The sequence below is a fragment of the Lampetra planeri genome, unplaced genomic scaffold (assembly GCF_965212315.1).
Source record: "Lampetra planeri unplaced genomic scaffold, kcLamPlan1.2.h2 scaffold_135, whole genome shotgun sequence".
NCBI classification, from domain to species: Eukaryota; Metazoa; Chordata; class Hyperoartia; order Petromyzontiformes; family Petromyzontidae; genus Lampetra; species Lampetra planeri.
Window position 1 is genome coordinate 100397 of NW_027614067.1, and position 144179 is coordinate 244575.

The 144179-nt window shown below is 53.2% G+C and overlaps 1 protein-coding gene across 2 annotated transcripts; it reads left to right on the top strand.

Annotated features, from left to right (window-relative positions):
- Window positions 1-31690: 31690 nt before the first annotated feature.
- Window positions 31691-112320, top strand: MAP3K1 (mitogen-activated protein kinase kinase kinase 1). Of its 2 annotated transcripts, XM_078622151.1 has the most exons (23): window positions 31691-32365; window positions 35239-35387; window positions 80179-80332; window positions 83566-83760; window positions 84543-84737; window positions 85475-85591; window positions 86194-86354; window positions 87325-87446; window positions 89408-89489; window positions 89917-90106; window positions 90374-90703; window positions 95285-95406; window positions 96001-96092; window positions 97273-97465; window positions 98225-98585; window positions 99149-100687; window positions 104665-104820; window positions 105633-105788; window positions 106170-106332; window positions 108630-108761; window positions 109322-109464; window positions 111312-111443; window positions 111850-112319. In XM_078622151.1, the coding sequence occupies exons 2-23, from the start codon at window positions 35371-35373 to the stop codon at window positions 111994-111996; spliced, it is 4899 nt and encodes a 1632-aa protein (XP_078478277.1). In that variant the 5' UTR covers window positions 31691-32365; window positions 35239-35370; the 3' UTR covers window positions 111997-112319. The 2 variants fall into 2 exon arrangements, with proteins under 2 accessions (XP_078478277.1, XP_078478276.1); XM_078622150.1 differs by lacking the exons at window positions 31691-32365; window positions 35239-35387 and adding an exon at window positions 47978-48790 and having other exon boundaries at window positions 111850-112320.
- The last annotated feature ends 31859 nt before the right edge of the window (window positions 112321-144179 follow it).

Here is a 144179-nt window from a genome sequence, read left to right on the forward strand (position 1 = left end):
GTCGGCATCACCGTCGTTACCGTCGTTACCGCCGGCGTCACCGTCGTTACCGTCGGCATCACCGTCGGCATCACCGTCGGCATCACCGTCGGCACCGTCGTTACCGCCGGCGTCACCATCACCCTCGGCATCACCGTCGTTACCGCCGGCGTCACCATTACCGTCGGCATCGCCATTGTTACCATCTGCGTCACTGTCATTTGAAAGCCACCGGGAGCCGTGCGCTTGCACTTTAAAATCGCCCACAGACTGATAAACTCGCGCCTTGACTAGAAGTGGCCTCGTCCACGCGCGACGTACACCGTCATCGTGATCGAGCGAGGCTGTCGCTGACATGGACGCGTGTGTCGTGCGTGTGTCGTGCGTATGTGCACGTGTGTGCGCGTGTGTGCGTGCGTGTACGCGCGTGCGTGTGCGCGTCTCCCCCCCCGCTTCCCGTCTCCCATCCCGCGCTGCGCCGCACCTCCAAGCCGCCCAGCTGTCCAGGCGGCAGGCGGCAGCGCCAGGTGAACGGCAGCCCCAAGGTCGCCACGGCGTCCTGCGGCTCCAACGAGACCTCCGGGCGCCCTCCTGCCGGCCGGGGGGGAACACACCACTCTCCTGTCAAGTCGGTCAGTCAGTCAGTCGGTCAGTCAGTCGGTCAGTCAGTCGGTCAGTTGGTCGATCAGTCAGTCGGTCAGTCAGTCAGTCGGTCAGGTGGTCAATAAGTTCGTCAGTCAATTGGTCGATCAGTCAGTTGGTCAGTCAGTCAGTTGGTCAGTCAGTCAGTTGGTCAGTCAGTCAAGTTCGTCAGTCAGTTGGTCGATCAGTCAGTTGGTCAGTCAGTCAGTTGGTCAGTCAGTCAGTTGGTCAGTCGGTCGGTCGGTCAGTCAGCCACAGTCAGTTTGTCGGTCAGTCGGTCAGTCAGTCACAGTCGGTCGGTCGGGCAGTCAGTTGGTCAGTCGGTTGGTCAGCGAGGGCTACGGTTTGGCCGAAGCCAGGGGGGCGGTGGGGTGGCGGGGGGTTGGGGGATCGGGGGGGGGGTGGGGGTGGGGGGGTCGGGGTGGGGGGGCGGGGGGGGGTGGGGGGGCGGGGGGGGGTGGGGGGGCGGAGGGGGTGGGGGGGCGGGGGGGGGTGGGGGGGCAGGGCTCACCGGATCGCACCGCGGCCGCCCAATGCAGCAGCAGCAGCAGCAGCAGGGGTGCCACCAAGAGGAGCGCCGGGGGGGGCGGCCTCATCGCGTCGCCGCCACCGGGACGGCTGGCAAAACCTGCGAACCGAAAGTACACGGTAAAGGCAAAGGTCCCCCCCACCGTGTGTAGCCTCTAACAGACTGTCGGGGCAAGTGCTGTTAGCGAGTAGCAGCAGCACCTACGGAGACAAAGACAAAGATCCCCCGTGTAGCCTCTAACAGACTGTCGGGGCAAGTGCTGTTAGCGAGTAGCAGCAGCACCTATGAAGACCGGCACTGTGGCGCACAATGGGGGTGGGTGGTCAGCAACCACGCCCGGCCGCCTTTGTCTCCCCAGTGGCGATGTGTTACGCACACACCGCGCCAGGTACTCATCTGAGGCCGAGTCGACCTAGGGCAAGCCCAGGACGGGCTCAGATAACCGTCACCGGTGTTGGCCGCAAGCGGGGACAGATCTACGGCCGCCGGGTTTCGTAGTGCGGGGTGCGGGGCGCTAACTGCTGCGCCACCACTCCCCACACACACGGGTTCGATCCCCAACTCGGGCACCTTGCTGTGTGCCGTTTGCGTGTTCTCCCCTTGTTCTCTAGAGTGTGAGCGAGCGTGTCAGCCGGTCTGCGCGTGTTCGTGTTGTGCGTCTGTACGTCCTCTGTGTGAGCATGTGCACCTGGCCTGGCACAGGAGCCGTGGTGATGTCACCATCATTTAGTGGCAGGGGGTTGGTATTGCTACGTTCGTTTAACTTCTTTCCTACCGTATGTATCCGACCGTGCTAATCGGAGGTGCCAGGGGAAAGTACAACAAACTAAACACAACAACAACAAGCAGTTCGAAAGAAATGAGTTTGCCAATCTAGACGACGATGATTTCAAAGTGCATCACAGCTGCCAGTGGCTTCCTCGTATCGGTAGGAAGAGAGCGTTCCAGACGGCCGCAGAAGCAGCAGCAGCACCTGAAAGCGATGTGGTGACCGTCTTTGTTCGATGGCTAGACACAAGCCGCTGTTGCCTCAAGCATGACCGGAGTTTGCACCGTACGTATCCAACCGTGCTATGTGTGTGTGTATGTTGAATTTCTCTCGCACCGTACGTAGCTAACCGTGCTGTGTGTGTGTGTGTTGAACTTCTCTCGCACCGTACATAACCAAGCGTGCTGTGTGTGTGTGTGTGTTGAATTTCTCTCGCACCATACATAACCAAGCCTGCTGTGTGTGTGTTGAATTTCTCTCGCACCGTACGTAGCCATACCGTGCTGTGTGTATGTTGAACTTCTTTCACACCATACATAACCAAGCGTGCGGTGTGTGTGTTGAATTTCTCTCGCACCGTACGTATCCAACCGTGCTGTGTGTGTGTATGTTGAATTTCTCTCGCACCGTACGTAGCCAAGCGTGCTGTGTGTATGTTGAATTTCTCTCGCACCGTACGTAGCCAAGCGTGCTATGTGTGTGTATGTTGAATTTCTCTCGCACCGTACGTATCCAACCGTGCTGTGTGTGTGTATGTTGAATTTCTCTCGCACCGTACGTATCCAACCGTGCTGTGTGTGTGTTGAATTTCTCTCGCACCGTACGTATCCAACCGTGCTGTGTGTGTGTTGAATTTCTCTCGCACCATACATAGCCAAGCGTGCTGTGTGTGTGTGTTGAATTTCTCTCGCACCATGCATAGCCAAGCGTGCTGTGTGTGTGTGTGTTGAATTTCTCTCGCACCGTACGTAGCCAAGCGTGCTGTGAGTGTGTGTTGAATTTCTCTCGCACCGTACGTATCCAACCGTGCTGTGTGTGTGTGTTGAATTTCTCTCGCACCGTACATAGCCAAGCGTGCTGTGTGTGTGTGTGTGTTGAATTTCTCTCGCACCGTACATAGCCAACCGTGCTGTGTGTGTGTATATTGAATTTCTCTCGCACCATATGTAGCCCTACCGTGCTGTGTGTGTGTGTTGAATTTCTCTCGCACCATACATAGCCAAGCGTGCTGTGTGTGTGTGTTGAATTTCTCTCGCACCGTACGTATCCAACCGTGCTGTGTGTGTGTGTTGAATTTCTCTCGCACCGTACGTATCCAACCGTGCTGTGTGTGTGTTGAATTTCTCTCGCACCGTACGTATCCAACCGTGCTGTGTGTGTGTGTGTTGAATTTCTCTCGCACCGTACGTATCCAACCGTGCTGTGTGTGTGTTGAATTTCTCTCGCACCGTACGTATCCAACCGTGCTGTGTGTGTGTGTGTTGAATTTCTCTCGCACCGTACGTATCCAACCGTGCTGTGTGCGTGTTTATTGAATTTCTCTCGCACCGTACGTAGCTAACCGTGCTGTGTGAGTGTTGAATTTCTCTCGCACCATATGTAGCCCTACCGTGCTGTGTGTGTGTTGAATTTCTCTCGCACCATATGTAGCCCTACCGTGCTGTGTGTGTGTGTTGAATTTCTCTCGCACCGTACGTATACAACCGTGCTGTGTGTGTGTGTGTTGAATTTCTCTCGCACCGTACGTATCCAACCGTGCTGTGTGTGTGTGTTGAATTTCTCTCGCACCGTACGTATCCAACCGTGCTGTGTGTGTGTATATTGAATTTCTCTCGCACCGTACGTAGCTAACCGTGCTGTGTGTGTGTTGAATTTCTCTCGCACCATATGTAGCCCTACCGTGCTGTGTGTGTGTGTATATTGAATTTCTCTCGCACCATACATAGCCAACAGTGCTGTGTGTGTTGAATTTCGCTTGCACCGTACATAGCCAACAGTGCTGTGTGTGCGTGTTTATTGAATTTCTCTCGCGCCGTACGTAGCCAAGCGTGCTAATTGGAGGTGCGAGGGGGCGGAGGGGGAAGGACAACAAACTGCACACATCAGCAGGCAGTTCTACCGAAGTTACTTTGTCAATCCAGACGACGATTCAAAGTGCGCAGCTTCCACCAGGCGGCTTCCGAGCAAATCGTCGGAAGGGGTCCGTCAGTGCGTGCCGCGTCCGCGACCTCTCCTGCCGCGGTGCGTCGTGGTGGTCGTGGTCGTGGTGGTGGTCGTGGTGGTCGTGGTGGTGGTCGTGGTGGTCGTGGTGGTCGTGGTGGTGGTCGTGGTGGTGGTCGTGGTGGTGGTCGTGGTGGTCGTGGTGGTGGTGGTCGTGGTGGTCGCGGTGCGTCGTGGTGGTGGTCGTGGTGGTGGTCGTGGTGGTGGTCGTGGTGGTGGTCGTGGTGGTCGTGGTGGTCGTGGTGGTGGTCGTGGTGGTGGTCGTGGTGGTCGTGGTGGTGGTGGTCGTGGTGGTCGCGGTGCGTCGTGGTGGTGGTCGTGGTGTTGGTCGTGGTGGTGGTCGTGGTGGTGGTCGTGGTGGTCGTGGTGGTCGTGGTGGTCGTGGTGGTGGTCGTGGTGGTCGTGGTGGTGGTGGTCGTGGTCGTGGTGGTGGTGGTGGTTGTCGTGGTGGTCATCGTGGTGGTGGTGGTCGTGGTGGTGGTGGTGGTGGTGGTCGTGGTGGTGGTGGTCGTGGTCGTGGTGGTGGTCGTGGTGGTCGTGGTGGTGGTCGTGGTGGTGGTGGTCGTGGTGGTGGTCGTGGTGGTGGTGGTCGTGGTGGTCGTGGTGGTGGTGGTGGTGGTCGTGGTGGTGGTGGTCGTGGTAGTGGTGGTGGTGGTGGTTGTCGTGGTGGTCATCGTGGTGGTGGTGGTCGTGGTGGTGGTGGTGGTGGTCGTGGTGGTGGTGGTCGTGGTCGTGGTGGTCGTGGTGGTGGTCGTGGTGGTGGTCGTGGTGGTCGTGGTGGTCGTGGGTCGGGGCGCTCTCACGCCCACACCACCCCCGGCGTGGGTCCCGCGGTCAAAGTCACGGCCGCCGCTAAACCTCCGACCTCCAACCCAGGTGCATTTGTGTTTTTGTTATTTTTTTATTTAAATTGTTTTCATGTTGAGCCTCCGAACTCGCCCCGCGACAGCTTTCCCAACGACGACGCCTCCCGGGCGCGACGAACGGACGAATGAACGAATGGATGAACGAACGGATTAACGAATAAACGAATGAACGGATGAACGAACGGATGAAGGAACGCACAAACGAATGAACGAATAGATGAACGAACGGATGAACGAACGGATTAACGAACAAACGAATGAACGAACGGATGAACGAACAAATGAACGGACGCGCGACCACTTTCACCCTCGCCCGCCCGCCCCCCCCGCCCGCTCCACCGTTCGTTCCTCTTCCACGTAACCGCGGCAGCCGTTCAACTCTCGCTAGAAAACAAACAAAAAAACCCCAACACCACGACCTCCGAACATCGGTCAAGGCTTTCTGTTTTGCTTGTTTTGTAATGTTTAATAAATAAAATAGTTATATTAATTTTCCCGGGCCGTTTGGGTTGTGCGACCGCATGCCAGCAGCACGCTCCGGCGCCCGCGCCCTCTCAATCGAGGGGGGGGGAGGAAGGGGAGAGAGACCTCTCGCAGGCCTTGCCCAAACCACGCGCTCACAAGGAACTGGCACGAGCGAGCGAGCGTGTGGCCCCGTTGCCGTTGCAACAAGCGGAATGAGAATCGGTATTCATACCGGAGGGAGGAATCCGGTGAGCTATGAAGCTCTTTTTCCCCCACGCACGCACACGCACGCGCGCGTGTCCAGCGAGGTTGCGGGGGCGGTATAGAACGTTACGACAACAACAAACACAACTACGACAACAAGAAACCACACGAGTGCAAAGTGCAGGAAAGGTAAACCAATTATCCAAACGCATAGTGCATGTGTACGTACACAAACACGCGCGCTGCGTACGTACGCACACGCTACGCACAAACGCGCTAAGCATGTACGTACGCACTACGCGCTACGTACGTACGCACTACGTACGTAGCGCTATGCACATACGCGCTAAGTACGTACGTACGCGCTATGCACAAACGCGCCAATTGCGTATGTACGCGCTATGCACATACGCGCTAAGTACGTACACACGCACTACGAGCGCAAGCGCTACGCAAATACGCCACGCGCTACGTACGCATGCACGCACGAGCTACAAACGTGCGCGAGCGCTACGCACGGAGACAACAAACGGGCCGCTTGGTGGGGCAGCGGGGAAAAAATCCGGAGCGCGGCTCGCGGTCGCAAACTCAGATCCAGCTTCCGCGAAATCACCGAGAGACGGCTGGGCCCGGCGCTCGGCAAGTCTCGGTCCTGGTCGCAACGCCGATGCGGGTTGCTGATCGCGGTCCCGTCCCGGAAGCCGGTTTCCGGTCCCAACGAGTCCACCGTGTCCCCGGCAGCTCTCTCGGCCGTAGCCTCGCCAAAGACAGTTGACGGCGCTTGCCGAACGATACCGAGCGCGGCGGCGGCGGCGTCACGTCGGCTAAAATAGGACGCGGAAGCGGGAGGGGGGTGGCCAAACGGTCGCTCGAACTTCGAGCAACTTCGTGCCGCGAGGAAAGTAAAACAAATCAGATGTGTTTCTAAAAATCACGTTTCGCCATCGGCAGCACTCGCTCACCCGCCCAACCACCCACTCCACTCAATGGCGGAGCCAGGGTTTTCAGGTAGAGGGGGCAACCCCTCCAGCAATGAAAAAGTTATAGGAGTTGTTAGTAAGTGAGGACTTGTCCCTCGCTTTTTGTTCGACGCGTGTGCAGCGATGGCGCAGCCATCGATCGAGGGTCGAATTCGAACCGTGTCGTGTGATCGGCATAGCGCTCGCTGAAGGTGTTGATGCCTTCAGGGAAGCCGTGGACCGTATACGCAACTGCGCACAATTCTGTGAGTCACTTATAACTGCTTTGCCGTTACTTATTGCCAATTATGGACTCAGACTATTGTCCTATCATCTCATAGAGTCCCTGGCACTTAATAATATGCTACACAGTGGCAGTGGGCGTCGCAAAATGCCGATTTATTACTAATAAACCCCAATGATCCGATCGAGATTACGGATTTCGATCGGATCATTGGGGGGGCACGTGCCCCCCCCCCACTGACTCCACACCTCCTCCCAGCCCTCCCTCCTCCTCCCACCCTCCCCCTCCCACCCCCCTCCTCCTCCTAGCCCCCCCCCTCCTCACCCTACCCCCACCTCCTCCTAGCCCCCCCCCCTCCTCCCCCTCCCCCCACCCCCCCTCCTCCTCCTCCCCTCCTCCTCCCACCCCCTCCTCCTCCTCCCACGCCCCCCCCCCTCCTCCCCCTCCCCCCACCCCCCCTTCTCCTTCTCCTACCACCCTACCCCCTCCTCCTCCCACCCCCCCTCCTCCTCCCCCTCAAATCAAACAAAAACGGTGTCAATCTCTTTGCCATCGATCCGCAGCTTTCAACGGCTGCCGTTTTGTTTCCTGGACCCTTTACTTTGTTTGGGCCATTGGGGAGGGTGGGGGGGGCTCCGGGCTTGGCAAGAGTGGAAAATATAAAAAATAGAAATGCATCGCGATAAAAACGTTAAAACGCCGCCGTGTGAACGTCCGGTCTCATGATGAACCGCCGGGCTTGGTCAAAGGGTGGTGACCGGCCAGCGGACCCCCTCTTGCGTGACCTCTGCGTGACCTCTACGTGACCTCTGCGTGACCTCTGCGGGCCACCCTGGCCACCCTCTGACGATCGCGCTGCGTTACCACTCCCTGGGCCTTCACTCCCGTGACACACGCACTGTGGGACTCCCTGGGCCTTCCCTCCCGTGACACGCGCACTGTGAGACTCCCTGGGCCTTCACTCCCGTGACACACGCACTGTGGGACTCCCTGGGCCTTCCCTCCCGTGACACGCGCACTGTGAGACTCCCTGGGCCTTCCCTCCCGTGACACACGCACTGTGGGACTCCCTGGGCCTTCACTCCCGTGACACACGCACTGTGGGACTCCCTGGGCCTTCCCTCCCGTGACACGCGCACTGTGAGACTCCCTGGGCCTTCACTCCCGTGACACACGCACTGTGGGACTCCCTGGGCCTTCCCTCCCGTGACACGCGCACTGTGGGACTCCCTGGGCCTTCACTCCCGTGACATGCGCACTGTGGGACTCCCTGGGCCTTCACTCCCGTGACACGCGCACTGTGTGACTCCCTGGGCCTTCACTCCCGTGACACGCGCACTGTGGGACTCCCTGGGCCTTCCCTCCCGTGACATGCGCACTGTGGGACTCCCTGGGCCTTCACTCCCGTGACACGCGCACTGTGGGACTCCCTGGGCCTTCACTCCCGTGACACGCGCACTGTGGGACTCCCTGGGCCTTCACTCCCGTGACACGCGCACTGTGGGACTCCCTGGGCCTTCACTCCCGTGACACGCGCACTGTGTGACTCCCTGGGCCTTCACTCCCGTGACACGCGCACTGTGGGACTCCCTGGGCCTTCACTCCCGTGACACGCGCACTGTGGGACTCCCTGGGCCTTCACTCCCGTGACACGCGCACTGTGTGACTCCCTGGGCCTTCACTCCCGTGACACGCGCACTGTGGGACTCCCTGGGCCTTCACTCCCGTGACACGCGCACTGTGTGACTCCCTGGGCCTTCACTCCCGTGACACACGCACTGTGGGACTCCCTGGGCCTTCCCACCCGTGATACGCGCACTGTGGATCTCCCTGGGCCTTCCCACCCGTGACACGCACACTGTGGATCTCCCTGGGCCTTCCCACCCGTGACACGCACACTGTGAGAGTCCCTGGGCCTTCACTCCCGTGACACGCGCACTGTGGGACTTCCTGGGCCTTCCCTCCCATGACACGCGCACTGTGGGACTCCCTGGGCCTTCACTCCCGTGACACGCGCACTGTGGCACTCCCTGGGCCTTCCCTCCCGTGACACGCGCACTGTGGGACTCCCTGGGCCTTCACTCCCGTGACACGCGCACTGTGGGACTCCCTGGGCCTTCCCTCCCGTGACATGCGCACTGTGGGACTCCCTGGGCCTTCACTCCCGTGACACGCGCACTGTGGGACTCCCTGGGCCTTCACTCCCGTGACACACGCACTGTGGGACTCCCTGGGCCTTCACTCCCGTGACACGCGCACTGTGGGACTCCCTGGGCCTTCCCTCCCGTGACATGCGCACTGTGGGACTCCCTGGGCCTTCACTCCCGTGACACACGCACTGTGGGACTCCCTGGGCCTTCACTCCCGTGACACGCGCACTGTGGGACTCCCTGGGCCTTCACTCCCGTGACACGCGCACTGTGGGACTCCCTGGGCCTTCCCTCCCGTGACACGCGCACTGTGGGACTCCCTGGGCCTTCCCTCCTGTGACACGCGCACTGTGGGACTCCCTGGGCCTTCTCTCCCGTGACACGCGCACTGAGGGACTCCCTGGGCCTTCCCACCCGTGACACGCGCACTGTGGGACTCCCTGCCCTAAGGCCGTAAAAGGAGTCCGGTTCCGTTAGCAATCTACAAGTCCCTGGGCTGCAAAACTGCGTTTTTTTCCATCAGAACCCACACCGCATCTTCCCACCGCCATTTGTCGTGGATGCCGAGCGCCCGCCATGAGATTTTACGAAGGGCCCTCTTCTTCTTTACGAGCCGCGACGGTAAATAGCCATGACAGTTATTGTTGTGGTTCAAACCCTTAACAGCTCGGCCATTATAAATTCTAAATGAACGACCTCCAAATAACAGCGCACGAAGCAGCACGGGCGGACAGGACCGAAACACCCACTGGGGCGGCCACGGTGGCTCTCTCTCATCATCACAGTGGCTAGAAGATGTTGACTACCTCGCCCGGCACACAGGAGGTCGTGGATTCGATCCTGACCCTGACGACGCCTGCTGCTGCTGTATATTTGGAGTTTGCGTGTCTCTCTTATCATCATCACCATGGCTAGGAGATGTTAACTACCTCGCCTGGTACGCAGGAGGACGTGGGTTCGATCCCGACCCTGACGACGCCTGCTGTGTATTTAGAGTTTGCGTGTCTCTCTCTCTCTTATCATCATCACAGTGGCTAGGATATGTTAACTACCTCGCCGAGCACACAGGAGGTCGTGGTTTCGATCCCGACCCTGACGACGCCTGCTGTGTATTTGGAGTTTGCGTATCTCTCTCTCATCATCATCACAGTGGCTAGGAGATGTTAACTACCTCGCCTGGTACGCAAAGAGGTCATGGGTTCGATCCCGACCCTGACGACGCCTGCTGCTGCTGTATATTTGGAGTTTGCGTGTCTCTCTCTCTCTCATCATCATCACGGTGGCTAGATGTTAACTACCTCGTCCGGCACACTGGAGGTCGTGGGTTCGATCCCGACCCTGACCGACGCCTGCTGTGTATTTGGAGTTTGCGTGTCTCTCTCTCTCTCATCATCATCATGGTGGCTCGGAGATGTTAACTACCTCGCCTGGCACACAGGAGGTCGTGAGTTCGATCCCGACCCTGACGACACCTGCTGTGTATTTGGAGATTGCGTGTCTCTCTCTCTCATCATCATCACGGTGGCTCGGAGATGTTAACTACCTCGCCTGGCACACAGGAGGTCGTGGGTTCGATCCCGACCCTGACGACGCCTGCTGTGTATTTGGAGTTTGAGTGTCTTTCTGTGTCTCTCCCCGTGGTCGCGTGTATTCGTCTCCGGGGTCCCCTCCACGTTTAGAATCGACCGCGCACTTTCAGACTATTTGGCTGCTGCTATAACGGCTCACATGATGATGAACCCACTTTCGTGATAGGTTTTTACCCTTTCAACTGGTACAAAAACTGACACCTTTATACAAGGCATCATGTTTGCAATAACCACAACACAAGCAGTCAAAATGCAAACAAAAAGAAGCAACTCTGATAATGATATGCACTGTCCTTGAAGTTGTGTCAGTTTTTGTACCAGTTGAAAGGGTAAAAACCTATCACTATATTTTGCCACTGGTAAAGGAGGTCTCATAGTGAACCCACTTTTGTTGAGCTATGATTTCCGATGCCCAAGTCGCTTCTGATAAAAAAACAAAGAGCTTACTAAAAAGCAGCTCAGTGGTGGGGCCTGAGGCGCAAAAAAAAGTTCGTGACTTTTGTAGTTTTCACTGACGCTCCGTCTTATCGGCACGGTGCAGGCAGCCGGCACCCGTCGGGCACGAGAAGGGGAAAGCGGTTTTTGTTTAGAAAGAGTGAAAAATAAAAAATGATTTAACCACAGCGACACGCGGGCGGACGTGTGCACAAACGCGCACACGTGGACAGACGTGCAAAAAAGACAAAGATCCCCCGTGTTGCCTTAACAGACTGTTGGGGCAAGTGCTGTTAGCGAGTAGCAGCAGCGCCTATGAAGGCCGGCACTGTGGCACACGAGGGGGTGGGGTGGCCAGCACCACGCCCGGCCCGCATGTGGCGATGTTTACGCATCGTACCAGGTACTCATTTGAGGCTGAGTCGACCTAGGGGAGACTCAGGACCGGTTCAGATAATCGTCACTGGTGTTGGCCATGAGCAGGAATCCAACCCGTGTTTGCTGGGTTCGTAGAGCAGCTACCGCTCAACACACACACAGGCACACGCGTACACAGAGAACACGAGCCAATTCCCACCTCAGGCTGTGGATCCGTCTCAGTACTTCCCCCCCGCCACCGCAGTGTTATTGCGCAAGCACAGCTGCGTGATGAACCCAACGGCTCGGTTCTTCATTTGGTGGGGACGAGTTCCCCGGATTTCGCCGAGGATCGTAAACAACGTCCCCGATCCTCATCGGCGGGCCAGCGGGTGGCGTTGTTTGGGAGCCGTGGCAGCCGGGGAGATGTTAACTACCTCGCCTGATATGCAGGAGGTCGTGGGTTCAATCCTGATCCTGAACCCCGGACGCCTGCTGTATATTTGGAGTTTGCGTGTCTCTCGCTCTCCCCCCACGGTAAGGTTAACTACCTCGCCCAATATGCAGGAGGTCGTGGATTCGATCCGGATGACTGAACCCGGACACATGCTGCATATTTGGAGTTCGCGTGTCTCACCCCCACCCCCCCGACGGTGAGATGTTAACTACCTCACCTGGTATGCAGGAGGTCGTGGGTCCGATCCTGATTATCCGGCGTTTTTTTTTAATCCGGCACCCTCTTCACACCCCCTTCGCGCCGAAGCCGCCGGACAATCGACGACCAACTGCAGTCATTCAGTTTATGGACAAAATAACTGGAACTTGAAAGCTTCCTGGTTTGAGGAGTGATCGGGCGCGATGGGGGTGGCGGCTATGGGTGGCGAAGCGTCTCGTGGAAATCACGTGCGTGCACTTTGGAAAGGCAACAAAGAATTTCGGCCGCCCACGCAGCAGATTGGACAAAAAAACCACAGGGCGCACACACGAAACATTCCCACGGCTGCTTGGAATGAGAAATCAATCACAAGAGTATGGGACCATTTCTTGAAAGTATCAAAATAAAACAGTAAGTTTCACCCTTTCTGGAAATGCAACAGGTGTTAAGATCCACAATAGAGGTTTTTTGGGTTAAAAAGGTGTAAAGATGTTAAAACACCAAACGTAATCTTTTTTTAACACCTGTGCTATTCCCAGAAAGGGTAAACCCTATTGTTATACTTTGATACTCAAGTTCAAGTTCATTTATTAGCTATAGCCCTGTGAGCCATTCGGCTCTTGAATCGGGTGCAACCGCAACAAACAAAAAAACAAAAACATGAACAAGAAAACATCTTAAAGTGAATATGTGACTAAGTGCAAACAGAAAATCCAAGAAAAGACAGCTAAATATTGCAGAAAAAGCACCGTACACCAACGCTGTGTGCAAAAATCCCAGTGGGATGCAAGTCAAACAACAACAACCACAAGACAACTTATATTAAGGCCATCAGTCTAACTCTGTACTACAACAAACAAACATGGCCAAACCGAAAAACTTTTCGAAAATCACCAAAATAAAGCCATAAAAGCAATGAAACAGCAGTGCAGATCATAGGAACTGTGACCGAATTTTCACAATAAACGACGTAAACAATACTAGGGGTGAGCTAACACTGTTTGAGACTCGGCTCAAAAGAGAAAGCCGTCTCTGGTGTGGACCAATCAGTTTCAAAGACAATGCATATATTGTCAGAGCATGTCATTTTGTTTGCATGTTCACCACAAGAACGTGTGGTTAATGCAGACAGGATTCCTTGAAAAATTATTCTGTGTGGTGTTTTAACACCTTAACACCCGTTTTATTGCCAGAAAGGGTAAAAGTTATTGTTACCATCATAAGAGGTTCACGGTACATAAACCCCTTGCTGGCAAAAAACAGATGTTGAAACGCCAAAAAGACGCACAACGCTTACGTCAACGGCGATGGTGGCCGCGGGCGGGAATCGAACTCGGGTCATAGCCGGGTTGCGTAACGCTAACCGCTGCACCATCTCTCCCCACACACATGCACTACTCCCTGCCCGTCATGGGCGGTTGTTGTTCGTAAGTCGATTTGTTCACAAGTCCCAAATTGACTCCCGTCAACTCCAAACGCGTTGTATGGTGTGTACATTAAACACGGGGAATCGCTTCAAGCGTTGTATAATCTCCTGTAGACGTAGATGTCACTGGTTTTTCACGTTCAGTAGATGCCACTGATTCTACACGTTCTGCAGATGTAGATGCCACTGGTTCTTCACATTCTACAGATGTAGATGCCACTGGTTCTTCACGTTCTGAAGATGTAGATGCCACTGGTTCTTCACGTTCTACAGATGTAGATGCCACTGGTACTTCACGTTCTGAAGATGTAGATGCCACTGGTTCTTCACGTTCTGCAGATGCAGATGCCAATGGTTCTTCACATTCTGCAGATGTCGATGCCACTGGTTCTTCACATTCTGCAGATGTAGATGCCACTGGTTCTTCACGTTCTGCAAATGTAGATGCCACTGGTTCTTCACATTCTGCAGATACCACTGGTACTTCACGTTCTGCAGATGTAGATTCCACTGGTTCTTCACGTTCTACAGATGTAGATGCCACTGATTCTTCACGTTCTACAGATGTAGATGCCACTGGTTTTTCACGTTCTGCAGATGTAGATGCCACTGGTTCTTCACGTTCTGCAGATGTAGATGCCACTGGTTCTTCACGTTCTGCAGATGTAGATGCCACTGGTTCTTCACGTTCTGCAGATGTAGATGCCACTGGTTCTTCACGTTCTGCAGATGTAGATGCCACTGGTTCTACACGTTCTGCAGATGTAGATGCCACTGGTTCTTCATGTTCTACAGATGTAGATGCCACTGGTTCTTCACGTTCTACAGATGTAGATACCACTGGTTCTTCACGTTCTGCAGATGTAGATGCCACTGGTTCTTTACCTTCTGCAGATGTAGATGCCACTGGTTCTTCACGTTCTGCAGATGTAGATGCCACTGGTTCTTCACGTTCTGCAGATGTAGATGCCACTGGTTCTTCACGTTCTGCAGATGTAGATGCCACTGGTTCTTCACGTTCTGCAGATGTAGTTGCCACTGGTTCTTCACATTCTGCAGATGTTGATGGCACTGGTTCTTCACGTCCTGAAGATGTAGATGCCACTGGTTCTTCACGATCTGCAGATGTAGATGCCACTGGTTCTTCACGATCTGCAGATGTAGATGCCACTGGTACTTCACGTTCTGCAGATGTAGATGCCACTGGTTCTTCACGATCTGCAGATGTAGATGCCACTGGTACTTCACGTTCTAAAGATGTAGATGCCACTGGTTCTTCCCAATCTGCAGATGTAGATGCCACTGGTTCTTCACGATCTGCAGATGTAGATGCCACTGGTACTTCACGTTCTGCAGATGTAGATGCCACAACCGCCATCTGTTGCGCGGCGGTTGAACTTACGACTCTCGGTTCCTAACAGGCAACTGGACATACGGACCAGGATTGTTTGTATCTCTTAAAGTTTTTAGTCGAATGTTCATAAGTAGAATCTTTTATTAAGGAATCAAGTCTGCATACACTAAACACACAGGCACTGGTGGTATACAACCACAAATGTACTCCGATAAAAATAATAAAACGTACAACCACAAACATGCTCCGATAATAATAATGTACTGGGGAGGCACAAACATTTCCACGTCCTGGGTATGAGAACCGATCAGGATAGGTTTACAGCACCATCACCACTTTCTGGTAAATAAAACGGGAGTCGTGTTAAAGTTGTTCAAACACAAAAGTAGATCACACACACACAAGCACCTATCATTTTGTCTCCATTCACTAACCACGGCTAATTGTGGATAAACACGCAAACAAACGTTCTCTGATAAGGATGGTAAAAACACATTCCTGCAGAGGGAGCTGGTAGAAACGTTGGGTTGCTCGGTCAATGGCCAGGGTCAACGGCGGCGTGGTGTATTCCGCAAATATGCCCGACTGTGAGGGCGGGCACAAGCCGGCGTGAGTAGGTTAAACGTTGAGTTTTATAAGGGCACCACGGGGTGACCAGCCCCTCCCCACCCAGCCCCACCCCTCCCACCCCTCCCACCCCTCCCACCCAGCCCCACCCAGCCCCACCCTCCCCACCCAGCCCCACCCAGCCCCACCCTCCCCACCCAGCCCCACCCTCCCCTCCCCACACGGCCCCTCCCCCTCCCAGCCCCACCCCTCCAATTTTTGGATGCACAACGGACGGACACAATAATCCCCTGTGGGCTGGTGGAACCAGGTGGTTCCTACCAGTACCATCCCCATCTGAGCAGAAAGTAATTGCAGGGTCCTCGTATTGTCATCGAAGGTGTGGAGCGGTGGCGCAGTGGTTAGCGCCATGCTCTGCGCACACACAAAACCCGAGCTTGATTCCAGACCCACGGCTACCGCGTTGAGTGAATATTTAGTGAGACTTCAGGAGGAATCCGAAGAGCTATACAGATCTTTGTGCACGGATGCCCAATAACAGAATCAGCATATTTAGACTTTAGGAGGAATCCGAAGAGCTATAAAGCTCTTTGTGCACGGATGACAAGTTTCAGAATCAGCATATTTAGACTTCAGGAGGAATCCGAAGAACTATAAAGCAATTTTGTCGCACACGGATCAGAACGCTACAACAAATACGATTACAAAAGCACAAGAGTGCAAAATTATAGAAAAAATAAACAAATCACTTTTTTTAAGAAAAATCTTAATACGAATAAAACTACAGTAAATATATATTTTTTTAATGCCCACCGAGGTATTAACGTGTTTTAAAACGACCCACCGCACCTTGACTAAAACTGAAGCTGCCGCTAGTGATATATTTAAACAAATCTATTTTAAAATTATAAAAAAAATTTATTTAGTCACAAATACACAATCGCAACCCCCACCCCCCGTTTTCCTAGGCAACCGCAGGCGGCGTCAGAGCCCCGTGCTACGGCGCGGCCGTCCAGGCAAGCCGCTAGGCATCGAGGCGCCCGCCAAGGCCGCACTAGGCCCCTCTCCCACCCACACGCAAACCCCATAACGGCCTCCACTGTTCGATGAAATTCCTGCCTACAAATCAATCGATTTTATTTAATTTCAATCTCATCAAAGTGTCTCTCTCTCATCGGCGTCACTCGTCAAACCCACGCGGTCACAAATCCCCACATTTTTTTTGTAATCTATACAAAACAATGTTTCAGTTCTCCATAAGCCTACACAGACAATCGCCCCCCCACCCCACCCCTCTCTCTCCATCTCCCTCGAGCGGCAATTTAACTTTATAACTTGACGACATTTATCCCCCCTCTGATGTGGACCGCCTTAAATTGCCTTTTCAAAGCTCGCGGCGTTCTAAAAGTCGTCGGGGAGACATTCAAAACGATGGGGAACGTCTCTCTTTAAGCTGTGTGAAGCAATGCACACACCACACACACCACACACACCACCTCACCTTTATCGAGTTCCAAATATTAAAATCGTTGACAATCTTCTCTCCTTGCCTTCGGACTTACATCGCCGTCCACAGGAATAGCGATTCCCCCCCCCCTCACCACGCTTCTACTGACAGCGATTAACGGGAATTTAATTTTACATTTTCTACACCACGAGTTCAATTCCTCGACGCACGGAGAACTTCACGTTGAACTCTTGTCCCACACTTTACATGACAGAACGAACCACGATGCGTTCGACTTGTCCAGCTGAAGGACCCCACCACCGCGCTCAGCTCGATGCCACCGGGCAACGATTGGAGGGGGCCGTAGGGGGGGGGGGGGCGTGGGGGGGGGGGCGGGGCAACCGCCAAGCCGCTCACAACAACGCGCGGAGCTCGCCGGGCGGATAAAACGAACGAGATGGGGCCAATCGTCGAAGCGACAGACCGGATTTGTCACTGTGGTGGCCGTTCCATTTGAAGCACCGGGGCTGTAAAACGGCGGGGAGAATGTTAACTACCTCGCCTGGTGTGCAGGAGGTCGTGCGTTCGATCTCGAACCCGTGGTGACGTCTGCTGCTGTGGATGTGGAGTTTGCGTGTCTTTCTCTCATCATCATCACGGTGGCTAGGAGAATGTTAACTGCCTCGCCCGGTATGCAGGAGGTCGTGGGTTCGATCTCGAACCCGTGGTGACGCCTGCTGCTGTAGATTTGGAGTTTGCGTGTCTTTCTCTCATCATCATCACGATGACTAGGAGATGTTAACTACCTCGCCTGGTGTGCAGGAGGTCGTGGGTTCGATCTCGAACCCGTGGTGACGCCTGCTGCTGTAGATTTGGAGTTTGCGTGTCTTTCTCTCATCATCATCACGATGACTAGGAGATGTTAACTACCTCGCCTGGTATGCAGGAGGTCGTGGGTTCGATCTCGAACCCGTGGTGACGCCTGCTGCTGTAGATTTGGAGTTTGCGTGTCTTTCTCTCATCATCATCACGATGACTAGGAGATGTTAACTACCTCGCCTGGTGTGCAGGAGGTCGTGGGTTCGATCTCGAACCCGTGGTGACGCCTGCTGCTGTAGATTTGGAGTTTGCGTGTCTTTCTCTCATCATCATCACGATGACTAGGAGATGTTAACTACCTCGCCTGGTGTGCAGGAGGTCGTGGGTTCGATCTCGAACCCGTGGTGACGCCTGCTGCTGTAGATTTGGAGTTTGCGTGTCTTTCTCTCATCATCATCACGATGACTAGGAGATGTTAACTACCTCGCCTGGTGTGCAGGAGGTCGTGGGTTCGATCTCGAACCCGTGGTGACGTCTGCTGCTGTAGATTTGGAGTTTGCGTGTCTTTCTCTCATCATCATCACGATGACTAGGAGATGTTAACTACCTCGCCTGGTGTGCAGGAGGTCGTGGGTTCGATCTCGAACCCGTGGTGACGCCTGCTGCTGTAGATTTGGAGTTTGCGTGTCTTTCTCTCATCATCATCACGATGACTAGGAGATGTTAACTACCTCGCCTGGTGTGCAGGAGGTCGTGGGTTCGATCTCGAACCCCTGGTGACGCCTGCTGCTGTAGATTTGGAGTGTTGTTATATTTTCAAACTTTGATACTGACAATAAAAAAAGGCCCCATGCTGAATATTTGGAGTTTGCGTGTCTATCTCTCTCTCTCTCTTCCATCATCATCATCACGGTGACTCAGAGATGTTAACTACCTCGCCTGGTATGCAGGTGGTCGTGGGTTCGATCCCAATCCCTGACGCCTGCTCTATATTTGGAGTTTGCGTGTCTCATCATCATTATCACGGTGACTAGGAGATGTGCACTACCTCGCCTGGTGTACAGGAGTCATGGGATCGTTCCCGACCCTTGACGGCGCCTGCTGCTGTATATATGGAGTTTGTGTGTCTCTCTCTCATCATCATCATCATCACGGTGACTAGGAGATGTTCACTACCTCGCCCGTAATACAGGAGGTCGTGGGTTCGATCCCGACCATTGATGGCGACTGCTCCTGTATATTTGAAGTTTGCGTGTCTCTCTCTCATCATCATCACAGTGGCTAGGATATGTTAACTAGGATATGTTAACGGGTATACAGGAGATCGTGGGTTCGATCCCGACCCTAACAATGCCTGCTGCTGTATATGTGGAGTCTGCGTGTCTCTCATCATCAGCAAGGTGACTCAGAGATGTTAACTACCTCGCCTGGTATACAGGAGGTCGTGGGTTCGATCCCAATCCTTGACGATCCCTGCTGTATATTTGGAGTCTGCGTGTGTCTCCCTCCCCGTGGTGGTCGCGTGGATTTTTTTCCGGCGTCTTCCGGTTTATTCCCCTCCACATTTTAGAATCAACATCATCACGCGTTTGGAGTTGGTTGGCTGCTGTCATACATTTCCACGTGATCGTGATGATAATAATGATGATAAGCCACTTGGTTAAGCTACTTTCATTTGTGATAGCCAGGTCGCTTCTGGCAAAGTAGCTGCAGAGAGTTCAGTGGGGCCTTGCCTGCTGAAAAAAAAGAAAGAAAGAAAATATCGTGTTTAAATAGTTTCGTTTATTTTTCCATTCAGTAAAAGCTCTTTTGTAAAGAGCGACTCAGCCGGAAGACAACATCGAAGCGTTCCACATCAACCGCCTCTTTTGGACCCAGGTCACACTTTGCAAATGAGACCTCTCTCTACTCCTGCTGATGGAGCCACGATAACGTCTCGTCAAGGAAGCGTGAAGCATCGTCACGCGAACTCCTCCCATCATCCTCGCAGCAGCAGCAGCGGCGGCGGCTCTTAGCTCAAACGTCGAACAAAGGCATCGTCGTCATCATCATCAGCATCGCGCGGAGCTTTCAGATGCTGCTGCTGCTTCTGCGGCCGTCTGGAACGCTCTCTTCCTACCGATACGAGGAAGCCAGTGGGAGTTGTGATGCACTTTTAAATCATCTCGATTGACAAATTCCTTTATTTAGAACTGCTTCTTGTTATGATTAGTTTGCTTTCCCTCCCCTCCCCCGGCACCTCCGATTAGCACGGTTGGCTACGTACGGTGCGAAAGAAGTTCAACGTGCACACATAGAAACCAATTGACTCACGAAGAAACCCATAGACTCATCACACAGAGACCCATGGACTCGCACAGAGAGCCATGGACTCACACAGAGACCCATAGACTCACCACACAGAGAGCCATAGTCTCACACAGAGACCCACAGACTCATCACACAGAGAGCCATAGTCTCACACAGAGACACACAGACTCCTCACACAGAAACCCATGGACTCGCACAGAGAGCCATGGAATCACAGAGACCCACAGACTCATCACACAGAGAGCCATAGTCTCACACAGAGATCCACACACTCATCACGCAGAGACCCATGGACTCACACAGAGAGCCATGGACTCACACAGAGACCCACAGACTGATCACGCAGAGACCCATGGACTCACACAGAGACCCACAGACTCATCACGCAGAGACCCATGGACTCACACAGAGACCCACAGACTCATCACGCAGAGACCCATGGACTCACACAGAGACCCATAGACTCATCACACAGAGACCCACAGACTCATCACACAGAGACCCATGGACTCACACAGAGACCCATGGACTCCCAAACACTGCATCGAGCACTTTCAGATGCTGCTGCTTCTGCGGCCGTCTGGAATGATCTCTTCCTTCTGATACGAGGAAACCACTGGGAGCTGTGATGCACTTCTAAATCATCTCGATTGACAAAATGATTTATTTAGAACTGCTTGTCGTTGTTATGATTAGTTTGTTGTCCTTCCCCCCCCCCCGGCACCTCCAATTAGGACGGTTGGCTACGTACGGTGCGAAAGAAGTTCAACGTAGATACATCAAATCGAATTGCGAACTGCAACCATCTTGGCAAGTCAGTTCCAATGTAGATCGTCATCTAGTCGCTAGGGCGCAGTATGATACGATCATAAGTAAAATAAAAATAGGCGTTTTACCCCTTTCTGGCAATGAAACGATGAGTTGTGTTTTAGATGTTCAAACACCGAATATAATTAAAGTTGCTGCATTAACCACGCGCGGATTCTTGTGATGAACATGCAAACAGAACATGGCTCTGATAATATAAGAGGCATCATTGTCTTTGGGGCCGTCCATAAATGACGTCACGCGATTTTGGACGATTTTTGACCTCCCCCCCCCCTTCGTCACACGGCGTCATAAAAAAGTCAGACCCCCTCCCCCTCAAATATGACGTCACAAAGCTCTGCCCCCCCCCCCCCAAAACCATATTTCCATTTTAAAAATAAAACATGCTTCAAATCGCTTTAAACTATTGTCATTGTAGTGCGTTTTTAATGTGGCGCTGCACTCTGATGTTGTAGGAGAAAACATTTATTAAAACGTCTATTTAATTAAGTAGAACGTGTCGTCTATATTTATCTAAAGTTGCGCATTTTGATGTGACGTCACATTTCTCAAACCCCCCCTCCCCCCCCCTCATCACACATCGTCACAAATGTCTGACCCCCCCCCCCCCCCTAGGTGCGTGACGTCATTTATGGACGGCCCCTTTGAGACTGATTGGCCTACGCCAGAGAGAGAGAGCAGCAGCCTTCGTTAGGGCCTCGTCTCACCAGCAGTGTCAGGACAGACGACGCCAAAAGGGCGGTCAGCACAATGACAATGCCACACGGAGCAGAGCGTTTGTAGCTATAAATGCCAGCATCAGAGTGTGAAGAAATTAAGGAATATTACTCTTTGGTTCCTTCGGTAAAGTCACGTAGATAGAAAAGTAAAAGATCACGACATCTTGTGTTGCGATCGCAAACGTCGTGATCTATTGATTTTCTACCCACGTGACTTGACCGAAGGAACCAAAGGGTATGGATTCCTGCGGTCACGAAAGCTTCAAATCAAGATTAAACTAAGAATAGGTTGAACCCTTTCTGGCAATGAAACAATGAGTTGTGTTTGGATGTTCAAACACCGAATAGATCATCATCATTTTTTGCAAGGAATCAAATTACTGCATTAACCGCAACCCTGACGATTCTCCTGCGGATTTGAAGCGGCTCACGGTTCACGCTAAACCCGCATCATCCACCCATTACGCAAACCAATGGGCAACAGCAGCAGCAGCAGCAGATGATGATACCTGATGATGCACAAACGGAAAATTAAAACGTCTCACTGGTAGTAGTGGTGGTGCAGACTGTGGGTCATGCAAAACAATCCAAATTGTATTTGGTAACACATTCCTGCGGAGGGAGCTGGTAGGAACGTTGGGTTGCTCGGTCAATGGCCAGGGTCAATGGCGGCGTGGTGTATTCCGCAAATATGCCCGACTGTGAGGGCGGGCACAAGCCGGCGTGAGTAGGTTAAACGTTGAGTTTTATAAGGGCACCACGGGGTGACCAGCCCCTCCCCACCCAGCCCCACCCCTCCCACCCCCCACCCAGCCCCACCCAGCCCCTCCCCACCCTCCCCACCCAGCCCCTCCCCACCCTCCCCTCTCCACCCAGCCCCACCCCTCCCATTTTTGGATACACGACGGACGGACGGACACAATAATCCCCTGTGGGCTGGTGTAACCAGGAGGTTCCTACCAGTATTATTATCCAACCATCTCTCACTCTCTATCTCGCCTCTATGCGATATGAAGAAGGGGCATCGCCCGAAACGTTGCCTATCTTATACGTTTAATTTGTTGAAGGTCTCGGTGCAATGTTTTGAGTTGTTTTTGACTGTTTAACACGTGGTACGAGGCTTTTCGCGACCAATATCCATAACAGAGGTGTGTGTTGGGTTCGATGGCGTACGCATGATTAACGTGTTAAATTCATCCATCTATTTAAGAACGAGGGCAGGAGGATTTCTCCGCAAATCTGGCCGTCGCCTGACGATGCTGGTAAAGTTTGCGGTGGGTTTACTCTCCAACACACTAAGCCGGTTAGTGCTGAACGAGTAAGGAATTGGTCACGTTCTGTTAACGTGCAAAAAAACCTTAGTAATTGACCGTGTGTGTTGGGTGGTGCCGGGTTTAACAACACAGTTATATTTATGTGATCTAACCCAATAAAAAAACTCTATTGTGAGTCTATGGGCAGTGTTGAGTCTATGGTGCAGTGTTGAGTCTATGGTGCAGTGTTGAGTCTATGGTGCAGTGTTGAGTCTATGGGTAGTGTTGAGTCTATGGGCAGTGTTGAGTCTATGGGCAGTGTTGAGTCTGTGGGCAATGTTGAGTCTACGGGCAGTGCTGAGTCCATGGGCAATGTTGAGTCTATGGGCAGTGTTGAGTCTATGGGGCAGTGTTGAGTCTATGGGGCAGTGTTGAGTCTATGGGCAGTGTTGAGTCTATGGGCAGTGTTGAGTCTATGGGCAGTGTTGAGTCTATGGGGCAGTGTTGAGTCTATGGGGCAGTGTTGAGTCTATGGGCAGTGTTGAGTCTATGGGCAGTGTTGAGTCTATGGGCAGTGTTGAGTCTATGGGCAGTGTTGAGTCTATGGGCAGTGTTGAGTCTGTGGGCAGTGTTGAGTCTACGGGCAGTGCTGAGTCCATGGGCAATGTTGAGTCTATGGGCAGTGTTGAGTCTATGGGGCAGTGTTGAGTCTATGGGGCAGTGTTGAGTCTATGGGCAGTGTTGAGTCTATGGGCAGTGTTGAGTCTATGGGCAGTGTTGAGTCTATGGGGCAGTGTTGAGTCTATGGGGCAGTGTTGAGTCTATGGGCAGTGTTGAGTCTATGGGGCAGTGTTGAGTCTATGGGGCAGTGTTGAGTCTATGGGCAGTGTTGAGTCTATGGGCAGTGTTGAGTCTATGGGCAGTGTTGAGTCTATGGGCAGTGTTGAGTCTGTGGGCAGTGTTGAGTCTATGGGCAGTGTTGAGTCTATGGGCAGTGTTGAGTCTATGGGCAGTGTTGAGTCTATGGGCAGTGTTGAGTCTATGGGCAGTGTTGAGTCTGTGGGCAGTGTTGAGTCTATGGGCAGTGTTGAGTCTGGGGGCGAGTATGCACGTGAGTACGTTGCACTTCTTTCACACCGTACGTAGCCAACCGCGTTAATCTGGAGATGCGGGGGGGGGGACTAAGCACGTATCATGGGAAGTGAGGCTTTACTGGGATTCGGGAGAACAAAGGCAGGACGCGTTTTCTCTACCCCCCCCCCCCCAAAAAAAATCCACGACTCATAAATAATAAGTTAATAAACAACCACCCCCACAAAAAAAAATGGAACATTTAATTTATTTAACAAAAAAATTAATCGATTATTTAAATAAAATCGACACAATCGAATCGTCACTCGGGATTAATCCAAACGCTCTCCTCGGTCGAACATCCTGTGAAGAACAATTCACTTGCAGTCGGATTATTCCACCACCCACCCCCTTCCCACAACATTACTCTTATTATTACGTCAATAATCATAAATTATTTTCTTTTTCAAACCACACACACCACACAAAAAACACTTTTCCCGTAATTGTGATATTGTTCTTTTCTCCAATGAGCTCATTTGTTTAGGAAAGGTTTGGCCGTGGCGGGGTCACTCCGGAGGGACTTGATGGGGGGGGCTGGGAGAGCTGGGGGGCCTCGGGGGGGGGCTGGGGGGGGCCATGGTGGGGGGCCTGGGGGGGGGCTGGAGGGGGGCTGGGGAGGGGTGGGGGGCCTGGGTGAGGCCTCGTGGGGGGCCTGGGTGGTACACGATGGGTGGGGGAGGGGGTTAGCTTGGACCCAGCGACCCCTCGACCTCACCACCCCTCCACCCCTCCTCCACCCCACCCCAATGCCCGCCCGCCTTTGTCTCCCCAGTGGTGATGGTTCACAGGAGTTTGATAGAACCGCAGTCCTCTTTAGAAAGGGAGGCGTGGGATTTCAGAGTTCTTTGCACGCAGTGGGGACGCCGCAGTAGTGAGTGCGATGTTAACTACCTCGCCTGGTGTACAGGAGGTCGTGGGTTCGATCCTGAACCCCTGACGACGCCTGCTGCTGTATTTCTGGAGTTTGCGTGTCTCTCTCATCATCTTAACGGTGGCTAGGAGATGTTAACTACCTCGCCTGGTGTACAGGAGGTCGTGGGTTCGATCCTGAACCCCTGACGACGCCTGCTGCTGTATTTCTGGAGTTTGCGTGTCTCTCTCATCATCATCACGGTGGCTAGGAGATGTTAACTACCTCGCCTGGTGTACAGGAGGTCGTGGGTTCGATCCTGAACCCCTGACAACGCCTGCTGCAGTATAGTTGGAGTTTGCGTGTCTCTCTCTAAAATATATTTTTCATTTTTGCCAGGTAAGGTCCCGCTGAGCTCCATACACAATGGCTCCGTTACAGAAGCGACACTGGATGTCACAAATAATAGCTCAACGAAGTGGGCTTCGTGTCATCACCGTTACCGTGTGGAAATGTACACCAGCCAACTACAGGACTCTAAACGCGTGGTGATGTTGAGTCTAAATGTGGAGGGGGAAACAAACCGGAGGACCCTGGAGACAAATCCACGGGACCAGGGAGAGACACACAGCAAACTCCAACTACACAGCAGCAGGCGTCGTCAGGGGTTCAGGATCGAACCCACGACTTCCTGTACACCAGGCGAGGTAGTTAACATCTCCTAGCCACCGTGATGATGATGAGAGAGAGACACACACAGCAAACTCCAACTACACAGCAGCAGGCGTCGTCAGGGGTTCAGGATCGAACCCACGACCTCCTGTACACCAGGCGAGGTAGTTAACATCTCCTAGCCACCGTGATGATGATGAGAGAGAGACACACACAGCAAACTCCAACTACACAGCAGCAGGCGTCGTCAGGGGTTCAGGATCGAACCCACGACCTCCTGTACACCAGGCGAGGTAGTTAACATCTCCTAGCCACCGTGATGATGATGAGAGAGAGACACACACAGCAAACTCCAACTATACAGCAGCAGGCGTCGTCAGGGGTTCAGGATCGAACCCACGACCTCCTGTATACCAGGCGAGGTAGTTTACATCTCCTAGCCACCGTGATGATGATGAGAGAGAGAGACACGCAAACTTCAACTATACAGCATCAGGTGTTGTCAGGGGTTCAGGATCGAACCCACGACCACCTGTACACCAGGCGAGGTAGTTAACATCTCCTAGCCACCGTGATGATGATGAGAGAGAGACACACACAGCAAACTCCAACTACACAGCAGCAGGCATCGTCAGGGGTTCAGGATCGAACCCACGACCTCCTGTACACCAGGCGAGGTAGTTAACATCTCCTAGCCACCGTGATGATGATGAGAGACACACACACAGCAAACTCCAACTACACAGCAGCAGGCGTCGTCAGGGGTTCAGGATCGAACCCACGACCTCCTGTACACCAGGCGAGGTAGTCAACATCTCCTAGCCACCGTGATGATGATGAGAGAGAGAGACACGCAAACTCCAACTACACAGCAGCAGGCGTCGTCAGGGGTTCAGGATCGAACCCACGACCTCCTGTACACCAGGCGAGGTAGTTAACATCTCCTAGCCACCGTGATGATGATGAGAGAGAGACACACACAGCAAACTCCAACTACACAGCAGCAGGCATCGTCAGGGGTTCAGGATCGAACCCACGACCTCCTGTACACCAGGCGAGGTAGTTAACATCTCCTAGCCACCGTGATGATGATGAGAGAGACACACACAGCAAACTCCAACTACACAGCAGCAGGCGTCGTCAGGGGTTCAGGATCGAACCCACGACCTCCTGTACACCAGGCGAGGTAGTTAACATCTCATAGCCACCGTGATGATTAAGAGAGAGAGAGACACGCAAACTTCAACTATACAGCTTCAGGCGTCGTCGGGGATTCAGGATCGAACCCACGACCTCCTGTACACCAGGCGAGGTAGTCAACATCTCCTAGCCACCGTGATGATGATGAGAGAGAGAGAGACACGCAAACTCCAACTATACAGCATCAGGTGTTGTCAGGGGTTCAGGATCGAACCCACGACCTCCTGTATACCAGGCGAGGTAGTTAACATCTCACTAACCACCGAGTCGCCCCACACTGCGTGCAAAGAACTCTGAAATTCCACGCCTCCCCTTCTAAAGAGGACGGCGGTTCTATCAAACTCCTGTGAACCATCACCACTGGGGAGACAAAGGCGGCCGGGCATTGGGGTGGTGTGGAGGAGGGGTGGGGTGGGGTGGGGGTGGCGAGGCCGGGGGTGGGGTTGCTTGGTCCGAGCCACGCCCACCCCCCTACCCCATCCATCGTGTACCAGAATCAGAAGCTTGACTTGAAGCTTTCGTGACTGCAGGAATTCACTTTCTTTTGGATTATGAGACATCTCCTTTACCAGTGTCAAAATATAGTAGTAGGTTTTTACCCTTTAAACTGGTCAAAACTGACACCTTTATACAAGGCATCATGTTTGCAATAACCACAACATAAGTAGTCAAAATGCAAACAAAAAGAAACAACTCTGATGATGATAATGATATGCACTGTCCTTGAAGTTGATTGGTCCTCTGATAGTGCACTGTTTTTGAGTTGTACGCCTTTTGGTGTCATCTGGTCCAAAACCAATGGAGACTAGGCTCTAAGGAAAGCTGTCTCGGGTGTGGACCAATCAACTTCAAGGACAGTGCATATCATTATCATTTTCAGAGTTGTTTCTTTTTGTTTGCATTTTGACTACTTGTGTTGTGGTTATTGCAAACATGATGCCTTGTATAAAGGTGTCAGTTTTGTACCAGTTTAAAGGGTAAAAACCTACTACGTTCTTTTGGATCTTTCAGTAAAGTCACGAACGCTTTGTGTTGCGTACATTTTTCTTTTTAACCTATCTACGTGACTTTACCGAAAGACCCAAAGAATACAGGACCAGAATATTTATTCATCTTGTATCGTAGTGTTATTTGTTATTATTTTTTGTGTGTTATTTTCTTTGAACCTAACTACGTGACTTTACCGAAAGACCCAAAGAAGACACCGAATGTTTACTTATTCTGCATGAGGAATCCGATACGCCACGAAGCTCTTCCAGCACGCGTGTCCAGGCTCGATGGTGTGGGGGGTGGGGGGGGGTGTGGAGGGGGGGGGGGGTCACCTGTGTGTGTGTTTTGTTGTTGTTGTGCCCCTGGACGGTTCTGCCGGATTAAGCCCCCCCCCCCCCCCCCCTTATAAATGACCGGATTTGAGTCGATTTCCTCCAGCGCACGACGGCGGGGTGGGTCACCTCTGCCCGCTGCGGGAACAATGGAGCCTCCGATTCTGTCCCCCCCCCGCCCCCAATTGCCATTCCCAGCATTCAACACAAGCGGGTTGGTGGATCACACGGGGACGGGAGAAGCGTGTTCTCACGCTCGGCTCGCCAATGTCTCCCTCCCTGTCTGTCTCGCTGTCTCATCTCTCTCGCTCGCTCACTCCACATTGTTCCTTGCGACGCCACTCAACCTGCTCGACTTACTCACTCACTCACTCGGCTAAGCGTGCATTTAGGGTGTCACGGTGACTAGGAGATGTTGACTACCTCGCCTGGTGTACAGGCAGTCGTGGGTTCGATCCCGACCCTTGACGACGCCTGCTGATGTATATTTGGAGTTTGCGTGTCTCTCTCTCATCATCATCACGGTGGCTAGGAGATGTTAACTACCTCGCCTGGTATGCAGGAGGTCGTGGGTTCGATCCCGACCTTGGTGACGCCTGCTGCTGCATATTTGGAGTGTGCGTGTCCCTCTCTCTGTCCCTGTGGTGAGATGTTAACCACCTCGCCTGGTATACAGGAGGTCGTGGGTTCACTCCTGACCCTGACGCCTGCCGCTGTATAATTGGAGTCTGCGTGTCTCTCCCTCTCTCCCCGTGGTGGGAGAGAGAGAGAGACACGAGAGACTCACACAGAGACCCACAGACTCATCACACAGACACCCATAGACTCACACAGAGACCCATGGACTTGCACACTGCATTGAGCACTTTCAGGTGCTGCTGCTGCTTCTGCGGCCGTCTGGAACGCTCTCTTCCTTCCGATACGAGGAAGCCACTGGAAGCTGTGATGCACTTTGAAATCATCGTCGTCTAGATTGGCAAACTCATTTATTTAGAACTGCTTCTTGTTGTTGTTGTGTTTAGTTTGTTGTCCTTCCCCCTGGCACCTCCGATTTAGTTACGGTTGGCTACGTACGATGCGAAAGAAGTTCCAACATACGGTGCACATACATAGACTGACATAGAGACGCAAACCCACCACCACCATCACCACTCACCCACCCACTCACTCAACTACTCGCTCTCCACACAGCATGTCACAACCACACACCCACCCAGTCACCCACCCAAAAGACAAACGTCCCCCGTGTAGCCTCTAACAGACTGTCGGGGCAAGTGCCGTTAGCGAGTAGCAGCAGCGCCTATGAAGGAGACAAAGACAAAGATCCCCCGTGTAGCCTCTAACAGACTGTCGGGGCAAGTGCTGTTACCGAGTAGCAGCAGCGCCTATGAAGGAGACAAAGACAAAGATCCCCCGTGTAGCCTCTAGCAGACTGTCGGGGCAAGTGCCGTTAGCAAGTAGCAGCAGCGCCCATGAAGGAGACAAAGACAAAGATCCTCCGTGTAGCCTCTAGCAGACTGTCGGGGCAAGTGCTGTTAGCAAGTAGCAGCAGCTGGCACTGCGGCACACGAGGGGGGTGATTGGTGGACAGCACCACGCCCCAGCCACCACCACCACCACAGCCCACGACTCACAACCTCCCGTTTCCACCCCCCCACCCCCCTTACGTCTTGTAACCCTCAGCGAGAGTGAGGGTTGGGTGGGTGGAGCAGTGGGGGGGGGGGTGAGTTACATTCATCCAGGACCCATCTCTGGTGCGTCGCCGCGACGTCTATCGGCGCCAGGACATCGTCGAGTTTGGACACCTTGGGCAGCGCTGCTGTAGCGGCAGCCTCTAGCACGCGAAGCACCTCCAGGCGCTGTTTTTTTGGGCTACGTACGGCGCGAACGAAGCCCGGCGTTTCGCACGCACGGACCACTCCAGCAGCCGGTATTTGAATTTCGGTCGGGTCTTACAGCTGCGCGCTTGTAACAGAGCGCAGCCTCTGGGGACAGCTGTTGGAGAGACGCTACAGCAACAGCAGCAGCTACAGCCGGACCTACAGAAGTGACTTAATTCAACCTCTGACACAGCCAGCAGTAGCAGCAGCTGCAGCTACAGCCGGACCTACAGAAGTGACTTAATTCAACCTCTGACACAGCCAGCAGCAGCAGCAGCTGCAGCTACAGCCGGACCTACAGAAGTGACTTAATTCAACCTCTGACACAGCCAGCAGCAGCAGCAGCAGCTGCAGCTACAGCCGGACCTACAGAAGTGACTTAATTCAACCTCTGACACAGCCAGCAGCAGCAGCTGCAGCAGCAGCTACAGCCGGACCTACAGAAGTGACTTAATTCAACCTCTGACACAGCAAGCAGCAGCAGCAGCTGCAGCTACAGCCGGACCTACAGAAGTGACTTAATTCAACCTCTGACACAGCAAGCAGCAGCAGCAGCTGCAGCTACAGCCGGACCTACAGAAGTGACTTAATTCAACCTCTGACACAGCCAGCAGCAGCAGCAGCTGCAGCTACAGCCGGACCTACAGAAGTGACTTAATTCAACCTCTGACACAGCCAGCAGCAGCAGCAGCTGCAGCTACAGCCGGACCTACAGAAGTGACTTAATTCAACCTCTGACACAGCCAGCAGCAGCAGCAGCTACAGCCGGACCTACAGAAGTGACTTAATTCAACCTCTGACACAGCCAGCAGCAGCAGCAGCAGTAGCTACAGCCGGACCTACAGAAGTGACTTAATTCAACCTCTGACACAGCCAGCAGCAGCAGCAGCAGTAGCTACAGCCGGACCTACAGAAGTGACTTAATTCAACTTCTGACACAGCCAGCAGCAGCAGCAGCAGTAGCTACAGCCGGACCTACAGAAGTGACTTAATTCAACCTCTGACACAGCCAGCAGCAGCAGCAGCAACTACAGCCGGACCTACAGAAGTGACTTAATTCAACCTCTGACACAGCCAGCAGCAGCAGCAGCAGTAGCTACAGCCGGACCTACAGAAGTGACTTAATTCAACCTCTGACACAGCCAGCAGCAGCAGCAGCAGTAGCTACAGCCGGACCTACAGAAGTGACTTAATTCAACCTCTGACACAGCCAGCAGCAGCAGCAGCAACTACAGCCGGACCTACAGAAGTGACTTAATTCAACCTCTGACACAGCCAGCAGCAGCAGCAGTAGCTACAGCCGGACCTACAGAAGTGACTTAATTCAACCTCTGACACAGCCAGCAGCAGCAGCAGCAACTACAGCCGGACCTACAGAAGTGACTTAATTCAACCTCTGACACAGCCAGCAGCAGCAGCAGCAGCTACAGCCGGACCTACAGAAGTGACTTAATTCAACCTCTGACACAGCCAGCAGCAGCAGCAGCAACTACAGCCGGACCTACAGAAGTGACTTAATTCAACCTCTGACACAGCCAGCAGCAGCAGCAGCTACAGCCGGACCTACAGAAGTGACTTAATTCAACCTCTGACACAGCCAGCAGCGGCAGCAGCTACAGCTACAGCCGGACCTACAGAAGTGACTTAATTCAACCTCTGACACAGCCAGCAGCAGCAGCAGCTACAGCCGGACCTACAGAAGTGACTTAATTCAACCTCTGACACAGCCAGCAGCAGCAGCTACAGCCGGACCTACAGAAGTGACTTAATTCAACCTCTGACACAGCCAGCAGCGGCAGCAGCAGCTACAGCCGGACCTACAGAAGTGACTTAATTCAACCTCTGACACAGCCAGCAGCGGCAGCAGCAGCTACAGCCGGACCTACAGAAGTGACTTAATTCAACCTCTGACACAGCAAGCAGCGGCAGCAGCCGCTGACACAGCCACCAAAGCAGCCTCTGCTACAGCAACTACAGCAAGAACTCTCTGAGCTTCTGACACAGCAAGCGGCAAATGCAGCACCGTCTGATAAAGCGACCATAGCAGCCTCTGACACAGCACACGCCTATAGCAGCATCTGACACAGCAAGCATAGCAGCCTCTGACACAGCAACTACTACAGCAGGAACGTTACGTGCTTCTGACACAGCAGGCGGCAAATGCAGCACCGTCTGATAAAGCGACCATAGCAGCCTCTGACACAGCAGGCGGCGATAGCAGCCTCTGACACAGCAAGCATAGCAGCCTCTGATACATCAACTACTACAGCAGTAACTTTACGTGCTTCTGACACAGCAAGCTGCGATAGCAGCCTCTGCAGGAGCGACTACTACAGCAAGAACAACATCAGCGTCTGACACAGCGACCATAGCCTCCACAGCAAGCGGCTACACTGTCACGTGACAGCTACCTGTGATGGTGGTGATGGTGGTGGTGGTGATGATGGTGGTGGTGGCGATGGCGGTGGTGTGCAGTCCGCTCCGTCGTTGCTTCTAGCGCTCCTTCACTGAAACCCTCGAGGTGAGTGCGGAGTCGTTGTGGAAATTCCACATTCCCATGGCGGGGGTGGAGGTGGTTGGGCGGTTCAGACGTGTCCGTAAGACGATCACTTGTTTTGTGGTGCCCGCACAGGAGTTGGTGCTTATTTTATCGACCCCCGCAGGGATGATGGGCTGAATCAACCACCACCCCCCCCCCCCCCCATGGTATCATCATCATCGCCATCATCATCTTCATCATCACCACCATCATCATCTCCATCATCTCCATCATCACCAGCATCTCCATCATCATCTCCATCATCATCTCCATCATCATCTCCACCACCATCATCTCCACCATCATCATCTCCATCATCTCCATAATCATCTCCATCATCATGCGTTTAATTAAATTCAGTAAGATTCTAAAATATGAAAAAAATACTTTGGGAAAGAGACGGTGACGGGAGGAGGGAATTTATTCCAAAGTGGAGCGGTGCAAGAGAAGAGGCGGTATGGTGAACGGGTGGGTGAGCGGGTGGGTGAGTGAGTGGGTGAGTGGCTGGGTGGGTTAGCGAGTGGGTGAGCGAGTGGATGGGTGAGTGGGTGAGGGAGTGGATAAGTGGATGGGTGAGTGAGTGGGTGAGTGGATGACTAAGTCAGTGATTGGTGAATGAGGTAGTGATTGGGTGGGTGAGCGAGTGGGTGAGTGAGTGGGTGGGTGAAGGAGTGGGTGAGTGGATGGGTGAGTGGGTGAGGGAGTGGATAAGTGAGTGAATGGGTGAGTGGGTGGATTATTGATAGGTCTCACTCTGAATCAGTTGGGCGGCATTATATTTTCATCGGCTGCGTAACGCTCCTGTGTGGAAGCTACTTGGTCTGTCGCTTCAGAAGAACCTTCGAGTCTTCTCGGCCACAGACATGCCCTCCCTTTCTCTACGCGTGCGAAACGTGGAGCCCTCAAAATTAACATTTGCGCCGATTTGAAACATTCAGGCTGGCCTGCTTACGATCCATCCTGGGGTTAACCAGCAGGCTGGATTGTGTGAGGATCTCACAAATCCTTGAAAGACCTGGACACAGTCACATCGGTGAGCTCCTCGGGCAGGCAGAGGCTGCGTTGGCTGGGACACGGAGCCCGCATGCCGAACCACCGCATGCCCAAACAGATTTTGTTTGATTTTTTTACTTAAAACTTTCGTGACTGCAGGAATTCATATTCTTGGTTCTTTCGGTAAAGTCACGTAAATAAAAAAAAAATGAAATAAATATTTATTTAAAACGTTAAGATAATTTTTTACTTTATATAATTTTATTTTGATTGTATAATTCTTTTTTTGTTTCCTATTTACGTGACTTTACCGAAAGAACCAAGAATATAGATTTTGTTTGGCCGGGTAGAAGGGGGGGCTAAACGAGCGCGGCACGGGCTCGAGTGTAGGTGGAGCTGATGCGATACGGGAAGATGTGGAGCTGAGTGGACTGGTGCCAGCGGTGTCAAGAACGGCCTTGATGGTGAAGGCTCGTGAAGGACGCTGCTGGTCAGTTGGAGGCAGTCGATTATCTGAACCTGTCCTGGGCATCGCCTAGGTCGACTCAGCTCCAAATGAGAACCTGGTGCGGTGTGTAAACATCGCCACTAGGGAGACAAAGGCGGTCGGGCGTGGTGCTGGCCACCCACCCCCTCGTGTACCGTTCCGGCCTTCATAGGTGCTCGCTAACAGCACTTGCCCCTACAGTCTGTTAAGGCTATACGGGGGGTCTTTGTCTTTTGGGTGAGTGAGTGAGTGGTTGTGACATGCAGTGTGGAGAGCGGGTGGTTCAGTAAGTGGGTCAGTGAGTGAGTCAGTGGGTGAGTGAGTAGGTGAATGAGTGAGTAGGTGAATGAGTGAGTGTGTGGGTGGGTGAGTGTGTGGGTGAGTGGGTGAGTGGGTGAGTGAGTGGGTGAGTGAGTGAGTGAGTGGGTGAGTGTGTGTGTGGGTGAGTGAGTGAGTGGGTGAATGAGTGAGTGGGTGAGTGTGTGGGTGAGTGAGTGAGTGGGTGAGTAAGTGAGTGAGTGAGTGGGTGAGTGAGTGGTGAATGAGTGAGTGGGTGGGTGAGTGAGTAGGTGAGTGAGTAGGTGAATGAGTGAGGAGGTGAATGAGTGAGTGAGTGAGTGGGTGAGTGTGTGGGTGAGTGAGTGTGTGAGTGAGTGAGTAGGTGAATGAGTGAGTGGGTGTGTGAGTGTGTGGGTGAGTGAGTGAGTAAGTGGGTGAGTGGGTGGGTGGGGGAGTGAGTGAGTGAGTGAGGAGGTGAATGAGTGAGTGGGTGAATGAGTGAGTGGGTGAATGAGTGAGTGGGTGAGTGTGTGGGTGAGTGTGTGGGTGAGTGAGTGGGGGAGTGGGTGAGTGTATGGGTGAATGAGTGGGTGAGTAAGTGAGTGAGTGGGTGAGTGAGTGAGTGGGTGAGTGAGTGAGTGGGTGAATGAGTGAGTGAGTGGGTGGGTGAGTGTGTGGGTGAGTGAGTTAGTAGGTGAATACGTGAGTGAGTGGGTGAGTGAGTGAGGCAGTGGGTGAGTAGGTGAATGAATGAGTGGGTGAATGAGTGAGTGAGTGGGTGAGTGTGTGGGTTAGTGAGTGGTTGTGTAAGTGGGTGCGTGAGTGGGTGAGTGAGCGGATGAGTGAGTCGGTGGGTGGGTGAGTACGTGGGTGAGTGAGTGAGTGGGTGAGTGAACGAGCGTGTGGTTGTGTCACGCATTGTGGTGGTTGGTGGTGGCTGTGGACACAACACAGGTGAAGGAGGCATCAACGAGTTCACAGTAAGCAAGGTAACAGTCGTAGTGTAGCGATGAAGGAGTGACAGTGATGACGATGACGGTGATGCTGTTCATCGTATAAGAATCGCCCCCCCTCCCCCACCCGTGTAACCGCTAAGGATTTCGAGAGTCGGAGTTGCACGAACTCACCTGCGTGGCCACATCAACCTCACCTGCGAACCCTCGCGCCGTGCCCACAACGCGGTTCGACCCCCTCCCCCCAGACGCCGGCGCTCAACGCGGACGACAAAATGCCTCGGCAGAAGCGGTGAGTGGCTTCGGTGAGTGAGTGACAGAGATCCCCCGTGTAGCCTCTAACAGACTGTTGGGGCAAGTGCTGTTAGCGAGTAGCAGCAGCGCCTATGAAGGAGACAAAGACAAAGCTCCCCCGTGTAGCCTCTAACAGACTGTTGGGGCAAGTGCTGTTAGCGAGTAGCAGCAGCGCCTATGAAGGAGACAAAGACAAAGCTCCCCCGTGTAGCCTCTAACAGACTGTCGGGGCAAGTGCTGTTAGCGAGTAGCAGCAGCGCCTATGAAAGAGACAAAGACAAAGCTCCCCCGTGTAGCCTCTAACAGACTGTCGGGGCAAGTGCTGTTAGCGAGTAGCAGCAGCACCTATGAAGGAGACAAAGACAAAGCTCCCCCGTGTAGCCTCTAACAGACTGTCGGGGCAAGTGCTGTTAGCGAATAGCAGCAGCACCTATGAATGAGACAAAGAGAAAGCTCACCCGTGTAGCCTCTAACAGACTGTCGGGGCAAGTGCTGTTAGCGAGCACCTATGAAGGCCGGCACCGTGGCGAACGTGGGGGGGGGGTCGGTGACCCAGCATCACCAACGACCGGCCGCCTTTGTCTCTCCCGTGGCTGATGTTTAATGCATCGCACCAGGCACCCATTTGAGGCTGAGTCGACCCAGGGGAGGCTCAGCACCGGTTCAGATAATCGTCACTGGCGGAACAGACCCAGGTGGTGCCATGGGTTGACCGACTGAGATGACTGGCAGATGACTGGGACGCCACGGTGACTAGGAGATGTTAACTCCCTCGCCTGGTGTACAGGAGGTCTTGGGATCGATCCCAAACCCAGACGACGCCTGCTGTATATTTGGAGTTTGTGTCTCTCATCACGATCACGGTGGCTAGGAGATGTTGACTACCTCGTCTGGTGTACAGGAGGTCGTGGGTTCGATCCCAAACCCTGACGACGCCTGCTGTATATTTGGAGTTTGTGTCTCTCATCATGATCACGGTGGCTAGGAGATGTTGACTACCTCGTCTGGTATGGAGGAGGAGCCTGTGGGTTCGATCTCAAACCTTGACGCCTGCTGCTGTGTATTTGGAGTTTGCGTGTCTCTCTCTCTCATCATCATCACGGTGGCGAGGAGATGTTCACTACCTCGCCTGGTATGCAGGAGGTCGTGGGTTCGATCCAGACCCTGACGACGCCTGCTGCTGTATATGTGGAGTTTGCGTGTCTCTCTCTCTCTCCACGTGGTCGCGTGGATTTTTCTTCGGGACCTTCATTTGTTCTTCCCTCCACATGTAGAATCAACGTCACGCATTTCGCGTTGTTGGCTGCGATAAAATGTCCTCGTGACGATGACGACGATGACGCGAAGCCACCACTTCGTTGAGCTGTCGTTTGTGACTGCCAGCCAGGTCGCTTCTGAAAAAAATTACCTTCCTGTATAGCAGCTCAGTGGAGCCTTATCTGGTTAAAAAAGAAGAAGATGCCTTAACTCAGTGATTCTTGATTTTTGTTGCAGCCTTACACCCCTGGTTCTCGATCGTTAAACACATTCTAACAACGTGAATAACTACACCGGGGTTTGATGAAACGAAGTAAGTTGTAACTTGAGTTGCCCGTGCTCGATTCGTGTTTTCCATTATTTACCTTCTAGAGCAGGGGTGGGGGAAACTTTCTTCTGCCAAGGGCCGTTTGGATATTTATAACATCATTCGCGGGCCATACAAAATAATCAACTTAAAAAATTAGCCCGCTATATTTGGTCAAACATTTAATTAACTCGCCCCTAATGCGATGGGCTGGAACCGCTTCTCTTCGGCGAGGCGTGGTGATGATGTTAGCTGCTGCTGTTGATGATGTTGCTGCTGCTACTCGCAACTGCTTTGCCAGGTTAGCTCCTGAGATTTATTGAATTTCCAGTCCCGCCTGCGGTTGCCTTGGCAGGGCCACATCAAATGATGTCGCGGGCCTCATACGGCCCGCGGGCCGGACGTTCTCCACCCCTGTTCTAGAGAGAGGGGGGGAAAAATCTGACCACGTCTCGCCACCCCCAGAAAGGGCACCTCGCAACACCCCAGGGGGTCTGCGTGCCCCCCACCCCCCACCAGCTAAACAACAAGCGCCGCTCTCCACTAAACACGTACAATGCGCGTGACGTCACGAGCCCCCCCAGATAAACAACAACCACCGCTCTCCACTAAACACGTACAATGCGCGTGACGTCACGAGCCCCCCCAGATAAACAACAACCACCGCTCTCCACTAAACACGTACAATGCGCGTGACGTCACGAGCCCCCCCAGATAAACAACAACCACCGCTCTCCACTAAACACGTACAATGCGCTTGACGTCACAAGCCCCCCCCACCACCAGCTAAACAACAACCACCGCTCTCCACTAAACACGTACAATGCGCGTGACGTCACGAGCCCCCCCCCCACCCCCCTAGGGACAGGTGCAGCACAGAACAATCGAGCAGGGAGCGCCAAGTGTGACTCCCATTCCCACGTGTCACCCGCGCGTGCGATGGGGGAGGGAGAGGGAGGGGTGTCAAGGTCGCCCTCTGCGGAGTAAGAGGCTCGTAAAAGGACGCAATTCCTGGGCAGTGCCAGGCTAGGTGCACCTTGAGGCTACTGGTCAGTTGGAGGCAGTTCCACCGCCCCCCCCACGTCTCCATCAGCAGAGGAGCGACTGCTCACAACAACGAGCGGAGCGCCGGGCGGATAAAACGCGGCAAGTTGGCACAGTGAGGGGTACAGGCGTTGCATCTGACAGCCATCTCGGTCAGTCAACCCATGGCACCTGCTGGGTCTGTCCCGTGACTTCATCCTGCACCTAGCCTGGCACAGCAGCACAAACCATGGCACCTGCTGGGTCTGTCCCGTGACCTCCTGTCAGCAACGAGCCCTCGACACTTCATGTGGCCCCAACAGTCTGTTAGAGGCTACACGGGGGATCTTTGTCTTTGTCTCCTTCATAGGCGCTGCTCATACGCGCTAACAGCACTTGCCCCGACAGTCTGTTAGAGGCTACACGGGGGATCTTTGTCTTTGTTGGGTAGGGGCGGCGGCTATGAAGATTAGAGGTGGAGGCAGGAGAGGGGGGACGGTGGTGGCGTGGAGGTGAGGATGACATGACGACATTGATGATGATGTTGGTGATAATGATGACCTCCTGCACACCAGGCGAGGTAGTCAACATCTCCTAGCCACCGTGATGATGATAAGAGAGAGAGAGACACGCAGACTCCAAATATACAGCAGCAGGCATCGTCAGGGTCGGGATCGAACCCACGACCTCCTGTATACCAGGCGAGGTAGTCAACATCTCCTGGCCACCGTGATGATGATGAGAGAGAGAGAGACACGCAGACTCCAAATATACAGCAACAGGCATCATCAGGGTCGGGATCGAACCCACGACCTCCTGTATACCAGGCGAGGTAGTCAACATCTCCTAGCCACCGTGATGATGATGAGAGAGAGAGACACGCAGACTCCAAATATACAGCAGCAGGCATCGTCAGGGTCGGGATCGAACCCACGACCTCCTGCACACCAGGCGAGGTAGTCAACATCTCCTGGCCACCGTGATGATGATGATGAGAGAGAGACACGCAAACTCCAAATATACAGCAGCAGGCGTCGTCAGGGTCGGTATCGAACCCACGACCTCCTGCACACCAGGCGAGGTAGTTAACATCTCCTGGCCACCGTGATGATGATGATGAGAGAGAGACACGCAAACTCCAAATATACAGCAGCAGGCATCGTCAGGGTCGGGATCGAACCCACGACCTCCTGCACACCAGGCGAGGTAGTGAACATCTCCTAGCCACCGTGATGATGATGATGAGAGAGAGACACGCAAACTCCAAATATACAGCAGCAGGCGTCGTCAGGGTCGGTATCGAACCCACGACCTCCTGCACACCAGGCGAGGTAGTCAACATCTCCTGGCCACCGTGATGATGATGATGAGAGAGAGACACGCAAACTCCAAATATACAGCAGCAGGCGTCGTCAGGGTCGGTATCGAACCCACGAACTCCTGCACACCAGGCGAGGTAGTCAACATCTCCTAGCCACCGTGATGATGATGATGAGAGAGAGACACGCAAACTCCAAATATACAGCAGCAGGCGTCGTCATGGTCAGGATCGAACCCACGACCTCCTGCACATCAGGCGAGGTAGTCAACATCTCCTAGCCACCGTGATGATGATGATGATGAGAGAGAGAGACACGCAGACTCCAAATATACAGCAGCAGGCATCGTCAGGGTCGGGATCGAACCCACGACCTCCTGCACACCAGGCGAGGTAGTCAACATCTCCTAGCCACCGTGATGATGATGATGAGAGAGAGACACGCAAACTCCAAATATACAGCAGCAGGCGTCGTCATGGGTCAGGATCGAACCCACGACCTCCTGCACACCAGGCGAGGTAGTCAACATCTCCTAGCCACCGTGATGATGATGATGATGAGAGAGAGAGACACGCAGACTCCAAATATACAGCAGCAGGTGTCGTCAGGGTCGGGATCGAACCCACGACCTCCTGCACACCAGGCGAGGTAGTCAACATCTCCTAGCCACCGTGATGATGATGATGATGAGAGAGAGAGAGACACGCAGACTCCAAATATACAGCAGCAGCAGGCGTCGTCAAGGTCGGGATCGAACCCACGACCTCCTGCACACCAGGCGAGGTAGTCAATATCTCCTGGCCACCGTGGCACCCTTACACAATTGCGGCCCTCCTCTCTCGTTGTTAGCGAGCAATGCCCCCCCCCCCCCCCCCAGTGCTCTGAGCTGCGAGGGCATTAGCCTCTGGATGGCCGCACAAAAATCTGATAATTAAATCCATCTGTGCGACTGTTTGAGTGTCGCGCCTTTGGGGGGAGGAATTGGGGGGGGGGGTCTCCTTCCCTGGGACGAACAGATATCGACTACAATCTGTGGAGGTGGTGGTGGTGGAGGTGGTGGTGATGGTGGTGGTGGTGATGGTGGTGGTGGTGGAGGTGGTGGTGGTGGTGGAGGTGATGGTGGTGGTGGTGGTGATGGTGGTGGTGGTGATGGTGGTGGTGGTGGTGGTGGAGGTGGTGGTGGTGGTGGAGGTGGTGGTGGTGGTGGAGGTGATGGTGGTGGTGGTGGTGGTGGAGGTGGTGGTGGTGGTGGAGGTGATGGTGGTGGTGGAGGTGATGGTGGTGGTGGTGGTGGTGGAGGTGGTGGTGGTGGTGGAGGTGATGGTGGTGGTGGTGATGGTGGTGGTGGTGGTGGTGGAGGTGGTGGTGGTGGAGGTGGTGGTGGTGGAGGTGGTGGTGATGGTGGTGGTGGTGATGGTGGTGGTGGTGGTGGTGGAGGTGGTGGTGGTGGTGGAGGTGGTGGTGGTGGAGGTGATGGTGGTGGTGGTGGTGGTGGAGGTGGTGGTGGTGGTGGAGGTGATGGTGGTGGTGGAGGTGATGGTGGAGGTGGTGGTGGAGGTGGTGGTGATGGTGATGGTGGGGTCAAGTGTGGGTACTCCTAGCGGGCGTCGTAGTAACGACATTATAAGCTCGTTGGGGTTTGTGCGGCAATTGGTGAGAGCGATTTTTTGTGATCGCCAGGCCGCGTCTGAAGAAGCGATACTAAATAGCAGCTCAGCGAACACAACTAAAAACCGTTTATGGATTATTTTTTGCTATTGATTTAAATGTCCACGCGATCATGATTATGATGATGATAAGCTACTTTCGTTGAGCGATCTTTTGTGATGGCCAGGAACGCCTCTGGAGAAGCGATACTAAATAGCAGCTCAGCGAGGACTTAGCTGACAACATAAAATAGTTTATGGATTATTTGGCTGCTGATTTAAATGTCCACACGATCATGATGATGATGATGATAAGCCACTTTCGTTGAGCTATCATTTGTGATGGCCAGGAACGCCCCTGGAGAAGCGATACTATATAGCAGATCAGCGGGGACTTACACCTGGTTAAATAAAAAAAATAGCTTCAATTTTTTTCGTTTAGTTTTATTATTGAATGCTACAAAAATAGCTTTAATTTAGCTTAAAAATTTTACCGTTTAGTTTTATTATTGGATGCTAAAAATAGCTTTAATTTAGCTTTAAAATGTTACCGTTTAGTTTTATTATTGGATGCTAAAAATAGCTTTAATTTAGCTTTAAAATGTTACCGTTTAGTTTTATTATTGGATGCTAAAAAATAGCTTTAATTTAGCTTTACTTTTAACCGTTTAGTTTTATTATTGGATGCTAAAAAAATAGCTTTAATTTATCTTACATTTTTTACCGTTTAGTTTTAATATTGGATGCTAATAAATAGGTTTCATTTAGCTTTACTTTTTACCATTTAGTTTTATTATTGGATGCTAAAAATAGCTTTAATTTAGCTTTAATTTTTTACCGTTTAGTTTTATTATTGGATGCTAAAAAAATTGCTTTAATTTATCTTTAACTTTTTACCGTTTAGTTTTAATATTGGATGCTAATAAATAGCTTTAATTTAGCTTTATATTTTTTACCGTTTAGTTTTATTATTGGATGCTAATAAATAGCTTTAATTTAGCTTTATATTTTTTACCGTTTAGTTTAAATATTGGATGCTAACAAAATTGCTTTAATTTAGCTTAACATTTTTACCGTTCAGTTGTATTATTGGATGCTTTGGTGGGGAGATGTGAACTACCTGGACCCGTGGTTCTTAACCTTTTAGTTCAGCCTGCACCCCACTTGGTTCTCCAGTCGTGAACAACAACAACAACGACGACATGTAACAATGTTAATAACTACTTCGGGGTTGATGTACCAAAGTAAAGTTGAATCTTGACTTAAAGCTTTCGTGACTGCAGGAATCCCTATTCTTTGGGTCTTTCGGTAAAGTCACGTAGATAGGTTCAAAGAAAATAACAAAAATATAACAAATAACAATAAATAAAAATAACAATAAATAAGAAATTAATTGTTATTTTCTTTGAACATATCAACGCGACTTCACCGAAAGACTCAATTAATACAAAGTAAAGTTGTAACTCACCTTGCCCGTACTGAATTTGTGTTTTCGATTATATTATTTTTCCACCTTCTTACAAAGCAATCTGCCCGTGTCTCGCACTGCGCCCCCAAGAAAGGGCATCTCGCACTGCCCCCCCCCGAACCACTTCTCGAGATCGTAAGCTGCCAACCCCGTTGAGCTACATCTGTGGCCACGTGGCCTCTGAAAAAGAGTCACGTGGCTCAGCGGAGCCTTACCAGGTTTAAAATAATAAATAGTTTTAGTTTTCGATTTAAAGCTTTCGTGACTGCAGGGATTCATCTTCTTGGTTCTTTCGGTAAAGTCACGTTCTACGTCACGTTCTACGTGACTTTACCGAAAGAACCAAGAAGATGAGTTTTAGTTTTGTTCAGTTTTACTCTCGTGGGGATGGGTCTCGTGGAGGCTGCTACCAGTCGGGCTCCTTCAGCCAGCAGTGGAGTGAGCTAAGCAGTTGCAGGGCTGCGCCTTCGTCTTCGAACGTGTTTTCGGTGGTGGTTGTTGTTATGAAACGCGGCGTGGATTCCCATGGGAACTTCTGGGACCATTGTCTCGTGAGGGCGAGGGGTATTATGGGTAGGAAATGTGTGTGTGTGGGGGGTGTGGGTTTATGTGTGTGGGTGTGGACCTTTGCCTTTCTGCGGTGTGTAAACTACGCCACGAGGGAGACAAAGGCGGCCGGGCGTGCGTGGTGCTGGCACACCCACAACCCCCTCGCGTGCCGTGCAGGCCATCGTATGTGCTCGCTAACGGCACTTGCCCCAACAGTCTGCTAGAGGCTACACGGGGGATCTTTGTCTTTGTGTGAGGAGCGGTGGCGCAGTGGTTAGCACTGCACTACCGCTATCAACACGGCAGGGACCCGAGTTCGATTCCCACTCACGTCGACCCAATATCAGTGGCGAATAATTAAACCGGTCGTGGGTTTCCCTTAGGTCGACTCAGCCTTAAAAAACGAGTACCTGGTGCGATGTGTAAAAAAAAACATCGCCACTGGGGAGACAAAGGCGGTCGGGCGTGGTGCTGGCCACCCACCCCCTCGCGTGCCGTGCCGGCCTTCATAGGTGCTACTCGCTAACAGCACTTGCCCCAACAGTCTGTTCGAGGCAACACGGGGGATCTTTGTCTTTGTCTCCTTCATAGGCGCTGCTGCTACTCGCTACTAACAGCACTTGCCCCGACAGTCTGTTAGAGGCTACACGGGGGAGCTTTGTCTTTGTTTCTTTCATAAGTGCTGCTGCTACTCGCTAACAGCACTTGCCCCGACAGTCTGTTAGAGGCTACACGGGGGATCTTTGTCTTTGTCTCCTTTGTAGGCGCTGCTGCTGCTACTCGCTAACGGCACTTGCCCCGACAGTCTGTTAGAGGCTACACGGGGGATCTTTGTCTTTGTCTCCTTTGTAGGCGCTGCTGCTGCTACTCGCTAACGGCACTTGCCCCGACAGTCTGTTAGAGGCTACACGGGGGATCTTTGTCTTTGCGGGGTGGGTGGATGGGGGTCAGAGTCACCATTTCCCGTGCCTCTCTATCAGCTTCCAGCATCTGGTCACACCACGCCCTTAGGGGCCGTGCTGAGCGGTGTAAAGGCGGGGAGGGGGTGGGTGGAGAGGGGGGGGGGCGCGGGGTGGGAGGCGTTCATCCAGCAGTGGAGAGATCATGGCTTCATCTTAATTATCCAGAAGAGCCACACCTGGGTGACGCAGCGGTTGTTTGAGATGTTAACTACCTCGCCTGGTGGACAGGAGGTCGTGGGTTCAGTCCTGACCCTGACGACTGCTGCTGTATATTTGGAGTTTGCGTATCTCTCTTTCTCTCCCTGTGGTGAGATGTTAACTACCTCGCCTGGTGTACAGGAGGTAGTAGGTTCAGGCCTGACCCTGACGCCTACTGCTGTATATTTGGAGTTTGCGTGTCTCTCTCTCTCCCTGTGGTGAGATGTTAACTACCTCGCCTGGTGTACAGGAGGTAGTAGGTTCAGGCCTGACCCTGAGGCCTGCTGCTGTGTATTTGGCGTTTGCGTGTCTCTCTCTCTCCCTGTGGTGAGATGTTAACTACCTCGCCTGGTGTACAGGAGGTCGTGGGTTCACTCCTGACCCTGACGCCTGCTGCTGTATATGTGAAGTCTGCGTGTCTCTCTCTCTCCCTGTGATCACTCCGTGGATTTATCTCTGGGTCCTCCCGGCATTTCCCCTCCACATTTCGAATCAATGTCACGCATTAATTCTAGATTTGAAGCTTTCGTGACTGCAATGATTCATATTCTCAGGTTTTTTCGGTAAAGTCACGTAGGTAAAAACATTAAAATTAATGAAAGTAAAATAAAACAAAACAAAATAAAATTCACGACGTTTCGGAGGCAACACAAGTCTCCGTCATCAGGTGGGACCGTCACAGCCGAATTAGCTGCATCAAGCTAATTCGGCTGTGACGGTCCCACCTGATGACGGAGACTTGTGTTGCCTCCGAAACGTCGTGAATTTTATTTTGTTTTGTTTTATTTTACTTTCATTAATTTTAATGTTTTTACCTACGTGACTTTACCGAAAAAACCTGAGAATATCAATGTCACGCATTTGGAGTATTTGGGCTGCTAAACATATCCACGTGACGACGATGATGATGATAAGCCCACTTCGTTGAGCTGATATCATTTGTGATGGCCGGGTGGCTTCTGAAATAAAGAGGTTCTTGATAGCTCAGTGGGTTCTTACGTGATAAAATTAATAAATAAAAATGTTTAGAATAGGTTTTCCTCTTTTTTCTGGCAACAAAACAGGTGTTAAGATCTTCTTTGGTTCTTTCGGTAAAATCACGTAGGGAGAAGAAAAACAATAACAGATCACGACGTTTCGATCGCCACACAAGCAACCGTCTTCAGGTGTGGCGATCGAAACGTCGTCATCTATTATTCTTTTTCTACCGACGTGATTTTACCGAAGCAACCAAAGAGTATGGATTCGTGCAGTGTACGGGAGCTTCAAATCAACCTTTTACAAGGGATCATGTTGCCAGAAAAAAAGTGGAAAACCTGTTCTCACATTTTGGTCCTGGTAAAGGAGGTCCCATGATAAAATGTTGTTCACTTAAAAAAAAAAGTTGAGTTAACAAGAAATTGTTCGGTAAAAAAAAATGTTTAGTTACAAAAATTCAATCTCGATTTGAAGCTTTCGTGACTGCAGGAATCCATACTCTTTGGGTCTTTCGGTAAAGTCACGTAGGTAGAAAATAAAATAAAACAAATCACGACGTTTCGATCGTAACACAAGCAACCTTAATCAGGTGGAACACCCTCAGCATTTTGTTCCAACTGATGAGGACTGCTCGTGTTGCGATCGAAACGTCGTGATTTGTGTTATTTTATTTCTACCTCCGTGACTTTACCGAAAGAACCAAAGAGTTTTTTAAAAAAATCAGCCGATTTCATGTTCGCTGTTCGGAGCGGGGAATTTATATCAGCCGGCCAAATCACTCCAAACGCGTGGCGACCTCGATTCTAAAGGGTGGAGGGGGAACCCCTGGAGGACCCCCTCGAGCAGAGGTCCACAACCTTTTTGGCATCTGCAGGGACCAGTTTCGTGGAAGACAACTTTTTCACGGACCGAGGGGGGGGGGGGAGTTCATCATTGGGTCTTACCCCCTTTTCAAAGAAGCTCTCCGGCGACGTTTGTTTTTTACTCATTTTGGCTACTAGGGGTTAGCAGCTTGTGGGCTGACCAACACTGTGACATGGTTTGGCCATGTTTGTTTGTTGTAGTACAGAGTTAGACTGATGGCCTTAATCTAAGTTGTCTTGTTGTTTGACTTGCATCCCACTGGAATTTTTGCACACAGCGTTGGTGTACCGTGTTTTTTCTGCAATATTTTGCTGTCTTTTCTTGGATTTTCTGTTTGCACTCAGTCACATATTCACTACAAGATGTTTTTTTGTTCATGTTTTTGTTTTTTGTTTGTTGCGGTTGCACCCGATTCAAGAGCCGAATGGCCCACAGGGCTATACACAATAAATGAACTTGAACTTGAGACAAGTGCGGGAAAGAGGCGCGGACGGAAGTGGTCAATAATAAAATCATGTGGGCCACGCGCGGCCTCACCGCTCTCACCTCCTGCTGCTGTGCGGCCCGGTTCCTAACAGGCCACGGGCCGGTAGCGGTCCGTGACCCGGGGGTTGGGGGCCCCTGATCTCGAGGATAAATCCCCGCGGTGTGTTGTGTGGTGACGAGACGCGGGCACCAGATGGCAGCACAGCAACTTAGCATCGCCACGTGGCGAAGCTGCTGCTGCTGATGCTGTTGCCGCTGTTACAGCCGCTGCTGTTGCTGCTGCTTGCTGCTGCTGATGTTGCTGCAGCTGCTGCTGCTTGCTGCTGCACCTGCTGATGCAGCAGCTGTTGCAGCTGCTGTTGCTGCAGCTTCTGCAGCTGCTGTTGCTGCTGCTGTTGCTCCTGTTTGTGCTGCTTCTTTTGCTGTTCCAGCTGTTGTTGCTGTTGCAGGTGTTGCTGTTGCTGCAGCTGCTGCTGTTCCTGCTGCTGCTGTTCCTGCTGCTGCTGTTGCTGCAGCTGCTGCTGCTGCTTCTGTTGCTATTGCAGCTGTTGCTGCTGTTGTTGCTGCTGTTACTGTAGCTGCTGCTAATGTAGCTGCTGCTGCATTGGCAACACCACTGCACCATAGACTCAACACTGCACCATAGACTCAACACTTCGTTTGTTGTTGTAACGTTCTAACCCCGTGCCCCTACTGGACGGCAGTGGTCAAAACAAATAAAAGAGCTTTACAGCTCATCGGATTCCCCCTCCAGTATCAGCGTTCAACAAATCTTCGGCTGATTTTGACATTCGACGTTTAACTTTAGTCGAGGCCACGTGCTCCGGTACTTTTTGTCCCCTGTCAATCACCGCGCTCCAAGCCCCTCCCCCTTCGCTCCAAGCCCCTCCCCGTTCGCTCCAAGCCCCTCCCCCTTAGCTACAAACCCCTCCCCCTTCGCTCCAACCCCTCCCCCTTCGCTCCAAGCCCCTCCCCCTTCGTTCCAAGCCCCTCCCCCTTCGTTCCAAGCCCATCCCCCTTCGCTCCAAGCCCCTCCCCCTTCGCTCCAAGCCCCTCCCCCTTCGCGCCAAAACCCCTCCCCTTTCGCTATAAGCCCCTCCCCCAACCCCTTATCGGCCCCGCCCATTATATATAAGCCCCTCCCCCCCCGCAGAGTCTCCCGCCACGGGCTGCGCGAGACGCGTGGGGGGTAGAAGAAGTTCGAGAGGCGAACGCGCGAGGCCACTCACGGCGGACCCCCCCCCCCGCGGGGTTTTCCCGCTTATTCGCGGCGCGGCTTAGAGAGAGAGCGAGAGAGAAGGAGGAGAAATAAGAAGGGGAAGGAACGGGGCGCGGGGTGGGGGGGGGTTAACTTTTAAAATATAAAATTAATAACGCGACGAATAAAAGCGCCGCGAATTAAACAACAAAAATGCCTCGAAATCGCGGCGCGTGAGGGGGGGAAATCGGCGAGATTCCGCGGCGGGGAGGTTTTGCACGATTTAGCCGTGAGGGAGAAGACGTGGATGGTGGTGGTGGTGGTGGATGGTGGTTGATGGTGGTGGTGGTGGTTGTTGCTGCTGTTGCTGCTGCAAGTTCGCGGCAATTTTGAACTCGCGGTGTTTGGGCCACTTCGGGGTGGAGAGCCATGCGATAAGAAGATGGCGGCGGCGGTGGTGGTGGCGAGCGGAGACCGCGGTGGTGGTGGTGGTTGTGGTGGTGGTGTAGGCTGTGGTGGTGGTGGCTCTGGTGGTGGTAGTGGCTGTGTAGGCTGTGGTGGTAGTTGTGGTGGTGGCTGTAGTAGTGGTTGTGGTGGTGGTGGCTGTAGTAGTGGTGGTGTAGGCTGTAGTGGTGGTGGTGGTGGCTGTAGTGGTGGTGGTGGTAGTGGTGGCTATGTAGGCTGTGGCTGTGGTAGTGGTGGTGTAGGCTGTAGTAGTAGTGGTGGTGTAGGCTGTAGTGGTGGTGGTGGTGTAGGCTGTAGTGGTGGTGTAGGCTGTAGTGGTGGTGTAGGCTGTAGTGGTGGTGTAGGCTGTAGTGGTGGTGGTGGTGGCTGTAGTGGTGGTGGTAGTAGTGGTGGCTATGTAGGCTGTGGTGGTGGCTGTGGTAGTGGTGGTGTAGGCTGTAGTAGTAGTGGTGGTGGTAGTATCGTGACGGCGAGAACAACAACATCGCTGCCACTGCCGGCTACGGTTGTCCGTAAAAATGAAGCCGACTACGACGACGACGACGACGATGATGATGATGCTGAGGATGAAGATGCTGATGATGAAGATGCTGATGATGATGATCGACGTCTGAGGGCTGCTGCTGCTGCGGAGACTTTGGATCTGAGCGCTGTGGAGAGAGACGCGTTGCCCCACCGCAGGTACCAGTCCAGCGTTCGCTGTGGTGGTCACGAGGATAACGAAAGTTTGGAGTGAATGGAAACACCTTCTTGGTTCTTTCGGTAAAGTCACGTAGAAGGGAAATAATAATAAAACATTACTTAATTAAAAGTGAGAATTTTATTGTTTTATTTTTATTATTTTATTATTCACCTTCTACGTGACTTTACCGAAAGAACCATGAAGATGAATCCCTGCAGTCACGAAAGCTTTAAATCGAAATGTAAATGGGAGTAGCCATTGGAACCTCATTTGCCAGTAAAAATATGATAATTGGTTTTTTACCCTTCTATCTGGCAACAAAACTGACACCTTTTTTTTACAAGGAGTCATGTTTGCATAGACGCCTTTTGGCGTCATCTGGTCCAACCCATGTGAGACTAGGCTCTAAGGAAAGCTGTCTCGGGTGTGGACCAATCAACTACAAGGACAGTGCACATTATCATAGTTATGTTTTTTTTTTACATTATGACTGCAGGTATTGTGGTCTATGCAAACATGACTCTTTGTAAAAAAGGTGTCAGTTTTGTTGCCAGATAGAAGGGTAAAAAAAAACAATTATAAATGGGAGTAGTTAATAATGGCAAAGTTGGGCTGTGGCGAAGCAGCTTATGAACCTCTCTGCGATTCGGAAGACGCTTAAAGTTTGAAAATCAAAGTACTTTAAGTTAAATAAAAGTTGCTTTTAATTTGTTATGTGCACGTCTCGTTAAGCAGCACTGTCGGCGTGTTTCCGCTGAACTTGCCGCGATTTCAATGTCAAATTATTAACTTGTTCACACCCCCCCCTCTCCCAGCTGTTCCAATAAGTTAAAATAATAACACGGGAAAGACTTTCCATCCAGCAGTGAAGCGAACATGACCAGCGATGCCGATTTTGCCACTTTATTATCGTGTATTTAATGTCTCCCCCCCCCCCCCTGCTCTTGACTTGTTTTAATTTCAAATGATTTAAGCGTCGTAATAATAATTATATTGTCGAGTGCTGTTAGCGAGCACCTATTAAGGCCAACACGGCAAACCCAGAACCGCGCCCGGCCGCCTTTGTCTCCCCAGTGGCGATGTTTACACATCGCACCGGGTACTAATTTGAGGCTGAGTCGACCTAGGGGGAGGCCTGGGACCGGTTCAGATAATCGTCACTGAGTGTTGTTGGCCGTGAGCTCTAATCGAACTGGGGTCGCCAGGTTCGTAGCGCTAACCGCTGCACCACCACTCCTCACTACTAATTCGTGTACCGTAGTTGCACACACGCACACACACACACGTGCTTTATCTTAATTTGAATCGGTGCTCCCAACGTCACGTGAGATTTGTTTACAGATTAATCAGGCACGTGGTGATTGGTCACGACGTAATTTGTGTTCAGAAGGAGGCAAACTATGTCACATTAGAACTGGAGGGGGTTGGAGGCCTTCATCCGGCAGTAGACTCATCAAGGCCGATGCTGGTGGTGATGTTATGCTGTGCGGCCGACGTACGTTACGCGTGTAGGGTTTGTGCGTGTGCCTCGTCACCTGCCCTTGTGTTTGGTGTTGTGTTTCGGTGTCGTCTTGCATTGTTTTATGCACCGTGTATGGTGCTGTGTTTACTCTCCCAGTGAGGTGTGCTGATGATGATGATGTTGTCATCACCGCACTCTCCCAGTGAGGGGATTGATGATGTTATTATTGCTCAACTTGCTTACCAAAGAAAGCCACCGCTGACTCTTCTTTCAGGAGGGTCCTGACAAGTTTATCTGGCGCCGCGGTGGCTAGGAGATGTTGACTACCGCGCCTGGTGTACAGGAGGTCGTGGGTTCTATCCCGACCCTGACGCCTGCTGCTGTATATTTAAAGTTTGCGTGTCTCTCTCTCTGTGGTGAGATGTTAACTACCTCGCCTGGTATACAGGAGGTGGTGGGTTCTATCCCGACCCTGTGACGCCTGCTGCTGTATATTTGAAGTTTGCGTGTCTCTCTCTCTGTGGTGAGATGTTAACTACCTCGCCCGGTGTACAGGAGGTCGTGGGTTCTATCCCGACCCTGACGCCTGCTTTTGTATATTTGAAGTTTGCGTGTCTCTCTCTCTGTGGTGAGATGTTAACTACCTCGCCCGGTGTACAGGAGGTCGTGGGTTCTATCCCGACCCTGACGCCTGCTTTTGTATATTTGAAGTTTGCGTGTCTCTCTCTCTGTGGTGAGATGTTAACTACCTCGCCTGGTATACAGGAGGTCGTGGGTTCTATCCCGACCCTGACGCCTGCTTTTGTATATTTGAAGTTTGCGTGTCTCTCTCTCTGTGGTGAGATGTTAACTACCTCGCCTGGTATACAGGAGGTGGTGGGTTCTATCCCGACCCTGTGACGCCTGCTGCTGTATATTTGAAGTTTGCGTGTCTCTCTCTCTGTGGTGAGATGTTAACTACCTCGCCCGGTGTACAGGAGGTCGTGGGTTCTATCCCGACCCTGACGCCTGCTTTTGTATATTTGAAGTTTGCGTGTCTCTCTCTCTGTGGTGAGATGTTAACTACCTCGCCCGGTGTACAGGAGGTCGTGGGTTCTATCCCGACCCTGACGCCTGCTTTTGTATATTTGAAGTTTGCGTGTCTCTCTCTCTGTGGTGAGATGTTAACTACCTCGCCCGGTGTACAGGAGGTCGTGGGTTCTATCCCGACCCTGACGCCTGCTTTTGTATATTTGAAGTTTGCGTGTCTCTCTCTCTGTGGTGAGATGTTAACTACCTCGCCCGGTGTACAGGAGGTCGTGGGTTCTATCCCGACCCTGACGCCTGCTTTTGTATATTTGAAGTTTGCGTGTCTCTCTCTCTGTGGTGAGATGTTAACTACCTCGCCTGGTGTACAGGAGGTCGTGGGTTCTATCCCGACCCTGACGCCTGCTTTTGTATATTTGAAGTTTGCGTGTCTCTCTCTCTGTGGTGAGATGTTAACTACCTCGCCCGGTGTACAGGAGGTCGTGGGTTCTATCCCGACCCTGACGCCTGCTTTTGTATATTTGAAGTTTGCGTGTCTCTCTCAATCTCTCCCCGTGGTCGTGTGGATTTATCTCCGGGTCCTGTGGTTTTTCCCTCCACATTTAGTAACGGGTGTCTAGATTATTTGGAATTATTTTGCTCCTGTCGATTGCCACATGCTGAGCCACTTCGTTGAGCTGTCATTTGTTGGCCAGGTCGCTTCTGAAAAATAAGCTAATGGCTTGGTGGACCTTCCCTAGTAAGATTTTTTACATTTAGTTTAGTTTTACTTGTACATATTTTAAAAGTGATTAGTTTACCTTGCCTATAATTTGCGCTCCTATCTTGTTTTTGTGTTACTTGTTATTGTAACGTTCTGACCCCCGTGCCCCTACTGGGCATCTTCATAGCTCATCGGATTTCCTCCGGCATCGATAAATATTCAGATTCCATACTCTTTGGTTCTTTCGGTATCGTCACGGAGCTAGAAAAATAAAATAAAACAAAAAATAATATATCACGACGTTTCTATCGCAACACAAGCGGTCGTCCTCAGGCGGAAAAAATAATCCAGCAGTGGAACTGCCGAACCAGCGAGAGAGCTGTTACAACAAGAGGTGATTTACATAATTTTTTGTTATATTTTATTTTTCTATCTCCGTTATTTGGATTCCTGCAGTCACGAAAACTTCAAATCAAGATATTCTGATTCCAATTATGAGGACGGCGGCGGAGCTTGATCCGCCAGTCACGCGGAACATCATAATTAAATTAGCGGGACACACTGGAGCGCGAGGCAATTATTTGCACGCACTTAGCGAGTTGTCACGCGGGACACACGCAAGCAAGCGTGTGTGCGTGCATGTGACACGCCTCTGTGAACGCGCTCGTTTGTGTCCTGAAATGCGCACAGCAGACTCTCGATTACCAATGACGGGCAGGATGGCCGCAGATGATTCAAAATCGCGGATAATACAAAAATATGACCATTTTCCACGGATGTCCGTGCCGAAAACTAACGATCGACCGATTGACGGTGCGCTCCCACACAGAAGAGTCGGCCAACGAGGCAGACAGCGGAGCCACAGCCAATCAACATCAATCAAACGCTGCCCCACTGTTGTAAAGATATTGCAACTACTGTATTGTAGAGGCGATTGCGTGGATTTCGGATTAACTGGAGCAACACATTTGTTCGGTTTAAGGCACCGTGTGACTAGCACCGTGCATTTCCAAAAGAGTAGCAATGTTGTATAACTGTTTTGAGGTGATTAATTTGGGCTAAAGGGAACATCCACGAGTTATTAATTCATGTCAAAATCTCAGGTGCCGCGGTTAATCCACAAATCGGATAAACTGCGCGCGGATAACAGAGAATCTACCGTGTATGCACATGAAAAGTAAAATTCTGCGGTGGTCAATCTCCCGCGGGAAAATGTATTATCGGGCTGCTAAGCGTGCGCGGGTGCAAAAATGCGATGGCGCTGTGGAATGCATGCCGACTTAAAAAACTAACAAGCATTCCCGCAGCGTGCATTGTTGAGCTAAACCCCAAATCGCGTGTGTTTTCAGAGGGATTAGAAAAAAATGCTGTTATCTTTAAAAACTATTTTTTTTTACTTTACCAGGTAAGGCGCCACTGAGCTGTGCAGTAGCTCTTTTTCAGGAGCGACCTGCCCATCACAGCTCAACGAGGTGGTTTATTATCATCACGTGGAAATTTACAGCAGACAAAGTCTAAACGCGTGCTTCGAAGTGTGGAGGGATTAATCGGAGGACCCGGAGATAAAATCCGCGTGACCACGGGGAGAGAGACACGCAAACTCCAAATGTACAGCAGGCGTCGTCAGGGTTTGGGATCGAACTCGCGAACCTCCTGTATACCAGGAAAGGTAGTTAACACCTCGCCACCGTGGTGGCAGGATTCATTCATCGAAACGCTTCTGTGTACATGGGACAGTTCGCTCGTGTGTGCCGTTGTTTTTCTGAAGGCCAAGTTGTGAGCGTATGGAGTCTGGGGCAGCGGGGCGGCATTCGGGCAAGCATTTTACACGCGTGTCATAATCCTTGGCCCGCACCGTACTGTAAAACCCTGCAACGCGTTGCCTCCCAACGTTATCTTTTGCGCGAACCCACGCCTCTAAAAGAGGCACGTAATTCAAGTCGAACCGCGCGACCGTTGAGCCCACGAATTCCATGCAATAACTCCACCGGTGCCCACTCCCCCGCCCCCCCCCCTCCCCCCGTGACCTCCATCCCTCGACTCTGACCCCCTCCGACACGAACCCTCCATCTCGGACACGGTCCTGTAATCTCCTCGACCACACCAAGGTTGTTGTGCGAGCTCGACTATTTGGCCAGTTTTACTGGTAGGAACCCACTGGTTCCACCAGCCCACAGGGAATTATTGTGTCCGTCCGTCGTGCAGGGAGGGGCTGGGTGGGGAGGGAGGGGCTGGGTGGGGAGGGAGGGGCTGGGTGGGGAGGGAGGGGCTGGGCGGGGAGGGAGGGGCTGGGCGGGGAGGGGCTGGGCTGGGTGGGGAGGGGCTGGGTGGGGAGGGGCTGGGTGGGGAGGGTGAGGAGGGGCTGGGTGGGAGGGTGGGGCTGGGTTGGGAGGGGCTGGTCACCCCGTGGTGCCCTTATAAAACTCAACGTTTAACCTACTCACGCCAGCTTGTGCCCGCCCTCACAGTCGGGCATATTTGCGGAATACACCACGCCGCTGTTGACCCTGCAGGCCATTGACCGAGCAACCCAACGTTCCTACCAGCTCCCTCCGCAGGAATGTGTTACATTTCCGCGTGAAGATGATGATAAGTCCACTTCATTGGAGCTATCATTTGCGCGATAGCCATGTCGCTTCTGAAAAAGAGCTCCTATATTGCAGCTCCGTGGGCCTTAACTGGTAAAATAAAACTACAGTGGCTTATTGTTTAGAGAGTATTTGGCTGCTATTAATTTCCACGCGATGATGATAATAAGCCCACTTCGTTTAGCTATCATTGGCGTGATAGCCACGTCGCTTCTGAAAAAGAGCTCTATGTAGCAGCTCGGTGGGTCCCAACAAATATGTGCCGCCCCTCACACTGATGATGTCTTCTAGAACACCGCACTACGCGATCATCTGCGACGCCACCGCTCGTTTGTTGGGGTGCGCGTGGTCGGGGAGGGATGATGGGGGGTGGGAGGACGGAGGGGTGAGGGGTCATGGGTAGGGGCCCCGCAGGTCCTCGATGGGCTGTGTGCAGCCGTGGGCTGCCAAGTGGGCCCTTGTGATAGCGTCGGCGCCTCCTTCACTTCTAGAGCATCCTGGCACGGAGCCCAGGGGGAGGGCCTCGGTGCTCGCTGCGCGTTTGGGCTACGCGTTGTTGTTGTCGTCGTTGATGCTGATTTATTGATGTTGTTGACGTTGTCGTTCTTCTCGTGAGCGACCGACGACTCGTTGTGGCCAATAGCCGTCGATGTTGCTGATGTTGTTGTCGTGAGCGACCGACGACGACGCATTGTGGCCCCCGGCCGTCGTCTTCGTCATTGTCGTCGTTTGTGTCGTGAGCAACCGACGTCGCGTTCTGGTCTCCCCCAGCCGTCGTCGTTGCAAACAACAACAACAACACAAACAAGCAGATTCGTCCGACGAGCGGAACGGGAGGAAAGCGATTACATTTTGAAGAAGCACACTCCCACAGGCTTTTTGCGGTCTCTTCGTGGACTGAACAGTTCCCCTGTCTGTTGCCGCCCCCCACTTTGCCCTCCCAGAGATGTAAAGTTGTTGAGCTGTAATGATTCGCTGTTATCTCTGTGAGAATCCATTGTGGCCTTTTTGCCTTCAGAGCATTCATCTTGTGGTTTGGTTTTTTGTTTCCCCCAGGCACTGAGAGTACAATAAATTAATCTAGCGGTGGCGAGATGTTAACTCCCTCGCCTGGTACGCAGGAGGTCGTGCGTTCGATCCTGATCCCTGGCAACGCCTGCTGTATTTTCGGAGTTTGCCTGTCTCTCTCCCCGTGGTGGTCGCGTGGGTTTTTCTCCGGTCCTCCGGTTTTTCCCTCCGCATTGAGAATCAACGTCACGCGGCTGCTGCTATAAATCTCCACACGATGATGATGAGCCACTTCGTTGAGCTATCATTTGTGATAGCCAGGTCGCTTCTGAAAAAGAGCTACTGTATAGCTCAGTGGGGCTTACCTGGTAAAATTAAAAATAGTTGAGTGGGTAGTTGAACAAAAATCACTTTAAAATTAACCAGAATCTGCCTCATTTTTTGTGCCGATTTTTTTGCAGAGATTTTGGCGGAGTTAGTGGGGGAGGGGTAGTGGGTGGTGGTCTGGTGGTGGTGTGGGGGCTTGTGGTGTGGTGGTGGGGAGGTGGTGGTGTGGTGGTGGGGGGCCGGTGGGGATTGTGGGGGGTGGCAGTGCCAGGGCCTCCATGCAACTCGGCCCAAGTGTGTGGTGGGACAGCCATGCGAAGCCGAACAAGGGCCAGCGTGCAGGGCGGAGTGCTCCACTCATCTCTCTGCTTTCACCGGCAGGGTCATTCCCTGAGGCTAATGAATTGGCGCGGCGTTAACATGGCGAGTGGGGGGAGGGTGGGGGGAGACAGGCTTTTGACATGGGTGGGGGGGTAGGGCAATCTAGAGATTTGCAGCCCCCCTCCTTTTTACAAAGGTATTAATGTTCGGGGTTAACCCCCCACGACCCCTGTGGAATTTGCAATAAGGCCCTCCCCACCCCCCGCCCGCTCCATCCACTATGACAATGCGGTTTGTTTGTGGCCGGAAAGGGTGGGGGGCGGTTGGAGGGCGCCCCCCACTTGGTGAATGGAATGCCGGTTGCTCGGCGTGCTCCTCGGCTTACACGGCACTCGTGGCGGATCCATGAACGCTTTGACTCCTCGCGTCACGTCGGTGAAACGGCGGCGGTGTCGGTGGTGGTACCGGTGGTGTGGGTGGTGGTGGTGGCGGTGGCGGTGGTGGTGTTGGTGGTGGTGGCAGCAGCAGCAGTAGTGCAAGAAGGGATCGACGTGGAGTGGGCCTGGGGTGGGGAACGATAAAACTAAATGCACAAAGCAACTTTGCAGAATTGGCAAAGGTACCCAGTAACGAATGTGATACCTCAGTTTGCTTCTTGTCGCATGCTCCGAAGAGACACACATTGTGTTAACTAAAAAAACCTGTTTTTTATTTTACCCGGTAAGGCCCTACGGAGCTTTATGTAGTGACTTTGGCCATCGCAAATAATAGTGCAACGAAGTGGCTTATTGTGTGGACATTTATGGCAGCCAAATATTTTAAACGCAACATTGATTCTAAATTTGGAGGAAAAAAACGGAGGACCCAGAGAAAAATGCATGCGACCACCACGGGGAGAGAGACACGCAAACTCCTCAACTTATACGGCAGGCGTCAGGCTCGGGATCGAACCCACGACCTCCTGTATACCAGGCGAGGTAATTAACATCTTGCTACGGGGGGGGAGCGAAAGAGACACGCAAACTCCAAATATACAGCAAGCGTTGGGTCGGGATCGAACCCATGTCCTCCTACATACCGGATGATGTAGCCACCATGGCGAGATGTTAGTTTTGTTGTTGTTCCCCCACACCTCCAATTAGCACGGTTGGCTACGTGCGGTGGTGCGAAAGAAGTTCCACGTACGTACGGACCAGTGTCACATGCCCGCGCTGTTTTCTTACTGCCGGTCCGCTCACATTTATATACATTGCAATTCAATTAAATCTCGTGACCTGATTTTTATTTCGCGAAATCTAACCGTGACAAGAGGCCACGGGCCCCTCCAGGGGGCCACGAAGTACAGTGGCGCCGCAGTTTCAAATTTCAGTCCGCAAAAACACGAAGAACAAAAAAAACCCCCGCAAAAAAAACAACGCCTCATTGTCCCAGCGTCCCGAGCCTCGCTCTCGCACGGTCCGCGGTCAGCGAAAACGGCTGAGAGCGGGGCGAACGTACGTACGTGTGTGTGAACTTCTTTTGCACCGTATGTCGCCAACCGTGCTAATCGGATGTGCTGGGGGGGGGACAACAAACTAAACACAAAAAGCATTTCTAAAGAAATGGGTTCATGTGTGAGTCTCTGGATCTCTGTGCGAGTCTCTGGATCTCTGTGCGAGTCTGTGGATCTCTGTACGAGTCTGTGGATCTCTGTGCGAGTCTGTGGGTCTCTGTGCGAGTCTGTGGGTCTCTGTGCGAGTCTGTGGGTCTCTGTGCGAGTCTGTGGGTCTCTGTGCGAGTCTGTGGGTCTCTGTGCGAGTCTGTGGGTCTCTTTGTGATTCTGTGGGTCTCTGTGCGAGTCTGTGGGTCTCTGTGCGAGTCTGTGGGTCTCTTTGTGATTCTGTGGGTCTCTGTGCAAGTCTGTGGGTCTCTGTGCGAGTCTGATGCACTGTGTATGTATGTTGAACTTTTTTCGCACCACTGTAGCCAACCGTACTAATCGGAACTGAGGCGGGGTAAGGACAACAACCTAAACACAATAAAATCACTTTTAAAGAAATCAGTTTTCAATCTGGATTTAAGGACAACGCGCCGTTCGAGACGCGACCGCATTGCGTGGAGGAGGCGGAGGAGGAGTGAGAAAGTGAAACGGGAGACGCCGCCCGGCATGGATGTGGCGAGCGTGGGCGTGAGTCTCCCGCACCCCCCCCCCCCCGTAGGGCTTCATCCTCCAACCGGAGTTCCCACGGCGTGAGATCGCCTCGCGTCTCTCTCCGCGCCGACGGCTCTCGCCCAAGGGATGAGTCTTGCCGCCCCCCCCCCTCCCATTTTTCTTCCCCAGCGGGGTTTCCTGCTGAGTTTTCCCGCAGTCGGGGGTCCGTCGCTCGCTCTATGCAATTCCAATTGGAGTAATTGGCGCCGCGGTGGCTAGGAGATGTTGACTACCTCGCCTGGTATACAGGAGATCGTGGGTTCGATCCAGACTCTGACGCCTGCTGTATATTTGGAGTTTGCGTGTCTCTCTCTCCACGTGGTCGTGTGGATTTTTCTTCAGGTCCTCGTGTTGTTCCCTCCACATTTCGAATCGACGTGTGTTTTCGAGTATTTGGCTGCTCGAAATGTCCACGTGGTAAGCCACTTCGTTGAGCTATCATTTGTTATGGCCAGGTCGCTTATGAAAAAGAGTTCAGTGGGGGCCTTACCTGGTAAAAGAAAAATATACATATTTTTAGAATGAGCATGACTTATCTTTAATTGTTTCAAAACATCTTGAAATTAAAACCCAATGCGGCAGGCCCTACTACGACTCTCCCGGATAATTAAAGTAAAGGAAATAAATGCTGTGGGTGTGTTTAAAAACACAAGGGTCTTGAAATTCAGTGAGGCTTTTCTGAGTAAAAAAATCACATGCGTGTGTGTGTAAGATAGAAACACGGTAGCGCGGTTAGCGCTCCGCTGTGCTACGAACCCGGCGAGCCGAGTTCGCTTCCCGCTCATGGCCACCAACACTAGTGACGATTATCTGAACCGGTCCTGGGCCTCCCCTAGGTCAACTCAGCCTCATAAGTACCTGGTTCGTTGTGTAAACATTGCCACTAAGGGAGACAAAGGCGTGGTGCTGGCCACCTACTCCACCCACCCCCTCGTGTGCCGTTCCGGCCTTAATAGGTGCTGCTCGCTAACAGCACTTGCCCTAACAGTCTGCTAAGGCTATACGGGGGATCTTTGTATATAAACACTCGGTGGTCTAAACTTCGCTGGGGGGGGGGGGGCTTCCTACGGGGTTGGTTTCACTCAGTCTTGCGCTTACAGCTACTGTATAGGCCCAATCATGAGATGCTCCGAAAAGAAAGGCGCACCCAAAACATCCGGGCAAAGACTCGCACACGCACGCCTTTCTTATATTCCAGAGAATGTGGTATAAAGTAGAACCCCTCTTAACGACGGCAATTGGTTCCACGAAACCGGTCGTTGAGTGATTTGGTCGGTAAACGCGTATAGGAAATACGCGTTGAAGGCTTAATTTCGTTCTGATCGGATCAAGAGTTAACATTTTCACCCAAATCTCGTAATTTATAATATTTAAACGATAGCTATTAATGCATAAAAATACGAACAACATTATAAAACACGCAACATTAAAGAAACGCCGTTAATCAATTCATTCATTAATATTTTCTGTACCTACAACAGCCCGTCGTTAACAGGGGAATGGTCGTTAAGTGAACATATTGGGCTCGATGGAGGCACTACACTACTATACAATACACTATACACTACACTTTACACAACACTGCTTTACACTACATTACTATATACTACACTGCTATACAATACACTATACACTACACTTTACACAACACTGCTTTACACTACATTACTATATACTACACTGCTATACAATACACTATACACTACACTTTACACAACACTGCTTTACACTACATTACTATATACTACACTACTATACAATACACTATACACTACACTTTACACAACACTGCTTTACACTACATTACTATATACTACACTACTATACAATACACTATACACTACACTTTACACAACACTGCTTTACACTACATTACTATATACTACACTGCTATACAATACACTATACACTACACTACTATATACCAGAGGTGGGACAAAGTCATTGTTATGCAAGTCCAAGTCGAGTCGCAAGTCATCAAATTCATGACTCGAGTCTGACTCGAGTCCAAGTCACATGACTCGAGTCCACATCTCATAGGTGGGACAAAGTCATTGTTATGCAAGTCCAAGTCGAGTCGCAAGTCATGAAATTCATGACTCGAGTCTGACTCGAGTCCAAGTCACATGACTCGAGTCCACATCTCAGAGGTGGGACAAAGTCATTGTTATGCAAGTCCAAGTCGAGTCGCAAGTCATCAAATTCATGACTCGAGTCTGACTCGAGTCCAAGTCACATGACTCGAGTCCACACCTCTGCTATATACTATACACTACACTACTATACACTATACACTACACTACTATATACTATACACTACACTACTATACACTATACACTACACTACTATACACTACACTACTATATACTATACACTACACTACTATACACTACACACTACACTATATACTATACACTAGACTGCTGTACACTAGACTACTGTACACTAGATTACTATACACTACACACTACTGTACACTATACACTACACTTTACACTACACTGCTATACACTACACTACTATAGACTGCTGTACACTAGACTACTGTACACTAGACTACTATACACTACACACTACTGTACACTATACACTATGCTACTATACACTACACTACTATGCACTAGACTAAACACTACACATTGGGTTCTATGGAGGCGATTAAGCGATTGGTCGTTAACAAGGGCTCCTCTTTATTTCACTCGCAGTTCTTCCCACGAGAAAAAACAACAACTTCACTCCGAGATCTGGGCTAGGTTTCAATGAGAGCGCTTTCCTCTGGCATGGTTATCGGTCGCAGATATTCCCGTGGGAGCCGGTGGGACAAGCCTTAGTGCTGTATCGGTTAAACCTCACTCATCGCGTCCTCCCGGCGGGATTGTGTTGTTTCCCGCGGGTATTCCCGTGCGTTCGGCCTCCCGTAAAGCCTCTGCCCAATTGATAGTGTCGCTTGCAGGCCTCTCCCTACGGCGGTGTTCTTCATCGCAAGGTCACCGCGGTCGGTGGGCCGCTGGCGGGTCCACCCGCCCCCCTGGTGGCCTCGTAGTGTGGCCCCCCCCATGACGCGCACCCCCCCCCCCCGTGACGCGCGGCCCCCTGGCAATACACAAACTCTAAGCGCCCCCCGTCGTTATCGTGCTGTTGTCAAACCCCAACAGTGTTTTTCATAAGACATCATCGCGCACTGATGATGTCTTATCGGCTAAAGTGCCCCCCCCCCATCTGAAATGAGTGAAGAACCACTGCTCCACGTATTTCAACCCTTGAGGCCTCGCCCCGTGACGTTTTATTTCACGTGGAGATCTTCCACACATCGGGTTAGCGAGCGGGCCGAGGGCCACGGGCGCAGAGATAGACGGGCCCCACGTGTCGTCGTCGGTCGTGGCTGCCCACATCTGTCGTCTGGAGAGGGTTCTGTCGCGGCTGATGCAACCCTCCCACGCGAACTCCCCGTTCCAGCGGTCGGTCGAACACATCTGGGTCCCACGTGCGCGGGAGGGCCCGGGGTGGGGGGCCAAGCGTTGCGGTCCCGGGTTTGGTCGCGGAGGGGCCCCCCCCCCGCGTTCTTGCGTTCGCCCGTTGGCGCGCTCGGATGGCGACGGGGACATTGGTTTCCTCGCTCGATCGCTCGCTCACTCGCTAGCGGGGTGCGAATCGAGATAGCGGGGACGTTCCCTCGTTTTGGTCTCGATTTGCGTGTATAATTTTTGTTGATGGTAAAATGTTTCAGCATCAGCACATTTGGCCAATGTGTTGTGTTGGAGGGTAAATTCGCAACATTTATTACAATTCTGAACGAGTAAACGAGTTTAGTTTACGTGTCAACCCCTACTAATTGGCTGTGTCGGGTGGTGGTGGAGGCGGGTTTAACGACACTTTATACTCACGCGATTTAACCAAACAAATCTCTTGTGGATAACATTGGTTGCGACAGCCCTGCTACTGCGTGTTAAACTGGACATTTACAGCAGCAAAATACTCTAAACGTGTGACATTGATTCTGCCGTGGAGAAAAAACCACGGGGAGAGAGAGAGAGATGCAAACTCCAAATATACAGCAGGCATCTTCAGGGTCGGGATCGAACCCACGACCTCCTGTATACCAGGCGAGGTAGTTAATATCTCACCACGGGGAGAGAGAGACACGCAAACTCCAAATATACAGCAATCATCTTCAGGGTCGGGATCGAACCCACGACCTCCTGTATACCAGGCGAGGTAGTTAATATCTCACCACGGGGAGAGAGAGACACGCAAACTCCAAATATACAGCAATCATTTTCAGGGTCGGGATCGAACCCACGACCTCCTGTATACCAGGCGAGGTAGTTAATATCTCACCACGGGGAGAGAGAGACACGCAAACTCCAAATATACAGCAATCATCTTCAGGGTCGGGATCGAACCCACGACCTCCTGTATACCAGGCGAGGTAGTTAATATCTCACCACGGGGAGAGAGAGACACGCAAACTCCAAATATACAGCAATCATTTTCAGGGTCGGGATCGAACCCACGACCTCCTGTATACCAGGCGAGGTAGTTAATATCTCACCACGGGGAGAGAGAGACACGCAAACTCCAAATATACAGCAATCATCTTCAGGGTCGGGATCGAACCCACGACCTCCTGTATACCAGGCGAGGTAGTTAATATCTCACCACGGGGAGAGAGAGACACGCAAACTCCAAATATACAGCAATCATCTTCAGGGTCGGGATCGAACCCACGACCTCCTGTATACCAGGCGAGGTAGTTAATATCTCACCACGGGGAGAGAGAGACACGCAAACTCCAAATATACAGCAATCATCTTCAGGGTCGGGATCGAACCCACGACCTCCTGTATACCAGGCGAGATAGTTAACATCTCACCACGGGGAGAGAGAGACACGCAAACTCCAAATATACAGCAGGCATCGTCAGGGGTCGGTATCGACCACCACGACCGCCTGTATTCCAGGCGATGTAGTCAACATCTCCTCGCCACTGTGGCGCCCCCTAAACTTACATCGAGGCGATGCGACGAGCGGAGTGGCATCTTCTTGCTTTTTGCCCGAACGCGCGTGGCGGTGGCAGCTGGGGGTGGCGGGCCGTGTTTTCCCCCCCGAGCCCACTCTTGTTGTTGGCGTGCGAGCCGAGCTGAGGATTTATTGCTGTAATCACGCTTATTGGCCTTGTTGGCGGCGCAGAGCAGAGAGGATTAACGAGAGACGATCAATTAGCGCGGCTCGCCTATCGGCGCGCGGCTTAGGGATTCGGCTGGCACACCAGGAGCCGTGAGCCTCTCCCCCTTCCTCCCCCACGCCCGCCCCGGTGGCGGAGATGTTAACGGCCTCGCCTGGTGCACAGGAGGTCGTTGGGTCCGACGTCGACCCGAGCTTTTTCGGCTGATTTGGGCGTATTCGAGCGATTTGTGCCGGTGCCAGGCGCCTGCCCCAGTTGCAAATAAATCAACTCTGGCTGCAGTAACTCGACCAAATTGAAACCATACGTACACATGTGACGGGCGATCCTGGGGTGGGTGGGGAGTGGGGGGGCGGATGAGTTCATAAATAGATAGATGGCCCATTGAATCGTTCATACAACACATGTGGTATGTCCCGTGAGTGAGTGGCGGAATTATTATTATTATTATTGTCGATATATTCGCTATGATGGGGGTGGGATCGTTCACAGAGCACGGAGAAGGCTGTCGATCGCCATTCGTGTGCGGTTTAATGTGAATTCGTAATGAAGTGTGCATTCAATAACGACGGCCTTGCTGCATTTCAGCTGCTGGCAAAACAGTCCCGAACCCTGTTCCCCCACCCCCGTGCCCCCCAACCCGCCACGCCCCCCCCTGAATTATAATTAATTAGGCAAGCCACCTTCTCCTCTCGCCTTACTTTTGCCCTGAACTTATTCTAAAGGACGATTGCGAACGAGTGGCCTTCCATTTGGATGGCGAACTCCACTCACTCCTCTCTCTCTGTATCGCGTAGTGAAACGACGTCTCAACTCACTCACTCCTCTGTCTATGTATCACGGAGTGAAACTACGCACCCGAGCGCGAGACTTCCCCCCCACCCCCCCCTATTGGGCAGTCATAGTTATGGGGGGGGGGGGGGTCGATGATTGTCACGTGGAGCATTGTGTGGGTGCTGCATCAAATTTGTGCAAAGTTGAACCGAGATTGACACCCAACCCCCCCCTACACTTCAATAAACTTCCCCTGCACCTGAAGCAGACCTTTCCTTAACCTGCTTCCGTTCCTCTCTTAAAGCCTCGCCCCTGTCCATCGCACCGTACGTAGCCTAACCGCGTTAATTGGAGCTGCCGGGGGGGGGGGGGGGGGTGGCAGGTAGGGAAACAAACTAACTGCGTGAAAATCGGTTCTTGAAAAAGTGAGTTTGTCAATCTAGATGATGTAAAAGTGCACCATAGCTCCCAGTGGCTTCCTAACATCGAAAGGCAAGAGCATTCCAGACGGCCGCAGCAGCGCATCTGAAAGCACCGCCCGACGCGGCTTGACTGCCTCTTGTTCCGTTGGCCAGGCGCGAGGTAGTTGACATCTCCTCGGCACCGCTATGGTGAGAGCGTGGCGGTGGCGGCGGCGGTGCCGGCGGGTGAAGCCCGACCCAGTCCTTCGTTGCCGCTCGTCGCCGCTCGTTAGCGCTCGTTAGCTCGCAGCGCTCAGGTCGAGCGATTCACACTCCCCCCCCCCCCCCCCCTCGTGTTTGTCTTCACTGTTGACTTCGTCCCGCTGCCCTGCCACGGCAACCGCTCCACAAGCGCCAAGATCGTGGCTCCTTTACAATGCCCCCCCCCCCCCCAATATTTATTATTTATTCTCATCACCACACAACTCGTTCACCCAGAGAAATGTACGTACGTTTGCTATGTTGAACTTCTTTGGCACCATACATACGTAGCAGGTGACTGCCGTTCGTCGGAGGTGCGGAGGGGAAGGACAATAAACGAAATGCAAAAAGCAGTTCTGAAGAGATGGGTCTCTGTGTGAGTCTATGGGTGTCAGTGTATAGTGGGTCTCTGTGTGAGTCTATGGGTCTCTGTGTCAGTGTATAGTCGGTCTCTGTGTGAGTCTATGGGTCTCTGTGTCAGTGTATAGTGGGTCTCTGTGTGAGTCTATTGATCTCTGTGTGATTCTATGGGTCTCTGTGTGAGTCTATTGATCTCTGTGTGAGTTTATGGGTCCCTGTGTGAGTCTATGGGTCTCTGTGTGAGTCTACGGGTCTCTTTGTGACTCTACGGGTCTCTGTGTGAATCCATAGATCTCTGCTTATGTATGTTGAACTTCTTTCGCACCGTACGTAGTCATCCGTGCTAAAATCGTGAAATGCGGGAATCTGCGTGTCAGCAGATTGGCGGCGTCGTGTGCGTGGCATCGGCCTCTGCGCCCTTCACGCACCCGTAACCCTGTCAGCTCTTAAGTACACCGTACGGTCACGTTTCCACGTGCGTGCGTGCGCGCCCGCGGTTGTTTTAGCGTCCCAGACTCGTTTGAGCCGTAACGCAAACATCGAGCCGGGGCCGCAGCGAATGGGCGGTCGCCGACATCTGGAGCGTTTCAAGAAAAAACTCTTGCCAATGTACGGGTGGGGGATGTGTGACTCTGTGGGTCTCTGTGTGAGTCTGTGGGGGGCTCTGTGCGAGTCTGTGGTTCTCCGTGCGAGTCTGTGGGTCTCTGCGAGTATGTGGGTCTCTGTGCGAGTCTGTGGGTCTCTGTGCGAGTATGTGGGTCTCTGTGCGAGTCTGTGGGACTTTGCGAGTCTGTGGGTCTCTGTGCGAGTCTGTGGGTCTCTGTGCGAGTCTGTGGGTCTCTGTGCGAGTCTGTGGGGGGCTCTGTGTGAGTCTTTGGGGCTCTGTGTAAGTCTATGGGTCTCTTCCCCATGAAGTGGTTACTCATTTTAGCGACTGGAGCAATGGATGGTTCCGAGTCGAACCCCCTAGCCAGGATATGAACTGGCAGGCCTTTCCAATCGTGAGGCCCGGCTTCGCTCTACCGCCCATGCCACCTGGCCCAAGCGATGCCCCTTAGGCCACCCACCGTTTATAACCTGGCCACTCGGCAGCAACAACAACAACAACCACAGTGCACCCACCCGTGCTCTGCGAATGTATTGAACTAAAGGCTAAACAATTTATTATTTTACCAGGTAGGGCCCCAACTGAGCTGCCATGCCGAGCTCGAAGTGGGCTTATCACGTGGACATTTATAGCAGTGGCCAAATGCTCTAAACGTTTGTTTTATTCTAAACGTGGAGGGATAAACTGGGGTAAAAATTCACGCGACGTCGGGGGAAAGAGAGAGAGAGACACGCAAACTACAAATATACAGCAGGCATTGTCAGGGTTGGAATCGAACCAACGACCACCTGTATACCAGGCGAGGTAGTTAACATCTCGCCACCGTGGCGCCCCCACCGCGTATTGATTGGGTGGGTGGGTGGTCGGCCGGTCGATCGGCCGGTCGATCGGCCGGTCGATTGGCCGGTCGGTTTATTCGTTCCTGGAGGGAGTGACGTCCGGGTCGCCGAGTTACTCGGAGCTTGGCGCGGCTGCCCGGCCAGTCTGTGCTGCCCGCTGTCGCTTCCGTTGGCATTGGCTATGGGGGGGTGGGTGGGCGTATCTTGGCGCGAGCGGCTTAGCGGTTGGAATCCGATGGGGGGGGGGGTGGGGAACCGCAAAGTTGCACGCTTTGATAAACTCGCGCTCGACGGCGCTGGATTAAGTCCTCGCCGCATCGCTGGCTGGTGGTGAGGTGTGTGTGTGTGTTCGCCATGCGTGTGCGGCACACGGAGGGGTGCCAATGTCACCCGAAGGACACGCTCGCAAATGCGACTATATGCGTGTGTGTGTGATGAACTTCTTCGCGCCGTACGTAGCCAACCGCGCGAATCGGAGGTGCGTGGGGGAAGGACAACAAACTATATTGGTCTATGTGCGAGTCTATGTGTGAGTCTATGGGTCTATGTGCGAGTCTATGGGTCTGTGCGCGAGTCTATGGGTCTGTGCGCGAGTCTATGGGTCTGTGTGCGAGTCTATGGGTCTGTGTGCGAGTTAATGGGTCTGTGTGCGAGTCTATGGGTCTGTGTGCGAGTCTATGGGTCTGTGTGCGAGTCTATGGGTCTCTGTGCGAGTCTATGGGTCTGTGTGCGAGTCTATGAGTCTATGTGCTAGTCTATGAGTCTGTGTGAGTCTATGGGTCTCTATGTGAGTCTATAAGTCTCTGCACGAGTCTATGGGTCTCTGCGCGAGTCTATGGGTCTCTGCGCGAGTCTGTGGGTCTCTGCGCGAGTCTGTGGGTCTCTGCGCGAGTCTGTGGGTCTCTGCGCGAGTCTGTGGGTCTCTGCGCGAGTCTATGGGTCTGTGCGCGAGTCTATGGGTCTGTGTACGAGTCTGTGGATCTCTGCGCGAGTCTACGGGTCTCTGTGCATGTGTGTATGTTTTGTTGAACTTCTTTTGCACCGTACGTAGCCAACCGTGCTCAGAGGTACGCTAATATCCTCTGGTCTTTCCTTTTGAGTTGTCGACTGGTCCATTATTGCTCCCTCCTCCCACATCGAGGATTCGGTCTACCAGACACGGACCGTTTCGTCTCATCCGCTCCACCGTGTTCGGCCGTCACACTCGGATTATCACGGTTGGCTACGTACTGTGCGAAAGAAGTTCAACATCCATACAAGCTGCCCATAGATTCAACACTGCCCATAGAATCAACACTGCACTTCCGATTAGCTTTGTTGGCTATGTAGGGTGCGAAAGAAGTTCAACATCCATACAAGCTGCCCATAGATTCAACACTGCTCATAGAATCAACACTGCACTTCCGATTAGCTTTGTTGGCTATGTAGGGTGCGAAAGAAGTTCAACATCCATACAAGCTGCCCATAGATACAACACTGCCCATAGAATCAACACTGCACTTCCGATTAGCTTTGTTGGCTATGTAGGGTGCGAAAGAAGTTCAACATCCATACAAGCTGCCCATAGATTCAACACTGCTCATAGAATCAACACTGCACTTCCGATTAGCACTGTTGGTTACGTAGGGTGCGAAGAAGTTCAACGTACGTACACCACAGGTCACGACACAAGGACAAAGACGAAGGTCCCCCCCCACTTTTATAGCCTTTAACAACAGACCGTAGGGCAAGTGCTGTCAGCGAGCCTATCCGTCAAGGCCGGCGCGGTGCACAGGGAGAGCATTGTTGCCACCACCGTGCCAGGCCACCTTTGTCTCCCCGGCGCCGAGGTTTACGCACACCACCCCAGCTATTCGGTTTAGACCGAATCATCCTAGGGCAGGCATGTCGAAAGTCCGGCCCGCGGGCAGATTTCATACGGCCCGCAGCTTCGGTCTTATAATGTGTTATTTATGGCTCGCTAGCTCTGTCAGAATAAATACATCATAAATTTCATGGAAATTTAAGGTATTCTATACAGTTTGTTCAATAATCAACGATTTTTGGGTTTAGATCGCGTAATTTATAAATGTGTCGTAACCCTCCACCACCCGACACGGCCAATCAGTAAAAAAGTGTCACGTTGACAAAAGACAAATAGTTCACTGCTTTAGCCCACCGGTGTACGACGTCGTACTCAATTTGAGTACGACGTTTCGTACTCAAATTGTAAATGTTGTGGTTTCACGCTTCAACACACCGGTGGGCTAAAGCAGTGAACTATTTGTCTTTTGTCAACGTGACACTTTTTTACTGATTGGCCGTGTCGGGTGGTGGAGGGTTACGACACATTTATAAATAACGCGATCTAAACCCAAAAATCGTTGATTATGAACAATATTGGTCGCGAAAGCCTACGTGTTAAGTTTGTTCAATGTTATCTGACTGAATGAAAGGCAGAATTGCGTTTTTAGAGTTGTTCCCGTCTGCCTGAGTGGCTTATATTTGGTTACATTGTCATTTAAAAAATAAAGGTAATTGTGACAATGAAAATAGTTTTATAACAGTGTGTATTTCCACGTAACTTTTGTGGTTAAAACAATGTCAGAAGGAACTATTGGCCCCCGGCCATCTTCACTTTATCAAATGTGGCCCTCTTTGCAAAAAGTTTGGACACCCCTGTCCTAGGGGGAGGCCCGATGATGGCTGCGAGTGGAAATCTGCCACTCGAGGTCGTCGGGTTTCCGTTAACTGCCACGCTCCCCACAAATAAACATGCTCCGGTTGTGGCATTTGCTGCAAGACACGCGCCGTGGGTTGCAGGTGTTGTGGGTGGGAGGTGGTTGGGGGGGGGTCAACCACCCCTCACAGGGACAACGGGACACAACGTGGCTGACCCTCCTCTCAGCAGCGCCGGGCGGTCACCCGGCCCGGCCGGCACTCGGAGCTCAGAGCGGCGCATCTAATTTTTGGCGCTGGCTATCGAGGTTTCACGAGTTCACGTAGCTGGCGGATTACTCGCGATGCCCCTTCCCCCCCCCCCCGATCGCCCCCCTCCCCCTCCACCTCTCGCGCAACGCCATGGCAATCGCGCCCACGGTCTCCTCCACGTCCTGTTTTCATTTCCTAGCTTCTGTGTTTATTATTTGAGTGTAAAACGCATAAAAAAGGGTGAAATCGCACAGCCCTATTTTATCAGGTGGAAGGACCCCCGCCATCACCGAGCCGTACAGCTCTTGTTCAGAAGCGGCCTGGCCATCACAAATCGTAGCCCAACGAAGTGGGCTTATCATCACCACCATCATCATCATCATCACGTGGGAATTTATAGCTGCAGCCAAATATGCTTGACGTTGATTCTAAATGTGATGTGGAGAGGAAAAACCGGGAGGACCCGGAGAAAAGTCCACGCGGCCACTGGGAGAGAGGGACAGAGAGACGCAGGCGTCATGGTCGGGATCGAACCCACGACCTCCTGTACACCAGGCGAGGTAGTTAACATCTCCTAGCCACCGTGATGATGATGATCAGAGAGAGACGCGCAAACTCCAAATATACAGCAGCAGGCATCGGCAGGGTCGGGATCGAACCCACGTCCTCCTGTGCACCAGGCGAGGTGGTCAACATCTCCTAGCCACCGTGATGATGATGATGAGAGAGAGAGAGTCGTGACCTCCTGCACACCAGGCGAGGTAGTCAACATCTCCTAGCCACCGTGGCGCCCCTTGCTCGCTCACACCACCGCTGGTGGGACGGGCCTCTGATAGAACGAGCGACAGAGGAGTGGTTTGGTCTATTTCTCCCACGCTGGACCCGAGTACCCACACTCCACCCCACCACACGCAAACTTTGCCGATTGATCCGACTGCGGGGTGTGGTGGACAGAGGGGTTGGGGTGGGGGGATGAACGTTGTCCCCGTTTATCGTTTCGACCGCCGCGCCCGCCGACCTCCGAGTCCAGTTGGCTCAACGCGACGGGAAAAGCGGATGCTCAACTTAATTGCATTAAAGCCGGGCGATTATGCCATTCAAACAGATTGACTTTATCTGGCGGTGGTGTCGGCGCAGTGTGGTTAGCACCGACCGCGTTATCAGAATCGGAGTCTCCATTTATCCTGGAGGAGTCCAGTGAGCTATGGATCAACAACGACACCGTTGCAGCAACTATTGCCTGCAACGGTCGCCTGCGTCGGCAAATCGCCCTTGTGCAGCGTGACCTCCCTCCCCTCCCTCCCTCCCTCCCCTCCACTCCCTCCACTCCTCCCCTCCACTCCCTCCCTCGCATCGCACTCAAAACTCTCCATTATGCCGGCGCCTGGCGATGGAAGTTTACTTTTTTAAAGTGCCTTTGTCGGGGGCCCGAGGCTCCCCCCCCCCAACTCCCTGTAATCCTAACGGCGGGGCCATTTACCCGTCGCCACCACCGCCACCACTACGTTCTTACCATAGCGGTGGTGAGATGTTGAATACCTCGCCTGGTATGCAGGAGGTCGTGGGTTCGATCCCGACCCTGACGATGTCTGCTGTATATTTGGAGTTTGCGTGACTCTCTCTGTGGTCGTGTGGATTTTTTTTCTCCGGGGCCTCCGGTTTTTCCTCCTCGTTTATAATCAACACCACGCGTTTAGAGTATTCGGCTGCTGCTATAAATTTCCCACGTGATGATGATGATGATAAGCCCACTTCCTCGTTGAGCTATCATTTGTGATAGCCCGGTCGCTTCTGAAAAAGAGACACATACAGCAGCTTAGTTGGGCCTTACCTGGCAAAATAAAAAAAACATTTCTTTAGTTTTAGTTTATTTTATAGCTGCGGCCCCAGCCCCCCCGCCCCAACCTCCGGTCCGTGTTTGCCCGGCGCGGCCACGGGCGGACGTGATTTATCGCCGATGCAGAGCGGTGCCCACTGTTGGTGGGGCGATTGGACAGCCTCCTCCCCCCCCCCTCTCTCTTCCACCCACCACGTCCCCCGGGCCTGCTCCCATGGCACCGTCGTGCTCGGCCTTACTGGCTTGTGGTGAAGCCCCTCGATGGGGAACGAGAGGGCTGAGCGGTGCTCTGGATGGGTCCCAGGCTCTGGCATAATTCGACCTTCTCTCCCCCCCCCCCCCCTTGTTTAACTCCACGAGCCGGGATGTTTTTTTGTTGTCGTCGCCTCTCTGGTAACCACGCCATGGTGGTGTTTTTTTCGTGTCTGGTGGTTCCGGTTTCTTTACGTGGCCAATGGCAGTGAATACGGTACCCCGTGGCTCATCGATAACGGGCACCCAGTTCTGTATAGTCAGTGGCGGCAAGATTATCGCCGTGGAATTTTTTGTTTTGATTACACTCTGAATAACCCAACCGGTAATGGGTATCCATTGTAATTTATATGAATACATTGACACCCCCCCCACCCCCCCGTCTTCGCACCTGATTGACTCAGGAGTGACGACATCACATTTATTCCCCCCCCCTCCCCTTCTATTTAAGATCGAATATTTCCACAACTCTGTCCGTCTGATAGGGCTGGTTGTTGGAATTACCGGCGAAACGTCACGGCAACTGGAATTGTAAATGTTGTCGTGAGTTTACTCTGCAACACGCAACCGGTTAGTGCTGAGCGAGTAATCGAAATTGCACGTTTTGTTTACGTGACCAAACCGCCTTAATGATTGCCTGGGTCAGGTGGTGGTGGTGGCGGTGTTTACCGATGCGTTTATATTTATGCCATCTAACCCAACAAAAAAACTCTTGTGGATAATATTGGTCGCGAAAGCCCTACCACCACTACGTGTTAAACTGATTTTAGTTTAACGCAACGTTGCTCTTGATGACCTACGTAGCGAAACGCGCACGTTAATCGGCGGTGCATTTAACGTGCGTGCATGTTAAATACACACTAATACCTCCCCGATGATCTCGTCAAGGAAGATGAACCACCATCGCGCGAATTGCGGTCGTCCTCGCTGCAGCGGCGGCGGCTTTTGGCTCGGCCGTCGAACGGAGATGATCGGTGCATCGTGTGGCACTTTCAGATGCACTTCTGCGGCCGTCTGGAACGTCGCTCTTCTTTCCGATATCAGGAAGCCACTGGGAGCTACGCAGTTTTAAATCATCTAGGTTGAAAACTCATTTCTTTAAAATTGCTTTTTTGAGTTTAGTTTGTTGGCCTTGCCCGCACCTCCGATTTAGGCACAGTTGGCTACATTACAGTGCGTATGTATATATGTTAAGTTCAACAAATACATACATAGACTCACAACAGAGATCCATAGACTCACGCAGAGACCCACAGACTCAGATAGAGACCCACAGACTCGTAAGTAACTTTGGCTTGTACGTACGTACGACTCCGCGCCGCACGCGCCAATTTTCACGTTGTTATCGGTGCCAAATTATTTGAGTGAAGAGGCCATTGAGACTCCTGCAAAGACAAGTTCAAAGGTTCCCTCTCGCCCGTATAGCCTTGACAGACTGTTGGGGCAAGTGCTGTTGTGAAGCACTCTGTTTGTTTTGGTTTAGGGTGGGGAGGAGGAGGATGGGGAGGAAAATGGGAGAGGGGGGCATGGCGCCGCCCGGCTTTGTGTCTTACCGAGGGAGTATTTTAGTTTTTTTGTTTTGCATCATTTTCACTGCCAAAACTCGGCATCAAAGGAGGGCCGCCGTTGCTGCCCCCCCCCTTCCCTTTTGAACCTTGAGAGAGAGAGGGAGAAAAAAACCACGGAGCGAGGGGAGCGGCGTGACCTCGCGCTCCTCTCTCTGTCTCTCCCTCTGCCGCCAAGCGCTTTTTGTGCACAACAGAAGGTTTATTTTGGTGGGTTAGATCGCGGAAATATACAGGGTGCTTCAAAAAAATGTGAACGATTGGGAGAATTTGCAACAATACCACGAGACTCGGGAGACCACCTGGAGAAGATTCCGGGCTTGTGTTGACAATGATGGCGAACAAGTGGAGACTCACTTTTGGAAGCTATTAACATGACATTTGTTATCATGTTACAGTGTGTTATTATTCGTTGTTTTTCCATTAAAAACGATAGTTCCATATCGGTGTTAATATTTTTTTGAAGCACCCTCTATAAATGTGTCGTCAAACCCTCCACCACCACCGCCCGGCACGACACAATCGGTAAAGGTTTTGTCACGTAAACAGAACGTGCTAATTAGTTTACTGGCTCAGCACACACGCCGGTTGTGTATTACCGCACCTCCGATTTAGCCCGATTGGCTACGTACGGTGCGAATCAAGGTCAACGTACATATGTGTACATACTGCCTGTTGACTCAACACTGCACCATAGACTCAACACTGCACCATAGACTCAACACTGCACCATAGACTCAACACTGCACCATAGACTCAACACTGCCCATAGACTCAACACTGCACCATAGACTCAACACTGCCCATAGACTCAACACTGCCCATAGACTCAACACTGCCCATAGACTTAGCACTGCCCATAGACTCAACACTGCCCATAGACTCAACACTGCCCATAGACTCAACACTGCCCATAGACTCAACACTGTCCATAGACTCAACACTGCCCATGGACTTAGCACTGCCCATAGACTCAACACTGCCCATGGACTTAGCACTGCCCATGGACTTAGCACTGCCCATAGACTCAACACTGCCCATAGACTCAACACTGCCCATAGACTCAACACTGCCCATAGACTCAACACTGCCCATAGACTCAACACTGCCCATAGACTCAACACTGCCCATAGACTCAACACTGCCCATAGACTCAACACTGCCCATAGACTCAACACTGCCCATTGACTCAGCACTGCCCATAGACTCAACACTGCCCATGGACTTAGCACTGCCCATAGACTCAACACTGCCCATAGACTCAACACTGCCCATAGACTCAACACTGTCCATAGACTCAGCACTGTCCATGGACTCGACACTGCCCATAGACTTAGCACTGCCCATAGACTCAACACTGCCCATAGACTCAGCACTGTCCATGGACTCGACACTGCCCATAGACTCAACACTGCCTATTGACTCAACACTGCCTATTGACTCAGCACTGCCCATAGACTCAGCACTGCCCATAAGCTCAACACTGCACCATAGACTCAACACTGCACCTCCGATTAGCGCGGTTGGCTACGTACGGTGTGAACCAAGTTCAACGTACAGATGTACATTAACCTAAACAAAATACTACGCGCCATCAGCTTCGTGCACAACGGACAATGATTCCCGTTGTGTTATTCTAAAACCAGAGTGATGAAACGTTTAAACAACGTTCAGGCTTTTCCCGGCAATAATATTACGTATGCATGTTGAACTTCGTATGTACGTACGTATGTTGAACTTCTTTAACACCGTACATAGCCAAACACGCTAATCGGAGGTGCGAGTGAAGGACGACAAACTAACATGCACACAAAAGCACAACAATTGTGGGCGTTTAGATGTTCCAACGCCAAATAGACACACCTATTGCGAGGCATCGTCAAGTCTGCATTAATCACACAACGTGCTCGTGGCAAAACGTGCAAGATAAAAAACACGCTTTGATTTAATAAGAATAACAACGCGTGCATTGTCCTTGAAACTGATTGGCCTCTGCACCCGAGACGGGGCCTCCTTCATGGCCTCGTCCTCTGCACCGGCGTTAGACCGGAGGTCAATGGCAAACGGCGAAACAACGCAAAAGGGGGGCAGTGAGAATGTCGGAGCATCGATTGATCCGGTTGGGCAGTTCATAAGGGGGTCCCGTAGACGTGGAGTCAAGTCTCCGTGTTGGCAGGACGTTGGAAAATTTCCGCTGCTTTCACTAAATTGGGTAAAAGCTGCTTGTGGTTGTTGTTCAGCCTGTTGTCCTTCCCCCCCCCGACACCTCCGACTTTAGGCACGGTCGACTTAGTGCGGTGCTGCGAAAAAAGCTGAACGTTCATGCACGAACATACTCTCACGGAGACCCATAGACTATCGCAGAGACCCATAGACTCACACAGAGACCCATAGACTCGCACGGAGACCCATGGACTCGCACAGAGACTCATGGACTCGCACAGAGACCCATGGACTCACACAGAGACCCATAGACTCACACAGAGACCCATAGACTCACACAGAGACCCATAGACTCTCACAGAGACCCATAGACTCTCACAGAGACCCATAGACTCGCACAGAGACCCATGGACTCACACAGAGACCCATAGACTCGCACAGAGACCCATGGACTCGCACAGAGACCCATAGACACGCACAGAGACCCATAGACTCTCACAGAGACCCATAGACTCTCACAGAGACCCATAGACTCTCACAGAGACCCATAGACTCGCACAGAGACTCATGGACTCGCACAGAGACTCATGGACTCGCACAGAGACCCATAGACTCGCACATAGACCCATAGACACACACACAGACCCATATACTCACACACAGACCCATAGACTCGCACAAGGACCCATAGACTCGCACAGAGACCCATAGACACGCACAGAGACCCATAGACACGCACAGAGACCCATAGACACGCACAGAGACCTATAGAATCGCACAGAGACCCGTAGACACAGAGAGACCCGTAGACTCAGAACTGCTTTATGTGTTTAGTCTGTTGCCCTTTCCACCCGCAACTCCGATTTTGGGCACGGCCGGCTACGTACGGTGGTGCGAAAGAAGTTCAACGTGCATGCACGTACATAGACCCGCGCGGAGATCCTTAGACCCACCACCACCCGACACAGCCAATTAGATGAGGTTTTGTGCGCTGGAGTAGTCACTAATTGGTACGTTTTTGTTTACGTAACAAACCTTAATAATGTTATTGGCTGTGGTCGGGTGGCAGCGGCGGTGTTAACGACACACACTTATATATTTACGCGATCACGCGTAAAAAAAAAAAACACTTAATCATGGACGTTACTCCACGTAGCAATCATCGCCCCCTACCGGCAGACCATTGCCCATCGACGAGCCGGGCGTTAAGCCACCTTGTTGCCGCACAGGGACAGCTGCCCAGTAGGGGGGGGGGGGGTTGGATGGTGATGCTTGTGCTCGGAAACGTTTCGCTACGCGATACATAGAGGTGAGAGAGAGGAGAGGGGAGGGAGAGAGTCAACGCATAAGTATGAATCGGTGGTGGGTGGGGGGGGGGTCGCGTATGAGCAGGTCTGCGTACTCTGAGATCTTACTGCATCGTACCGTGTCAACCCGTACGGTTTAGCGCGTATTCTTGTGCAGGGAAATAGAGTTTTCTGGTCCATACGGCGTACAGCCGTTTCAATGCGGGCAAAACAACAAAATCACACGGCCAAAAAAAAAAAAGAGGTTGCTTAACCCTTCGTAATGTTCCGTGTTTATTGTTGTACGCTTGCAACACGAGTGTGTGCATCCGCATAGCAAGCAAGCGGCGGCGGCATCGGCATGCAAGATCACAGATGGTAGCACGATGAACAGCATCATTGACACCAGTTATCAACATTAATACATTTTAGTTTCGTAACATAATTTGTGTCTTTGTGTGTCTCCCTCGTGACGGGACTTTGTGGGATGAACGTTCAGATTGATAACGTCACAGAGTGACCAATGAGGTCTGAATTGGTCTGTAATAAGGTAGGCACTGATAAGGGGTTGACAGGTATGTTGTAGTGTACATCAGGGGTCCCCAACCCCCGGGCCGTGGACCGGTACCGGTACTGGTCCGTGGCCTGTTAGGAAACCGGGCCGCACAGCAGCAGGAGGTGAGCGGTGAGTCCGCGCGTGTACACACTCTACACACCGCATAGTGGTGAGCGGTGAGTCCGTGTGTGTACACACTCTACACACCGCATAGTGGTGAGCGGTGAGTCCGTGTGTGTACACACTCTACACACCGCATAGTGGTGAGCGGTGAGTCCGTGTGTGTACACACTCTACACACCGCATAGTGGTGAGCGGTGAGTCCGTGTGTGTACACACTCTACACACCGCATAGTGGTGAGCGGTGAGTCCGTGTGTGTACACACTCTACACACCGCATAGTGGTGAGAGCGGTGAGTCCGTGCGTGTACACACTCTACACACCGCATAGTGGTGAGCGGTGGGTCCGCGCGTGTACACACTCTACACACCGCATAGTGGTGAGCGGTGAGTCCGTGCGTGTACACACTCTACACACCGCATAGTGGTGAGCGGTGAGTCCGTGTGTGTACACACTCTGCACACCACATAGTGGTGAGCGGTGAGTCCGTGTGTGTACACACTCTACACACCGCATAGTGGCGAGCGGTGAGTCCGTGTGTGTACACACTCTACACACCGCATAGTGGCGAGCAGTGAGTCCGTGTGTGTACACACTCTACACACCGCATAGTGGTGAGCAGTGAGTCCGTGTGTGTACACACTCTACACACCGCATAGTGGTGAGCGGTGAGTCCGTGTGTGTACACACTCTACACACCGCATAGTGGTGAGAGCGGTGAGTCCGTGCGTGTACACACTCTACACACCGCATAGTGGTGAGCGGTGAGTCCGCGCGTGTACACACTCTACACACCGCATAGTGGTGAGCGGTGAGTCCGCGCGTGTACACACTCTACACACCGCATAGTGGTGAGCGGTGAGTCCGTGTGTGTTCACACTCTACACACCGCGTAGTGGTGAGAGCGGTGAGTCTGTGCGTGGAACCCGCCCCCATTGTTGTATTTACCCCTTGCGTCCGCGCTTCTTTCCCGCACTGCGCACTTGTCTCAGTCACAGTTTTGGTGAGCCCACAAGTTAACCCCTAGCCACAATGAGTAAAAAACAAACGTCGCTGCATGTGGAGCTTCTTTGAAAAGGGGGAAAGACCCAATGATGAACCCCCCTCCCCCCCCCGGTCCTTGAAAAATTGTCTTCCACGAAACCGGTCCCTGGTGCCAACAAGGTTGTGGACCGCTGGTGTGTAGCATAGACGTTGAGATGTTTAATGGCACGGGGGTGACTAAAAAGGCCTGAATTGGTCTGTTACACGGTAGGCACTGATAAGGGTTCATACTCTAAGGCTTTTTCGGTAAAGTCACGTAGGTAAAAAATGAAATTAATAGAAATAAAATTAATAGAAGTAATCAAATAATAAGTCACGACGTTTCGGAGGCAACACAAGTCGTGTGTTGCCTCCGAAACGTCGTGATTTATTATCTTATTTCTATTATTACTTCTATAAATTTTAATTTTTACCTACGTGACTTTACCGAAAAAGCACAAGAGTATGAATCCTGGCAGTCACGAAAGCTTCAAATCTAGAATCACTGATCAGGGGTTGTGAAAGGTATGTAGTATTGAGGGGAGGTGGGGGTGGGGGGCACTACTGTGCATCGTCGGCCTTGGGTGTGGTCTGGGGGACGTTTCTTTCCTCTCGTGTTGCTGCCTTGCCCCAAGGCTTTGGGGGCATTTGTGCACGATTTGAACTTGTATATTTAAGTCCGCTTTGAAAACCCATCCCTTTAAAGTAGGTGTCCCTTCCCTCTTTAGTTTGGTCGGTTGCCCCCGGTGCTGTTTTTGTTTCCTGCTTTCTATGCATTGCGCACTGGGATCCTCGGATAGAATGCCGCATTGTTCATTTGAATTATTATAATAATAATAATTATACTCTAGTTTACGTATTTATTTTGTGAGTGACTTGCTTACCGTCCCTATGCTTTTCACTCGTCATGGTTTTCTGTATTGTTTTTTGTTGTAATAACTTGCGGCCCTTCCCCGCCCCCCCCCCCCCAATACTGGGCCATCTGTGACAGAGAGCTTCATAGCTCATCGGATTTATTCAGGATAAAAAATAATATGATTTGGCCATTGCGAATGATAGGGTGTCATCATATAGCGGGAGCGCAAAAATACTCATCGACGCATGATGTTGATTCTAAAATGTGGACGGGGAAAAAAACAGGAGGAGGACCCGGAGAAAAATCTACGCGACCACGGGGAGAGAGAGAGAAACGCTAACTCCAAATGGACAGCAATCATTGTCAGTGTCATGATTGAAACCACAGACCTCCTCTATACCAGGCGAGGTAGTTAACATCTCCTCGCCACCGTGATGATGATGATGAGAGAGAGAGAGACACGCCAACTCCAAATATACAGCAGGCATCGTCAGGGTCGGGATTGAAACCACGGACCTGTATACCAGGCGAGGTAATTAACATCTCCTCGCCACCGTGATGATGATGATGATGAGATAGAGAGACACGTAAACTTCAAATCTACAGCAGGTGTCAGGGTCTGGATCAAAACCACAGACCTCCTGTTTACCAGGCGGGGCGGTTAACATCTCCTAGTCACCACGATATGGGGTTGGCAGGGGGTGGGGAAGCCGGTTTGGTTATTAACGAGAGCGCCCCTCTCCTCTCGTTGGTTGTTCACCCAGGAGCTCGGCGGAGGCCAACAAGGAGGCGCCCAAGGGCCTGCCGAAGATGGAGGAGCGGCCGGAGGACCGGCTCATCCGAGAGAAGCTCAAGAGCACCTGCATGCCGTCGTGGAAGCACGAGTGGCTCGAGAAGAAGGGCAAGAGGGGGCCCATGGTGAGACCGAGACGGAGAGAGACGGAGGGAGATACTGGAGACGTTGGCGTCGCTAATTTAAAAATATATTTTGTTGTATATAAATATTTGTTACATTTTATATTCCCCTCCGCCCGACAGAAGGTTCCTCACAGGGTGGGTACCGAGGATTACCCCCCCCCCTCCACCTATACATGGTGAGAGAGTGGGTGAGCGGGAGATCGAGAGATCGGGAGAGTAGGAGATCGGGAGAGTGCAAGAGGGTGAGAGATCGGGAGAGGGTGAGAGATCGGGGGAGAGGGAGAAGTTGGGAGAGCGGGAGAAAGCAGGAGAGTGGGAGAGAGTGTAGAGAGTGGGGGATCGGGAGAGATCGGGAGTCCGGGAGAGCACGAGAGAAAGCGAAGGGTCAGAGAGCCTTTCGGCCGTTTCGCCGTGCTGGGGATGCGACGTGCCACGATCGTGGTGTAGGGGTGGTGGAGTAAGGGCAAGAGCAGAGGGAAGAGAGAGAGGGAGGGGAGGGGTGGGGGGGAAGAGCCGAGTTGCTGATGGGAAGAGGAGAGAGGAGAGGCTGGTGGGAGGGGGCGGCAGCGGGGGGGGGGCACCCCAGTATTGTCGCCGTGTGACCTGCCGCGCCTCCCGCTGAAAGGGATTCTTTGCGCGCTCCGTGGCGATGACTGCCGCGCGATTGAATTTCGACCGCTAATTTGACGGCCTACACACCAGGCCCCGTCCGAGGTAGCGGCCCGGCAAACAAAAGTTGGCGACCTCCAAAACTCCCACCCCCCCTGCCCCCACAACCGATCCGCTTGCCGATTAGCGCGGTTGGCTACAAATGGTGCGAAATAAGTTCTACATACGCACTGCCCACAGACTCAACACTGCCTGGAGACTCAACACTGCCCATAGACTCAACACTGCCCATAGACTCAACACTGCCCATAGACTCAACACTGCCCATAGACTCAACACTGCCCATAGACTCAACACTGCACCATAGACTCAACACTGCCCACAGACTCAACACTGCCCACAGACTCAACACTGCCCATAGACTCAACACTGCCCATAGACTCAACACTGCCCACAGACTCAACACTGCCCATAGACTCAACACTGCCCATAGACTCAACACTGCCCATAGACTCAACACTGCCCATAGACTCAACACTGCCCATAGACTCAACACTGCCCATAGACTCAACACTGCACCATAGACTCAACACTGCCCATAGACTCAACACTGCACCATAGACTCAACACTGCCCATAGACTCAAAACTGCACCATAGACTCAACACTGCCCATAGACTCAACACTGCCCATAGACTCAACACTGCCCATAGACTCAACACTGCCCATAGACTCAACACTGCACCATAGACTCGACACTGCCCACAGACTCAACACTGCCCATAGACTCAACACTGCCCATAGACTCAACACTGCCCATAGACTCAACACTGCCCATAGACTCAACACTGCCCACAGACTCAACACTGCCCATAGACTCAACACTGCCCATAGACTCAACACTGCCCATAGACTCAACACTGCCCATAGACTCAACACTGCCCATAGACTCAACACTGCCCATAGACTCAACACTGCACCATAGACTCAACACTGACAATAGACTCAACACTGCACCTCTGATTAGCGCAGTTGGCTATTTACAGGTGCGAAAGAAGTCCGATTACGTAGAAAATCGTTTTTACTTTTAGTTGCGTTTGGGGTACCGGGTCGAACGGATTGAAAAAGTAAGCAAAAGGTTGCCCTTGGTAGAATACTGTGATGATGCAAGGCAGTGATGAGATGGAAACTGGTGCTATTTGGACACACACATGTAGTAGTAGGATTGGGCAACAACAACAGGAAAATTAAAAGTGGGTTGTTGTTGTTGTTGTTGGGTGAAAAATGGAAGCAACTGGAAAGAGAGGAAGACCTCTAACAGAGAACGGCTTGACGACGAAGACATCGAAAGAGTTCGGTGCCAGACAAGATGTGGCCACTGTTTGATGTATATTTGCACTACGAGATACAGAGAGAGAAAACTGGAAACAGCAAGTGACGAAATGTGCGGTTTGTCCGATTTGCGGATTAACCGCGGCACCTGAGATTTTGACAAATTAATAACTCGTGGATTTTCCCTTTAGCCCAATTTAATAGCCTAAAAACAGTTCTACGGCATTGTTATTCTTTGTGAAATGTTCATTACGAGTGCTTAAACCGAACAAATGTGTTGCTCCGGTTAATCCGAAATCCACGTAATCGCCTCTTCAGTACATTAGTTAGTTGCAATAGCTTTACAACAGTGGGGCGGAGTTTGATTGTTGATTGGCTGTGGCTCCGTTGTCCGCCTGGTGGGCCGAGTTTCCTGCGCGGGAGCACCAAAGTGTTTTTATCCCTGAGCACGCGCCTCATCGATCAGTAGTTTTCGGCACAGAGATCCGTCGAAAATGGGTCATATTTTTGGATTATCCTTCCTCCCCATCATGAGCGCGGATAATCGAGAGTCTACTCGATATTGTTTTCCTTTTAAGGCCACGCAGTGCTGTTGACAGATGTGTTGGGAGTTGGTTTTGTTACTTGCGCACCACTGCAAAATGCAGCGGCGGCAGCAGCAGTAGCGGCAGCATCGTCACCAAATAACTTGTAATGGAATGGTGTCTAATAGTCTACCAACTCCCTGGGCCTCCCTGTCCAAGCTTAACAACTGTTGTGTCTCTTCTTACAAAATGACAATGAATTATGAAAACTATTTTGAAATGCAAAGCGCGCTTTGTTATTTCCTCCAACGTTCTCTTTGTTTCCCGTTCTGTCTCTCACGGTGCTCGCACGCACTGATGCACTCACGCACGCACTCACGCACGCACTCACTTATGCACTCACGCTTGCACTCACGCACTCACGCACGCACTCACGCACTCACTCACGCACTCACGCACTCACGCACTTACTCACGCACTCACTCACGCACTCACTCACGCACTCACGCACGCACTCACGCACGCACTCACGCACTCGCTCACGCACTCGCTCACGCACTCGCTCACGCACTCACTCACGCACTCACTCACGCACTCACGCACTCACGCACTCACGCACTCACTTACGCACTCGCCTGCACTCGCGCACTCACGCACGCACTCACGTATGCACTCGCGCATGCCCTCACGCACGCACTCACTCACTCACTTGCACTCACGCACTCACACACTCACGCACTCACGTATGCACTCGCGCACGCACGCTCAGGTGGTGAAGCCGCCGGCTGCGTTGGAGCCGTCCAGGGGTGCCGAGGGGCGGACGGACGGCAAGGCGGAGCGAAGGAAGCGCAGCCCCTCGCCGTGCTCCACCAACGGGGCCAGCGGTGGTGGCGGCGGTGGCGGCGGCAGCAGCCGGCCCGCGCTGTCTCCCGGCGAGCGCAAGCGCCGTACGTCGCCCGCGCCGGTGAGTCGTTAGCGTTTGCCGGTATTTGGCGATACCAAGAAGTGAATAATAAACATAATGTGCGTTTGAACTTCGTTCGCACCGTGCGTACGTAGCCAACCGTGGTAATTGGGAAGGACGACAACACTAAACGCACACGAAAAGAAAAATATGGACGATCAATTTGGATCGCGCCGTGATACGGCGTACGCACGCACTGCAGCGAGGGTCGGTGAATCACCACGCAAATGTTACGACTCTCCCCTATTGGATTCAGAATTTTTATATCTGACTGGAGGATGAATCCGGTGAGCTATGGAGCTCTTCTTCCCACAGATGTCTCGTAGGGGCATGGGGTCAGAAAGTTGCATATCGCCTGAATCAGCAATCGCCCTTGTGTAGCGTGACATCTTCTAACTATGTGCCCTCCGTCTCCTCCCTCCCCTCCCTCCCTCCACTCCCCCCCTTCCTCCACTCCCCCCTCCTTCCAATCTCCCGCTCACTCCCCCCCCTCCCTCCACTCCCCCCCTCCCTCCACTCCACTCTCCTCCTTCCCTCCCTCCCCTCCGCTCCGCTCCCTTCCCCTCCCTCTCACCCCGCCGGTGCTGCTGCTGCCGGTGTTGCCGTCGCCGCCCTGCCCCGCCCTGTGCCACCCTGTGCCGCCCTGTGCCGCCCTGTGTCGCCCTGTGCCGCCCTGTGCCGCCCTGTGCCGCCCTGTGCCGCCCTGTGCCGCCCTGTGCCGCCCTGTGCCGCCCTGTGCCGCCCTGCGCCGCCCTGCGCCGCCCTGCGCCGCGTGCGATCAGAGCGGACGGGTGACCCCTCCGCGGCGCGCCCCCTCTCCCGACGGGCTGTCCCCCTACGGCCCCGAGGAGACGCAGCGGCGAGTCAGCATGGTGATGCGCGCTCGCCTCTACCTGCTGCAGCAGATCGGACCCAACTCGTTCCTCATCGGCGGGGACTCTCCCGACAACAAATTCCGCGTCTTCATCGGCCCCCAGGTGCGCCCGGATTCACGCACGTTGAGGGCGGTGAAGGGGGGGGGGGGGGCTGGTGGTGGGGAGCGGTGGTGCGACGGTTAACGCCTGCTACGCTGCGAACCCGGCGACACGAGTTCGATTTCGGCTCGCGGCAAACCGACACCGGTGACGATTATCTGAGCCTCCCCCCTGGGTCGACTCGGCCTCAAATGAATACCCGGTGCGGTGTGTGTGTATAAACATCGCCACTGGGGAGACAAAGGCGGCCGGGCGTGGTGCTGGCCACCCCCACCCCCCTCCTGTGCCGTGACGGCCTTCATAGGTGCTGCTGCTACTCGCTAACAGCACTTGCCCCAACAGTCTGTTAAGGCCACACGGGCGATCTTTGTCTTTGCGGCTGTATGTATATGCACGTATGTTGAACTTCTTTCGCGCCACCGTATGTCGCCAACCGTGCCGAACTCAGGTGTGCGAGGCGGGGGGTGGGGACAACAAAAACTTGCATCCACTTCCAAAGAAATGACATTGCACGGCTCCCAGCGGCTTCCCAATACCGGAAGGAGACACGCTTTCCCAGACGTTCATCTCGGCGGGCCTTAACCTGGTCAAATTAAACCAGTTGATAGTTGTAACAGTTTGGTTTATCTGCGCCTCTTCCGCTGCCCTCCCCTGCGTTGCCCTGCCCTGCCCCTCCCCCTGCCCTGCCCTCCCCCTGCCCTGCCCTCCCCCTGCCCGGCCCTCCCCGTGCCCTCCCGTAGACGTGCAGCTGCGGCCGTGGCACCTTCTGCGTGCACGTGCTGTTCGTCATGCTCCGCGTGTTCCAGGTGGAGGCCACCGACCCCATGCTGTGGCGCAAAACACTCAAGAACTTTGAGGTGGGTCGGCCGGGGGGGGCGGGGGGGGAGGATTGGCAAGCGAGGAGAGCCGGGGACGACGTGTCCGGCCGCTTCACCGCCGCGACGGGTGGTGTTGTGGTGGTGTTGTGGTGGTGTTGTGGTGGTGTTGTGGTGGTGTTGTGGTGGTGTTGTGGTGGTGTGGTGGCGTTGTGTTGTGGTGGTGGCGGTGTTGTTGTGACGATTATCTGAACCGGCCCTGGGCCTCCCCTATTTCGAATCAGCCTCAACATGAGTACCTGGTGTGATGTGTAAACATCGCCACTGGGGAGACAAAGGCGGCCGGGCGTGGTGTTGGCCACCTACCCCCTCGTGTGCCATGCCGGCCTTCATAGGCGCTCGCTAACAGCACTTGCTCCTGCAGTCTATTTAATCTATATGTGTACGCTAGGGGGCACAGGTGGTGCATCGGGCCAGTCATCTCAGTCCGTCAACCCGTGGCACCACCTGGCTCTGTCCCGTGACCTGCCGTGGTGACATCACCGTCACTTAGTGGCGGCCGTTGTTGTATGTGTACTGCGTGTGCGCGCGTATGCACAAGCGCGTGTGTGTGTGTCCACCCCACCCCCCGTGTCACCGCGCAGGTTGAGAGCCTCTTCCAGAAGTACCACACGCGCCGCAGCTCGCGCATCAAGGCGCCGTCCCGCAGCGCCATCCAGAGGATGGTGGGGCGCATGAGCACCTCGCAGGCCGCCTCCTCGTCCGCCGCGGCCAACGCCCAGGCGCTGGCCGGCGCCGACGCCAGGTAAACGTCCGCCCGCTCGCCCGCCCCGGCCGACCGGTAGCGCCCGCCTCGACTCGCTCGCCCCCATTCGCTCGCCCCCATTCGCTCGTCCCGATCGCTCGGTCTCCCGATCGTTCTGTTTGACCGCTTGACTGCCCGTGCCCCCTGTCGCAGGTCACTTGGTCGTGCGTACGCTCGCCCGCTCGCTCATCCGTTTGCTCGGCCGCCCGATCGTACGCTCAGTGGCCCGATGACTCGGGTCGCAAGCTCGCCCACTCACTCGACCGTTTACCCACCAGCTCGACCGCTCGTCGCTCACCCACCCGCTCGCCCGATAGCTCTGTTTGCCCACTCGACTGCTCGTGCCCCCTGTCGCACGCTCGCCCATCGCTCGGGCGCCAGGTCACTCGCTCGCACGTACTCTCGATCGCTCCGTCGCATACGCGCCCACTCGGCCACAAGATCGACCGCTCATCGCGCAACCCACCCACTCATCTTCTTGGTTCTTTCGGTAAAGTCACATAGAAGGGAAGTAATAAAATAATAAAAATAAAACACAATAAAATAATTCTCACGACGTTTCGGCTACAACGCAAGCAGCCGTCTTCACCTTCTACGTGACTTTACCGAAAGAACCAAGAAGATGAATCCCTGCAGTCACCCACCCACTCATCGACCCACCAAATCACTTGCCCACTCGCTCATCCGATCACTCAGCCGCCCGATCGCACGCACCCTCGCACGCTCGCTCGGCGGCCCCCGATCGCTCGGTCGCATGCTCACCCACCAACCCACTCCCTCGACCGCGTTCCCACTAGCTCGACCGCTCCACGCGCCCACCAGCCCGCCCCACACCACTCGCCAACCCGCTGAACCGACCCCCTCGCCCTCAACCGTCTCGCCCCAACCTGCACGCTTGCTTTCGACGCGAGTGTATTTCTGTTCGGGAGGATGGCCCGATGGCGGAGGGTGACCGTGTGGCCCCTGGCAGCAAGGACGAGGCGGAGGAGCAGACGTGCCCCATCTGCCTGCTCGAGATGCTGGACGAGGAGAGCCTCACCGTGTGCGAGGACGGCTGCCGAAACAAACTACACCACCACTGCATGTCCATCTGTGAGTGCTTGGTGGGTGCGGGGGAAGTGGGGGGGGGGCAGGGGTCGGAGTTGAGTAGCGGAGGCACGGTGGCTAAGAGATCTACACTATGGGAACCTCATTTGCCAGTAAAAATATGATAATTGGTTTTTTACCCTTCTATCTGGCAACAAAACTGACACCTTTTTACAAGGAGTCATGTTTGCATAGACCGCAATACCTGCAGTCATAATGCAAACAACTGCAGGTATTGCGGTCTATGCAAACATGACTCCTTGTAAAAAGGTGTCAGTTCTGTTGCCAGATAGAAGGGTAAAAAACCAATTATCATGGCTAAGAGATGTTAACTACTTGCTACAAGAGGTCGTGGGTTCGATCCCGACCCTGACGCCTGCTGCTCTATATTTGGAGTTTCCGTCTCTCTCTCTCTCCCGGTGGTCCCGTGGATTTTCCCCCCGAGTTGCCCGGTTTTTCCCTCCACATTTAGAATCGACGTCACGCGTTTAGAGTATTTTGGCTGACAAAAATGTCCACGTGACTTTGATAAGCCACCACTTCGTTGAGCTCTCATTTGTGATAGCCAGGTCGCTTCTGAAAAAGAGATGTATGATCCTTATGGCGGTACCCCGGGGTACCAAACAATACAAAATGGCCCAGGCAATTAAATATTTCATTTGTGGGACACTACTTTTGTCTCGGCGTGCACCGCGGGTAATATTATTACTACCCGGCAATCACGAGCGAGGTCAGCTCGCAGATCGACGACCCGATTCAGCAAGCAGTCAGTCCCCCCACCCGCTCTAACAAATGCCAGCTCGTTTCGATTGACGCGATGGTGGATCCGGACACCGAAGGCGAAACCTGGGCGTCCCAAGAAGAAAAGGGGCGTCGCTCCGGGGCAGAAATCGATCCTGTCCTTCTTTGCCAAACAGCATTAGCATAAAAAAATCCATTAGCGAGAAATTCAACTTCGAAAAGTGCATCGTGTGCAGCTCGTCGAGATGAGTCGATTGCCGCATCGCCGACCATCAACGGACTAAAAATAAGTAATATTTAAAAATACCTTTTTGAAAACACGCTTTAATGAAATGTACCGTACTCGTAATGGCAGAACTCCACGACTCCAGGAAGTGGCCCCGAGGCTTGCCATAACGTAAGGGGCCGTGGTGATTTACAGCCAACGACCCAAGGCGAAACATAACATATAAAAAATAACATAACATATAAAACATTATGTTTAAATTTTTTTTTTATGATAGAATATAGCATTGTCATCAGTAAGACATAAGTATACCAAGTTTTCAGTCGATACCACATTGGGAAGTGGGTTAAAATTGAGTTACAAGATTTGAGAATACGACAACAACAACAATAGACAAAGTGAGTTAAATAAAAGTGTGTAATGACTGCATCACGGACATTATGCGAGAGCCGGGGTACTATGGTACCCCGGGGTGCCGCCATTAGGTTCATATGTAGCAGCTCAATGGTGGCCTTACCTGGTAAAATAAAAAAAATAGTTTAGTTAATTAGTTTTTAGTCAACGAAGCAGATCAGAATCTTTTCTTAGACTGCAGCAGGAATCCGATGAGCTATGAAGCTCTTTTTCACAGACGTCCAGTCGGGAATAATGAGAATTAACACGACGGTGATGACGTCCGCGGTGATGGTGGTGATCATCATAATAATAATGGCATCGCAAGGACCGATACAACATTATAACTACAAGCGCTGGATCATGGATTCTGATCTATTCGCGCGGATTTCGAGCGGTCTCCACTAGTCCGGCGACCTAAGGGGAAGAGATAAGACCTAAGAACAGACGATGGGATAATATTCTCTCGCAAACAGCACTTGCCCCCAAGGATCTTCGTCTTTGTCTCCTTCATAGGTGCTGCTACTCGCTAAGAGCACTTGCCCCAACAGTCCGTTCGAGGCTACGCGGGGGATCTTTGTCTTTGGTTGCGTGTGCGTGCGTGCAGGGGCAGAGGAGTGCCGCAGGAGCCGCGAGACGCTCATCTGCCCTCTCTGCCGCTCCAAGTGGCGCTCCCACGAGTTTCACAGGTGACCGCATTAACCTAGCAAACTACTTTAATATCATTGACATTAAATACCTCGCCTGCTATACAGGAGGTCGTGGGTTCGATCCCGACACGGGGACACCTGCTGTATGTTTGCGTGTCTCTCTCTCTCTCGCGTGAATTTTTGCACGCTCGCCCACTCGCTCGTCTGACCACTCAGCCGCCCTGTCCCCACGATCGCCCGGTTACATACTCACCCACTCCCTCGACTGTTTACCCCACGAGCTAGACCGCTCCATCGCTCACCCACCCACTCACCGACCCATCAACTCAGTCGCTCGCTCGACCATTTACCCACTAGCCCGACGGCTCCATCGCTCGCCCACCCACACACCCTCTCCTATATCGCCAGCGCCCTTTATATCTGCACCTTCGCCCCCCCCCCCCCCCCCCCCTTGTTCGTCGTGCAGTTATGAAGCCTCCAGCTCGGTCGACACCCAGCCGCAGGCCCAGGTGCAGGCGCCGCCACCACCGCAGACCCCGCACGGCGCCACCGCTGCCGCCAACAACCGGCAGATGGACAACGAGGCGGCGCTGCTCCACTACGGCGCCCAGCCCATCCCCGTGGCGTACCGCGGCATCGCCGAGCCCTGGAGCCAGGTACGGCGCCTGAGCCAAACCCGCCACCTCCTCTTCCCCCCCCGCCCAGGTGGCCTCGTTCAGGATTAGGGCACCGGCGCGCGTACGTAAATGTGCGTCCAGTGACTTGGTGCCATCGTGCGTGCGTGCGTGCGTCATGTGACGTGGCACCATCGTGTGCGCGCGTGTGTGTGCGCAACATGGCGCGTGCCTTCAGGAATGTGGGACCACCGCGCGTGTGCGTGCGTGCGTCATGTGACGTGGCACCATCGTGCGTGCTGGGCGCAGGTGTTTGGTGTGGAGCTGGTGAGCTGCCTCTTCTCGCGCCACTGGAACATCCGCGAGATGGCCATGCGCCGCCTCTCCCACGACGTCACCGGCTCGCTGCTCCTCGCCAACGGGGAACTGCGTGGCGCCGCCGCCAACGACGGCAGCGGCGTCACCGCCGCCGGCGGCGCCGCCGCTTCGGGTGCCGGCGGGGGAGGAGGGGGGGGAGCGGAGGGCGGCCCCCGGGACGGGCCGTCGGACCGCTCGGCGGGGGCCGTGATGGAGTGCTGCTGCAGCGTGCTGTCCATGGTGTGCGCCGACCCCGTCTACAGGGTCTACGTGGCCGCGCTGGTGAGGAGAGCAGTGGCGGCTGGGGGTGACGGAGAGCGGCGGCACAGCGATTAGCGCGCCGCGCTACGAACCCGGCGGCCTGATTTTGGGGGGGGGGGGGGGGGGGAGTGGTGGTTAGAAGAGGTGGGCAGGAAGAGGTGGGCAGGAAGAGGTGATGACATTTTGCTTTGGGTTTTAAAACACGAATCCGGAACACCGCGTTATGACGTCAAGGCCAACGCCTAAAAAAACTGAACTTTTTATTTTACGAGGTGGTAAGGCTCCACTGAGCTGTATAGAACCGACCTGGCCATCACAAAGTACAGCTCAACGAAGTGGCTTATCATCATGCCACTGGAGCTAAGCACTTTTAACTCGTCTAGAGTGACAATCCTATTCCTTCAAAACTTCCTTTTGTGATTACTTTGTTATCCATTCCCCCCCCCCGCGCACCTCCGGTTAGCACGGTTGGCTTACGTACGGTGTTCAACATACACACATACATAGTTCAACATACACACGCGCATTACCCGGTATAATGTAAAATGGTTGCTTTAGTTCGCACGGCCAATCGCAACTCCGTGGCTCAAGGACACCGGGGCAAACACCGCCTGCCAAACCCGGAGCCGCGGTGACGGCTGCATCCGCCGCCCCACCGGTTCGGTAATTGCAGCCTCGTTAAAAGAAGGAGCGGAACTGAAAAAGAGGAAGCGTTACGGGGGGAGAGGGGGGGAGGGGTTGGGGGCGGGGGGGCAACAGACGTTTATTTGAACCGGTCCTGGGGCCCTCCTCTAGGTCGACCCGGCCTCAAGTGATCGCCTGGGTGCGGCGTGTGGTAAACGTCGCTACTGGGGAGATGAAGGCGGCGGGGCGGGCGTTGGTGCCGGCCACCCACCCCCTCGTGCGCCACAGTGGCGGCCTTCATCGGTGGTGCTGCTGTTGCTACTCGCGTTGGTGGTGTTGGTGGCGGTGGTGTTGGTGGTGGCGGTGCGGTTGGTGGTGGCGGTGGTGTTGGTGGAGGCGGTGGTGTTGGTGGAGGCGGTGGTGTTGGTGGTGGCGGTAGTGTTGGTGGCGGTGGTGTTGGTGGCGGTGGTGTTGGTGGTATTGGTGATGGTGGTGGTGATGATGGTGGTGATGCTCGGGGTCAATTCGGCGACGTGCGGCTATCGAGTGAGGGTTCAAACCCTCGCGCGCACGCGCTTATCTCAAACCATGGCCCCCCGACAGTCTGTTAAGGCTATGGTGGGGGGGGATGGTGGATGGGTGGAGAGGGGGGGAGCGGGGGGGTGGGATCTTTGTATAAACACAGTGCGGTTCCCACTCCCCCCAGCGCGACTTGTTTACTTTATGTACTCCCACAGGAAGTATCGGCAGTTGTGTTTCTGCGTGGCCTGAGCCCACGCGCGGCACGGCCCAGCGAGCGAGCCAGCGCACCGCTTTTGTTCCGAAATCCTTGGGAAACTGTAATGCGCTGTACAAACCCCTCCACCGCCCTTTGTGTCGCCCGCCGCCGCCGACTGTGTGTTCTCTCTCGCTCGCTCGTTCTCGCTCTCTCGCTCGCTCCGTTCCTTGCGCTCTCTCTGCCTGTCCTCTTTCTCTCCCTTGCTCTTCTCTCTTTCTCTCTCGCTCGCTCGTTCTCGCTCTCTCGCTCGCTCCGTTCCTTGCGCTCTCTCTGCCTGTCCTCTTTCTCTCCCTTGCTCTTCTCTCTTTCTCTCTCGCTCGCTCGTTCTCGCTCTCTCGCTCGCTCCGTTCCTTGCGCTCTCTCTGCCTGTCCTCTTTCTCTCCCTTGCTCTTCTCTCTTTCTCTCTCGCTCGCTCGTTCTCGCTCTCTCGCTCGCTCCGTTCCTTGCGCTCTCTCTGCCTGTCCTCTTTCTCTCCCTTGCTCTTCTCTCTTTCTCTCTCTTTTTTTTGTACGATCAGTGGAAACAAGAAGATGCTCGGTGTAGTCGGCACTTCGCTTCGTTCATGATTTCGTACTTTTTTTTTTTAATAACTTTGCTTTATGTAAACCCCCACCTCTCGCTCGCTCGCTCGCTCTCTCGCTCGTTCTCTCGCTCGCTCTCTCGCTCACTCTCTCGCTCACTCCCTCACTCGCTCTCTCGCTCACTCTCTAGCTCACTCTCTAGCTCACTCTCTAGCTCACTCTCTCGCTCACTCGCTCTCTCGCTCACTCTCTCGCTCGCTCTCTAGCTCACTCTCTCGCTCACTCTCTCGCTCACTCGCTCTCTCGCTCACTCTCTCGCTCGCTCTCTAGCTCACTCTCTAGCTCACTCTCTCGCTCACTCGCTCTCTCGCTCACTCTCTCGCTCGCTCTCTAGCTCACTCTCTCGCTCACTCTCTCGCTCGCTCTCTAGCTCACTCTCTAGCTCACTCTCTTGCTCACTCGCTCTCTCGCTCACTCTCTCGCTCGCTCTCTAGCTCACTCTCTAGCTCACTCTCTCGCTCACTCGCTCTCTCGCTCACTCTCTCGCTCGCTCTCTAGCTCACTCTCTCGCTCACTCTCTCGCTCACTCTCTCGCTCACTCTCTCGCTCGCTCTCTCGCTCTGCACGCAGCCCTTCTCGCAGTCCGACGGCCTCCGACGGGTAGCTCATAACTGCCTCTCTCTTTCTCTCGCTCTCTCTTTCTCTCCCTTGCTCTCCATCTCTCGTTTCCTGCCGCTCTTGCTCTCACCCTTGCTCTCCCTCGATCGCTCGCTCTCCCTATCCCCATAGCTTTCTCGCTTTCCCTCATTCTCTTGGCTACACTCTTCCTTGTTCTCTCCCTCTTCCTCTCTTTTTCGTTTTTGCTCTCTCGCTCTCTTTCCTGTTCTCTCTCCTCTCTCTCTCTCCCTCCCTCCCCCCTTGTCCCTCTCTTGCTTTCTACTCTCTCTCTGCTCTTTCTCTCCGGCTGGCTCTTCCCCCCCCCCCCCGTCGACTCCGGCTGTCACGGCAGTCCACCACGATAGCGGGGGACGTAACATTCCTCCGAATGCTTTCAAGACACGAGCGGTTGTTCCGAGAGGGGTCATCGTGGGGGCGTAGTGTGATGGGCGAAAGGAATTATGTATTCACCTTGATAATTTGCCATTGTGTTTGTTAAAACTAAACTAAACTATTTTTATTTGACGATGGTAAAGCCCACCGAGCTCTCGAGTTCTTTTTCAGAAGCGACCTGGCCACAGATGATAGCTTAACGAAGTGGGCTTATCATCATCGCGTGGAAATTTATAGCGGCAGCCAAGTACTCTAACCTCGTGACGTTGATTCAAAATGTGGAGGGAAAAAAACGGGATGACTCGGAGAAAAATAGAGGCGACCACGGGGAAAGAGAGAGAGAGGGACACAAACTCCAAATATACAGCAGGTGTCGGCAAGGTCGGGATCGAACCAACGACCTCCTGCATACCAGGCGAGGGAGTTAACATCTCCTAGCCACCGTGATGATGATGATGATTAGAGAGAGAGACACGCAAACTCCAAATATAGAGCAGGCATCGTCAGGGTCTTGATCGAACCCACGACCTCTTGCATACTAGGCGATGGAGTTCACATCTCCTAGCCAGCGTGGCGCTCCACATAGCTAATTTAATCCAGAACTTTTGGGCCACTTCCACCACAGCAACACAATGCAGCGGAGAGCTGATTGAGGTAGGGGGGTAATAAGGAACAAACAAAATCTGAGAAGAATAAAAAGTGCGTTGTTATAATTTGTACCGGATAACAAAAAAACTAAATTTGCGCACACAAAACACAATGGCACAACAATGCTGCCCCCCCCCCCCCCATTGTGTTTCGCGGTCAGTGTTTTATTTTGGCCGCCCGTGTAGCTTCGAGATGGTTGTATGTGTGTGTGTTGAACTTCTTTGGCACCGTACGTAGCCAACCGTGCCAATCGGAGGTGCGGTGGGAAGGACAACAAACTTAACTCAAAAAGCAGTTCTCAATAAGTGAGTTTGTCAATCTAGATGATGATGTAATAATGCGTAGCTCCCAGTGGCTTTCAAATATCGGAAGGAAGAGCTTTCCAGACGGCCGTGGAAATGCATCTGAAGGCGCCACGCGGTGCGTTGAACATCTTTGTTCAATGGCCAGCCTAAAGCCGCCGCTGCTGCTGCTGCTGTAAGGATGATCGGAGTTTGCGTGATAGTTTATGCCCTGACGAGATCAGGGAGGGAGTGTGGTTCAGATGGGCGACGTTTCGGGTGATGGCCCTTTTTCAGGCCAGCCGTTTGAACTAAAAGTCTCAACAATTTTTTATTTTACCAGGTAAGGCCCACTGAGCTATTTAGCAGCTCAGAAGCGATCTGGCTATCACAAATGATAATAGCTCAACGACGTGGCTCATCACTTGCAAATTTATCGCAGCAGCCAAATCCTCGAAACGCGTGCACGTCGATTCTAAATGTGGAGGGGAAAAACCGGAGGACCCGGAGAAAAATCCACGCGACCTCGGGGAAAGAGGGAGAGACACGCAAATTCCAAATACGCAGCGAATATTTAAACAAGTAAATCGCAGCCGGTCGTGGCGTTGATCCCCAACCCGGCCACTCGCGTGCCGTGCGCCGGCCTTCATTCGGCGCTTTCCCCACACCCGTGTCCCCCTCTCCCCGCGCGCGTGCACAGAAAACGCTGCGCGCCATGCTGGTGTACTCCTTCTGCCAGAGTCTGGCGGAGCGAGCGCGTCTCCAGAGGCTGCTGAGGCCCGTGGTGGAGGCCCTACTGGTCAAGTGCGCCGACTCGCACAGGTGGGAGTGGGGAGTGGGGGGCGATCGCGACGCGGCTACCGCTCGGGGAGACGAAGGCGGCCCGGGGCGCGGCGCCGGCCAACCCACCACCACCGCCCCTCTCGTGCGCCACCTGTAGCGGTCACTGCCGCCGGCGCTGCTGCTCGCTCGCAGCGCTTGCCTCGAACGAGTCCGTCAAGGCCTTGTCTTGTGTGCGTGCGCGAGTGTGTGTGTGTGTGTGCGCGCGCGTGTGTGTGTGTGTGCGTGTAGTGTAGCGGTTAGCGCGCTGCGCTATGAACCTGGCGACCAGGGTTCGATTCCCGCTCACGGCTAACACCAGTGACGATTATCTAAACCGGTCCTGGGCCTCCCCTAGGTCGACTCAGCCTTAAATGGGTACCTGGTGCGGTGTGTAAACATCGCCACTGGGGAGACAAAGGCGGTCGGGCGTGGTGCTGGCCACCCACCCCCTCGTGTACCGTTCCGGCCTTCATAGGTGCTCGCTAACAGCACTTGCCCCTACAGTCTGTTAAGGCTATACGGGGTGTCTTTGTCTTTATCTTTGTGTGTGTGTGTGTGTGTGCGCGCGCGCGTGTGTGTGTGTGCGTGGTGCAGTCGGACGAGCCAGCTGTCCATCTCAAGCCTCCTGGAGCTCTGCAAGGGACAGGCCGGGGAGCTGGCGGTGGGCAGGGAGCTGCTCAACTCTGGTAGGGAGGGCGGAGGCGAGTCTCGTCGGGGTCCTGCGTGTCAGGTCACGTCGTGTCTCCTCACGTGACAATTCTCGTCACGTGACAGGTCAAGTCGCGTGACAAGTCTTGTCTCCACTATGGGAACCTCATTTGCCAGTAAAAATATGATAATTGGTTCTTTACCCTTCTATCTGGCAACAAACTGACACCTTTTTACAAGGAGTCATGTTTGCATAGACCGCAATACCTGCAGTCATAATACAAACAAAAGAACATAACTCTGATAATGTGCACTGTCCTTGAAGTTGATTGGTCCACACCCGAGACAGCTTTCCTTAGAGCCTAGTCTCATATGGGTTGGACCAGATGACGCCAAAAGGCGCACAACTCAAGGACAATGCACCATCAGAGTATGAGAGCTCGGGGCAAGCATCTACACTATGGGAACCTCATTTGCCAGTAAAAATATGATAATTGGTTCTTTACCCTTCTATCTGGCAACAAAACTGACACCTTTTTACAAGGAGTCATGTTTGCATAGACCGCAATACCTGCAGTCATAATACAAACAAAAGAACATAACTCTGATAATGTGCACTGTCCTTGAAGTTGATTGGTCCACACCCGAGACAGCTTTCCTTAGAGCCTAGTCTCATATGGGTTGGACCAGATGACGCCAAAAGGCGCACAACTCAAGGACAATGCACCATCAGAGTATGAGAGCTCGGGGCAAGCATCTACACTATGGGAACCTCATTTGCCAGTAAAAATATGATAATTGGTTCTTTACCCTTCTTGTAAAAAGGTGTCAGTTTTGTTGCCAGATAGAAGGGTAAAGAACCAATTATCATATTTTTACTGGCAAATGAGGTTCCCATAGTGTAGATGCTTGCCCCGAGCTCTCATACTCTGATGGTGCATTGTCCTTGAGTTGTGCGCCTTTTGGCGTCATCTGGTCCAACCCATATGAGACTAGGCTCTAAGGAAAGCTGTCTCGGGTGTGGACCAATCAACTTCAAGGACAGTGCACATTATCAGAGTTATGTTCTTTTGTTTGTATTATGACTGCAGGTATTGCGGTCTATGCAAACATGACTCCTTGTAAAAAGGTGTCAGTTTTGTTGCCAGATAGAAGGGTAAAGAACCAATTATCAAGTCTTGTCTCGTCGTGCCCCCCCCCTCCCCCCCCCCCCCCCAGTGTCGCTGGGCCTCGGAGGCCTGGACTTTGTGCTCGGCTGCATCCTGGGCGCCCAGACCTACTACGCCAACTGGCAGGCGCTGCTCGGACGCCTCTGCTTCATCGACCGCCTGCTGCTCGAGTTCCCCACCGAGTTCTACCCCCACGTGCTCGCAGAGGGCGAGGGGGGCGCAGAGGGCATCGCCCTGGACAGGTCAGTGGGTGTGGGTGGGCTAGTGGGTGGCTGGTGTGTCATCTCAAGTCAGTCAACTCCGTGGCACCTGCTGGGTCTGTCCCGTGACCCACTGCGAGGAGGCGAGGATTCGAGATTGAACGCGACGGCCTCAAAGTGCGCCTGGCCTGTCACGGGCCCCCCGTGGTGATGTCACCATCGCTTCGTGGCAAATGGCGGGTTGTTGGTGTTGGTGTGCACGGTAGTGGTCAGCGCTACGCCGCGCTACGAACTCCGGCGACCCGAGTTCGATTCCCGCTCACGGCCACCAACAACCGGTGACGATTATCTGAACCGGTCCTGGGCCTCCCCTAGTACGACTCGGCCTCAAATGAGTAACCTGGTGCGGTAAGTAAACAACGCCGCTGGGGAGATGAAGGTGGCCGGGCGTGGTGCTGGCCACCCACCCCTTTCGTGTGCAGTGCCAGCCTTCATAGGTCCTCGCTAACAGCACTTGCTGTAAGGGGGATCTGTGTTTGTTTTGGGGGTGGGGTGGGTGGGAGGCACGGGGGAGATGGGGGGGTGTAGTTCATCGCCCTGGACAAGTCAGAGGGGGGGGGGAGGCGGGAGTGGCGGTGGTTTGGGTTGTGGGGGGGTGGTGTGGTTGGGTGGCAGGGGGTACATTTTGGGGGGGGCATTTCCCTGCACAGGTCAGAGTGCGAGGGAAGGGGCGGTGGGAAAGGTAGGGGAGCGCTGAGTTAACGAAGGCACCACCGCCCCCCCCGCCCCCCCACTCCGTAGGTATGACAAGCTGCTGTCCCTGCTGAACTTCACGCTCAAGTCGCTGGACAGCTCCCACTCGGTGGTGGGGAAGGTGTCGGGCCGCGTCGTGCTGGGCGCCGCACGCATGGTGGCGCAGGTGCCACACGTCTACCAGCGGCTCGTCGAGATGCTCGGCGAGACGGGCAGCCACCCGCACCAGCAGCAGCAGGGCCAGCAGCAGCAGCACGTGCACTACCACCCGCAGCTCCAGCTGCAGATGCAGCAGCCGTTCTTCCAGCTGCACAACGCGCCGCCGCACCACCACGACGCGAGCACGGCGCGCCTGCAGCGCCGGCTGCTGAGCCTGGCGGAGGAGATGGGCGTCCTCGACTGCATTCAGGTGTGTGTGTGCGTGCGTGTGTGTGTGCCTGCGTGTGTGCGTGCCTGTACAGGTAAGATTTCCATTGGTGAGCTCCTCCGGCAGGCAAGGCTGCGTTGGCTGGGTCATGTAGCCCGCATGCCCAGCCACCGCATGCCCCAAGCAGCTTCTGTTTGACCGCATAGAGGGGGCTAAACGGGCACAGCACGGGCTGGAGAAGAGATGGAGCTGATGCTATGTAGACTTGCCGAAGACTGGTACTAGGGGTGTCAAGATCGGCCTCTGTGGAGGAGGCCGATCTTGACGGCACCTGCCGGGTCTGTCCCAAGACCTCATGTCAGCGAACCTTCCACACTTCACGTGTCACTTCATGTCGAATGGCGGGTGTTGGTACAGGATTTGTCCCGGCAGTTTGTTAATGCTGCTACACAGAGGGTGGGTGGGGCAGGGGGAAGATTTAAGATTTCTCCAGGATAAATAAAATATTTGGATTTTTATTTACGATGTCGTTCGCCGAACGGAACGCGTCGCTAGCGCCACCGGATTAATAACCCTCCACCGCTCACCCCCCCCCCCCCCCGCAGGCTCGTGACGACGCGGGCGACGGGCGATTCGAAGGCTTCGTCGAGCCGTCGGCCCCCCACAACTCCCCCGCGGGCACCGCCCGCTCCACCCCCACCGCCTCCCTCCGCAGCGGGGGGGCGGCGGTGGGGGGGGGCCTCCCCCCACCGCCACTCCCTCCTCCCGCGCCCTTCGCGCCGGAGACGGCCTCCGGGCTGCTCTTCTACGACACGGCCATGCCCACGGCGTCGGGCGCCGTCACCAGGAACGCCGCGGTTGCTTCGGCGTCGTCGTCGGCGGCGGCGGCGTCCGCCCCCCGGGCCACCCCCAAAGACGTCAAAGCGCGGGACGGCAAGCCCGGCGCGCTGGGCGCGGCGCCGGTCGCTCTCGCCACGGCCGGCGCCGACGCACCGGCCTTGGCGAGCGCCGTGGGGCAGCCGCCGTCGTCTGTCGCGGGGGGTGGCGTCCCCAAGACTCATCAGCCGCCGGTAGCGGCGGGAGCAGCAGGTGGCGCCAGCGCTCCGTGCGGTTACTCCGGCCAGCACGGCACAAGGACTCAACCGCAGCAGCAGCAGCAGCACGTGGATAGGAGCGCCGGCACGCTCGCAAAGACGGACAGGTCTGCCGGCGCCGTGCTACCACCGGCGCCCGGCGACGCTCACTGCGGCCCGGCCTCGGTGAGAAACAAGCCGGCGGCGGCGGCGACGCCGTCGGTCAAGCACGACGGCGGCGGCGCTGCGGCAGCGGCAGCGGCGTCGTACCCCAGCCTGGTGCCGTTTTCCGAAACCGGCGGCGGCGGAGGAGCCGACGAGAAAGGCGCTGGCGCAGCCAGGCCGGCCGCGGACTGGCACGGTGGCTCGCAGGCGGCGGGCGAGACGAGGGGGCGGGCGCCGGGCGCCGGCAAGCAGACGGCGGGGGGGTCGGCGACGGCGTCGTCGGGGTGGAAGGACGTCGGCAGGCCGGGAGCGGCGCCGGGCGCCAGGCCCCAGCCGCCGCCCCTCGCCGTGAAGCCGCACATCGAGCGCGGCTCTCCCGAGCGGCAGAAGAGGCCGAGCGCGTCGCAGCCCCGGCAGCAGCAGCCGCAGAGCCAGGGGGGCGCCGGCGGCACCGCTCACCGGGCGGCGTCGGTGGCGCCGCTCGCCGCCAAAGAGGAACGACCGGGCGAGCCGGAGGGCCACGGCAGGGACTCGCGGTCGGCGCCGGTGCCGGAGACCGCGTCCCGGCAGGCATCCGGGCGCAAGTGCAAAGAGCGCGGCGGCAAACGCAGGGACCCGAAGGAGCCTGCGGGCAAGGAGCCCCGTGGCGCCGGCGTTACCGGCGCCGGTGGCGGCGTCGGTTCGTGGCTGCAGAACGGTGTCGGCGGGATGTCGCCGGGGCAGGGACGGGTGCAGCGGCGCGACGACGACGACGATGGTGACGACGGTGGGGAGCAGGAGGAGGACTCGGAGACGGTGCGTTTGGGTGCCGGCGACGATCGTCACGGCGTGACGTTCCACTCCGAGGTCGCCATGACGATGAGCCCGGACGGCGGGGCGGAGCCGGGAGACTCGTACCGCGAGGAGGTGAGGCCGGTTAAACGGTTCGTCATCGCTGAATGTTTACCGCGGGGACCACAAATAATTGATATAAAACACAAACCCCACTCACTCACTCTGTAGAACAGGGGGAGATCACACAAACCCCACTCACTCACTCTGTAGAACAGGGGGAGATCACACAAACTCCACTCACTCACTCTGTAGAACAGGGGGAGATCACACAAACTCCACTCACTCACTCTGTAGAACAGGGGGAGATCACACAAACTCCACTCACTCACTCTGTAGAACAGGGGGCGATCACACAAACTCCACTCACTCAGACTGTAGAACAGGGGGAGATCACACAAACCCCACTCACTCTCACCCGGCAGAACACGGGGAGATGATACAAACTCCACTCACTCAGACTGTAGAACAGGGGGAGATAACACAAACTCCACTCACTCAGACTGTAGAACAGGGAGAGATCACACAAACCCCACTCACTCTCACCCGGCAGAACACGGGGAGATGATACAAACTCCACTCACTCAGACTGTAGAACAGGGGGAGATCACACAAACTCCACTCACTCAGACTGTAGAACAGGGAGAGATCACACAAACCCCACTCACTCTCACCCGGCAGAACACGGGGAGATGATACAAACTCCACTCACTCAGACTGTAGAACAGGGGGAGATCACACAAACTCCACTCACTCAGACTGTAGAACAGGGAGAGATCACACAAACCCCACTCACTCTCACCCGGCAGAACACGGGGAGATGATACAAACTCCACTGACTCAGACTGTAGAACAGGGGGAGATCACACAAACTCCACTCACTCTCACCCGGCAGAACACGGGGAGATGATACAAACTCCACTCACTCAGACTGTAGAACAGGGGGAGATCACACAAACTCCACTCACTCTCACCCGGCAGAACACGGGGAGATGATACAAACTCCACTCACTCAGACTGTAGAACAGGGAGAGATCACACAAACCCCACTCACTCTCACCCGGCAGAACACGGGGAGATGATACAAACTCCACTCACTCAGACTGTAGAACAGGGGGAGATCACACAAACTCCACTCACTCACTCTGTAGAACAGGGAGAGATCACACAAACCCCACTCACTCTCACCCGGCAGAACACGGGGAGATGATACAAACTCCACTCACTCAGACTGTAGAACAGGGGGAGATCACACAAACTCCACTCACTCACTCTGTAGAACAGGGGGAGATCACACAAACTCCACTCACTCACTGTAGAACAGGGAGAGATCACACAAACCCCACTCACTCTCACCCGGCAGAACACGGGGAGATGATACAAACTCCACTGACTCAGACTGTAGAACAGGGAGAGATCACACAAACCCCACTCACTCTCACCCGGCAGAACACGGGGAGATGATACAAACTCCACTGACTCAGACTGTAGAACAGGGGGAGATCACACAAACTCCACTCACTCTCACCCGGCAGAACACGGGGAGATGATACAAACTCCACTGACTCAGACTGTAGAACAGGGAGAGATCACACAAACCCCACTCACTCTCACCCGGCAGAACACGGGGAGATGATACAAACTCCACTGACTCAGACTGTAGAACAGGGAGAGATCACACAAACCCCACTCACTCTCACCCGGCAGAACACGGGGAGATGATACAAACTCCACTCACTCAGACTGTAGAACAGGGGGAGATCACACAAACTCCACTCACTCAGACTGTAGAACAGGGGGAGATCACACAAACTCCACTCACTCACTCTGTAGAACAGGGGGAGATCACACAAACTCCACTCACTCAGACTGTAGAACAGGGGGAGATCACACAAACTCCACTGACTCAGACTGTAGAACAGGGAGAGATCACACAAACCCCACTCACTCTCACCCGGCAGAACACGGGGAGATGATACAAACTCCACTCACTCAGACTGTAGAACAGGGGGAGATCACACAAACTCCACTCACTCACTCTGTAGAACAGGGGGAGATCACACAAACTCCACTCACTCACTGTAGAACAGGGAGAGATCACACAAACCCCACTCACTCTCACCCGGCAGAACACGGGGAGATGATACAAACTCCACTCACTCGGACTGTAGAACAGGGGGAGATCACACAAACTCCACTCACTCACTCTGTAGAACAGGGGGAGATCACACAAACTCCACTCACTCACTCTGTAGAACAGGGGGAGATCACACAAACTCCACTCACTCACTCTGTAGAACAGGGGGAGATCACACAAACTCCACTCACTCACTCTGTAGAACAGTGGGAGATCACTCAAACTCCACTCACTCACTCTGTAGAACAGGGGGAGATCACACAAACTCCACTCACTCTCACCCGGCAGAACACGGGGAGATGATACAAACTCCACTCACTCAGACTGTAGAACAGGGGGAGATCACACAAACTCCACTCACTCAGACTGTAGAACAGGGGGAGATCACACAAACTCCACTCACTCACTCTGTAGAACAGGGGGAGATCACACAAACTCCACTCACTCAGACTGTAGAACAGGGGGAGATCACACAAACTCCACTCACTCAGACTGTAGAACAGGGGGAGATCACACAAACTCCACTCACTCAGACTGTAGAACAGGGGGAGATCACACAAACTCCACTCACTCACTCTGTAGAACAGGGGGAGATCATACAAACTCCACTCCCTCACCTGGCAGAACACGGGGAGATGATACGCTCTCCCGCATGGCCTTGTGGGAGCGTCGATACCGATAAAGTTAACTTATTTTCGGTTTTTTTTCCAGTTTCGTTTTGACGATGTACACGTACCTACGTTTTGATTATGTACATGCACGATTGAAAACTAATTTGTAAAGAAATGAGTTTTCTAAAGAAATGAGTTTTCGACCTTGATGAATTCACCGTGCATAGCTCCCAGTCGCTTCCTAACATCGGAAGGAAGAGCGTTCCAGACGGCCGCAGAAGCGCATCTTGAAAGCGCGCGATGCGGCGACCCGTTTTTGTTCGATGGCTGACGATTACGACGATGATGGCAACGACGATGGTGACGATGATGATAGTGACGATGATGATAGTGACGACGACGATGACGGCGACGATGACGATGGTGACGATGGTGACGATGACGATGGTGACGATGATGATAGTGACGATGACGATGGTGACGATGACGATGGTGACGATGATGATAGTGACGATGACGATGGTGACGATGACGATGGTGACGATGACGATGGTGACGATGATGATAGTGACGATGATGATAGTGACGATGACGATGGTGACGACGACGATGCCGATGACGATGATAATAGTGACGATGATGATGGTGACGATGACGATGGTGACGACGACGATGACGGCGACGATGACGATGGTGACGATGACGATGGTGACGATGACGATGGTGACGACGACGATGACGGCGACGGTGACGATGACGATGGTGACGATGACGATGGTGACGATGACGATGGTGACGGTGACGATGACGATGGTGACGATGACGATGGTGACGACGACGATGACGGCGACGGTGACTATGACGATGGTGACGATGACGATGGTGACGATGACGATGGTGACGATGACGATGGTGACGATGTTGATGGTGACGATGACGATGGTGACGATGACGATGGTGACGATGACGATGGTGACGATGACGATGGTGACGATGACGATGGTGACGATGACGATGGTGACGATGTTGATGGTGACGATGTTGATGGTGACGATGACGATGGTGACGATGACGATGGTGACGATGACGATGGTGACGATGACGATGGTGACGATGACGATGGTGACGATGACGATGGTGACGATGACGATGGTGACGATGACGATGGTGACGATGGCGATGGTGACGACGGCGATGGTGACGACGGCGATGGTGACGACGGCGATGGTGACAATGATGGCGACGGTGGCGACGGTGATGGCAACGACGATGGTGACGATGATGGCAACGACGATGCGGCGCAGGTGGAACGGGACCAGCTGTGCAAGGAGAAGGTGGAGCAGGAGGAGGAGGAGGCGCTGGCGATCGTCATGGCCATGTCGGCGTCGCAGGACGCGCTGCCCGTCATCCCGCAGCTGCGGCCCGTGGGCACCCTGGACATCATCCTCGTGCAGACCGATGTGAGGGCTACCCCCCACCTCACCCCTGCCCCCCCCCCCCCCCAACGCGATGGATACCAGCCGCTTCGTCAAGCTATCATTGGGCCAGCTCGCTTATGGGGGGGCCTTACCTGGCCAAAACCAAAAACCCCCAAAATACATTTTGAACACCCACTTACCGAAATGCCTCGCCGATGCTGTGCCGTTCCCATGTCCACCGGCGCTCGTTGGGCTCGTGAACAGCGCCGGCTAAGGGCGCGCTTGCAAACGTCTGTTGAGTCGCGTCGCGTTTGCGCGCTTGGCTACGTACGGTGACGGTGCGCGAAGTTCAACATTCACAACGACAAAGATCCCCCGTGTAGCCTCTAGCAGACTGTCGGGGCAAGTGCTGTTAGCGAGCACTTATGAAGGAGACAAAGACAAAGATCCCCCGTGTAGCCTCTAGCAGGCTGTCGGGGCAAGTGCTGTTAGCGAGCACTTATGAAGGAGACAAAGACAAAGATCCCCCGTGTAGCCTCTAGCAGACTGGACTGTTGGGGCAAGTTCTGTTAGCGAGCATCTATGAGGGCCGGCACTGTGGCACACGAGGGGGTGGGTGGCCAGCACCACGCCTGGCCGCCTTTGTTTCCCTAGTGGCGATGTTTACTACACGCCGCACCAGGTACTCATTTGAGATCGACTCGACCTAGGGGAGGATGAGTTCAGATAATCGTCACTGGTGTTGGCCGTGAGCGGGAATGTAACTCGGGTCACCGGGTTCGTGGCGCAGGGGCGCTAACCACTCTACTACCACTCCCCACATCACACACGTACACACACACACGTACACACAGCAGGGGATGGAGAAGATCCCAGGCCACGGCAAGGCCCGTCAGCCGTACCGGGAGGGCGCCGAGTGGTTCAAGGGCCAGCAGATCGGCATGGGGGCCTTCTCCTCCTGCTTCCAGGCACAGGACGTTGGCACCGGCACGCTCATGGCCGTCAAACAGGTACACAGGGCGACGATGATGATGGTGGTGGTGATGATGACGATAACGACGATGGTGATGATGATGATCACGATGATGAGCGCTGTGGACACACGTGGTGTGGCGCAGGTGGAGCGGCACCAGCCGTTCCAGGAGTGCTGCGAGAGACTTGCGCGCACACGCAGATAAAGTTCCGCTCCCCCTGTATAGCCTTAACGGACTGTTAAGTAAAGTGCCGTTAGAGACGCGCTTCTCTTCTACGACGTAAGTGCGCAACGCTGCCTTCGTTAGGCGCTGGTATCCTCATATTGTATCACTCCGATTAGCACGGGCGGCCTGCGTACGGTGCGAATCAAGTTCAACGCACCTAAACGTGCGTGCGTGCGTATGTGCGCGTGCCAGGTGACGTACGTGCGCAACACGGCGTCGGAGCAGGAGGAGGTGGTGCAGACGCTGCGCGAGGAGATCCGCCTCATGAGCCGGCTGGACCACCCGCACATCGTGCGCATGCTGGGTGCCACATGCGAGAAGAGCAACTACAACCTCTTCATCGAGTGGATGGCCGGTGGGCAGCACTTGCAAAAAATATAGAAATATATAAACGAATACTACCCCAGATAAAAGGCCCCGTTCTCCTGAGCTGCCGCTATATACACACGCACAGGGACTCCGCGACTTACAAACATTCAGAGATACGAACAAATCCTGGTCCGTATTTGCAGTTGCCTGTTGGGAACCGAGAGATGTAAGCTCAACCGCCGGCGCAATAGATGGCGGTGGTGGTTTTTCCGGTGTCATTACCCAGCATTTCCCTGCCTTGGGGTCACCGCCATCGTCTCCTGTTGTTGTGTTGTGGCTATTCACCAACATCATCAACCCCCGTCGTGTCTCGGAAGCGTAGCAGTGGTGAAAGTGTTGAGGGTGGTAGTAAGAAGAGCCAGTGGCATCTACATCTACAGGAGATGATACAACTTTTAAAGAGAGACACGCAAACTTCAGATATACGGCGGCAGGCATTGTCAGCGTCGGGATCGAAGCCACAACCGCCTGCGTACCAGGCGAGGTAGTCAACATCTCACCACAGGGAGAGAGAGAGACACGCAGACTCCAATTATACAGCAGCAGGCATCAGGGTCAGGATTGAACCCACGACCTCCTGTATACCAGGCGAGGTGGTTAACATCTCACCACCCCTTGCCGTGAACCCACGACACTCATTCACCTCCCTCGCCCCCTCCACTTAGGCCTCGACAAGGTAAGGTAAAAGGTAAAAACAACGAGCCTACCTTTACCCTACCTTTTACCTTACCACAATACAATCACTCTACCCTTACCTTTTACCCTTTAGCAAGGTAAGCTTAAAGGTACAAGGTCGAAAGCAACGAGCCTACCTTTACCCCACCTTTTACCCCTTACCCCATACAAATTACCCGATCACAGGGTAATTCCTGGGGTACTACTATACATGAACAAGGTTTATAACAGGTAAATGTGAGGTAGAGTGCTTTGTTCATATAGAATACTCTCGATGATTCCAATTTTAAATGGGGGCCACGGACTGCGCCACGTAGCTTTTAGCGAGCGGTAAACAAGGTGTTTACCGGATAATTCTTCCGTGCTACCGTTACCCTACCATTTACCTTACCCCTTGGCATGTTGACACCTTGACCTATTTACCCGGTAAAAAGGGTAAATGACCTTACCTTGCCGTGGCCTACCTCCGCTCCTTCCGGGCCCCTAACCCCTCGTGGCACTGCCCCTGCCGTCTACTTGGCACCCCTCCCGAGGAGCACGGTTGGCTACGTGGGGTGCGAAAGAAGTTCAACATACGTCCATGCATTCGTCAACTCACACGGGGGACCCATGGACTCGCACACGGCGTCACACGGCGCTTTCAGATGCACTTCTGCGGCCGTCTGGAACGCTCTTCCTTACGACATGAGGAAGCCACTGAGAGATATAGCCACTTTTAAATCATCATCATTTAGATTGACAAACTCATTTCTTTAGAGGTGCTTTGTGTGTTTAGTTTGTTGGCCTTCCCCCCCGCACCTCCCGATTTAGCACGGTTAGCTACGTACGGTGCGAAAGAAGTTCAATATACACACATAAAACGATCTCGAGGCTACACGGGCGGCCAGAATAAAAAAAAACTGACCGCGAAACAATGGGGGGCGGGGGGGGGGGCAGCATTGTTGTGCCATTGTGTTTTGTGTGCGCAAATTTAGTTTTTTTTTTGTTATCCTGTACAAATTATAACGGCCCAACGCACTTTTTTTTATTCTCAGATTTTGTTTGTTCCTTATTACCCCCCTGCCTCAATCAGCCCTCCGCTGCATTGTGTTGTTGTTGTGGTGGAAGTGGCCCAGAAGTTATGGATTAAATTATCTATGTGGAGCGCCACGGTGGCTAGGAGATCTGAACTCCCTCGCCTGGTATGCAAGAGGTCGTGGGTTCGATCCCGACCCTGCCGACGCCTACTGCTGTATATTTGGAGTTTGCGTGTCTCTCTCTCTCTCCCCGTGGTCGGTTTGTTTCCCTCCACATTTTTAAACAACGTCCACGCGATGATGATAAGCCCCACTTGGTTAAGCTATCATCTGTGGCCAGGTCGCTTCTGAAAAAGAGCTCTATAGCTCGGTGGGCTTTGCCATGGTCAAATAAAAAAATGCAACACGCATCACTCCGTACTGCGCCACCGTTCCGGTAAGCTTTGTCAAGCGCCTCTAGTGAAGGGCGGCGCGCACTCTCTACATAGACACGTAAAATCGGATGAGATTAACGCGATCTAAAACTGATCGGTTGCCCCGTATGACCCCTGTGACCGCTCTCCCCCCCCCCACGTCCGTTGGGGCATTGCAGGTGGCTCTGTGGCTCACCTGCTCAACAAGTACGGCCCCTTCAAGGAGCCCGTGTTGCTCAACTACGTGGAGCAGCTGCTGCGGGGCCTCTCCTACATCCACGAGAACCTCATCATCCACCGAGACATCAAAGGTGCCCCCCCCCACTACCGCCACCCCCATCACTCATCCCCCCCCCCCCCATCACTCATCCCCCCCCCCCCATCACTCATCCCACCATGACCTATCCCCTGTCCCCCCTCATCCCCCCCAACACTGCCTCCCCCAACTCACCCCCTCCTCCATTTCCATCTCCCCCATCACTCATCCCCCCCACCATCCCCAATCTTGCCCCCATCCAACCATCCACCCCACCCTGCCCCACAGCTGAAATTAGACCCCTTGGTAAGACGAAAATAATTTTGTAAACATTTTTTTTTTAAAGTGCTTTGTTTTTCTTTCCTATACTTTGCACTCCCCTTAAGTGTTTTTTGGTAAGTGTTTGTTGTTAGAATGTTCTGACCCCGTGCGCCCCAACAAGGAAAAGAGCTTCACAGCACATCGGATTCCTCCTCCTGCAGAATAAAATAAATATTCACATTTTGGACCCACACTTGCCGTGCTGACCCCTTGACCTGCCGCCCCCCCCCCCGCTTTCTCCTACGACCCCCACTCAACCCCCCACCTCCCCCGGCACCCCCCCTCCCCACGTAGGAGCCAACCTGCTGATCGACAGCACGGGCCAGCGGCTGAGGATTGCAGACTTTGGGGCTGCAGCCCGCCTTGCGTCCAAGGGGACGGGTGCCGGGGAGTTTCAGGGACAGCTACTGGGCACCATCGCCTTCATGGCGCCAGAGGTAGCTGCCACACACTAAACTTAACTACGATTGAACTAACGCTTCGATTGAAAGCTTTCGTGACTGCAGGGATTCATCTTCTTGGTTCTTTCGGTAAAGTCACGTAGAATGGAAATAATAAAATAATAAAAATAAAACTTAATAAAATAATTCTCACGACGTTTCGGCCACAACGCAAGCAGCCGTCCTCAGGTGAAGAACAGGTCTGAATGAATTCAGACTCTGTCTTATCGACAGACCTGTTCTTCACCTGATGGCTGCTTGCGTTGTGGCCGAAACGTCGTGAGAATTAATTTATTATGTTTTATTTTTATTATTTTATTATTTCCATTCTACGTGACTTTACCGAAAGAACCAAGAAGATGAACTAAAGCTATTGAACTAAAACTAAACTTTTTATTTTACCAGGTAAGGCCCCACGTTGGTACTATCACAAATGATAGCGCCAACGAAGTGGAAATTTATAGCAGCAGCCAAATCCTCTACAACGCGTGATGTCGATTCCTAAATGTGGAGGGGAAAACCCGGAGGGCACGGATAAAAATCCACGCTACCACCACGGGGAGAGAGAGAGAGACACGGAAACACCAAATATACAGCAGCAGGCATCGTCCGGGTCGGGATCGAACCCACGACCTCGTGTACACCAGGCGAGGTAGTTAACATCTCACCACGGGGAGAGAGAGAGGTAAAGACACGCAAACACCAAATATACAGCCGCAGGCGTCAAGGTCAGGACTGAACCCACGACCTCGTGTACACCAGGCGAGGTAGTTAACATCTCACCACGGGGAGAGAGAGAGAGATACAGACACGCAAACTCCAAATATACAGCAGCAGGCATCGTCAGGGTCGGGATCGAACCCACGACCTCCTGTACACCAGGCGAGGTAGTCAACATCTCACCATGGTGAGGGAGAGAGAGAGAGACACGCAAACTCCAAATATACAGCCACAGGCGTCAAGGTCAGGACTGAACCCACGACCTCCTGTACACCAGGCGAAGTAGTCAACATCTCACCACGGGGAGAGAGAGACACGCAAACTCCAAATACACAGCAGCAGGCGTCGTCAGGGTCGGGATCGAACCCACGACCTCCTGTACACCAGGCGAGGTAGTTAACATCTCACCACGGGGAGAGAGAGAGAGAGACACGCAAACTCCAAATATACAGCAGCAGGCGTCGTCAGGGTCGGGATCGAACCCATGACTTCCTGACTACCAGGCGAGGTAGTCAACATCTCAGAGCCACCCTCGCACTGCCACAGGGGGACGCCGGAACACCGAACCGGATGGGCTGGTGGCCGCACGTTTCCCTGTCTGCGCCGCTGCTAAGCGATTCAAACGAATTTTTTTTATTATTTTATTTACCTACGTACCATATACTTAACTTCTTTTGCACCGTACCATCGTCAACCGCGCTAATCGGAGGTGCGGGGAGGGGGGGAACAACAAAACAAAAGGAAGACAGTGGGGTGCATGCGTAATGTACGTTGGTTACCCTGTGAATAATAACCCAACCGTTAATGGATATCCATTGTCATTTGTAGGCGTACATTAACCAGCTCCCCCCTGGCCTTCGCACCTGATTGGTTCACGAGTGACGACATCACATTTGTCCCCCCCCCCCCCCTGTCCATATAAGAACAAAACAAGAGTAGGATGTATCCACATCTCTGGCCGTCGCATGATGCTGCTGCCCGTTGCAATTTCTGTCGAAACGTCACGCCAACTCGAATTGTAAATGCGGCGGTGGCTTTGCTCTCCGGCAAAGAAAAGAAGTTCTACATGCCTACTTTGTTTCGTGCCCCCTCCACTGCTCTCCCCCACCGCCACCACCGTGCAGGTGCTGCGTGGGCAGCAGTACGGGCGCAGCTGCGACGTGTGGAGCGTGGGCTGCGTCGTCATCGAGATGTCGGGAGCCAAGCCTCCTTGGAATGCCGAGAAGCACTCCAACCACCTGGCTCTCATCTTCAAGGTGAGGGGGAGGGCAGGGGAGTGAGGGAGGGAGGGAGCCAGGCCCCCCTCCCCCCTGCAGGTTGCGTACACAAAGACAAAGATCCCCCCCCCCCTCACTCTGTGTATAGCCTTGACCAGACTGTTGGGGCAAGTGCTGTTAGCGAGCAGCACCTATTATTGAAGGCCGGCCACGGCACACGCGAGGGGGTGGGTGGGTAGCCGGCACCACCGCCTTGGTCCCTCACCCAAGTGGCGATGTTTACTACGCACCACACCGGGTACTCATTTGAGGCCGAGTCGACCTAGGGGAGGCCCAGGACCGGTTCAAATAATCGCCACCTGCGTAGGTGGTGGGGGCGCGGGGTTGGTAGCTGCGCCGCCGCTAACCTCAGCGCCGCCGCCGCCCCCCCCTTACCCCACCGCAGATCGCGAGCGCATCCACGCCGCCCGCCATTCCAGCCCACCTGTCTCCCGGCCTGCGCGACATCGCGCTGCGCTGCCTGGAGATCCAGCCGCTGGACCGGCCGCCCACTCGGGAGCTGCTCAAACACCCGGTCTTCCGGACGTGGTGACCACTCACCACCAGCTCCACCAAACTCACTCAAGCACCTGGTCTCTTCTAGACGTGGTGACTGCCCACCACCACCACCCTCACTCAAGCACCTGGTCTCTTCTAGACGTGGTGGCCGCCCACCACCACCACCCTCACTCAAGCACCTGGTCTCTTCTGGACGTGGAGACCGCTCACCACCACCACCCTCACTCAAGCACCTGGTCTCTTCTAGACGTGGTGGCCGCCCACCACCACCACCCTCACTCAAGCACCTGGTCTCTTCTGGACGTGGAGACCGCTCACCACCACCACCCTCACTCAAGCACCTGGTCTCTTCTAGACGTGGTGACCGCTCACCAGCACCACCCTCACTCAAGCACCTGGTCTCTTCTGGACGTGGAGACCGCTCACCACCACCACCCTCACTCAAGCACCTGGTCTCTTCTAGACGTGGTGGCCGCCCACCACCACCACCCTCACTCAAGCACCTGGTCTCTTCTGGACGTGGTGACTGCTCACCACCACCACCCTCACTCAAGCACCTGGTCTCTTCTGGATGTGGTGACCGCCCACCACCACCACCCTCACTCAAGCACCTGGTCTCTTCTAGACGTGGTGGCCGCCCACCACCACCACCCTCACTCAAGCACCTGGTCTCTTCTGGACGTGGAGACCGCTCACCACCACCACCCTCACTCAAGCACCTGGTCTCTTCTGGACGTGGAGACCGCTCACCACCACCACCCTCACTCAAGCACCTGGTCTCTTCTAGACGTGGTGACCGCCCACCACCACCACCCTCACTCAAGCACCTGGTCTCTTCTGGACGTGGAGACCGCCCACCACCACCACCCTCACTCAAGCACCTGGTCTCTTCTGGACGTGGTGACCACCCACCACCACCACCCTCACTCAAGCACCTGGTCTCTTCTAGACGTGGTGACCACCCACCACCCTCACTCAAGCACCTGGTCTCTTCTGGATGTGGAGACCGCCCACCACCACCACCCTCACTCAAGCACCTGGTCTCTTCTGGACGTGGTGACCACCCACCACCACCACCCTCACTCAAGCACCTGGTCTCTTCTAGACGTGGTGGCCGCCCACCACCACCACCCTCACTCAAGCACCTGGTCTCTTCTGGATGTGGAGACCGCCCACCACCACCACCCTCACTCAAGCACCTGGTCTCTTCTGGACGTGGTGACCACCCACCACCACCACCCTCACTCAAGCACCTGGTCTCTTCTAGACGTGGTGGCCGCCCACCACCACCACCCTCACTCAAGCACCTGGTCTCTTCTGGATGTGGAGACCGCTCACCACCACCACCCTCACTCAAGCACCTGGTCTCTTCTGGACGTGGAGACCGCTCACCACCACCACCACCCTCACTCAAGCACCTGGTCTCTTCTGGACGTGGTGGCCGCCCAGCACCACCACCCTCACTCAAGCACCTGGTCTCTTCTAGACGTGGTGGCCGCTCACCACCACCACCCTCACTCAAGCACCTGGTCTCTTCTAGACGTGGAGACCGCTCACCACCACCACCCTCACTCAAGCACCTGGTCTCTTCTAGACGTGGTGGCCGCCCACCACCACCACCCTCACTCAAGCACCTGGTCTCTTCTGGACGTGGAGACCGCCCACCACCACCACGCTCACTCAAGCACCTGGTCTCTTCTGGACGTGGAGACCGCTCACCACCACCACCCTCACTCAAGCACCTGGTCTCTTCTAAACGTGGTGACCACCCACCACCACCACCCTCACTCAAGCACCTGGTCTCTTCTAGACGTGGTGGCCGCCCACCACCACCACCCTCACTCAAGCACCTGGTCTCTTCTAGACGTGGAGACCGCCCACCACCACCACCCTCACTCAAGCACCTGGTCTCTTCTGGACGTGGAGACCGCCCACCACCACCACCCTCACTCAAGCACCTGGTCTCTTCTAGACGTGGAGACCGCTCACCACCACCACCCTCACTCAAGCACCTGGTCTCTTCTAGACGTGGAGACCGCCCACCACCACCACCCTCACTCAAGCACCTGGTCTCTTCTAGACGTGGAGACCGCTCACCACCACCACCCTCACTCAAGCACCTGGTCTCTTCTAGACGTGGAGACCGCTCACCACCACCACCCTCACTCAAGCACCTGGTCTCTTCTAGACGTGGAGACCGCTCACCAGCACCACCCTCACTCAAGCACCTGGTCTCTTCTAGACGTGGTGGCCGCCCACCACCACCACCCTCACTCAAGCACCTGGTCTCTTCTAGACGTGGAGACCGCTCACCACCACCACCCTCACTCAAGCACCTGGTCTCTTCTAGACGTGGAGACCGCTCACCAGCACCACCCTCACTCAAGCACCTGGTCTCTTCTAGACGTGGTGGCCGCCCACCACCACCACCCTCACTCAAGCACCTGGTCTCTTCTGGACGTGGAGACCGCTCACCACCACCACCCTCACTCAAGCACCTGGTCTCTTCTGGACGTGGAGACCGCTCACCACCACCACCCTCACTCAAGCACCTGGTCTCTTCTGGACGTGGAGACCGCTCACCAGCACCACCCTCACTCAAGCACCTGGTCTCTTCTGGACGTGGAGACCGCTCACCAGCACCCTCACTCAAGCACCTGGTCTCTTCTGGACGTGGAGACCGCTCACCACCACCACCCTCACTCAAGCACCTGGTCTCTTCTAGACGTGGAGACCGCTCACCAGCACCACCCTCACTCAAGCACCTGGTCTCTTCTGGACGTGGAGACCGCTCACCAGCACCACCCTCACTCAAGCACCTGGTCTCTTCTGGACGTGGAGACCGCTCACCACCACCACCCTCACTCAAGCACCTGGTCTCTTCTGGACGTGGAGACCGCTCACCAGCACCACCCTCACTCAAGCACCTGGTCTCTTCTGGACGTGGAGACCGCTCACCAGCACCCTCACTCAAGCACCTGGTCTCTTCTGGACGTGGAGACCGCTCACCACCACCACCCTCACTCAAGCACCTGGTCTCTTCTAGACGTGGAGACCGCTCACCAGCACCACCCTCACTCAAGCACCTGGTCTCTTCTGGACGTGGAGACCGCTCACCAGCACCACCCTCACTCAAGCACCTGGTCTCTTCTGGACGTGGAGACCGCTCACCACCACCACCCTCACTCAAGCACCTGGTCTCTTCTGGACGTGGAGACCGCTCACCAGCACCACCCTCACTCAAGCACCTGGTCTCTTCTGGACGTGGAGACCGCTCACCACCACCACCCTCACTCAAGCACCTGGTCTCTTCTGGACGTGGAGACCGCTCACCACCACCACCCTCACTCAAGCACCTGGTCTCTTCTAGACGTGGAGACCGCTCACCAGCACCACCCTCACTCAAGCACCTGGTCTCTTCTGGACGTGGAGACCGCTCACCAGCACCACCCTCACTCAAGCACCTGGTCTCTTCTGGACGTGGAGACCGCTCACCACCACCACCCTCACTCAAGCACCTGGTCTCTTCTGGACGTGGAGACCGCTCACCACCACCACGCTCACTCAAGCACCTGGTCTCTTCTGGACGTGGTGGCCGCCCACCACCACCACCCTCACTCAAGCACCTGGTCTCTTCTGGACGTGGTGACTGCCCACCACCACCACCCTGATTCAAGCCCCTGGTCTCTTCTGACCGCTCACCACCACCACCCTCACTCAAGCACTCAATCAGGCAAGGGGGGGGGGACGGTTCCCACCGTTCACCTTTGACCCCCCACCCTGCCTGCCCAGCGGTCCCGCTTGCTTGGCTGCCTGCCCGTCTCAGATGCAGGAGCCAGTGGCTTTCCCAGTACGCTACCTCACACAACTTCTCTCTGGCGGTCTCGCTCTCTTTCGTCGTCATTCCATCGGTGAGCGATCCGTGTTTTTAGTGTCCTGTGAAGAGAGAAAAAAAAAACGTGTTGTCAATGTTCGATTTGTCCTTTTAAGAAACAGATGCTTTGCCCATTCATGTTGACGTCGGTTTACCAGCGTTTTGTTTCACTCTGGAGGACACGGGAGCGATGCCCAGCTGATCTGAGAGAACAGCTCTGGGTCGTTCAGTCCTGAGTTTTTTTTATTTGCCTGATGACACCGGGCCAGGGAGGGGGGTTCTGAGGCATCTTGACAAACATGAAAAAAAAAGATGCGTCATGTTAAATTTCCGTTTTTTTTAGCCGCGACCTCAATCGAACTTTGTAAATTCTAAGGAAACTAAACGAGGAGGGGAAACTTTTCTACCCCACCTCGTCACGGTCGCTTCCCCTGGCGCAGCGTGAGATGGAGAGAGGGGAGGGGGTGGGGAAACAAATCGTTTAATATTTCGGAGAAACTCTGCGCGACTGCCCAAAGCGATTTCTTTTTAAACGAGTGTTTGCCCGTAAGTTTTATCGGAGGTGTGCCTTGACCTCGACGAACTCCGTCTCAGCCCTCGCGAGGCGATCCACCAACCCTCGCTGCCACCTCCACGGGTGCCCGGGTCACATGCAGCAACGTGCAGGGCTTCACAGATACACCGCCCCCCCACCTCCCCGGTTCACCTTCGCCGTTCTTTCAATGAATCCATTCCGCCGTTGGCTCCGGGGAGCCGTCGTCAGGAAGGGATCGGGTCGTTGATCAGCTTTGCACCTTTGCAGTCATAATATCTTTTTTATTAGAAATATTGTATTTATACTGCAGGAGGAATCCGATGAGCTATGAAGCTCTTTCTGTGACAGATGCCCGGTTAGAGGGGGCACGGGGTAAGAACGTCACAACAGCAAACCGTACAAGGGATGCAAATCACCCAAACACGTACAAACACAACGCTAAACCATCCCCATCCTGCCAGGGAAAGCCCACTGAGATATTAACTTCATTTTCAGAAGTGACCCAGCCACCACAAATGATAGTCACTCAACAAAGTGGCCCATCGTTTGGACATTTATAGCACCTACATTGAAGAGAGAGAGAGCCAGAGAGACAGCAAAGATTGCAGAGGTTCCCGTCGGCGATAATTTTTTTCATTCTAGAGACGGGGGGGGGGGGTCCACCTCCAGCCTCTGGAGCCTTCGCAGGGTGAGTGAGGGTCTTTCTGTGCGTGGCTCTAAGCTGTTGGGGGGCCAGACCCCACGGCGTTGGTGTTTGTAAAGTGCATTTTATATATATACACACACACAAACACACGATTGAACCACATTTTTAAAGCTTCCCCTGTATTAAGAAAAGGGCTAGAATTTAAATCTATGCAATTGCGCGAATGGACTTCACCCTCCTCAAGCAATGGTGACGAACCCTTAACTGTCGAGAGAGCAATGTCTTTTCTCCATCACGAGCGTTTGTCAGGGGATCCTCAAGCGGGAGGAGGGCCACGACCGAGATCTGCAAGACCTTTGCTAGAGGTTCTTTCGCGGCCAGTCGCTGTAAACCTTTACGGGTTTGGCCAGGATTTGGCTAATGTTCACCGGATGATTAAACCAGCAGGGGGGAGCCGAGGTTTGTCAGCGACGTCCCAAATAAGCGCCAATAATTTTCCGAGCAAGGGAGGCAAAAAAACCCGGTTGGTTTCCACGAAACGTCCGTCACCGTGAGCGTCCGGCGCTCGCTCCGGATCCTCGGTGGCCACTTGAAGTGTCTCCAGGAAGCTCCCCGGATCCTTGGTGGTCACGTGAAGTGTCTTGAAGCACTACGGATCCTTGGTGGTCACGTGAAGTGTCTCCAGGAAGCTCCCCGGATCCTTGGTGGTCACGTGAAGTGTCTTGAAGCACTACGGATCCTTGGTGGTCACGTGAAGTGTCTCCAGGAAGCTCCCCGGATCCTTGGTGGTCACGTGAAGTGTCCCGAGGAAGTTCCCCGGATCCTTGGTGGTCACGTGAAGTGTCTCCAGGAAGCTCCCCGGATCCTTGGTGGTCACGTGAAGTGTCTCCAGGAAGCTCCCCGGATCCTTGGTGGTCACGTGAAGTGTCCCGAGGAAGTTCCCCGGATCCTTGGTGGTCACGTGAAGTGTCTCCAGGAAGCTCCCCGGATCATTGGTGGTCACGTGAAGTGTCTTGAAGCTCTCCTAGTCCTTGGTGGTCACGTGAAGTGTCTCCAGGAAGCTCTCCGGATCCTTGGTGGTCACGTGAAGTGTCTTGAAGCTCTCCTAGTCCTTGGTGGTCACGTGAAGTGTCTCCAGGAAGCTCCCCGGATCCTTGGTGGTCACGTGAAGTGTCTTGAAGCGCTCCGGATCCTTGGTGGTCACGTGAAGTGTCTTGAAGCACTCCGGATCCTTGGTGGTCACGTGAAGTGTCTTGAAGCACTCCGGACCCTTGGTGGTCACGTGAAGTGTCTTGAAGCTCCCCGGATCCTTGGTGGTCACGTGAAGTGTCTCCAGGAAGAGCTCCGGATCCTTGGTGGTCACGTGAAGTGTCTTGAAGCTCCCCGGATCTTTGGTGGTCACGTGAAGTGTCTCAAGGAAGCAGTCCGGGCGAGAGACGTTCTATTTAAGCGTCGTGGCGATGTACGCCCGGGCCGCCACCGAACATTGCTCTGCCCCTCCGTTCCACATCGAAGCACTTTTTGAAAATCGTCGTCTTCTCAGCGTTGCTGTCGTTTGTGTCGCGGTCCGTTGTGTTTGTCCGCGAAACCCGACGGCGTCGCTGTCTTGTTGGCGGAAAGGAAATTTCGAGTCCCCAAATTCGAGCGGAGATTTGCCCCCGGTGGAGCGGCCTCTGGCGATGTTCAGAGAGAGAAAAGAAAATGCTTTAATTCACGTCGCCTCGCGGCTCCCCAACCGAGCGGCCCGCCGTTTCGTCTCTCGGCTCCACGTTCGCCACCCCATCCAAACGTACGCGACGAGAGAGACGGGACGGCGAGCGGCGCAGGGCTTCTAGGCTAGCAGCGTGGAGATATAGTTCGCATAATACAGGTTTTTTTTGGGTTAGATCGCTGTAAATATAAATGTGTCGTAATAGGTTTTTACCCTTTCAACTGGTACAAAAACTGACACCTTTACCCAAGGCATCATGTTTGCAATAACCACAACACAAGCAGTCAAAATGCAAACAAAAAGAAACAACTCTGATAATGATGTGCACTGTCCTTGAAGTTGATTGGTCCACATCCGAGACAGCTTTTATTAGAGCCTAGTCTCCATTGGTGTTGGACCAGATGTACCAGTTGAAAGGGTAAAAACCAATTACTATATTTTCCCACTGGTAAAGGAGGTCTCATAGAGTATAAATGTGTCGTTAAACCCGCCACCACCCGACACGGCCAATTGGTAAGGTTTGGCACGTGACCAGAATGTGCCAACTCGTTACTAGTGCAGCACACCGGTGTGTGTGTGTGTTGGGTTTAACGACACATTTACATCTTTATTTGAAGCTTTCGTGACTGCGGGAATCCATACTCTTTGGTTCTTTCGGTAAAGTCACGTAGGTAGAAATAAAACAAATTAAACAAATCACGACGTTTCGATCACAACACTAGCAATACTTCAGCATTTTTTTTGCTGTGGTTGTTCCACTTGTGTTGCGATCGAAACGTCGTGATTTGTTTTATTTTATTTCTACCTCCGTGACTTTACCGAAAGAACCAAAGCGTACATTTATATTTACGCGATCTAACCCCAAAAAAAACCGACGTGGATGATCTAGTTTGCACTCTCCTCCGCACGCCGCGTGCGTCTGTTGTCACATTTTTATCGAAATGGTTTTGAGTTTCGCGCCCTTTGGTGTGTCGTCTTTGCTTTTCTCCGCTGTTTCGTCCGCCGATTATTATCGCGGTCGGCGTTGTCGTCGTCGTCGTCACGATGACCACGGTCGTAGCGTCCGGAGTTTCTCCGCCCGGTCGATTGTTTTTGTTTGTTTCACCAACCGCCTCATCGACGCTGTCACAAATCGATGACAAAAGAAGCAAATCATCGGGAACCCAAAACTCGCGAACCCCCCCCCCCCGCCCCCCTTCTGTCTCAAATTATCCGCTAACGCGGTTTAAGGTTCGCAGGAATGGTTTTTAGCGTTTTAGTTTTTCTCTCCACCGAGTGTTTAACGTGTCGTTGACCCCCCCCCCCTCTCCATGTCAAGCGTGGGGAGGTGTGCGGACGGGGGGGGGGGAACCAGCCCCCCCCCCCCCCCATCTCTGTGCTGTGCGTCTCTGAAGCTACCTCGCAGTTGTCGCGCTCCAGTTTGTTACCAAAGTTCTCTCCGGATATTCCCACGCCCCCCCCCCCCGCCCCCCATTGCCCCCCCTGCCTCCCCCCCCATCTCTCACCCCCCCATTTCTACCCCCCCTCCCCCATCTCTCACCCCTCCATTTCTACCTCCCCATCTCTCACCCCCCCCCCCCCATTTCTACCCCCCCCCCATCTCTACCCCCCCCCCCATCTCTCACTTCATCTCTCACCCCCCCCCCCCCATTTCTACCCCCCCCTCCCCCATCTCTCACCCCTCCATTTCTACCTCCCCATCTCTCACCCCCCCCCCCCATCTCTACCCCCCCCCCCATCTCTCACCTCATCTCTCACCTCCCCCCCCCCAATTTATACCCCCCCCCCATTTATCCCCCCTCATTCCCTCCCTCCATCCCCCCCCCCGCACCCTTCGCACCCCCCCCACCCCCACAACTTCCATCACGTGCTGATCGTCGCCAGCGACGTCACAGTAGCCGTCGACGCTTCTGTCCCCACCCCCTTTGACCGTGACGTCATTAACCCCTCCTATTCACGCGCGCGCCCTCGATTATTATATATAAAAACCACCTCGGTGGTTGTCGTGTTTTTATACAGCGTGTATACTGTATATTATTATATATTATAAGACAAAAAAAAATCGTTACTTTTTGCAATCGTTTGTCTCCCTATGCTAAGAGAGTACAAAGTCATTTTTAAAAAAAATATTCCGTAAATGTCCTTTTTACAGATTTGTATACTCTTAAACAAATTAAGTGAACACACCCGCCACACATACACACACACCAACACACACCTTGTTCCACCTGTGACTTTGTAATAAAAAAATATATAAACATCGAGACGATATGAGACATCTCCTTTACCAGTGGCAAAATATAGTAATACGTTTTTACCCTTTCAACTGGTACAAAAACTGATACCTTTATACAAGGGATCATGTTTGCAATAACCACAACACAAGCAGTCAAAATGCAAACAAAAAGAAACAACTCTGATAATGATATGCACTGTCCTTAAAGTTGATTGGTCCACACCCGAGACAGCTTTTCTTAGAGCCTAGTCTCCATTGGTGTTGGACCAGATGACGCCAAAAGGCGTACAACTCAAAAACAGTGCACTATCAGAGTATTGAGAGCTCGGCGAGAAGCATTTACACTATGAGACATCTCCTTTACCAGTGGCAAAATATAGTAATAGGTGTTTACCCTTTCAACTGGTACAAAAACTGATACCTTTATACAAGGGATCATGTTTGCAATAACCACAACACAAGCAGTCATGATCCCTTGTATAAAGGTATCGGTTTTTGTACGAGTTGAAAGGGTTAAAACCTATTACCATCGAGACTATGTTCGGTTTAAACTTAATTTGGAGCTTTCGTGACTGCAGGAATTATTCTTTGGTTCTTTCGGTAAAGTCATGTATAAAGATTGTATTACATTACATTTCTAAGTATACTAGATTTGTGTTTCTATTTAATTTATACCTGATGATGATTGCTTGTGTTGCAATCGAAACGTCGTATGCTAGTATTTAATTTAATTTATTATTTTATCTTTATACGTGACTTTACCGAAAGAACCAAAGAATATGTTCGGTTTGTTCCGATTGGATGGCCTGGCAGACAGCAGCAGCAGCAGCGAACGCCACATTAACCATAAGTTTGTTTTTTGGCAGTGAGTTTATAAGTTGGCCTAAGTGTAGTTGGTTCGAATTAGGTGCACGCACACACGCAGCTTGGAGGCAACACTATTTATTAAACGGTAAGTACTATAACACTGTACATGAGGTGGTGACCATCTTCCTCAACTCACTAACACTCTGGAACACGACACAGACGACGACTTGAGGACCGATGATGTCGTCTTCACTTCGGCTACCCGTGCCCAGCCGGGTACGGGTAGCCGTTTGCGACCCTGGTGCGGCCGGGTACGGGTAGGCCGTGAGTCACTGGTGAGTAACCGTATGTCACTCATTTCGGATAGGGTACGGGTAGGGAACGGGTAGGGAACGGGTACCCGTACGGGTACCCGTTTGCGACCCTGGTGCGGCCGGGTACGGGTAAGGAATCAAAACCCGTTTGCGACCTTTGCAGCAGCGGCGGCTTTCGGCTCCGGACGTCGAACGAAGGCGGTGGTCACCGCTCTCGGATGCGCTTCTCTGCGGCCGTCTGGAACGCTCTCTTCGTTCCGCGACCAATATTAGTCGTGATGACCTGGGCGCAGGCCACGGGGCCGGCCCAGGCAGGAGAACGCTGGCGAGAGTCCGTGTATAGTCGTGTATAGTGTAGTGTATAGTGGTGTGTAGTATAGTATAGTGTATAGTAATGTATAGCATCGTGTATAGTGTAGTGTGTAGTAGTGTATAGTGTAGTTATAATGTATAGTGTAGTGAGTAGTGTAGTGTATAGTAATGTATATAGTATAGTGTGTAGTAGTGTGTATAGTATCGTGCCGTGTATAGTAGGGTATAGTGGTCTGTAATGTATAGTATTGTGTAGTAGTGTATAGTAATGTAGTGTGTAGTAGTGTAGTAATGTAGTGTATAGTAATGTAGTGTATAGTGATGTAGTGTATAATGTAGTGTATAGTGATGTAGTGTAGTAGTGTATAATGTAGTGTATAGTAGTGTAGTGTGTTGTAGTGTATAGTAGTGTATAGTAATGTAGTGTATAGTGATGTAGTGTAGTGTATAGTGTAGTGTATAGTGTGTATTGCTGGAGTCAATCGACAGGGAAATGGAGGTGTGGAACGCCACCGCGTCGCTCACCAGGACGAACGGACGGTGAGAGGTTTTAGTTTTCTTGGGGGGGGGAGCGGTGAGCGGGTTTAGATCGCGTAGCGAGAAGTGTGCGTTGGCGATACATTTGCGACCGCCACCACCGTTGTGACGACCGCCACCACCGTTGTGACGACCGCCACCACCGTTGTGACGACCGCCACCACCGTTGTGACGACCGCCACCACCGTTGTGACGACCGCCACCACCGTTGTGACGACCGCCACCACCGTTGTGACGACCGCCACCACCGTTGTGACGACCGCCACCACCGTTGTGACGACCGCCACCACCGTTGTGACGACCGCCACCACCGTTGTGACGACCGCCACCACCGGCGCCACTTAACGTCAAGAAGAAGCCTCTGGAAGAAACGTAAATGACGTGAAATTCGGTTTAACGGGGCGGGAGAAGTCTGTGTGTGTGTGTGCAGCCACCACCACCACCACCACTTTCAAAATTGCTGTCGTGTCTCCAATTGAACCGACGGCAGATCGGACCCCCCGCCCCCCGTCGCTACCCCCACCCACCCCCCCCTCGCTCTCCCCTCGTGGTGAGAGAGAGAGTTTACACCAAACACACCAAACACACCACATACACACCACACATACACACCAGATACACTCCACACACACCACATACACCCCACACACACCACACACCACATACACACCACACACACTACACACACACTACACACACACCACGCCACACACCAAACACACCACACACACCACACACACACACCACATACACACCACACATACACGCCACATACACCACACACATACACACCACATACACCACACACACCACACACACCACACACACGACACACACACACCACATACACCACACACACCACACACATACACCACACACATACACCACACACCACATACACCCACCACATACACCCACCACATACACCACATACACCGCACACACACCACACACTACACACACCACATACACACCACATACACACCACACACCACACACAGATGCCCATGGGGTTGACCGACTGAGATGCTGGAGCATCTGCCGGTCATCTCGCTGCGCTTTTAGCCACCCCCGTCGCCTCCGCTCGTTGTTGTGAGCAGTGGCCGCACAAAGGCGCGGGGGGGAAACAGCAACGAACCCAACGTCTGCGTGACGTTGTTGTATATGTTGGTTATCAAAATTTTGATGTGTTGTATGCGTGCGTGGGTGAAATTATTATGTTGTATATGTGGGTTATGAATATTCAGTGAAAATAATAATAATCAAATGAATTTTGGCCAAATGTGTAATTATCCGGAAATATGTTAATTTATGTAATTATGCACATTTAATTATGCCAATTCGAGAGGTAATCGTAGTAATTATGCGAGTGGGTGTAATTATGATAATGCAAGTCGTTATGATAACCAGACCCCGCCTCGGTGACGAGGGTGGGTTATCGATCGGAATAAGGCAATTAATCGTATGCAGTTATGCAGGTGTGGTGTAAATATGCAAGATTAACTTAGATTAACTCGGCATCGTTGTCTAGGTTCGTCTCATTCTCGCTTATTTTTTAGGTCCCCGGTTCACCCCGTTATCGCTTTAACATTTACTGAGTATGTATTAGTGTGTTTATTAAGGTCACCAAGTTCAGATCTCAACGCAGAAGCAGATCTTATGCATAGATTTCAGGAAAGAATCACACAACCACTTCTGTATTAATCAATTTATTACTAATTCAACCTCAACTATGATATAGTATGCGAACTCTCAATCCCGGAACGTCAACACGGCATCAATACAGTATCATCAACGATTGTCTGATTTCACTTTGACAACGGCACATGTATCCCGCATAACGCGATGGTTGTTAGTGAGAGAGAGAGTCGTTAAAACATGCAAATACTATGCTAAGAAAAACCTTAACTTTAATGAATGATTATACTCAATATTGTTCACGCAGTACCGCCCTCCTTATTGATCATACGCAACCCTTATCACGTTGTTAGCACCTTGGGTCACGGGACAGTTGAATATTCTGTAGAGGATGCGAGTACGTGCGGCGATTATGACTGAAAGATACCTGAAAGATTATACGGCGATAAAAAAACACAATCAAAAACAGTTATTATTCTTAAAGGCACCAATCTCAACAGATACATCGGCAGGTTATCTGACAACAGAATGGCTCGGAGTAAGGGCCTGCGACGGTGCTCCTTTTCCGAAGATCGTTATCTTATACCGAGTCTACTAATTGGGGACCAGATCACCTGATAAGGATCTGGTGGGCCACCACTCCCCACGTGAGCGTGGCTTGGCGGAAGGAGGTGCCAAGAATCAATTCGTATTGATGGATCTGTTGGGAATTTATGCGATTAAGAGTACAGCCCACTAAATATTAAAGATAAAAATTACGAATACTCTTATAAACGACGGATGGCCATCACTCGGTCTCGAGTGTTTTTGAGTGGTAAGAGTTGTCTTGAATAGTCAGTGTTCGGAGTCGGTTCTTTATGTCAAACAGACGCCTGGTGGTCGTGTGGTGAGGGGGCGGTGCGCGTCATACGTATCAGTCGCTCCCCTGTCACCGTGGTGAATTGGTTTGGATGCCCGGTCGGTAGGTGGCGCCCACAGCTCGCTCGCAGCGTGCAGTGTTGGGTCGTCAACCAGGGGAAGCACAGAGCCTCGTCGCCAAACCGCGACGCTGGCGGCAGCAGAGACCTCCGACTCGGCAGAGGTTGACCCACGCAGGCCGAGTTGAGCTGTCAAGCGGGTCTTGCCCGCCTGCAGAGGAGATGGGGAGCCGCTTGAGTCGAGCCCCGAGAGCCGGCTCCGGTGAGCCGATCGAACTCGGCTGAGTCCCAGACGAGCTGAAGAGTCGAGCCGACCCGCTGGTCGCAGCTCGCTCCTGAGTCGACCCTCCCGGTCGAGCTGAAGATGAGTCGAGCCGACCCGCTGGTCGCAGCTCGCTCCTGAGTCGACCCTCCCGGTCGAACTCCTGAGCCGACCCGCTGGTCGAACTGGTTTCCAATGCTCAGGGTCCTTTCTTTTATGCCGAAAAATCCCTTTGGACCCTGCCCACAAGGCGGGGTTTCTTTTGATTTACTGTGTCAGGATCTGTCCGTAGGTAGGTGTGTTCATGTGTGTGTCTGTACGTCCGTATGTCCTTGTGTGCCTCACCCACGGTATATTCCGTTGTCATATTCCCTCCATAAAATCCACGAGCAAACAATCAGGTGTTACAAATTGCCTCGAGGTCGTCTCTCTGTCTGGGTGCGATATTATCTCTTGTTTGGCCTTCTTCATGAACCAAAACACAGACGTTACAAATCGTCTCATAGGCATCTTTGTCCGTGTTGCACCACCTGGAGGGAGGGGCACACTCCCTCCGACCCTCACTGACGCACAAAGAAATGGGTAAAAGTTTTAACATTTGTCCCTTACCATTTCACAGTTATGATTCTGTATGTAACCTAAGGTCTGTCATTTCCCATCGTGGTGCTTGACTCAAGTGGAGGTGTTTCCCCGAGCGTATACACTCCTATCCTGCGCTGCGGGAATACAAAGACGGCCGGGATCTCCCTTTCTCTCCGACCCTGGGTTTAACATCGCTCTTTTATTATGTATTTTATATTCGACCTGGTGGTGATTCATCCCGTTATGCTTCGGGTCGAGTTGTATATAAAGTATTAAAGTATGGAAATAACATTTCATATCAATAACTTTAGCCTACCCTGTTGTTAAATTCCGACTTTAACGTGACTTTAATAGCAATACAGAATAATTGAGCTTTTTGACTTAACTAGGCGAACACGAACTTCTGGTGACCCCCGCAGCCTCGCTGTTCAGCTGAGCCTGCAGCCTTGAGAGAGGCACAACACCCTTATTCTCGTCTCACTGTGGTCATCCAACCTTCTGCTCTGGGAGTGTGATTAATTTCAGGACACAGGCCCCCTCACGTTCAGACGTGCAGGGTTGTTTAAATCAGCTCCCTCCCCTGTGTACACAGCCTTGAGCTGGGTTTATCTTGGCTCCCTCAGCTGCAGGAGAACAAGGCGTATTTCTCCTCCCTGTGTGCACGTGTTCCAATTAGCTCGAAATCCCTAAACACACAATCAGTGATGACCCCCGGCCTTCTGTGGCCGTGATCCAGACAAAGGCGCCTCTGCTTCCTTCCATTGCCTTCGAGTCGACACTGCCCCATTATTCGCCCATGTGCTGAGGTCATAGATGGTTGGGCTTTTTGCCTTAACTCTGTCTGGCTGACTCTCCCACTGTCTCTGCCCAGCACGGGTGACATATGCCCGTTCATCAGGCCTTATCTTTCCTTGAAGCAAGGTTGCAAATTCTGCCATCCTAGCCCTCCTCCCGTTCATTACTTAACAACACCTGGTGTTTTGCAGTTTGCTGCGCTTTGGTGTGTTTTCATTCATTATATATCAATGATGGAAGAAGGCTAGGACACAACAACGTCCAGAGCAGAGACGGGGGGCGACTTCCTCCGCCCTTCCCCTCCGCCTCGCCGCCAAATCAGATTTCACTTCGAGGAGGGGAGAATGTCTTGTTTTGTTTTTGCCGTTACCCCCCCCCCCTCCGCCCCAAATCAAATGCTGCATCAAATGTAAACTACGACGACGCGGAGGACATGAGCATCGCAGCTTGAGCCACGGCAGAGAAATTCACAATTAGTGGCGGACCGGGTCGATCCCAAAACCTCACCGGTCCCCAAGGTCAGCGGTGCCCCCACGTGGACGGGGGGAGGAGAGGTCGGGTCGCGTTTCAAAGCAGACGAAGACGAAGAGCCACTGGGGGGTTTGTGTTGTTGTTGTTGTTGTTGATGTTGTTGTTGTTGATGTTGTTGTTGATGTTGATGTTGATGTTGTTGTTGTTGATGTTGTTGTTGTTGATGTTGTTGTTGTTGTTGTTAATGTTGTTGATGTTGTTGTTGTTAATGTTGATGTTGTTGTTGTTGTTGATGTTGTTGTTGATGTTGATGTTGTCGTTGATGTTGTTGTTGTTGATGTTGTCGTTGTTGTTGATGTTGTTGTTGTTGTGTCTTTGACCGAAATAGTGACGGGAGAGGCGGCATCGCGCAGAGCAAGATCTACTCGTGCACAATCTGAGCGGGTTTACGGTGCAGATGGACACTTCTGACTCGCATCAAAAATATCAAAATAATTCCGAGAAAGCTTGGACGTGATGTTGTTGATGTTGTTGATGTTGTTGTTGACTTTTGTTCATCTCAGAAAGCCTCACTCCGTCTCGTGGCTATGATTCCAGGGGGCGTCACGGGTGGCTAGGAGATGTTGACTACCTCGCCTGGTGTGCAGGAGGTCGTGGGTTCGATCCTGACCCTGACGACGCATGCTGCTGTATATTTGGAGTTGGCGTGTCTCTCTCTCATCATCATCATCACGGTGGCTATGAGATGTTGACTACCTCGCCTGGTGTACAGGAGGTCGTGGGTTCGATCCCGACCCTGTCGACGCCTGCTGCTGCTGTATATTTGGAGTTTGCGTGTCTCCCTCTCTCTCATCATCACGGTGGCTAGGAGATGTTGACTACCTCGCCTGGTGTACAGGAGGTCGTGGGTTCGATCCCGACCCTGACGACGCCTGCTGCTGCTGCTGTATATTCGCAGTCTGCGTGTCTCTCTCTCCCCGTAGTCGCGTGGATTTTTCTCGGGGTCCTCACGCTGTTCCCTTCCACGTTCAGGATCTACGTCTTGCGTTCAGAGAGTTTATTTGGCTGCTCTAAAATTGTCCACGTGACGACGAAGACGCGAAGCCACCGCGAGCTTCGTCAAGCTCCCCTAATTTGCACCATCCGTGAAATACTAAGTAAAATGTACGAGTAATGGCAAAACTCCACGACTCCAGGAAGTGGCCCCGAAGCTTGCCATAACGTAAGGGGACCGTGGTGATTTACAGCCAACGTTAGTTGGTCGTGGACAATTAGACCCAAGCCGAAACATAACATAAAAAAGAATGTTTAAAAATATATTTTTTTTTATGATAGAATATAGTATTGTCATCAGTATGACATAAGTATACCAAGTTTGCAGTCGATACCACATTGGGAAGACGGTTGAAATTGAGTTACAAGATTTGAGGATACAACAGCCAGAGTGAGTTAAATAAAAGCGTGTTAAATGTAATATATATATATATATTTACATTTTTATGCCAGAATATTGTATTGTCATCAGTAAGACACAAGTATACCAAGTTTGCAGTCGATACCACATTGGGAAGTGGGTTAAAATTGAGTTACAAGATTTGAGGATACTACAACGACAACAACAACGACAACAACAGACAGAGTGAGTTAAATGAAAGCGTGTCAAAAGAGCTTCGTGGCTCATCGGATTCCCTCCTTCTGCAGCAGCAGCAACAAAAAATTAACCCGTAAAAACAAAGTTTTTCACTATAATATGTGTGGCGCTAGAGTCCTCTCGTCCTCTGGCTTGAGATGGCTGCCACCTATGGGTCAGATGATTGCATGCCACCATTAAGCAATCGGTAATTAAATATAAAAACAAATTTACCTAAAAAGTGTAACATTTTGGAAAAAAAAATTCACGAAAATTAATTGTCACGCACAACGAGTCTGTGTGCAAAATGTCAGCTCGATTGGATCACGGGAAGTGGGTTAAAAAACGACCGAAAGATTTGCACGGTCGTAAGCGCGCAAGCAAGCAAGCAAGTGAACTTAATATAAAGGATTTAATAAATTACAGTACGTGTTCAATGGGCCACAACCCAGCCCACAATGGTCTTTGAAACGGGCGGCTAGAGTCCTCTCGTCCTCTGGCTTGAGATGGCTGCCACCTATGGGTCAGATGATTGCCTGCCACCATTAAGCAATTGGTAATTACATATAAAAAACATTTTCCTAAAAAGTGTAAAATTTAGGGAAAATTTTTTTTCACAAAGAAATTGTCACGCACAACGAGTCTGTGTGCAAAATGTCAGCTCGATTGGATCACGGGAAGTGGGTTAAAAAACGACCGAAAGATTTGCACGATCGTAAGCGCGCAAGCACGCAAGCAAGTGAACTTAATATAAAGGATTTAAAAAAGTAAACAAATTCGAACGATTCTGCCACGTGACGTGTGCAGACCCCGCAGCCTCAACCTCGCAGGGCGACCTCTGACCCCCAGCGACGTCACAGGCCCAGCGAGTTAATCCTCTTGCGGTGACTCAGAGACACGAGTGGGGACCCCCCCTCCCCGCCGCCTACCACCATACAAAGACAAAGATCCCCCGTGTAGCCTCGAACAGAGTGTCGGGCAAGTGCTGTTAGCGAGTAGCAGCAGCGCCTATGAAGGAGACAAAGACAAAGATCCCCCGTGTAGCCTCGAACAGACTGTCGGGGCAAATGCTGTTAGCCAGCACCACGAACGCCCGTCCGCCTTTGTCTCCCTCTTGGCGATCTTCACACACCCTATCAGGTACTCATTTAAGGCCGAGTCCACCTAGGGGAGTCCCAGGAAGGGTTCAGATAATTGTCGCTGGTGTTGACCCGGAGCGAGAATCGAACCCACCCCCGGGTTCGTACCGCGCCGCGCTAACCACTGCGCCACCGCTCCCCCACACGGTCCTATACCCCTTCCCCCACACACACAGCACTGCCCAAATCCTGAGTTCATACCCGGGCAGCCGCTACCGCTGGATCCCCATCGCCACCAACACCCCCCCCCCGAACCTCCGAGTCGAGCAATTGAATTTTGTTTCGTAATTGATTTGGAAGAACGCCAGGTCCGAGAATGGAATTACCCGATGTCGATTTGGTTATGCCCCGCCTAACTTATCTTATTCCGGTGGTGCATCATGTCCCCCACCCCTCCCCCCCCCCACTGGTGTTGAGTCATCAAGCGTGGGAATTCCACGTTTTCATGGCAGGGCCGAGTCCATCCGTCGTGCAACGTCCGGTATGACAAGCGACGTTGGACGACTTTGTGGGTTTTTTTCTAATTTCTAAAAAAACAGGCGACGTCATTGATGTCCCCTTGTAAGAAGGGTGCCGATGAAAACACACACAGGACTGGCTTCGACATTCGGTCTCTCATCAGCAAGTCACGCGCCGCTTGAGCCAAATTCTGGGTGAACTGCCCAGACGTTTCTAGTTTTACGCGAATCTACTAAAAGAAGCACACCACAAGACCACCACTGGAGCTTCGTCCATTGTTGTTGCAGTCTCTGAATGAAACTAAAACGGCGGCTCACTCGCCGTGGCTTCTCTCTCCACGTGGCTCCTCTCTCCACGTGTTCACTTTGTTGGGTGCAAGACCATCCTCGTGAAGACAAAAGACCCCCGCCCACCGTATAGCCTCGTCAGACTGTGGGGGCAAGTGCTGTTAGCGCGGCACACGAGGGGGGTGGGTGGCCAGCAACCACGCACGCCCGGCCGCCTTTGTCTCCCCCAGTGGCGATGTTTTACCACACACCGTCCCAGGTACTCTTTTGAGGCCGAGTCGACCTAGGGGAGGCCCAGCACCGGTTCAAATATTCGCCACTGGTGTTGGTCGTGAGAGGCAATCGAACTCGGGTCGCCGGGTTCGTAGCGCAGTGGGCTAACCACCACACCACCACTCCCCACAATTGTACAGAAACCCACAACACACACTTCTATAAACTTTCAACTCAACAAATGTTTTGTGTCACCAGGTGCCTAGGCCCCACTGAGCTATGTAGTAGCTATTCTTTAGAAGCGAACTGGCAATCACAAATGCAAGCCCATCACCGCGTGGAAATGTTTAGCAGCAGCCAAGCGCTCGAAACGCGAGTCTCTACGCGTGGAGGGGTTGGGATCGAACCCACGACCTCCTGTACACCAGGCGATGTAGTTAACATATCCTAGCCACTGTGATGATGATGAGAGAGACACACGCAGACTCCAAATGTACAGCAGCAGGCGTTGTCAGGGTTGGGATCGAACCCACGACCTCCTGCATACCAGGCGATGTAGTTAACATCTCCTAGCCACAGTGATGATGAGAGAGAGAGAGACACGCAGACTCCAAATATATAGCAGCAGCAGTCATCGTCAGGGGTTGGGATCGAACCCACGACCTCCTGCATACCAGGCGATGTAGTTAACATCTCCTAGCCACCGTGATGATGATGAGAGAGAGACACGCAAACTCCAAATGTACAGCAGCAGGCGTTGTCAAGGGTTGGGATCGAACCCACGACCTCCTGTACACCAGGCGAGGTAGTTTACGTTTCCTATCCACCGTGATGATGATGATGAGAGAGAGAGACGCAGACTCCAAATGTACAGCAGTAGGCGTCGTCAGGGGTTGGGATCGAACCCACGACCTCCTGTACACAAGACGAGGTAGTGAACATCTATCCACCGCGCGGCACCCCAACTCTCGTCCCCTCCCCTTGCCTCCACTTCGCGTCGCGAACCATTCCATCGCTCCATCATCATCATCCCCAATCATCATTCAGTGAATCTTCACGCACCTGGCATCTACAAACAAGCAGCCGTGGGTGACCTCCGTTGTCCGGCTCCGCTCGTCTCCAGCAGCGAAAGCTCTGGGAGATGCCCCCCCCCCCACCATCCCCCCCCACCCCCAAAATCTATGAAAAGTTGAAAGGCCCCAATTTTGTTGAATTGACCGTGGCCGCGATGAGAAGTGCGAGGGCTAATTGACGTGGCGGTGCAACTTGCCAATTAGAGGGGTGCATTTGCCCCCCCTCCCCTCACCCCCCCCCCCTCACCCCCCCCGTGGCAATTAACGAGCAGCAGGTGCGACGGATCAGGTGGGATGCGGGTCCCCGCGGTCGTGAGAGACACGGAGAGAGAGAGACGGGGAGGGAGATGGAGGGGGAGATGGGGGAGAGAGATGATGGCGAAGAGATGGTCGAGAGAGAGAGACTTGGAGGGAGATGGAGGGGGAGATGGGGGAGAGAGATGATGGCGAAGAGATGGTCGAGAGAGAGAGACTTGGAGGGAGATGGAGGGGGAGATGGGGGAGAGAGATGATGGCGAAGAGATGGTCGAGAGAGAGAGAGACTTGGAGGGAGATGGAGGGGGAGATGGGGGAGAGAGATGATGGCGAAGAGATGGTCGAGAGAGAGAGACTTGGAGGGAGATGGAGGGGGAGATGGGGGAGAGAGATGATGGCGAAGAGATGGTCGAGAGAGAGAGAGACTTGGAGGGAGATGGAGGGGGAGATGGCGAGAGAGATGATGGAGGTGGAAAGAGAGATGAAGATTGAGAGAGGAAGATGACGGAGAGAAGTTATGGAGGTGGAGAGAGATGGAGGTGGAGGGATAGATGGCAAAAGAGACGGGGAGGGAGATGGGGAGAGAGATGTAGATTGAGAGAGAGAGATGGAGGCAGAGATGATGGAAAGAGAGATGGGGAGATGTGGTGCTGGAGAGATGTTGCGAAAGAGATGGAGGGAGAACGAGAGATGGAGAGTGAGATGGGGAGAGAGATGGTGGAGGTTGAGAGATGGGGAGGGAGATGGCGCGAGAGAGAGAGACGGGTGGAGAGAGAGAGATTTTGTGAGAGATTTTGTGCGAGATAATGGTGAACGAGATGGAGAGAGAGAGAACGAGAGATGGTGGAGAGAGATGGAGAGAAATTATAGAGATGAAGAGAGAGAGAGAGATGGTGGAGAGAGAGATGGAGAGACTTTGACTTTTAAACAACTTTTATTGCCGCCAGCAGCAACAGCACTGGAGGCGATTTCGATTCGAAACACACAAAGTCACCAGCAACACAAATCAATAATCGCTACAAATCCACGCGCTGTGGCGCTAAATGCACCGCGCACAACACGAAAGAAAAGCCACGTGGTGGTGGTGGTGGTGGTTGTGGTGGTGGTGGTGGTTGTGGTGTCATCGCGCACGCCACGGTGACGAGCGAGCGCTTCAGAAGGTGAACACCACGAGGGTGCCGTCCACGCTGCTACAGAGAGGGGCTTGTCCGGCTCCCCAGCGTTCGAAGAAGACGCACACATCACCGACACGTGCGTGTGGTACATGGCGTGCTCCAGCCGGAGCCGCGCCTTGAGGAGGCCCCTGAACACTGGAAGCAGCACAGAGCAGCCGTCAGTGTCACCTTGCAGCATCTTCTTCCTCGTTCTGTACACCGCCATCTTCGCCTGAGCACAGGCGAAGTTGGCGAGGTCATGGCGCTTGTTAGCCAGGTAAGGCACCACCCCATATACGAAGCTGCTGTTGTAGAAGGGCACCCCCAGTTTCCTGAAGATGTCCCCCAAAAGGCGGAACATTGGTTTGAGCCGCTGGCAGCGTAAGTACCGGTGGGGCAGATCCTCCCTGGCACCACAGGAAATGCACGAGTCTGTTACCCCTGGCGAGATTCGGCTGAGCCACACGGCCGATGGGAACGTGCAGTGAGTGTGCCAACCTCCACTGGAGGTCACCGCAGCGTTTGGCTACGGGGAAGACTTGTACATTTGTTTCAACTGGGGGGCGACCGCAATGAGGGGAGAGAAATGGTCTCTCCGTTTTGTGTCCGGTAGGTCGGCCAGGTCCCGGGGAATGCATCGTCTTGACACAGCACGTGTAGAGCGCCTTGACACAGCACGTGTAGAGCGCCTTGACACAGCCACGTGTAGAGCGCCTTGACACAGCACGTGTAGAGCGCCTTGACACAGCACGTGTAGAGCGCCTTGACACAGCACGTGTAGAGCGCCTTGACACAGTCACGTGTAGAGCGCCTTGACACAGCCACGTGTAGAGCGCCTTGACACAGCACGTGTAGAGCGCCTTGACACAGCCACGTGTAGAGCGTCTTGACACAGCACGTGTAGAGCGCCTTGACACAGCTCGTGTAGAGCGCCTTGACACAGCCACGTGTAGAGCGCCTTGACACAGCACGTGTAGAGCGCCTTGACACAGCACGTGTAGAGCGCCTTGACACAGCCACGTGTAGAGCGCCTTGACACAGCACGTGTAGAGCGCCTTGACACGGCACGTGTAGAGCGCCTTGACACAGTCACGTGTAGAGCGCCTTGACACAGCCACGTGTAGAGCGCCTTGACACAGCACGTGTAGAGCGCCTTGACACAGCACGTGTAGAGTGCCTTGACACAGCACGTGTAGAGCGCCTTGACACAGCCACGTGTAGAGCGCCTTGACACAGCACGTGTAGAGCGCCTTGACACAGCCACGTGTAGAGCGCCTTGACACAGCACGTGTAGAGCGCCTTGACACAGCACGTGTAGAGCGCCTTGACACAGCACGTGTAGAGCGCCTTGACACAGCACGTGTAGAGCGCCTTGACACGGCACGTGTAGAGCGCCTTGACACAGCACGTGTAGAGCACCTTGACACAGCACGTGTAGAGCGCCTTGACACAGCACGTGTAGAGCGCCTTGACACAGCACGTGTAGAGCGCCTTGACACAGTCACGTGTAGAGCGCCTTGACACAGCACGTGTAGAGCACCTTGACACAGCACGTGTAGAGCGCCTTGACACAGCACGTGTAGAGAGCCTTGACACAGCACGTGTAGAGCGCCTTGACACAGCACGTGTAGAGCGCCTTGACACAGCACGTGTAGAGCGCCTTGACACAGCACGTGTAGAGCACCTTGACACAGCACGTGTAGAGCGCCTTGACACAGCACGTGTAGAGAGCCTTGACACAGCACGTGTAGAGCGCCTTGACACAGTCACGTGTACAGCGCCTTGACACACAGCACGTGTAGAGCGCCTTGACACACAGCACGTGTAGAGCGCCTTGACACAGCACGTGTAGAGCACCTTGACACAGCACGTGTAGAGCGCCTTGACACAGCACGTGTAGAGCGCCTTGACACAGCACGTGTAGAGCGCCTTGACACAGCCACGTGTAGAGCGCCTTGACACAGCACGTGTAGAGCGCCTTGACACAGCACGTGTAGAGCGCCTTGACACAGCCACGTGTAGAGCGCCTTGACACAGCACGTGTAGAGCGCCTTGACACAGCACGTGTAGAGCGCCTTGACACAGCCACGTGTAGAGCGCCTTGACACAGCACGTGTAGAACGCCTTGACACAGCACGTGTAGAGCGCCTTGACACAGCACGTGTAGAGCGCCTTGACACAGCCACGTGTAGAGCGCCTTGACGCAGCACGTGTAGAGCGCCTTGACGCAGCACGTGTAGAGCGCCTTGACACAGCACGTGTAGAGCGCCTTGACACAGCCACGTGTAGAGCGCCTTGACACAGCCACGTGTAGAGCGCCTTGACGCAGCACGTGTAGAGCGCCTTGACGCAGCACGTGTAGAGCGCCTTGACGCAGCACGTGTAGAGCGCCTTGACACAGCACGTGTAGAGCGCCTTGACACAGCCACGTGTAGAGCGCCTTGACGCAGCACGTGTAGAGCGCCTTGACGCAGCACGTGTAGAGCGCCTTGACGCAGCACGTGTAGAGCGCCTTGACACAGCCACGTGTAGAGCGCCTTGACACAGCACGTGTAGAGCGCCTTGACACAGCACGTGTAGAGCGCTTTGCTTGGGGCGCTCTTCAGGGGCACGTTCCTGCAGCCTCGGAGCTTCAGCAGCTTGCCGGAGTCGCTGTGGCCGGGGGCTGCCCGCAGGAGAAGCACAACTCCGGGAACGAGGAAGAGGAGGGCCGCCACCATCCCCCGGTGCTTCCAGATGGGGAGAGAGATGGAGGCAGAGAGAGACGGTGAGGCAAGTTCTCTCTGGCGAGGTGTGAAGCTGGTCTCTCGATCTGTGTGACAGATGATGACTTGGGCACGTAAGTGGGGAGCGGTGGCGCAGTGGTTAGCGCTCCGCTGCGCTACGCACCCGAGTAACCGGGTTCGATTCTCGCATCACGGTCCACACCGGTGACGATTGTCTGAACCGTTCCCGGGCCCCTCCCCTAGGTACACTCGGCCTCAAATGAGTTTGCCCCGTATAGCCACAACGGAGTGTTGGTGCAAGTGCTGTTAGCGAGGGGGTGCAGTGGCCAGCAACCACGCACGCCCGGCCGCCTTTGTCTCCCCAGTGCCAGCGATGTTTACTACGCACCGCACCAGGTACCCATTTGAGGCTGAGTCGACCTAGGGGAGTCCCAGTACCGCTTCAGATAATCGTCACCGCTGTTGGCCGTGAGCGGGAAATCGAACCGGCATCGCCAATATTTCGTAGCGAAGCGCTAACCACTGCGCCACCGCTCTCTGCTTCAAAGGCACAGACAAAGATCCCCCGTATAGCCTCAACCGACTTTTGGGGCAAGTTGCTGTTAAAGTCGGCACCTAATGAAGGCGTCTGGAATGAGTTTATTGGTAAAAAGTGTCGTTTAGAATTAACACATTCCTGCGGAGGGAGCTGGTAGGAACGTGGGGTTGCTTGGTCAATGGCCAGGGTCAACGGCGGCGTGGTGTATTCCGCAAATATGACCGACTGTGAGGGCGGGCACAAGCCGGCGTGAGTAGGTTAAACGTTGAGTTTTATAAGGGCACCACCGGGTGACCAGCCCCTCCCCACCCAGCCCCTCCCTCCCCACCCAGCCCCTCCCTCCCCACCCAGCCCCTCCCTCCCCACCCAGCCCCTCCCCACCCAGCGCCTCCCCACCCAGCCCCTCCCCACCCTCCACTCTCCACCCAGCCCGACCCCTCCCATTTTTGGATGCACGACGGACGGACGGACACAATAATCCCCTGTGGCCTGGTGTAACCAGGAAGTTCCTACCAGTATAATGTAATCGTAGTGTGATATGCGTTGTCTGTGAAAGTGATTGGCCTACACCAGAGACACAGCAGCCTTCTCTCTATGGCCAAGTTTCACCAGCAGTATCACCCACTGGGATGTGTTTAGGGGTGACTGCGAAATTCAACCCTTGAGAGCTCGTACCGATGCCAGGAGGTTGAATTTAGCGACCAAGTACTGGTAGGAACCTCCTGGTTACACCAGCCCACAGGGGATTATTGTGTCCGTCCGTCCGTCGTGCAGGGAGGGGCTGGGTGGGGAGGGAGGGGCTGGGTGGGGAGGGTGGGGAGGGGCTGGGTGGGGGGTGGAAGGGGGGTGGGAGGGGTGGAGAGGGGCTGGGTGGAAGGGGCGTGGGAGGGGTGGGGCTGGGTGGGGAGGGGCTGGTCACCCCGTGGTGCCCTTATAAAACTCAACGTTTAACCTACTCACGCCGGCTTGTGCCCGCCCTCACAGTTGGGCATATTTGCGGAATACACCACGCCCTGGCCGTTGACCCTGGCCATTGACCGAGCAACCCAACGTTCCTACCAGCTCCCTCCGCAGGAGGAATGTGTTTAACTTTACATTTGGTTGACACTGAAGTAGCTGACGAGACTGTCATGTTATCTACGTGGTCCCAATCAGCTGCGAACGTTTTATCTGCGAATTCTAAGTGTGATTCTAAGAGAATCTCTTGTCTAAATGATGAAGTTCAAATCGGAGCAATCTTATTCTCTCTGAGATGAGAGCTCGGCTGGCCCTGAACAACAAGATCCGTTTCGCATTAAGAGAAGTGACAGCAGCAGATGTGAGTGTCAGGCGATCGGCATTACCTTGGTGTCATCTCTTCAGAAAGGTGAGAAACTCGATCATGTGAGTCTTCTGGTCTCGCAGTCTGCTAAAGGCTCTAACAGTTGTGTTAAACCCCTCCCCGTAGAGGGGCTTCAATCTTGATTTGAAACTTTCGCGGCTGCATGAATCCATAACTCCGTGGTTCTTTCGGTAAAGTCACGTGGGTAGAAAATGAACAGATCACGACGTTTCGATCGCAACACAAGCGGCCGTCTTCAGGTGAGAGAAGGCTACTGAAACAAGGTGTTACATAGACCTGATGTGATGTTTACATCCTTCCTGCGATCTTAGCTGACTCTCTGAGTTGCATCATTCGGTTGGATGTCTTTATATTGACGGGCTGGATGTCCTTCTCGCTCAGTCACCGATGCTGTGACACATTAGGCAGGGTAAGATCGCGAAAATAGAAAAAATGCGTCGTTAAATCCGTCACCACCCTACACAGGAAATTGGTAAGGTATGTCACGTAAACAGAACGTGGCCAATTCGTTACTAGTACAGCACTAGTGTGTAGTGTATAGTAGTATAGTGTGTAGTGTAGTGTATAGTGTAGTGTATAGTAGTGTAGTGTATAGTAGTGTAGTGTATTGTGTAGTGTATAGTAGTGTCGTGTATAGTGTAGTGTATTGTGTATAGTGTAGTGTATAGTGTAGTGTAAGTAGTGTATAGTAGTGTAGTGTATAGTAGTGTAGTGTATCGTAGTGTATAGTAGTGTATTGTGTATAGTAGTGTATAGTAGTATAGTGTATAGTAGTGTATTGTATAGTAGTGTAGTGTATAGTAGTGTAGTGTATAGTGTAGTATACTAGTACAGCACGCCGGTTGTGTGTTGGAGAGCAAATCCACAACATTTACAATCTCCCCAAAAAACCCCTATATTAGTCAGTAAGTAGTCGGGGCTTTTGTGACCGCTGTCATCCGTAACAAAGGTTGTTGTTGTTGTTTCTTCTCTCTTTGGTTATTTCGCTTAAATAAAAAAACGTTAACACTCATATGGGACTGTCATTTTTAATGGGGAAAAACAGAACGGGATAGTAACACCGCTGTAACGCGATAACAAATGTAACGTTAGTTTAACACGTGTAGGCTTGCGCGACCAATAATCTTCATAATAAAGTTTTTTGGGTTAGATCGCGTTATTATCTATAAATGTGTCGTAACTCTCCACCACCCGACTCGGCCAAACATTTTTTTTACCGATTGGCCGTGTCGGGTGGTGGAGGGTTACGACACATTTATAAAATAACGCGATCTGACACAAAGACCTTTATAATGTAATGTAGTAGTAGTTTTTTACCCTTTCAACTGGTACAAAAACTGACACCTTTATACAAGGCATCATGTTTGCAATAACCGCAACACAAGCAGTCAAAATGCAAACAAAAAGAAACTCCGATGATGATAATGATATGCACTGTCCTTGAAGTTGATTGGGTCCACACCCGAGACAGCTTTCTCGGGTGTGGACCCAATCAACTTCAAGGACAGTGCATATCATTATCACCATCAGAGTTGTTTCTTTCTGCTTGCATTTCGACTGCTTGTGTTGCGGTTACTACAAACATGATGCCTTGTATAAAGGTGTCAGTTTTTGTACCAGTTGAAAGGGTAAAAAAACTACTACTATATTTTGCCACTGGTAAAGGAGATGTCTCATAGAATGTAATGTAACGTTAACAGCTTCAAACAGTCGAAGGGGGTCTCTCCCTCTTGCTCGGCCATCGTAGTCAACGCATGGCCTGGGATATCTTCTCGAGATGTTTGTTCTTCAGAGATCCAGAGGGACACATTCTTCTTCTACTTCTAATTCTTCTTCACGGTAATGTTGCAAATTCTCAGAAAGTGTCAAATTTTTTCCCACGGTTTCATTTAACTTCGCGCTCGTGTTTGTCGTGGTCAAATCTTGCACTCAAAAGTCAGTCGACTCTCCTGTTGTACAATCAATTCGAAATTTTGCACTCGGATCGGGAGACGATGCACGCCTCTATCAAAGTCGGAATCAATCAATCAATTAGTTTGTCTCCTTTCAAGCAATTCCAATTTTTGTATGGACGCCTAATTATTTATATATATATTAATAGTATATATATAGACGTACTTTTCGACCGTGAGTTAAACGAGGTTGTTAATAAAATCGTTGTTTTTAAAAAAAAAACTTTTTTAGGAGTTTCTTTTCAGAAACGATCGGGGAGGTCTCGTCGCAAATGCTCGCTCGACCAAAGTGACGCGGCACGTCGTCATCGTCGTCGTCGTCGTCGTCATCGTCGTCGTCATCGTCGTCGTCATCGCCACGTGGGAAATGTACAGCAGCTGCCAAAGAACTCGAAGACGCGTGAGCGTCGATTGTCAATGTGGGGGGGGGGGGGAATCGGAGCCGGAGAAAAATCCACGCGACCACAGGGAGAGAGAGAGACGCAGACTCCAAATATACAGCAGCAGGCGTCAGGGTCAGGAGTGAACCCACGACCTCCTGTACACCAGGCGAGGTGGTTAACATCTCACCACAGGGAGACACGTAGACTCCAAATATACAGCAGCAGGCGTCAGGGTCAGAACTGAACCCACGACCTCCTGTACACCAGGCGAGGTGGTTAACATCTCACCACAGGGAGACACGCAGACTCCAAATATACAGCAGCAGGCGTCGTCAGGGGTCGGGATGGAACCCACGACCTCCTGTAGACCAGGCGAGGTGGTTAACATCTCCGAGCCACCGTGGCTCACGCCCCAGGGGCAGCAACTCGTGTGCATGGGGGTCGCGGGCCGCGTGAGATGAAGTTGCAAGGCACAACCGGCCCATGGGCTGTCGCATGTTGTTGTTGTTGTATCGTGTGTTGTTGTTGTTGTATCGTGTGTTGTTGTTGTATCGTGTGTTGTTGTAGTATCGTGTGTATGTTGTTGTTGTAACCTTCTGACCCCCGCCGTGCCAAGACGACAACAAAGACAACGATGACGACAAAGACGACGACGACCAAGACGACGATGACAGAGACGAAGACGTCACTGACGACGACGACGACGTTTAAGATGACGACGACGACAAAGACGACGTAGACGACGGAGACGACGACAACGATGACGGGGACGCCGAAGACGACGACAAAGATGACGACAGACGAAGACGACGGGAGGACGCGTGAACCGGCGCGCGGCGCGCAAATATAATCCGGTTAAATATCGAAAGAAATTTTTAATAAAAATTGAGCGTGCGGATTTCTTCGCTTCTTCCTCCGCCTCGATATCAAACGCGGGGGGGGGGGGGCGGGCGGGCGGGCGGGGAGGGGGGTGAATCACTGCTGCGGCGGTGTCTGGTAACGAAGTCCTGGACGATATGAAAGTGAGTCGGAGGATGAGGACGAAGATGATGATGATGAGTTTAATGAGCGTCCAGTGTTCGGAGAATATCAGCGGCGGCGGCAGCAGCAGCAGCTCGCTAACGACTCCCCCAGGCATCCGCCGCCCCCACGACGACGGAGCCGTTCTCGGTAATCGACTCAAAACTTCTTCCGTGAGTCACCAAACTCCGTGCGGCGCAGAGGGCCACAGGGGGAGGAGGGCGGGTGGTGATGGGAATTTGCGTTCCGTTGAAAACTTCGCAAAAATCCTCCTCCTCCCGCCGCCGTCGTTAGATCCGTCAGCTGAGTGGCACCGTCACCGTTAGATTCGTCAACATTAGATCCGTCCCCGTTCGATCAGTCACCGTAAGATCCATCTCCGTTAGATTCGTCACTATTAGATTCGTCACCGTTAGATCCGTCAGCTGAGTGGCACCGTCACCGTTCGATCCGTCTCCGTTAGATCCGTCCCCGTTCGATCAGTCACCGTAAGATCCATCTCCGTTAGATTCGTCACTATTAGATTCATCACCGTTAGATCCGTCAGCTGAGTGGCACCATCCCATTAGATCCATCACCGTAAGATCCGTCCCCGTTAGATCCGTCCCCGTGAGACGTAATAACGCTTCTTTCCTTTTGTATTGGTTTTACGCGCACATCGGGAGTTTAATTAGAGATGGTTCACCGCCTGAAGTCGCCCCGCGCTTCTCATCTCCGCCAAGGAGCGCAAACCATCGTCATCACGCGAACTCCGGTCGTCATCCTCGCATCAGCAGTAGCATCAGCAGCATCATCATCAGCAGCATCATCAGCAGCATCATCAGCAGCAGCATCAGCAGTAGCATCAGCGACGGCTTTCGGCTCGGCCGTCGAACAAAGACGGTGGTGGTCACCGCATCGTCGTAGCCGCGGCACTTTCAGACGTGCTGCTTCTGCGGCCGTCTGGAACGCTCTCTTCCTTCCGACGTAAGGAAGCCACTGGGAGCTGTAATGCACTTTAAAGACAATCATCATCTTGATGGACAAACTCATTTCTCTAGAACTGCTTGTTTGTTGTTGTTGTTTAGTGTTGTTGTCCTTCCCCCGCACCTCCGATGAGCACGGTTGGCTACGTACGGTGCGAAAGAAGTTCAACGTGCACACAAGGTAGCCTCGCCACCCAGCGGCAGCTGTCCCTGCGTGGCACGAGGCGTCTCGGCACCTGGCCTGCACACACGTGGGGGTATTCGTTCTGACAGCAGTACGGTTGATTGAGTAACGCCCCGAGAAACGTTTAACCTTCGGCAGACCTGGGTGGATTGGACAATCGGCGTCCGTGCCGGTGGCTGGGAGATGTGATCGCCCTCCACCTGGCACACGGCAAGTCGCGGGTTCCATCCAGACCCCGACGCCTGCCGTATATTTTTGGAATCGGAATGCTTATTCGTGCTGGTGGAATCCGATGACCTGTAAAGCTCTTCTTCACAGATGTCCAGGAGTGGAGTTTGCGTGTCTCTCTCCCCGTGGTCACTGCGCGGATTTTTCTTTAAGTTCCTCCGTTTCCCCCCACCCCCATACACATTTAGAATCAACGTCACCACGCGTTTAAGAGTATATCGCTGCTGCTGCTGCTGACAATTTCCACACGACGAAGACGACAATAAGCCGCCCACTTCGCGGAGCTATTATTTGTGATAGCCAGGTCGATTCTGAAATAAGTGCTACCCTCTATAGCAGCTCAGTTGTGGGTCCTTACCTGGTAAAATTGTGTGTTCTGGGTTTTAAGTAAATTGTGGGGAGTGGTGGTGGAGCGCTTAGCGCACTGCGCTAAGAACCCGGCGACCCGAGTTTGATTGCCGCTCGCGACCAACAACAGCGGGGAATATTTTAACCAGTCCTGGGCCTCCCCTAGGTCGATTCGGCCTCAAATGAGTACCTGGGATGGCGTGTAGTAAACATCGCCACTGGGGAGGCAAGGGCGGCCAGACGTGCATGGTGCTGGCCACCCCATCGTGTACCACAGTGCCAGTCTGCTACTCGCTAACAGCACTTGCCCCGATAGTATGTTAGAGGCTACACGGGGGATCTTTGTCTTTTGTCTCCTTCATAGGTGCTGCTGCTACTCGCTAACAGCACTTGCCCTGACAGTCTGTTAGAGACTACACGGGGGATCTTTGTCTTTGTCTCCTTCATAGGTGCTGCTGCTACTCGCTAACAGCACTTGCCCCGACAGTCTGTTAGAGGCTACACGGGGAATCTTTGTCTATGTCTCCTTCATAGGTGCTGCTGCTACTTGCAAATAACACTTGGCCCGACAGCCTTTTAGAGGCTACACGGGGGATCTTTGTCCTTGTAAATGTCAGCAGTGGTCATTCAGTCACGCCTCTCGGTGTCGTGCAGGGCCCGGGGCTTTCAATCCTGGTGCTGACC

Coding starts and splice junctions, on each gene's coding strand:
- MAP3K1 (XM_078622150.1), top strand. CDS start 48,087: ATGGCGGCGGCGGTGGTGGTGGCGAGCGGAGACCGCGGTGGTGGTGGT. Junction 84,738..85,474: donor GCGTCTTCATCGGCCCCCAG/GTGCGCCCGGAT, acceptor GCCCTCCCGTAG/ACGTGCAGCTGCGGCCGTGG. Junction 106,333..108,629: donor CTTCATCGAGTGGATGGCCG/GTGGGCAGCACT, acceptor GGGGCATTGCAG/GTGGCTCTGTGGCTCACCTG.